The 138,789-nt window shown below is 42.4% G+C and overlaps 5 protein-coding genes across 6 annotated transcripts in view; 2 read left to right on the forward strand and 3 right to left on the reverse strand.

The window, feature by feature from the left end:
* The window catches only part of hsd17b2 (hydroxysteroid (17-beta) dehydrogenase 2), a 14,820-nt gene extending 2,670 nt beyond the window's left edge, over positions 1 to 12,150 (reverse strand). Inside the window, exons 1-4 of the mRNA XM_067436975.1 lie at positions 11,797 to 12,150; positions 11,069 to 11,281; positions 3,259 to 3,444; positions 468 to 605 (exon numbers count right to left, since the gene is read on the reverse strand). Coding sequence (XP_067293076.1) covers positions 468 to 605; positions 3,259 to 3,444; positions 11,069 to 11,281; positions 11,797 to 12,061 — 802 coding nt within the window. The 5' untranslated portion in view covers positions 12,062 to 12,150. The remainder of the gene's footprint in view (positions 1 to 467; positions 606 to 3,258; positions 3,445 to 11,068; positions 11,282 to 11,796) is intronic.
* Positions 12,151 to 21,149: 8,999 nt separating this feature from the next.
* On the reverse strand, positions 21,150 to 42,395 carry gpia (glucose-6-phosphate isomerase a). Its single transcript, XM_067436289.1, has 18 exons — positions 42,158 to 42,395; positions 38,622 to 38,712; positions 36,000 to 36,068; positions 34,567 to 34,686; positions 34,174 to 34,257; positions 31,612 to 31,758; positions 31,409 to 31,480; positions 31,284 to 31,328; positions 31,151 to 31,204; positions 30,966 to 31,026; positions 28,193 to 28,236; positions 25,126 to 25,278; positions 24,911 to 25,040; positions 24,743 to 24,819; positions 24,485 to 24,613; positions 22,094 to 22,169; positions 21,941 to 22,007; positions 21,150 to 21,569 (listed from the first exon to the last, which is right to left on the reverse strand). Exons 1-18 carry the CDS (start codon positions 42,274 to 42,276, stop codon positions 21,446 to 21,448), a joined length of 1,662 nt encoding a protein of 553 aa, XP_067292390.1. The 5' UTR covers positions 42,277 to 42,395; the 3' UTR covers positions 21,150 to 21,445.
* Positions 42,396 to 46,206: 3,811 nt separating this feature from the next.
* Positions 46,207 to 83,355, reverse strand: lsm14aa (LSM14A mRNA processing body assembly factor a). Of its 2 annotated transcripts, XM_067437238.1 has the most exons (10): positions 83,082 to 83,355; positions 81,875 to 82,038; positions 76,088 to 76,229; positions 75,788 to 75,901; positions 67,567 to 67,737; positions 59,785 to 59,964; positions 59,198 to 59,360; positions 59,063 to 59,101; positions 58,734 to 58,962; positions 46,207 to 48,304 (listed from the first exon to the last, which is right to left on the reverse strand). In XM_067437238.1, exons 1-10 carry the CDS (start codon positions 83,200 to 83,202, stop codon positions 48,281 to 48,283), a joined length of 1,347 nt encoding a protein of 448 aa, XP_067293339.1. In that variant the 5' UTR covers positions 83,203 to 83,355; the 3' UTR covers positions 46,207 to 48,280. The 2 variants fall into 2 exon arrangements, with proteins under 2 accessions (XP_067293339.1, XP_067293341.1); XM_067437240.1 differs by lacking the exon at positions 75,788 to 75,901 and having other exon boundaries at positions 83,082 to 83,354.
* A 6,199-nt stretch (positions 83,356 to 89,554) lies between these two features.
* LOC137064404 (uncharacterized) lies at positions 89,555 to 102,292 on the forward strand. Its single transcript, XM_067435729.1, has 7 exons — positions 89,555 to 89,669; positions 98,113 to 98,222; positions 98,312 to 98,422; positions 98,510 to 98,626; positions 101,668 to 101,763; positions 101,874 to 101,945; positions 102,130 to 102,292. Exons 2-7 carry the CDS (start codon positions 98,179 to 98,181, stop codon positions 102,290 to 102,292), a joined length of 603 nt encoding a protein of 200 aa, XP_067291830.1. The 5' UTR covers positions 89,555 to 89,669; positions 98,113 to 98,178.
* A 6,843-nt stretch (positions 102,293 to 109,135) lies between these two features.
* On the forward strand, positions 109,136 to 120,151 carry LOC137064875 (NACHT, LRR and PYD domains-containing protein 12-like). The gene is made up of 8 exons (XM_067436415.1): positions 109,136 to 110,925; positions 111,251 to 111,424; positions 111,851 to 112,024; positions 117,462 to 117,635; positions 117,781 to 117,954; positions 118,032 to 118,205; positions 118,586 to 118,759; positions 119,338 to 120,151. The coding sequence occupies exons 1-8, from the start codon at positions 109,163 to 109,165 to the stop codon at positions 119,456 to 119,458; spliced, it is 2,928 nt and encodes a 975-aa protein (XP_067292516.1). The 5' UTR covers positions 109,136 to 109,162; the 3' UTR covers positions 119,459 to 120,151.
* Positions 120,152 to 138,789: the final 18,638 nt, after the last annotated feature.

Genomic DNA, 138,789 nt, shown 5'->3' on the forward strand with positions numbered 1-138,789 from the left:
ACATCAACTTTGAGGACAAATTGTTCACTTGCTGACTAATATATCCCACCCACTAACAGGTGCCGTGATGAAGAGATAATCAGTGTTATACACTTCATCTCTCGGTGGTAATAATTTTATGCCTGATCGATATACTATTCTGTGAACTGCACCTGTGGCACCATTGGGTTGTCAGGTGTGCTAACAGCTCTAGGCTGGGGGTGGTCATAATTTAATGGCTTATCAGTGTAAAGTTTGATGACAAGGAGAAACAAAATGGTTCATTCACAATTTCGTTCCATCTGACGAATAATAAAAAACACAGACAGCCAATCAGAATACAGTAAACTCCAGCTCAAGCATTCAAAACAACAGATGACACAAATATCACTTATAATAAACAGACTGTGATTGATCAATGGTGTGGAAGCTAATATCATTAGTCTTTGTAGTTATGGTTCCTGATGTAAACGAGCCTTAATTCTTACTTGTTTTGAAAGCTGCAGGTTGAACGATGATGACTTTGACTCCCCATCGTATGAGTTCTTGTCTAATCGCTGCATTGTAGATGCTCACCGCTGCCTTGGATGCCCCATAGCCTGCAAACCCAGCAAGTGGAACTTCTCCTGAAGGAAATCAATGATGTGAATGATTTCAAAGCTTTTAGAGCTTATTGGTATTTTTGAAAACTGTAATTGGTTTAGGCCAGGAATGCTCAATCCTATTCCTGGAGTTCTACCTTGCTGCAATGTCCAGCTCCAATCCCAATCCAGCTAATTAAGATCTCTAGGGCCCGGTTTTTCAAATGTAATCCACTAGGATTTTGGAGAACGGATTAGATTAAATCTTGAAAATGTGTTTTTCAAAAGAAAAAACAGATTACATAATTAGATTAGATCACTTAATCCAATCTTGGTTTTGATCCGGATCAAACCTTTGGTTTGGGTTTTTCAGAATTTGTTTTGTAGGGTTTGGATCACTTTGATCCAAAAAATCTGGATTAAACTGATCCCAGCAGAAGGGTGGATTCAGCGTGGATTTCATGCCCAAAATGTAATGAAAACTCTAAAAATGTATCAAATAATACTATATTTGGATCATGCAGTATCTTACAAGATATCCTATTTATTCATAAGGGTTTTAATTTGATTTGTTCATCCGTCAGGCTACAGTGATTAGGTTTTAACGGCTTTAAGGTTTTAAAAAGGCTTTAACGTATTCAGCCTTTTGGTATAGGCCTACAGCAAAGAAGAAAGTAATCCCCCAAAATAAAATAATAAAATAATAATAATAAAATAATCCCCCAAACAGCTGTCAAAATTGACCAAAAACAACACATTTTATTCTGTCACTAATTGATATATATATTCATCACAATCGAAAATATTTTTGGTTTTAGAATATTTATTAGTGATGCATGCAATGATTACAGTTCATCTATACTTACAGTGTTTGTGTTGTAGGTCTCAGATGAGCGGACTGCTGGAAGAGGATGGGGTGGGGTTTTTCTTGTTTTTAGTTTTTTTTTTAAATGTGTGTGCTTTTATTTAAAATAAAAATAAACTTATAATGACCCCACACTGGCTATTCTACATGTTGGTCTTTACATATCTATAGTTCTACATTGGGATTTCCTATCCTGTTTGAGCAATGGTTATCCAGATTTAGTGATCCTGAAAAGTTCCTATCCAGATCAGATTGATCCAATCCGATGTTGCTTTAAAAAACTGGCTCCAAAAGTAAGTTGGATTACGTGATCACGGATCGCACAAAAATGATTACTTAATTAAGGGTGCTTTCACATCTCTAGTTCGGTTCATTTGGTCCGAACCAAGGGCAAACAATTATACATTGTTGCATTTTTCAGCTTTTTTGGTTCCTTTTCACACCACACTGATTGCTTTGGTCCGAACCAGTTGAAACGAACCAAAACGCACGCACGTGACAACATCCACATCATTAATTGGCCATGGCGTATTTCCTAAACTGCTTTTCGATTGGTCAGAATTTACGTGTGGGAAAATTCCAGCAGAAGAGGCAAAGCCAGCAAACTATAATAACACTATGGAGAGATGACTGCGCGGGCTGGTTTTGTCCCTGGCCATAATCTACTACACTGTGTGTATTTACCACAGTATGCAAACAATACATTTCTATAATGAAGCGCGGATGCGACGTGAAAACGTTCTAATGCACTGCAGACGGCGAGCGCACATCTCTCGTCACTTCAAGAGGAGCCGTGCATTAATTATTAACTCTTGACATGCTCATCTTCCGAAAATATTGCCAACGATCTATCAGGTAATAATATCATGCACACAATGTCAGCGCAGCCGATTACGGCAGCTGGTTCAGTCCAAAAATGATCAGTACTTTTGCAGTTGGTTCTGTTCGAGGTCGGATCACGTTCTCACCACAAACAAATCGCTCCAGAGTTCGTTTGAAATCGTACCGAGACCAGCTCTTCAAGGAGGTCTCGGTACGCTTGTTTGGTCCGCTTTTGGTGCGCACCCGAGTGCGATTGCTGCTTTCAGACCTGACCAAACGAACCGCACCAAAGAGGGAAACGAACTCTAGTACGATGTTAGTACGATTTTAGAACTAAATGAGGCAGGTGTGAAAGCACCCTAAAATAAAATTGATCCAGATTAAACCTTTTGAAAAAATGGGCCCTGGGCTCAGTTTAAAAATAAATAAATAAATCTGGACCAAATTGAATTGGATTTAGAAATCACGTTTTTCTATCTAAGATCACCTGATCCATCGTACTTTTATGCAAGTTTTTTTAAACAAACGATCACTTTGATCCAAATACCAAATTTAAGGATTACCAAATCCTGTTTAAAAAATCACAACTGAATCCACCCTTCTGATGGGATCAGTATAATCTGTATAATCAATATTAATCAAATTTTTTTTTTTGGATCAAATATCCAAAACCGAGTTAAAAGTTTTGACAATCCCAAAGGGCAGGTTTGATCCAGATCAAATGTAAGATCAGATTACATGCTCTGATGTAAGCTCAGAATCCCTCTTTTGTTTTCGAAAAACCCATTTCCAAGATTTGATCCAATCCGTGATCCAAAATCCCACTGGATTACTTTTGAAAATCTGGGTCCAGGAGCACTTGTTAATTACAGACAGGTGTGTTGAATCTGGACTCTGCAGGAGGGTAGATGTCCAGGAACAGGACTGGACACCCTGGTTTAGGCTTTATGTCAGAGTTCAGAATTTGAGTTGAGTATTCCAGAAACCTTGCATGCGTTTGTAAATACTTACCTGCCATACTGGATATGCTGATTATTCTTCCTTTTGATTGTCGTATCAGAGGCAGAAAGGCTTGTGTTATCTCCACACTACCAATGAAATTCACATCTAAGTATTTTTTATACATTGCAATCGGCATAATTTCTCCATCGCACACGTATCCCAGCACTCCTGCATTGTTCACAAGTGCCCAGAGTCCTGCCCACAAGAAATGAGTAATACAAAATAATAATGCACTTGTCTCTGTACATATACTGAACTTTAAACAGTAACATTTCTTTGTGTTAGAGTGTTAAAAAATAATGCTAGGGTGATGTGAGAGGTTGCCAGGGCATTGCTATGTGGTTGCTAACTTGAGTGGTTTGTACTGTATATTTTGGTTTTGGTTGCTTTGCAGCTTTTAGGGTGTTGTGATGTACTATGTGGTTGCTAGGGTTTCTGAGGTGTTTTAGGAAGTTGCTATGCAGTCGCTATGGTGTTTTAAGTCTTAATAGGTCATTGTTAAATGGTTACTATGTGGTTGCTAGGTTGTTGCTAACTGGTTGCTAGGGTGTTCTAGATCGTTTCTAGGAACATCTCGGTTACGTATGTAACCCTCGTTCTCTGAAGGAAGGGAACGGAGACGTTACATCAGTACTGACGAAATGGGGGTTTTGCTAAGAAAGCCAGCTGCCTTCAATCTCAATCAAAATGAAAATGTAATGTCATGGGTCTGCGAAATTTGCCTAATCTAATGCAACCCTCCCCCCTACGTGGGTATAAACAGCGTTGCATATCAGTCACGCATTTATGTTACCTGTTGAGGAGCCGAGGCAGACCACTCCGGCCATACCAGCAGTACAGCAGATGTAACATGGGGACGTAACCTCTCCGTTCACTTCCTTCCTTCACATACATAACCGAGACGTTCCCTTTCAGTCAGTACACAACGAGTTACGTCAGTACTTACAACATGAGGGTCCCAGTCTAATTACGCCACAGTGGCTGTCTTCCAGCATCCTGGGCTGACCTGTGCACCCTGCCTGAGTTTAACATGACAAGGGGCCAGCTCAGCAACCAAGGTACACTGGGAGGCATATCCCATTGGAGAAATGCAATCACAGTGCTTACCCATAGGGAGGACTTCGGAATATACGTATGACCCAAGTATGGGCTGCATACGGAATAACCTAGAATATCCAGCCGCAGGTGGAAAAGTTTTTCAACCCCAGGGGTGGAAAGGGTCTTGCCAAAGGAAGACATGGGCTCAAGGAGACTTACCGTGGAGAATACACGTGACGGTTGGCCTGCGGGGGAACCATGAACATGGGCACCTAGCCTGACACGAGTGCTGGGACCATTCGGGCATGCACTCTGGTGCCGGCATCAACAGTGCGGGAGGAACTCATGGCCTTCGGGGAGGCTCACCTGAGCGAATAGGCGCACGTATACCGTCCGCTGAATGTAATGGCGCAGCAAGCAAAGACACCAGCGTGTGTCCAGTCACTGGCCATCTGGGGCGAGTATAGGAGAGGACACAGGCTCCACTCGCCGAGGCGCCATGCGCTAAAGCCCAAGAGGCAGCTATGCTCCTAGTGGAGTGTGCTTTGACCCCAAGGGGGCATGGCAAGCCCTGAACCTGCTCAGGACAATAGTGTCCACTATCCAGTGAGACAGTCTCTGCTTGGAGAGAGCCTTCCCTTTCTGCTTCCCTCCATAACAGACAAAGAACTGGTCTGAGGTCCTAAAGCACCGCATCCTGTCTACATAGGCGCAAAGGGTGCATACTGGACAGAGCAGTGCCGAGGCTGGGTCTGCCTACTACAAGGGCAGTGCTTGCAGGTTCACTACCTGGTCCCTGAAGGGAGTGGTAAGAACCTTGGGCACATATCCAGGTCGAGGTCTCAGGATGACGTGAGAGTTGACCAGCCCAAATTCCAGGCACGCTTCGTCAACCAAAAATGCCTGCAGGGCCCCCACCCTCTTGATCAAGGTCAGAGCAACGAGGAGCGCTGTCTTCATTAACAGGAACTTAAGCTCCACAGTTTGCAGAGGCTCAAAGGGAGCCATATGCAGGGCAGCTAGGACCACTGCGAGGTCCCAAGAGGGTACCTGCAAGGGGCGAGTTGGATTTAATCTTCTCGCCCCCCTGAGGAACCTGTGGATCAGGTTGTGCCGTCCTACCATTTTTGAGTCCAGCAGGTAATGGTGAGCAGCTATTGCCACCGTGTAGACCTTGAGGGTGGAGGGAGACAGCCTTCTCTCCAACCCTTCCTGGAGGAAGGAGAGCACGGACCCGATTGGGCATTTGGTGGGATCTTCTCCGGGAGAAGCACACCAGGTGACGAAGAGGTTCCACTTCAGAGCATAGGCCTGTCTCGTGGACAAGGCTCACGCTGAAGTGATGGTAGCGACCACCAGTGGTGGTAGGCTACTCAAACCTGCCGCGTCCCATCCATGAGCCACATGTGGAGGTTCCAGAGGTCGGGAACCGGGTGCCATATGGTGCCCCCTCTCTGAGAAAGGAGGTCCTTCCTCAGAGGAATAGACCAGGGAGGTGCTGACGCAAGGAACATGAGTTCAGAGAACCAGGTCCAGCCGGGCCAGTACGGAGCGACCAATAGGACCTTCTCTAACCTAGGCTAAAACCACGACAGCTCATCGGCCACATGGTTCAGTTCCCATGGGATGTAAATGGCACAAAGCAACCTCAGATGCTTCTGACTCCATACCAAGAGGTGGCGGGCGAGTTGTGAACTCCGGCGGGAGCATTGACCACCTTGGCGGTGATGTACGCTACTGTCGCCGTATTGTCTGACCGGACCAGTACGTGCCTGTCCTTGAGCAGGGCTCGGAAACGGTGCAGGGCAAGATGTACGGCCAGCAACTCGAGGCAATTGATATGCCACACATGCTGGGGCTCTTTCCAGGCCCCAGCGGCGGCATGACCATTGCACATGGCACTCCAGCCCATGGCAGAGGCATCCGTGGATACCACAACATGCCTGGAAACTCATTCTAAGGGAATTCCCACCTGTAGAAATTGGAGGTTCCTCCACGGGGTAAAGGTTTGGCGGCAGGCCGAGGTCACTTGAACTCGGAACGTGCAGTGTTTCCATGCCCACCTCGGGACTCAGTCCCGAAGCCAGTGCTGAAGAGTCATATGAGACATATGGAGTAACCCGAGCGGCGTTACTGCGGCTGCGGATGCCATATGCCCCAGGAGTCTCTGAAATAGTTTCAGTGAGCAGAGACAGAGGTCAGCAGAGACTGCGCGCTCGCTCGTAAGCTGTGCGGACATAGCGACCGAGTTGATCTCCATACCGAGAAAAGAGATCCTCTGCACTGGGCAGAGTTTGCCTTTTTCCCAGTTGACCCGAAGGCCCAGACAGGCAAGATGGTGGAGAACCAAGTCCATGTGTACGCAAACCTGCTGTCGCGAGTGGCTGAGAATTAAAATGATTTGGTTCTTTCTTTAACCAACAATAAGGCCCTTTTTGGGGGCCAGCAGCGGGTTGGGTTTTTTGGGAAAACAAAACATTCTCCCCCAGCCCTCCTCCGGGGGATAGGAGTGGTCCTGTCACCGTCTCCTGGAGAGAACCATATTCACCTCCGAGCGGCCTGTCTCCGGGCCGCTGCAGGCTGGGCAGCCCTCCTGCAGGCACCTCCCGCTCTTCGGCTCCGGTGAAGGCTGCTGCTGTGGCTGAGCAGGAGGGGCAGGAGGGTGGCCTCGACGGGCAGTGGACTGAGGCACCTGGGCCGCCGGCAAAGCGGAAGCAGCAGCAGGCTGCCAGGCAGGATGTGTTTAATAGCCTCAGTCTGTCTCAGTGCGGCTGAGAACTGTTGGGCGCAGCCCTCAGCCGCCCCACTGAATAGCCCAGCCTGGGAGATGGGAGCGTTTAGGAAGCGTGTGCTATCAGACTCACACATCTCAACCAGGTTAAGCCATTGATGGCGCTCCTGGACCACACAAGTGGACATCACCTGACCGAGAGTCTACGTGGTCGCTTTTGTCGCCGTAGGATGAGGTCAGCGGCCAGGCGCAGCTCATGCACAAAGGCAGGGTCAGCACTGCGCTCGTGCATGTCTCTGAGCATCCTGGCCTGATAAACCTGAAGGATGGCCAAAGCATGAAGGGCAGACGCGGCCCAGCCCGCGACTCCATAGGTCCCGCCCACTAGTGAGGACGAGAACCTACAGGCCTCGGATGGGAGCTTTGAGTCGCCGCACCACGTGAGGGCGCTCTGAGGACACAGTTGCATCACAACAGAACGCACGGGACCCTGCGGAGGATTCCACTCGAGCCGGCTCTCGCCGCTTGGATTAGCATGGCAGTCAGCTCCGGATCAGACTCGCTAGGAGACAGTAGATCGGGGTGTGGTAGAGGGGACTCTCGCTCCAGTACAGAGATCATTGAGTCTTGATCGCTGCACTGCGATGGTCATGTTCCCGCAGTGAGAACATGACGCATCCATGAACGCACGCTCAGCGTGCACGAGGCCCAAGCACCCAGGAATGGAGCACGGGCGAAACATCTTTAAAAAGACGCGCCGCGTGCAGCTCTTTTAGAGAGGAGTTTTACTCAGGTAGAGTTCTGAGACGCCCAGGGAGAACGCACAGACCTGAACAGATCACTGCACATACCGGACAGGAATGCGGAACTCGCTGGAATGCGCCGTATCACCAACACTCTGGGGAGATACTCGTCTTGAAGAGATATGACGCTTAGGATGGCAAGTAGAACTTGGCTCCGAAGCAAAAACATAAATGCATGACTGCTATGCAACGCCGTTTATACCCACGCAGTGGGGTGGGGTTGGATTAGGCAAATTCCACAGACCTATGACATTTTCATGTCATTGGATCGTTTTGATTGAGATTGAAGGCAGCTGGCTTTCTAAGCGAAACCCCCATTTCATCAGTACTGACGTAACTCGTAGTGTACTGACTGAAAGGGAACTGTTTGTTCTGAGTAGACAGGGTGTTGCTAAAATATTTCTGAGGTGTTTTAGGGGTTTGTTATGCAGTCACTATGGTGTTTTAAGTCTTATTAGGTCATTGTTAAATGGTTACTAGTATATTCTATGTGATTGCTTGGTTGTTGCTAAGTGGTTGTTCTGGATAGTTTCTAGAGTGTAGTAAAGTGGTTGTTCTGGGTAGTTAGGGTGTTGCTAAAATGTTTCTTAGGGTGTTCTTTGTGGTTGCTATATGGTCACTAAGATGTTTTTTTTGGGGGGGGGGGCTGGGTGGCTGCCATGCAGTTACGTTGTTTAAGATGTTTTTAGGATGTTAAGTGGTTGCATAGGGTTTTCTGTGTTGATGCTATGCTGTTGTTCAACTATATTTAATAGAAAGATTCTAAGTGGGTAGTTACTATGTGGTTGCTAACTCTTTATAGTTACTAAGTGGTGGCCCTTGAGGTCCACGTTCCTCCAACCCTGATCAAACACAACTTTCAGACTCCATCTTTTTCCCCAGCTCAGCTGTCTCAGAAATGAACGCATAGGATTGTGGGATATCAAAAGCAGAGAAGGGTACATACAGGTGCTCGTCATATAATAAGAATTTCATCAAAAAGTTCAATTTATTACACTAACTCCTTTCAAAAAGTGAAACTTTTATATTATATTCATTCATTATTACACAGAGACTGATATATTTAAAATGTTTTTTTTTTGTTTTTTTATGTTGATGATTATATCTGACAACTAAGGAAAATCCCAAATTCAGTATCTCAGAAAATTAGAAGATTACTTAAGACCAATACAAAAAAAAAAGAAAAGATTCTTTATTTAATCTTGGCCAACTAAAAGTACGAAAATGAAAAGTATGAGCATGTACAGCACTCAATCCTTTTGCCTGAATTACTGCAGCAATGCAGTGTGGCATGGAGTCGATCAGTCTGTGGCTCTGCTCAGGTGTTACGAGAGACCAGGTTGCTCTAATAGTGGCCTTCAGCTCTTCTGCATTGTTGGGTCTGCCATGTCGCATCTTCCTCTTTACAATACTCCATAGATTTTCTATGGGGTTAAGGTCAGGGGATTTTGCTGGACAATTAAGTACAGGGATACCATGGTCCTTAGACCAGGTACTGGTTGCTTTGGCACTGTGTGCAGGTGCCAAGTCCTGTTGGAAAATGAAATCTGCATCTCCATAAAGTTGGTCAGCAGCTGGAAGCATGAAGTGCTATAAAACTTCCTGGTATACGGCTGTGTTCAGGGCCTTGCACAGACATTTTGAGGGGCAGTGGCCCAAACCAAAAAAGTGGGCACTATTAGAGGGTTGAGTATGAATTACAAACCTTTTCCAATCATATCGTAAATATATTTGTTAGGCTTTAGTGCTATTAAATTTATGTTGTAATCATGCTTCCAAAAAGTGGATTCTGCGCCAATTTGTTCTCATAGTTATTATTAATTTTTATAATTTTTATTGTTTTAAATGATGTAGATTTTAATAGCAAATGAGAATCACTAAAAGTATTGATTATATTTTGAGACAAACGTCTTGTTTATGATTTTCAGTTTTGTTTAAAGTAAAATAAAGCAACAGTTTTTCAATAACAGAAGAATATGGTATTTGGGGTAAACGGCATATTTAACATGATGATAAGCAGCTGACTGACTAACATTTGTTGGCATGACATGGTTAGATTCAGATGGTAAATAGCCACCGGGCCACCCCCCTGTGCACGGCCCTCGCTGCTTTGACCTTGGACCTCAGAAAACACAGTGGACCAACACCAGCAGATGGTGGGGCATCCCAAACCATCACTGACTGTGGAAACTTTACACTGGACCTCAAGTAACATGGATTGTGTTGGATGGACTCTTCCTTCAGACTCTGGGACCCTGAAATTTTCTTTCATCAGAGAACATAACTTTGGACCACTCAGCAACAGTCCAGTCTTTTTTGTCTTTAGCCCAGGCGAGACGCTTCTGATGCTGTCTGTGGTACAAGAGTGGGTTGACACAACGAATGTGACAGCTGAAACCAATGTCTTGCATACATCTGTGCATAGTGGTTTTTAAAGCACTGACTCCACATTTTTGAATGGGTTTTGTTTCAAAATCCTCTCCAGGGTGCAGTTATACCTATTGCTTGTACACTTTTTTCTACCACATCTTTTCCTTCCCTTCGCCTCTCTATTAATGTGCTTGGACACAGGGCTATGTGAACAGCCAGACTCTTTTGCAAGGACCTTTTTTATCTTGCCCTCCTTGTGCAAGGTATCAATGGTTGTCTAGCCCTAAACAATAGCTTCTCAGGGGGTTCTCCGGGGAAAAAATGGCGTTTGGGGGGTAAAATGTGTGTTATTTTGGCAAGGTTGCCAGCTAAAATTCACATTCATGGGTCCATATATCACATAATAGTCGCGCCAATCCTCTGACATAGAAAACGTTTTGTTGCTCTGATTGGTTGTAGGTCTATCCAATTGAGGTCTTTAAACACGCCTCATAATCACAGGCCAATGGAGTAGTTTCAGACTCATATTCTGACTAGAATTGAGTATGACCACGTCAGGCTAATTGCTATCAGGATGTTCAACTAGAAAACAAGGGTTTATGAAATAAATTGCCTACCCTACCTTTCATTTTTCTACAGTGGAAGGAAGTGGAGACTCGCTGTCTATCTTTTATACAGTCTATGGTCATGTGTGTTTGATTAGGGTTGAAGATAAACTCTGCAGGAAAGTGGATGTTGAAGGCCAGAGTTAAGATGTTTGCTTACTGGCCTAAATGAAAGATCTCAAGTGACTATGAGTATAAGTATGATGGTTGCTTTAGAAAACAACACCAATGAAATGATATGTCAACATCACATTTACCAGTTCTGTTCTTACCTGCTTTACCAGTTTGTCTCTTAATGTACTGATGTGCCTGTGTGATCTGGCTGCTGTCGGTGATGTCTAACTGTAGGACGGTGAGGTTTGGAGATGCGTCTTCCTTCAGCTTCAGAGCTCCAGGACTGAGTTCATTCAAAACCCCTGCAAACACCCTCATCCCTGCACTGTCCAAAAACCTGGCCAGGTCATGACCAAAACCTGAATCACAGCCTGTGACACACACACACAATCTCAATTCCTCATGCAACCACTCTGCCATACAATCTAGCATTGCATTATGGGTAATAGTCATCAGCTGCCACATAGTCATGCGGATATTCATGTTTGTTTATCATTCTAATCTCAATGGAAACCAATCTGAGTTTAGTAACATCACAAGAATGCAGCAGTGATTTATGATATTATGGGAACCAGTGAAGTTAACTGTGAGTTAAGATTAAAGTCTAAAGTTTACTATAGGATGACAGAGAAACATCCTTTTAAAGAAAAGAAATAAATATTTGATGTGGAGCATTTTAGGACCATTAAGAGTTATTTTCATGACAATTAAGAAAATTTACCCCAAAATTCTCATTACTGTACTGCAAAAATCAGTCTTAGAACTACATTATAGCCTTTTACTGTACAGTATCATTTAATCATTTACATGTTTGTTTTTATTATGAGCCTAAAGGGATAAAAAATACATAAACAGATTTTTATGAGCAAACAGGATTGTGTCTTACCTGTGATAAGTACTGCCTTGTCCAGGGTAGGCAACATGACCTCTTCTTTTCCTACATAGTGGATCACACTGCACAGCACACTCACAAGCCCCACTTTAAGAACACATGAATGGACCCAACAGCTCAACATCATACCGGAAACCACAAGCAGCCCCAACCACCTCGCTGACCGGCCTTCAGCCACACGCAGAAGCAGTAGCCCAACACATATTACCATGAGTAGATAATATAGAAAGCCCAGACAGCCTTCTACAAGTCCGTCCATTTCTACACAACACAGAAATATACCACCAATGCTATCAGGATATCTAAAAAGGCGCCTGTGAGATTACCGCCTGTCTGTTGTGCTCAGCTGGTTTGATGAGTGTGTGGATCTTGTAAACCTTTACACAGAAATTAATCACACCCCTTTCCGTTGGATAGTATGGTGTAGGCATGTCTGAACGTGCTTATGGCCGTAGTGTAATGCCTCTGGAGGTGAATTAAATCATTAGATTATGTAAGATCCTTGTAAAATTAAAGCACAAACTTTCATCTTCAAAATATTTGATGGACAAAAATAGAAACTTAATATGGGTGACAATTTTTAACAACATAACTGAATTAATTTACTGATGAATTGCAAAATTGCACTTGGCTCAAAGTTCTTTCAGACTGGCATTTAAAGAAACATTTGCGTCGAATTTCAAAACCATCAAGCTTTAGTATCCCGTTTATGTAATTCTAGACGGATTCCACACAAAAACATTTCTACATTTTCCAAGTGAGCAAACTAACTGTAAGGAGAGACTTTGTTTATTTGTCTGGAGCAACATTCCTATGAAACAAATAGACTTAACTCTACTCATATTTAGTTCATTTTAGTGAATTACTTCACATATAAGTTGCTAGATTTATTAAATCACAAATAGACAGGTCATTTTGTAGGCCAAAAACATGGAAGCGAGTTAGCATTTTAGGTTCCCTGTGTCAAGTTTTTTGAATGGGGGTTCGGTTAAACGGGTGAAATAAGGTCTGTGGTGTGCACGAGCTCAAGACACTTTCACGTTTTAGTCAATGACAAAATACATCAGTATTACTCCTCTCTTGATTTTCTGAAGTTGTGAGGTGTTGAAAAAGGCGGTGGCTTACAAGTGGCTAAATGAGACCATGCAGAGGTTGTCGAGGAGATTAAACGGCATCACATCGAACAGGTAAGCTCAGGCCCCTTTAACAACCTCTATGCTCATAATTGTGCTTTTATAAACTAGTCTAAGTCAAACATTCTGATGATATTTGCAGGGACTATGGTGTAGTCCATGTATAGCCTACCTTTAGCTTTTTACTTCTGATGATTACATTAAGGCTTGTCACGTCACAAACAAAGGAAAACTAGTGTGAGGACTCAAGTGCAGGGAAAGGATCATTTATTAACAAAATAAAAAATACAAAACTAACACCCATGAGGGGGCAAAACATAATAGAACAAACCAAAACATACCAACAGAAGTCATGGGGGAAACGTAGACAGAACAAGGAGCCGAACCAGACTAACAAACACAAGGAGCTTATAAAGGGAAGAAATCAAGAGAGAAACAGGTGGGAGTAATGAAACACTAATCAGATAACAAGGGGGAGGGAAATCAGACAATTACGTGAGCTCATGCTCAGAATAACAAAACCCACATGTGCACACAAGACAGGACAGGCATGTGACACTAACCCCCTCCTTAAGGAGCGGCTATCAGATGCTCCAGTAGAGACGGGAGGGATAGACCAGGGCGGGACGGGAGGGTCAGGGGAAACAGACAAGGGAGGGGTCAACAAGGGAAGAATGGGGAAAACAAAAAAAGTCATTCTTTGTGGTGGCCCACAAAGTTCAAGCGGCCAGGGCGGCCCACTGAGTCCAGGCGGTGTGGGCAGAGCAGGATGCCATGGAGGCGTGGTTAGTGCAGGACGCCTCAGCGGCGCGGGCAGAGCAGGGTGCCGGGTCGGCACCTCCAGCACTGGGACCACCGGCACAGGATCTACCGGAACGAGGGAGCCTTCCTTCGCCTCCATTTCGAGAGCACCGTATCAGAGTCCACCGGAACACAGACCACCGACACTCGGACAATTGAAGGACTGGGGCTCAAGGCGGTCAACGAATTACCAGAATCCCCGTCCTCTCCATCACTCTTGGACAGAGGGGCATGTCGAGGCAAAGATTAAAAGTCTCTTTCCACTCTGCCTTGTTGAGCTTAAAATGGTCCACCTCCATGAGGAACAGGTCTGCAAACTGTCGTACAATCGCCCCCTGTTGACGGATGTACTTAGAGTTCAGGTGTCGTGACACCCGCAGTCTTTTCCCAAACGCCATTGTGGAAAATGAAACAAACAACAAGTCCTGCTGAGTCCTCAAGTGGTCAGATCCTTACGTCACGTCACAAACAAAGGAAAACTAGTGTGAGGAAAGGCTAATTCATAAACAACATAAATACAAAACAAACACCCACGAGGGGACAAAACACATAATAGCCCATAATCCAAAACATACCAACAGAAGTCCCAGCAGAAACCAGGAAATGTAGACAGAACAAGGATCCGACACAGACAGACAAACACAAGGAGCTTATAAAGGGAAGAAATCAAGAGGGGACAGGTGGGAGAAATGAAACACTAATCAGATAACAAGGGGGAGGGATCAGATATTTACACGAGCACATGCTCAGAAGGAAAAAAAACCACATGTGCACACAAGACAGGCACGTGACAATGCTTCAAACTGCATGAAAGTTGCAAACAAAACATGTAAGTAACATTCAAAAGTTTACACTTTTGTTTTTAGATTAATTTATTTGCAAGGAGATAATGCAATTTAATAAAAACACATGAACAAACATGAGTAAAAAAAAGCCAGAATTAGCCAAGAGGCTATTTTTCATCTGTAGTCCCCTGGCCAAGATGTTAAAAGAGCATATCAATGACACGAATATACATAGTTAATAACAACACAAAACAACAGAGATTTTATTACACAGAGACACAACAGGTTCAAGTCTTTAGTGTTAACATATATATATATATATATATATATATATATATATATATATATATATATATATATATATATATATATATATATATGTGTGTGTATGTGTATTAATCAGCCATATGTTACTGTTTATTAAGTGCCTTATAAGTAGTTACCAGTCTAATTTAATCTGTTAATCTGTTCCACTCACTAGCGCCCCTCACAGACCAGGCTGACTGGATAAAGGATGACACAGTCGACTCTCACTGAGCCTCTAATGACTCGCAAAGTACTATTTCTTTGGCTGATAACATCTGCCAGAGGATCAAGAGCTGAATTATGCATTGCCTTATAAATCAAGCATAAACTGGCCAATCAGACCACTTTTTTTTTTTTAAATACTTTGTTAAATTGCACAATGGTGCGGTAATGTCTTCATTTGACAGAAAATATATTCGCCGCCTCGGTAGACATTTCACCTCTGATTGTTGACGTGTTTTTGTTTTTTGTTTTAACTTACTTTCTCAACATCTTTAAATGAGAGATTGGAATCAATCAGTAACCCAAGATATTTGTGCTGTGTGACCAGCCCCAACAACACCACCCAAGTCTAGAGAAGATTTTATTTTCTCTACAAAGAGGCATGTGGCCGTCTCAGTCGAATGTTTGGCTCTAAAGCCAAATTGCATGGGATGAAAAGAGACTGAGCTGTTATTTAAATTGTGGATAATCTGCTCGGCTACAATTTTTTCCAAAACTTTGGAGACAGGTGGAAGAATACTGACTGGGTGATAGTTATAGAAGTCGAGTCGCCAGATTTAAAAACGGGTACAACGATAGCCGATTTCCAGGCATCTGGGAAGTATCCAGTTGAAATAGAAAGGTTAAAGATGGAGGCAATGGGCTTGGCTAGAGCTGATCCAAGATCTTTAAGCGAACTCGTATCCATTCCAAAGACATCTTTGGTTTTAGATGGTTTAAGAGACTTTATACATTTTTTATGACTTTGGCCTCAGTAATGAGTGCTATAGTAAAATTCTGCACAGTAGAAAACAACAGATATACTTTATGCATGCGTTCCTGTGAAATATTTAGCAATTTCAGCCACAGAATCAATAAAACAATGATTAAAAGCCTCATTATTGTCCATCGGAAAGTTGTTTTATCCTATTTTTATTTAGCCTGACGTGGTCATACTCAATTCTAGTCAGAATATGAGTCTGATGCTCCATTGGGCTGTGATTATGAGGCGTGTTTCAACTGAACCAGGAAAGACCTCAATTGGACAGACCTACAACCAATCAGAGCAACGGAGCGACGCATTGTCAAATGTCCACAGAGCTCAACTGCACTGTGTTGCCAAGTCCGCTTTTTTTTCTTCCCGCCGGTTGTTTTCTATGTCCGCAGGTTGAAGCGACTATTATGTGATGTATAGACCCATGAGTGCGAATTTTAGCAGGCAACCTTGCCAAAATAACACACATTTTACCCCCCAAACACCATTTTTCCCCCGAAGACCCAGAGAAGCCGTTGTTTAGGGCTAGTAGTTGGCGGGTTTTGTTGTAAAAACTTGGCAACCCTGTCTGCACACACGCTGGTATCAGGCTGGAATAAACGATCTTTGCCGCTGTTGAAAAAAAATTAAATAATTTATTGATACACAGAGCACTTACCCAACATGATCATCATTTCTGAGAGAAATTGTGAAGGTGAATGCAGATACAAACAAGCTCTCCGTTTAGGATTCGAGTAAATATAACCCAAGCCCCTTTGATGACGTGATGATTACGTTACTGTTGATCATCTGTCCGTCATCGTCTAAAGCCCGCCCTGATGATTTCATTGGTCCGAACAGTTTCTGTTCGGGGATAATTACTCCTCTATGGAGCGAGGCCAGACCGAACTGCCCGACTTAAAAATGTTGTGGGCGGGGCTAAGCTCGGCTGGCATCCAGGCTAATTTTTATGGGAACCCCAGTCAGTTTTTTTATTGTGATTCCAAATCATAACAGGGGTGGTCTGATTTTGAATTTCCCTGTGCACTATTCAAAGCAGTAATAAGAAAAATCTTTAGCTTTTCTCATTTCTTTAACTACCTTGCTTCTTAATGAAATAAAATAATGTCTATTATATCCTGTTTTAACTGCCAGTTTTAAAACATGCTCTCTGTCTTTTCATTACTCTCAAAATGGAATCATTTAACCAAGGCAGACAATTCTTCTTAGAATTTAATTAAATTTGTTTATCATTTGTTGTATTTAAGATGTAAATTTTGAACAGTCTGAATCTAAATAAATTCCAGAAAGCAATTCATTACAGTTGACTTGTTGGATTGCATTTTGGAAGTTTTGTTGTTTTGGAATGTTGTGCACCTCAATCGCAGGAGAGGGCTTAACCTGTTTATTTAATGTTCTGGTTACCATTATGAGATTATGATCTAACAAACCAGTTAACATAGAGTCGTATCCAGATCATTAGATTTTTTTTTTTTTAAATGTTTCCTGGTTTGCTTACTTTCCCAATTTATATTTAGGTCACCCATAGCCATCACTTCCTTAGACAAATTTACTTGTTTCAATAAAATCTTCAATTGTTCATAAAATTGTACATTTGATGAAGAAGGTCTATAGATGACTATAAGAGCGAAGGACATTTGCTGTGATAAAGTTACATTTAATCCAAGAAGATCCAATTAATTTCCATGTGTAAAGTGTATTTCATTACAGTTAAAAGTGTCCTTGGCATACATCATAACTCCCCCTTCCTTAGAACCCGGTCTATATTTTCGAAACATTTTATAACCAGTTACTGGTAGAATTGCAGAAGATGAAAATTTATTTAGCCACGTTTCGGAAAGACAAAGAAAGTCAATGTCAGTGTCTATGAAATCAGCATGCGTATTTGGGGTTACATGCCAAGTAGAGCATGCAACCTTGCCATCTTCAAACTTGTTGATCATAGAGCTTGTTTTTTGCTGGTGTGATAATCCAAAAGCCTATTTGGGTTTTTGTCGAGGGAACGGTGCGATGTGAACTGCTGGTCGGCCTACAAAGTGACGTCCTATCTGCACCACTCTAGATCGGGTAAGCCCAGTCCGATCTGCCCGCGATTTGATTTGGCCCTGCAGCTCAAGCTGGAAACCTGTACATATTTCTATCCTGCTTCTTTTACAAATTTGCAGGGACCAATCACAAACTGGCTTATTCACCTGGAGCCCCATTTAAAGGGTTACTTCAGCGATTAGCATATGGCTTTGTATCAGTAGAAACCCTGGAGTATATTCAAATGATTGTGCTTTCCCCCCTCATATCCTCCTGAGACGAGAGATTTATGCATTTTATTTCTGGAAAAATTCCTCCTATGATGAAAATTGACGATATTTGCATCATCGGAGGAATGTTTGGCCAAAGTCTAAAGACTACAGCCAGCAGAGGGAGCCATTTCCGCATGTTTTGAACCCGCGCGTGGGGGATGGAGATCACACTCAGAGCTCAGCTCAGCTACAGGCACTCATTTAAACGGAGCTGTGGTGAGCAATGTAAGTCTTTTAACTTCTCAAATTAATTTCTATGAAAGTTAAGCTTGCAAAGGCATGAACTGAAACGCGCCAGACTGAAGTCGCGTTGTGAATGTATGCCGCGAGTGTAGTCGCGATTACCTCAGCTCTCATCACGAGAGCTCATCAGCTCATTTATCTGACTCCTGCAGTCAGTGCTCAGCGCTGTGATACTCGCGCGGCGACTCACTCATCATATTGAACAGACACGTTCAGTTTTTAATTGTAGAGTCTTCTCCAACTTAGTCACAGTGATCCAGGACGTGGTTTTGGGAGTGGCCTCACAGGGCAGCGAAGCATTCTGGGAATTGTAGTCTTTCATCCCCATCAGACAAAAATACATTTTCTGTCTTTTCTCAGTCTAGAAGGCACCAAATTCAAAAATATTTTCACATTTCTACTACATTGATGACCTAGTTTAAATACAGATTCATATTCCCAGTGCTAAAGTACCCCTTTAAGCGTTTAACATTAAGACAGATAGAGATGCGATGGATCATTGGTCTGATTAGTGGAAGGACTATCCAATTGCGAACAGAGTCAATTGAGCTATGCCCGATGATCACACCTCATGTGGTCTGATTGGTTGAAGGACTATATAAATGCATTCAGAATCCTTTGAGCTATACCCGTTGATCACACCTCTTGTGCAGTAGAAAATACAGAGTACACTCCCCAGACCAATGTTCAATCTTAGACTGAGCTTGATCTGGTGATAGCTTGACAAGCACCACTCTGTTCCAGCCCTATCCCAATTCCAAAGTCTATTTGGTTGATAGGAACGGCTTTCCAGGGTGCACAAGAAGAGATTTGATCTTAAAGTAAATCCATGCCAATGTTCATATTTATAAAAATGGTCTTTGAAGTAGAAAAGCTTATAGTGCCATGTAAGGGTCTACGTAGTTCCTTGTGGTGAATCGGAGAACTGCAGGTATTTGGAAATCTAAGCAGTTTTTGCTCCTTACTGTTCTCAAGTAAAGCCTTGTTTATACTTTACCTGCCCTGTGCACCTTCTCAAACGGACAAGGTTTTTATACTTGATGCGTTCGATATAGTACTATTCTTTGAAGCTGCCTGGGTAATTCTCCTCTAAAGCATCAAGAGGTAGTGGCGGGAAGAATGATAGGAATATCAAATGTAGGACCATTTTTATACAACATTTTGTAAATAAGGCCCCAGGACCAAAACAACTGTCGAATCATCCTACTTAAAAACACTCAAATGTAAAAAATAAAAAGAACTCCTAAAACCTAGTCTCATGTAGCCAGAGCTTAAGACTGATGGCAGAAGGTCTGGACTCTGTCTCAGCTTTCATTGGTCAAGGACCGCCCAAGAGGACGTTTGACTGACATGTAACACAACCAATCACAGTTTGTTTTGTTCAGCGTCATGTTTAGGGGGATGAAAATGTAAAGTAGTTGTCCCAAAAGAAGGTATGCATTGTCGTCACTTCAGCAGCATCATGACTGGGTTTAATATGGAAAACTGCAAAAACACAAAAAAAATTCAAAAAAAAGTCACATTTTTCATATAGGTAGGTCTATCAATGTTTTCACACACTATATATATATATATATATATATATATATATATATATATATATATATATATATATAGTAAGGAAAATAAGTATTTGAACCCTGCTATTTTGTTCAAGTTCTCTCACTTAGAAATCATGGAGGGGTCTGAAATTTTCATCGTAGGAGCATGTCCACTGTGAGAGACAATCTAAACAAAACAAAAATCACAATATATGATTTTGTAACTATTAATTTATTCTGATAAAGCTACAAATAACTATTTGAACACCTGTCTATCAGCTAGAATTCTGACAGTCAAAGAACTGTCTGCCTTTAAAATGTCCACCTCCACTCCATTTATTATCCTAAATTAGATGCACCTGTTTGAGGACATTAGCAGCATAAAGACACCTGTCCACCCCATACAATCAGTAAGAATCCAACTACTAACATGGCTAAGACCAAAGAGCTGTCCAAAGACACTAGAGACAAAATTGTACACCCCCACAAGGCTGGAAAGGGCCACAGGGAAATTGCCAAGCTGCTTGGTGAAAAAAGGTCCACTGTTGGAGCAATCATTAGAAAATGGAAGAAGCTAAAGATGACTGTCAATCTTTCTCGGACTGGGGCTCCATGCAAGATCTCACCTCTCAATGATCCTAAGAAAGGTGAGAAATCAGCCCAGAACTACACGGGAGGAGCTGGTCAAGGACCTCAAAAGAGCTGGGACCACCGTTTCCAAGGTTACTGTTGGGAGTACACTAAGACGTCATGGCCATTTTTAAAACTCAGAACACATCTTCCTTTCTTAAGAATGACTTCAGTGCCGTTCATTGTTCTTTTCTTAGAGAAAAGCATAACTCAGTCTTCCCGAGTCGCGGTCAAAAGCTGATTCAAAAGACCGCCATTCGCCAGCTTCTTTCTTTAAAAGTAGCATGCAACTCTGCCGTCATTATGTTAAGCCCGCCCACCAACTCTACACATGATGTGACTGGCCTGACCAGTTTGGTTTTTACAGCTCAGAAGTCTATTGAGAGTTGCTTGACCACAGCAGATTAGATTTGCTGCCGCTAGGGTGCGCTAGATTTCTAGGCTACTGATTTTCATGAAATGCAAATGAAACATGGCTGAAATTCCTTGCTACTAAAGAGAAAGATGGGCTAGGGATTCACTGAAACTGCTTATGGAAACAATTCAACAGGTGCCGGATCTGGAAGGTGCAGATCCATGCAATGGACACTTAACTAGTCATCATTCATTGAATACATGTTTCGGAAAACAAAAGCCAGTGTCAAATAATACATTTATTGTGGTTGTTGGTCCAAAGGGGAACATGAATCCATCTAGTATGTGCAGTGCATACAGATACAGTCGTCTCATACTGGTCCACAGACACATGAATACAGTCAAATCTTACACCACACAACAATCTCATGGCTTATAGATGACAGACATAAAGTGCTCATCCTCCTAGTCTAGGTTTACCGTCTGAACTATGCCAAGCGGAATTACATAATTCACTAATCTCATTGGATAAGGGGGACAGCAGAGGCGGGGTTAAAGCAGTGGTGTCAGGAAACATTTAACAGCGGTTCTTCTTGAAGAAGCTGATGAGTCCATTAGTGGAGGAGTCGTGGGAATGAACCTCTGCATCGTCCTGCAGCTCAGGTTCGATCTTTTTAGCCAGTTGCTTGCCGAGCTCCACACTGATGGGACAGATGAAAATGTGTCAATGTACAGATGCTGGAAACTCTTAACTTCACAGCATAACGTTAAAAATCGCTCCGCTCCTTAAAAAAAGACCAAGTCCACTTCTTTTTGGCTCCTCTCCTCTAATTGCTCCATTGTGGTAAAGAGCGGCAAATATCAAACCAATGGATTTTATCCTGATGGATAAAGCCCAATCCGACATTTGTCATAGTTAACAAAACCGTTTTACTCAGTAAATTTGGTTGCAAGCGCTCCATGTTGACTACAACATCCACATTTTGTCAAAGATCTGATTGGCTATTTTGTGGCATCGATCCATTTTTTATTAAATAAACTGGAGCTGCAAAATACTTTGAATTGGACTCACCCCCACTGATCATAGCTGTTGATATCCCACATCACACCTTGCACAAAGATCTTGTGCTCATACATGGCTGAAACACATGGACAAATGAGTGTAGGGTCTACAAAACACACATCTACCGAAGGAAGTAATGCCATAAGACGTCTTGATACTCACCAACCAGAGCACCAAGCATGAAGGGTGAGAGTTTCTTAAAGATGATGGAGTTGCTTGGCTTGTTTCCTTGGAAAACCTACAAAAACAAGTGTCATTATACAATCAAATCTAATTTTACCCTCCTTTTCATTCAGAATGAAAATGACGTTATCCGAACATACCTACTTCCCTACTATATAGCAGGCAGAAACGGAAAGAGTAGTACAGTCTTGTTCAAAATAATAGTAGTACAATGTGACTAACCAGAATAATCAAGGTTTTTAGTATATTTTTTATTGCTACGTGGCAAACAAGTTACCAGTAGGTTCAGTAGATTCTCAGAAAACAAACAAGACCCAGCATTCATGATATGCACGCTCTTAAGGCTGTGCAATCGGGCAATTAGTTGAAAGGGGTGTGTTCAAAAAAATAGCAGTGTGGCATTCAATCACTGAGGTCATCAATTTTGTGAAGAAACAGGTGTGAATCAGGTGGCCCCTATTTAAGGATGAAGCCAACACTTGTTGAACATGCATTTGAAAGCTGAGGAAAATGGGTCGTTCAAGACATTGTTCAGAAGAACAGCGTACTTTGATTAAAAAGTTGATTAGAGCGGGGAAAACCTATAAAGAGGTGCAACAAATGATAGGCTGTTCAGCTAAAATGATCTCCAATGCCTTAAAATGGAGAGCAAAACCAGAGAGACGTGGAAGAAAACGGAAGACAACCATCAAAATGGATAGAAGAATAACCAGAATGGCAAAGGCTCAGCCAATGATCACCTCCAGGATGATCAAAGACAGTCTGGAGTTACCTGTAAGTACTGTGACAGTTAGAAGACGTCTGTGTGAAGCTAATCTATTTTCAAGAATCCCCCGCAAAGTCCCTCTGTTAAAAAAAAGGCATGTGCAGAAGAGGTTACAATTTGCCAAAGAACACATCAACTGGCCTAAAGAGAAATGGAGGAACATTTTGTGGACTGATGAGAGTAAAATTGTTCTTTTTGGGTCCAAGGGCCACAGGCAATTTGTGAGACGACCCCCAAACTCTGAATTCAAGCCACAGTACACAGTGAAGACAGTGAAGCATGGAGGTGCAAGCATCATGATATGGGCATGTTTCTCCTACTATGGTGTTGGGCCTATTTATCGCATACCAGGGATCATGGATCAGTTTGCATATGTTAAAATACTTGAAGAGGTCATGTTGCCCTATGCTGAAGAGGACATGCCCTTGAAACGGTTGTTTCAACAAGACAATGACCCAAAACACACTAGTAAACGGGCAAAGTCTTGGTTCCAAACCAACAAAATTAATGTTATGGAGTGGCCAGCCCAATCTCCAGACCTTAATCCAATTGAGAACTTGTGGGGTGATATCAAAAATGCTGTTTCTGAAGCAAAACCAAGAAATGTGAATGAATTGTGGAATGTTGTTAAAGAATCATGGAGTGGAATAACAGCTGAGAGGTGCCACAAGTTGGTTGACTCCATGCCACACAGATGTCAAGCAGTTTTCAAAAACTGTGGTCATACAACTAAATATTAGTTTAGTGATTCACAGGATTGCTAAATCCCAGAAAAAAAAAATGTTTGTACAAAATAGTTTTGAGTTTGTACAGTCAAAGGTAGACACTGCTATTTTTTTGAACACACCCCTTTCAACTAATTGCCCGATTGCACAGCCTTAAGAGCGTGCATATCATGAATGCTGGGTCTTGTTTGTTTTCTGAGAATCTACTGAACCTACTGGTAACTTGTTTGCCACGTAGCAATAAAAAATATACTAAAAACCTTGATTATTCTGGTTAGTCACATTGTACTGCTATTATGTCAGTTTTGCAAAACATTAGGTGAAAAGATTCTGAAGTGTGCATAGAAAGGATACTTTACTGTCCAATAAGGCCATGGGAGAAGATTTGTAAATGATGGGTAAGCGATGCACGTCACATGACAGTATGAATATTTATTGGATAATTTCTCGAATTCACATCTACAAACTTTCTTGAGTTTTGCTACTCTTTTACCTTCATAGTTAACTGTCTGAAAAGTTTTATAACGTGTGTTTGAATTGGAAGAGTTCAAAAATATGTACTAAAGAGTGCCACCAGGAACATGTTTGGGAAACGCAAATTAAAGCGGTCTTGGCAAGCATTGTTGATTCAAATTCAAATTTACTGTATGACCTTTGGACCACAACACACTGGTGGAAGCACATTAACGGCATGTCCACTACGCACCAGACTACACCTCAAACACTCAGCCAGAGGTCTCTAGTAGGATGAAGATAAACTTAGCAGGACAATGGGTCTCCAGGAGCAAGGCTGAAGACCTCTGCTCTAAACAGATACTCTTTAGATACTGTCCAGAGAGTTATGTATCGATTCTATATTGAAAATCATGTATCGCTCACTTTATGGGGCAAGAGTTTCTCCAGTGCATCCCCAGACAGCCCAGCCCCCTGGAGCTCTTTCTTGGCCTCATCTGTGGTCTTTCCCCTCATCAGAGCCTCCGTCTGAGCCAGGAAGTTTGCCATCAGGATCTATCAGATTCATAAAATTAGAGAATGTAATGCAACGCTTAGACAAACACTGACTCAAATAACATGAAATAACATCTGGGGCATCATATGACCAAGATAACCAGAAAACAAAGAAGTAACTCGGCGCACCTTATGATGCAGATTATCTCTGATGGGATGCTGACTCTGAGCAGGAATGAGGAAGTCTGCAGGAATCAAGCGAGTGCCTGCGGAGATAAAGATCCATCATGATAAACGCATCTCAAATGGACATTAGAACAAGGAGCTAGTCCACAGGGGAGGTTTAGGGTCACAGACCCTGGTGAATGAGCTGGTAGAAGGCGTGCTGTCCGTTGGTTCCCGGTTCTCCCCACACAATGGGTCCGGTGTGGTAATGCACACGAGTGCCCGACTTGGTGATGTACTTCCCGTTGGACTCCATATCTCCCTGAAAGATCATCAACAACTTAACAGAGTGTCCTACTATCAGAAACAGTGACATTTCATCATTTCCTGGAACACGTCAGACCGACCTGTTGGAAGTACGCAGCGAAGCGGTGCATGTACTGGTCATAGGGTAGCATGGCGTGTGTTTCGGCCTGGAAGAAGTTGACGTACCAGACGCCGAGCAGGGCGAGCAGGACTGGAGCGTTCTGCTCCAGAGGGGCCGAGCGGAAGTGGTTATCCTAAAAGAAAAATACCACAGAGAGGTTACTCCCAGAAACGCTTAGGGTGCTTTCACACCTGCCTCATTTAGTTCGGTTGAATCGTACTAGAGTTCGTTTCCCTCTTTGGTGCGGTTCGTTTGGTCAGGTCTGAAAGCAGCAATCGCACTCGGGTGCGCACCAAAAGCGTACCGAGACCTCCTTGAAGAGCTGGTCTCGGTACGATTTCAAACGAACTCTGGAGCGATTTGTTTGTGGTGAGAACGTGATCCGACCTCGAACAGAACCAACTGCAAAAGTACTGATCATTTTTGGACTGAACCAGCTGCCGTAGTCGGCTGCGCTGACATTGTGTGCATGATATTATTACCTGATAGATCGTTGGCAATATTTTCGGAAGATGAGCATGTCAAGAGTTAATAATTAATGCACGGCTCCTCTTGAAGTGACGAGCGATGCACGCTCGCCGTCTGCAGTGCATTAGACCGTTGTTTTCACGTCGCATCCGCACTTCATTATAGAAATGTATTGTTTGCATACTGTGGTAAATACACACAGTGTAGTAGATTATGGCCAGGGACAAAACCAGCCCGCGCAGTCATCTCTCCATAGTGTTATTATAGTTTGCTGGCTTTGCCTCTTCTGTTGGAATTTTCCCACATGTAAATTCTGACCAATCGAAAAGTAGTTTAGGAAATACGCCATGGCCAATGAGTGATGTGGATGTTGTCACGTGTGTGCGTTTTGGTTCGTTTCAACTGGTTCGGACCAAAGCAATCAGTGTGGTGTGAAAAGGAACCAAAAAAGCTGAAAAATGCAACAATGTATAATTGTTTGCCCTTGGTTCGGACCAAATGAACCGAACTAGAGATGTGAAAGCACCCTTAAAGGGTTACTTCAGCGATTAGAATGTGGCTTTGTATCAGTAGAAACCCGGGAGTATTTTCGAATGATCGTGCCTCTCATATCCTCTTGAGATGAGATATTTATACCGTTTATTTCTGGAAAAAAATGTATTCCGATGACGCAAATACAGGTCCTTCTCAAATCAAAAAATTAGCATATTGTGATAAAGTTAATTATTTTCCATAATGTAATGATAAATTAAACTTTCATGTATTTTAGATTCATTGCACACCAACTGAAATATTTCAGGTCTTTTATTGTTTTAATACTGATGATTTTGGCATACTATGGCTAGTTTCCTGTGATTACTTCCTGATTAATTTTCGTATAAAACTTCCATTTGTTGGTGAAATTATCGCTTGTGTGACGTTGTTCCAGAGAGGCGTGTTACAGGCGGGTTTTAGTGAAGCGTTGAGGAGCTTCTGGCCCGACAGTGGAAACTATATTCTCCCAAAAGAAGGAAATGATTCTGAACTTCCTGAAATGAGTCGTCAGTAATTCCAGTCTTACTTCCTGCATGAACCTACATAGGTTTGTAACAAATCTGCCTAATTCCAGACTATGGTCTTCTTTGGCTGTCTGTGAACAATGTCTACTTTGACCCTCATACACTGAAGTTGCAGTGTGGCCAATCAGTGAAGAGCAGACCAATCAGAGCAGAGCAGGCTTACTGAAAGGAGAAGTTTAGGAGAGACTGAATCCTTGATCAAACCTTTTTTTTAGACACTAAGGGTGCTTTCACGCCTACCTTGTTTGGTCCGGATTTTCGGACTTTTCAGTTTGGTACGAACCAGAATTACAGGTGTGAAACCTCCCTCAGACCACGGTCCGGACCAAAGAGACGAAATTTGGTCAGACAAAAAGAGGTAGTGTCGGTCCGGACCAAACTGAACAAAGGTTCGGTTCGTTTCTTGCGTGAAAGCATTTTCTGTATAGTTCGGAGTTTCAGACCATTTACAGGAAGTTCTGGTGTAGGATTAGTGAAAACACAGATTAAACTCACAGCACATGCAGTGATGGAGCGCAGCATTTTAAACAGAACCGCTTGTGTAGTCAGCTCGCCTGAACAGCCCGCTTTGCTTGACTATTTATTTTCGAGCCTTATATATATATATATTATTTCTCATGTCTGTGAGATGTAGCCTATGCTGAGTTTCAGTTTATTTATGAGACCGCTCCAGTTCATGTGCAACGCAAATGATCGCTCCGTCACGGTTTGTCTGCTATATTATTTATTAAAGCTTATTTATTAGATTCAGGCAAATGATGAAACATTTATGAAAATTAAGATACAATTGATACAAAGCTTTCTACAAAACAAAACTTAATGAAGTGGTCAAAATCATTTCTGACCCGATGTCTTTGACATATATTGCACATCTGTGCGCGGTTCATAATCAATATAGCCTAGATACAATTTAAAAATAACATTATAATATTTAAACATAACTATAAAACTAAATACATTGTTTGGCTCAAAAAGTGGCCTAGTCTTCTCCTCCTTTCCTGTCTGCGCCGATAAAATGTTTGCACGACGAGGATGTTCATTTGGTGAATTTGCCTTGAGTATAGTTGGTGCTGCAGAGAGTAATCCCATAATATTAACAGTATGGGCAACGATATGCGTCTGTTCATTCATTCTTGTCAAAGTTAGCCGCTGAATTGACAACACACTGACGTCAGACGCACGTCCGCTAACAAACCAATCAATGTTGAGATGCAGCCCACATAGATGATGACGACAGGACGCCAGTGCCTCGTGTAAAGTTCTTTAGTGCGCTCACATGACTGCAATGTGAAAGCAAACCAAAACTAACCAAATGGATAGAATGTATCAAAACACAAACTTTGGTTCGAACCTTAGTGCGGATAATCAGGTGTGAAAACGCCCTTAGAGAAACTAACTGATGCTGTAACGTGTATTATGAGAACAGTAAAGAGATTTTTCAATGGGCCACTTTAACAGTGTGGAGCGTGCGGTGTAGAGTTATTCTCCTCTTGTATACTGGCATAATATTATTGTGCTTACCATCCAGTGAGCGCCAGCTAGAAGTTGCTCAAAGTTGTCGAAACCTACAAGAAAACAACAAAACGATAGTTACTGGAACATCTATTAGTGCAAGATGCTGCACTACTGGGCTGTCAAATTAGATTCAGGCCAGAAACATACTCTATACAAGAACACAAACATGAATGTCCAACCGAAACACAGAAAGGGTGCAGCTCATATATAAATATCCGTGCAGGACTCCAGACCATCATTGGAGAGCCGTTCTACAGATGGTGGAGCTGAGGGCATTTTGGTGGCGCTACCTTTATGGTTTCTGTGAAAGAACCCTCCGGCCACCATTTACTAGGATAACTTTCCTCAATCGCCCAATCGGTTCAATCCGCGAGTCTCAACCAATGATGCACTGAAGCTACACAAGGCCCTCCTCATTTCCATGTTGCACACGGAAAAGTTAAAATAAATGAATCAATAAATCTGGGAATAAAAAAATTAATGCAAAAATAAATATAAAAATACTAAAATTAACAAATAAATAAGTTAAAAACTTTTTTTTTAAATGTATAAAAGCAGAAAATAATAAATTAAGGAAACAATAATACAACATTTTATTAAAAATAAATATTTGATCAAGTCGTTATTTTATTATGAGTTTTCCTATTATCACATTTATTTATCTATTTACCCGTTTATTCATTTACATATTTGTATATTCATTTATTTATTTATTTTTAGGTTTGTTCCTCCATACTCGGCTTCCATCTACTGGTTATAGCTGTAATTGTATGTCTTAAATTAAAAGTTTGTTTGCCATGAAGCGTTAGTTTTCCCACATTAACAACCACATTAAAAATGAACATTAACACTGGACAATATTTAAAGCTTTGAAGCGTTGTAAAAAAGTGTGAAGCAGTTTAGAAAGTCCTTAAAAAGTTCTTGAATTTCACTCAAAAGTGTGCATGAACCCTGAAATTAATGTCAAAACATTGGATTATTTCTGCGACCGTGTTTAAAGTCACTACATTGAATCCATGGTGAATGTGATTTTTGTGGACTGGAGAGCCTTATATAACCTGTTCAATAATGGCACAATATTATATATCAGAGCTGTTTGATATCATACTTAAAGAATACTACAGCAAATTTAAATGAACACTAGAATGGAGTCAGGAGGTTGAAAGGGAGAAATTTTGCAAGAATAATATATTTTTGTAAAGGTTCAGAGTTGGATCTAGTTAACAAACCATGTTTTTGGGAATAGTGTTGACAAATCATTCACAATAGGACCGGTATCATGGATGAAGAAAGTAGATAGGGTCAATTATTATTTAACGTAGGGGTGGGCGATATCTTGATATTTAAAATATATCGAGATATTTTTTCAGCTCGATATGGATTTGGACATATCGTATATATCGATATATTGTTTATATTTAATTCTGATTCCGCCACTTTGCTTGTTTGCCTTCTCTGTGTTGTGCTCGCGGAGCCTCGCGCGCCTCTCGCCTCTTGCTTTGTTCCCCCTCCCCTCGCGTGTTGTCTCATTGAACACGGCTGCTTCCACAACCAGGTGAGGATTAGTTATCATGTTGACAAGCGCGCACGTTGTTCAGGACTCAGTTTAGAGACCATGTTTTCCTTCTAACACAACTGCTTGCTAAAATTCATAAAGAAATATTAATGTTCATCATAGTTCAAATCGCAAGTTTCACCCACAGTCAGGTGATTGACACTACTGGTGCGAGACGCGGTCGCGATCATGCCAGTTTATATCTGTGTCTAACTGATCGCATAGTTTTCGGTTAAAATGTCAAAATGTTCGCATATCATTTGAAAACATTTAAAAAGTATTGCAATATCATTACTATTATTATTTTGTCAGCTTTATCACGGGATTATGATTAATAGGTCTATTCACGTTTTAACCAAGAGGGAAAAACGCGACATCCCGGGTGTCCTGAGACACAGTGCTCTTCTGTAAGTTGTACTGTATCATATAGCCTACCTTCTGACATTCATATTTCGTTCTGTAACTGGAAAAGAAGTTAAATTCAGCTCATGTGTAGCCTACATGATCTGCATGATGAGTTTGAATTTTGTCAAACTCATGACAAACATCACTGTTTGAATTTTGATACAAATTTAACAGGAAATGGTGTTATGACAAAATCAGTTTATTAATATCTCAGTCATGCCCCCATCTTTCAGCAAAATGCTTACTGTTTACTTTAACTGTAAAAGGAGTCTTTGATTCATCTTTTGAAAGCATGAAATAAATGAAAAGAAGGCAATATTATTTATTTTCTTTTACAGTTAAATTATTATTATTTATGTAATCAGGGAGTTTTTTTTAAAAATGTCGCAAAAGCACTTGACTACCTCTTTGCACTTCAATTTAAAAAAAAAAAAAAAGTTTTTGTGGTATTTGGCATATTTGTTTTTGCTGTAGTTTTTAGGGGGTTATTTTTCCTGTAAAGATATCGAGATATATATCGTATATCGAGATATAGCAAAATATATCGAGATATATTTTTTGCTCCATATCGCCCAGCCCTAATTTAACGTTGACTTTAAACCAGTTTAACTTGCTCAAACGACAGCAGTTGATCTGTAAGAACGAACTGACCACAGAAGACTAATGGCCATGATAATACCGGTTATAGCACCTCCTCTGTTGATGCTGAGAATGCGACATACTCTACATTTGAATTGAGTTAATTTTCGCATAGGTATACATGTGTTCATTGCATACAGCATGTTTCAGGCCTTATGGGACTTCACACAGCAGACATACCTATGTGCAGTGCAATGGACAAACCGATAGCCGACCACAGCGAGTAGCGCCCGCCGACCCACTAAAACATGAGCATTAAGCATCAGAAAAACACAATCAATATGCCAATTCAAAAAATTATATGGCATTTAAACATAACTAGCAATCATGCATTCAGTCATTACATTCTCGTCAAGAATACTCACATCCCAAAACTCGAACATGTTGTTGGTGTCGATACCAAAGTCCTTGACTTTTGGCTGGTGAGGAGACAGGCAATGCATGAAAGTTTCGTACAGTTAATCAACTTTACTGTTAACACTGACATAATGTACTTACTCCATTTGTGGAAAGAGCCACAAAATGCTTGGCCACGGCAGACGTCTGAAAATATACAAACACAGATTTAGACCAATGGAAACGTTTAATGTAGGAGAGTTACAGCGGTTTGTAAAGGTACTGACATCTTTAGCGGCCTTGAGGAACCATTCTCTGGCCGTCTCGGCGTTAGTGATGGTCTCCTGGGTGGTGAACGTCTGAAGGGTAGAAAATATGAAGAAATTAACAACTACTTCTGTTACAATCTCTGTTTAACATAAATGTCCAGCGCTGCACAAGACTGCGCTCTTGACCGTCATTTCAGAAAATGGTCATTTCAGGTTGTGACCTTGGAAGCGATGATGAAGAGGGTGGTCTCGGCGTTAAGCTGGGCGAGGGTCTTGGCCATGTGCGTGCCGTCGATATTAGAGACGAACCAGACATTGGGTCCTCCTTTAGAGTATGGCTTCAGGGCTTCAGTCACCATCAGAGGACCCTGAAGAACCAATCAAAACAAACATTACACACACTATATTTGTTATGATTACCAGATTTGAGGCCTAGCCTTTGACACGTTCCACACAGCGGAAGAGGCGACACTTGATATGATAAACACATCCGTGACTATAACGATTAATTACACTGTAAAAAAAACTATTTAAAAAAATAAGTTGCCTGGTTGAATTTTGAGTTCATTGAAATTAAAATTTTTAGTTAATACAATGAACATTTGAGACTCGACAGCCTTTATTCAAATGTTATTAAAAGATTTTGAACGCATATTGGGTAATTTAATTTTTTAAGTTTTAATTGTGAAGACGCAGTGATCTTCATGATTTATCACAACGTTTATGTGGTTCAGATACATTATTTTAAGTTTCTTTTCATTAAAACAATTTCCTTCATTGTATCAACTCAAATTTTTAATTTTAATAAACTCAAAATGTTAAAGGGTTGGTTCACCCAAACATGAAATGTCTGTCATTAACTCCTCCCCCTAATGTCGTTCACACCCCCAAGACCTCCGTTCATCTTCACACACAGTTTAAGATATTTTAGATTTAGTCCGAGGCCTTTCTGTCCTTTGAATGTAAGACTCTTTTGAAGCGTCAACAATACATTTTGGTCCAAAAATAACAAAAACTACGACTTTATTCAGCATTGACTTCTCTTCCGCGTTTGTTTTCAAACCTCAAATAAAGAATCAAACGGTTGTGAATCAGCAGATTGATTCGTATCGCCAATGTCGCGTGATTGCAGCAGTTTGCCGGTTTAACACGCGATCCGAATCTTGATTCATGACCGTTTGATTCTTTATTTGAGGAACACGGAAGAGAAGACAATGCTGAATAAAGTCGTATTCTTTGTTATTTTTGGACCAAAATGTATTGTCGAAGCTTCAAAAGAGTCTAACATTCAAAGGACAGAAAGGCCTCGGACTAAATCTAAAATATCTTAAACTGTGTGTGAAGATGAACGGAGGTCTTACAGGTGTGAACGACATTAGGGGGAGGAGTTAATGACATCAATTTCATTTTTGGGTGAACTAACCCTTTAAAGGCAACCAGGTAACTTACTTTTTTAAAGGGGGGGTGAAATGCTGTTTCCTGCATACTGAGCTTTTTACACTGTTAAAGACTTGGATTCCCATCCTAAACATAGACAAAGTTTCAAAAACTAATGTTGGACGTTTGATGGAGTATTTCTGTGTCAAAAATACTCCTTCCGGTTTCTCACAAGTTTCGGCGAGTTTTTTTCGAGTATGGCTCGGCTTGACGTTAATAGATCGGAAGGTCCTTGTATGGGCCGTACGGGCTCTTCTCCCGGTAGGGCGCGCGCGCGTGACTAGAGCACGCTGTAAACAGTCTCTCAGGTGCAGATCCAGTCGTCCGTGAACACTTATGACGCGCCGCGCTCCACTTTATTCCTATGGGTGACGTCGAGCGACTTCAACGCTTCAGCACAGCATTCTGGGAAGGCAGCGCTGCATTTGAACCGATTTGAACGCAGAAATGACGGGAAGCTTCACAACGTCGCTTCAGTCGCGTCTCAAAGTGGATTTACACGCCACTGCTGTCACAGGACTTCACCAAATCATACCAAAGAAGTGTGTTTTTGACGGAGCGGTCCCAGCGATAAAGGTTCGGTCCTGCTTTGGAAGCAGCCGGTGAGTAAAACTGCTTCAAATGTCTGTGCTGTCGGCTATCGTCACGTGAGTAAACATCAGTAAACGACACGATCGCGTGCTTCGTCATTCAAATGCGCTAACAGTTACTCCATTGCTGTTCTCTGTATAACGTTACACTAGTCTGACGTACAAAACCGTTTTGCCGCATACAATAGTCCATAAACCGAATCACGTCCTCATAAACTGAGAGTAAAGACACACAAATGTTGACAGGCCACTAAATACAGTCCATCCCACAGAGACGGACGTCCTGCTGCTGCTGTTTCTCCTGTTCAATTTATTTCAGCCTCAGATTTGATTCTGGATCATATATCTATTAGCTGAGATCGATAGCGATGGGTTTCTCCACGCTTGAGGACGTCACCGCTTTGTTCGCGCTCGTCATTCTTTAGCTCCGCCCACACGACACGCCTCCAGGCGCTCGTTTTTTTCCGGAAAGACTCGGTACAGCCCATATTTCTTTTATAAATATAATAAAACTAAAGACTTTTCGGAGATATGAAGGATGCAATACTACTCTATAGGTACTCAAGATTGACATGAGATTGACTGAAACTGAGTGTTTCACCCCCTTTAAGTTAAAACAACAAAAACATTTACAGTGTAGTTTTATTAAACTCTTCTTTCTGTTGGAGCTGCCCAATTAAGAGATCTCCATATCATCGGTCTTTGACGACGCGTTCAAACACCCATTGGCTTTCGGGAACCTCAGGATAAACTCACCAAGTCAGAACCTCCAATGCCGATGTTCACCACATCAGTGATGGCTTTCCCACTGAAGCCTCTCCACTCGCCACTGCGCACTTTCTGCAAAATAATACACACATACACAAATGACATCATTCAGGCATTTTCAGTCAGCTGCCTTTAAAAATAATGATCAATTACAATGATCAAATAATTGTTAATTATGTTGCTTTCAAACACATGGTGAACTCTAAATACCAAGATGATTTTAATGGTTTGTTTTTGCCTCCATGGCATGCATCAAAACAGTTTATTGCACTGGAATGCATGGATTATACACTACTTGTTCAACAATAAATCCTCATTGGGGGAAAAATAAAAAGTGTAATATATAACAAGCGTGTTGTTTTTACATGAACGTTCACTCACATGGCAGAAGGCCTTCATCTGCTCCAGGACTCGGTTCACCTCCGGCATCACGTCTTTCCCGTCCACCATGACGGGAGTGTTGGACCGGTTCCTCAGGGCGGTGTGGAGAACAGCACGACCCTACAAACCAACACACAGCCCTCAGGTTTAAACATATTAGCTACTATGCTCCCTCTGTATTTTGACATTTGTTACAATTTCTTGTCAGTTATGTTTTTCTGAGGTGTTCATTTATATACACTGATCAGGCATAACATGATGAATTGTATGTCCTAATATGGTGTTGGTCCCCCTTTTTCAAGGACTCCACTAGAACCCTGAAGGTGTGCGGTGGTATCTGGCACCAGGATGTTAGCAGCAGATCCTTAAAGTCCTGTAAAATTGTTAGGTGGGGCCTCCATGGATCGGACTTGTTTGTTCAGCACATCTCACTGACGCTCGATTGGATTGAGATCTGGGGAATTTGGAGGCCAAGTCAACACCTCAAACTCTTTGTTGTGCTCCTCAAACTATTCCTGAACCGTTTTGTGCTCTGTGTCAGGAGCATTATCTGCTGGAAGAGCCGCAGCCACCAGGGAATACCGTTTCCATGAAAGGCTGAACATGGTCTCAAAAATGCTTAGGTAGGTGGTGCGTGTCAAAGTAACATCCACATGGATGGAGGACCCAAGGTTTCCCAGCAGAACATTGCCCAAAGCATCACACTGCCTCCGCCTTCTTCCCATAGTGCATCCTGGGGCCATGTGTTCCCCAGGTAAGCGACGCACACACACCCGGTCATCCACGTGATGCAAAAGGAAACGTGATTCATCAGACCAGGCCACCTTCTTCCATTGCTCCGTGGTCCAGTTCTGATGTTCACGTGCCACTGTTGGTGCTTTCGGCGGGGTCAGGATGGACGCCCTGACTGACCCCATACGTGACAAGCTGACAGCTTTCTATCAGAACCAGCATTAACTTCTGGAGCAGTTTGAGCTCCAGTAGCTCGTCTGTTTGATCGGACCACACGGGCCAGCCTTCGCTCCCCACGTGCATCAATGAGCCTTGGCCGCCCATGACCCTGTGGCCGGTTCTCCGCTGTTCCTTCCTTGGAGCACTTTTGATAGATACTGACCCCTGCAGAACAACTGTTAGTGGGTGGGACCGGGAATCCCACCCACTAACAGGAGCCGTGATGAAGAGGCCATCAGTGTTATTCACGTCACCTGTCAGTGGTTTTAATGTTATGCCTGATCAGTGTCACAACAATACAGTCTGCAGTTTCAGAACAGCCAGTGACAGAGAAATAAGGGGCTTAACACAACTTTCTGATATGCGTCAATAGAAATTTAGAGATTATATATTTGATAATCATAGAAGTGCATCACAACATTTCAAACCAGACTGCTCAGTTTATGTCAAATCTCAGGTAAATGTTTTTACTGAGATATTACCTCAGTGAAGTTGATCTTTTCTCCCGCAAACATCTTCTCTCTGGCGTCTTCAACGCCCACTGATCGTGCCTAATCATGAGGAAAGAAAACGGTTCATGTGACTCATAACTTGTGCAAACATGCATACAAAGAGCTATACAAACACCAATGTGTATTTTGTCTTGCTGTGAATACTGAGAAAACTGCTGCATCAGAGTGATTCAGTTTCTCAATCGCTACTCTGATTGGCTGAAGACAGACTGGCTCAGAAAGGCCTTCATTGACACCAATGTCATTTCCTCTCTCAAGACCCATAAAGGCACTAAAGACGTCGCTACAAAGCCCATCTCACTACAGCGGCTCTACAATCATTTTATCAATTGACGAGAATAGCTTTTGTGCGCAAAAAAACGAAATAATGACTTGTATAGTGATGGGAGATTTCAAAACCAAGCTTTGAACGGTTATGAATCAGTGCAGGGGCGTTTTTAGGATTTTCATTTTAGGGGGGCTTAGCCCCCATTGAGGGTAGCCTATGGAAAAACAATTCACACTTTAGTTCGGGGTCCAAATTGTGCTATTAACTAGCTTACAAACATGCATACCCATAGGATATTGGCTGTTAATTATTACGTATAAAACTAATATTAATACCTTATTGCATGGCCATTTTGTAGCATACATGCATTAATCATACCCAATAATGTTGGCAGGTTTATATTCACAGAGATCCCAAATGTTAGGGGGGTTCAGTAGCATGGTCCCCCAAGAAAATTTGAATTCTATGATCTACATATGTGCATTTTAAGATGTTCTGAAGGCCAAAAAATTAGATAACAATAGCTTGAAAACCATTTCACTGGGCAGTAGATTATTTGTCTTTCTCTGTTTTTATCTTGCCCTGACTCTTCCCCTCACAACGCTGAGCTTTGACTGATATAGGCTAGACTAGTTTTTCCATTTTCGTCAGCGAAGAAAGTACAAATATGGTTTAGGCCTAAATATTAACATATATTTATATGTTTTATGAATAATTTTCTTAGACATGTTAATTTTCTGTTTATTAACGTTTAAGTTTATTAAATTAATTCACTATATTAACTGATTCATTACTAATATGCCCAATACTGAAAAAACTGAGATTTTTTTAATTTACTGAAGGTTACAAATGGAATTATATTAATTTACAATATAAACACATTCATTATCAATATGCCTAATCTGGTGAAAATGGCTTTGTTAATATTTCTTGTTCGTTAATTAGGCCTAGGCTATGAATCACAGGCATATTTTCAACTCAAAATAACGAAATTAGACAAATGATTATTCATTTGCCTGAATATTTTTGTCTATTGTTTAACATTTCTAACTTAAAGCAGCAGCTGTCAGACATAAATGTTTATTTCAATTGCTTACATTTCTCCCACTTTCATTGTCGAGTTGCGCTCCTAAAATTCGCGCTCATGGCCTCAGCAGTTTCTGTTTGAACATTAAGCCCGCCTACACTGATTTGATTGGTTTTCTCAAATATTTTGACATTGAGGAGCGGTAACAGACCAATGAGGCTCAGATTTACACACACACACACACTTCTGCTTCTGACGTGCGCTCTGCTCGGCGCCGCTGCGGCAGCGAATTGAAGAACTCAACACACAGACAGACTAAAAGACGGGACGAAGCCTAAGCCTGCCACCAGTTTCATATGTTTTAAAGGTTAATCACATATTTTTTAGGGGGGCTGCGTGTCAAACTGCTGAAATCACGTGACTTTGGTGAATCATGAATCGATTCACTGATTCATAACGGTTTGAAGCTTTGTTTTGAAATCGGCCATCACTATACAAGTCGTTATTTCGTTTTTTTCTGCACAAAAGCTATTCTCGTGTCTTCATAAATGATTGTCGAGCCGCTGTAGTGAGATGGGCTTTGTAGCGACGTCTTTAGTGCCTTTATGGGTCTTGAGAGAGGAAATGACATTGGTGTCAATGAAGGCCTTTCTGAGCCATCGGATTTACACACTAATATCTTCATCTGTGTGTGAAGATGAACGGAGGTCTGACGGCTGTCAAACGACATGAGGAATTAATGACAGAATTTACATTTTTGGGTGAACTAACCCTTTAAATATTTTCAAAGGCCTAAAGATTATTTCCATTTTTGCAGGTACAGCATACTAGTTTTAAAGCGAGCACTTACACCGCATCTACACCGGACACGACAAAATCAGAAATACTATAAGAGTGCAAAAAAATTTATGGACAAACACAGATTCTGGACAAGGATGAAACGTTACAGAGCACGTGTTGAACGCCTGAGTTCACTAATAAATAAAGTGCACTTTGAAAGGTTATGTAAAGAACAAACGAAACTGACGTATACTGCGGTCTTAACCTCACACCATGTAAACATTACACCACTCGCGTGTGTCCCAGTGACACGGTTCACCTCATACACACAATCTATTTCCAGCAGCTTTTAGGACACATGCATTAAGCCAATTAACATCTGGAGAGGGACACACACGAGAGGTTAAAGATGCTTAGCTGGACTAAAGAGAGATTACGGAGACCGCTCCGACACCACACAGCTATCACTCTGAAAAAGCAGTCTGAAGAGGAGTGACGTGAGGACTGTAAACCGTACCATGTCGAAGAGCATCTTCAGCACTTCTTCACTGATGAGGTTCTTGGAGTAATCCAGCAGAATGTCTCCATCATCCGTTGTCAGCGCCAAACTGCGCACAAGACGAGATCACACACGCGGTTAGGATATACAAGAGCTGTATTATTGTTTGTTTGATTTTGCACGGATAATCCAGAAACATCCTTCAAGCGTGGTGTATATGCAAGTGTCAGGATCTTAGTGATGTTTAGACTGGGAAAGAGAAATAAACAGATGAGGAAAGATAAATGGGCCATTTGAGAAAACATATTAGGCCCAGCCGGCACACAGCGCTCATATAATAAACACAGACTCTCGGACTGAGGCGCGCCACGGGACTCTGGAAATTAAATCATACATTTGTATTAATCTTTCCCCCCCTCACCACAATACTCCTGATCTAACAAAACTGAATATTGGCAATATAAACTGTAATATATTTTATTTTAAACGACATTGATGATGCATTTTTAATAATAACAACTAGCATTTTTTCTTGGATGCCATTATTTGAAATAATATGGATTAATTAAATTTATTTTATTATTGTCTGTCTGTAGATTTATTTATCCATGGCACATGCATTTTTATTTTTTATACGTGTTGTCGAATTACTTTTTTTCATTTTTTTGTTTCTTTATAAGGTAATGTTTAATGCATAATGTGGCCAAAAGTTGAGGAATCCTATACTGGTTCACTATAGGCTACTGTCCTGTATATGATCGGTTTACCTTGTGTTTGGGATTGAAGTTTTAATGGTGAAAATTTTGGATTTAGAATGTATTGGCAAATATATTGATTATTGGCTTTAAAATATAAAGAATAATAGAGATCAGCCAGAATGGTCATATCGCTTACAGTAACGATAACTGTTAGCACAGACAAAGGCTGCCAAGGTCATTTTTGGGTAGGAAGATTTTCCTCCTAATTATAAAATAAGAACTTATCATTTAGAAAAAAACATTTTATAAACCAATATATTTTGTGTATTGACAAAAATTATCATATAATTTGTGGATGGATGGAATGGACAGAGAGACAGACGGGCGGGCAAACCGATGGGAAGATATATGTGTGGATGGATGGATGGACAGACGGATGGACAAACGAATGGGATGATGGATGTGTGAGTGGACAGGCGGACGGATGGACAAGCAGATGGATGGACGGATTGATGGTTGTCTGGATGGACAGGAGTATGGATGGATGGAGGGGTAGATGGATGGACAGACAGACAGGTGGACAGACAGATGGGTGGATGGATGGATGGTTGTCTGGACGGACAGGAGGATGGATGGATGGACGGATGGATTGATTGATGGGTGGGTGGACAGACGGGCGGACAAACGGACGGATGGGTGGATGGACAGACACTTGGCGGAAAAACGGATGGGATGATGGATGTGTGGGTGGATGGATGGACGGAAAGACAGACAGATGGGATGATGGAGGTGTGGATGGACAGACAAGCGGGTGGATGGTTGTCTGGATGGACAGATGGACAGGAGGATGGATGGGTGGATGGATGGACAGACGGACAAACAGATGGATGGATTGATTGATTGGTGGATGGATGGATGGACAAACGGATGGATGGGTGTCTGGACATTAGCAGATGGGTGGATGGGTGGACAGACAGACAGACAGGAGGATGGATGGATGGATGGACAAACGGATGGATGGGTGTCTGGACAGATTAGCAGATGGGTGGACAGACAGACAGACAGACAGGAGGATGGATGGATGGACAAACAGATGGATTGGTGTCTGGACATTAGCAGATGGGTGGGTGGATGGACAGACAGACAGGAGGATGGATGGATGGACAAACGTATGGATGGGTGTCTGGACATTAGCAGATGGGTGGATGGATGGACAGACAGACAGGAGGATGGATGGACAAACAGATGGATTGGTGTCTGGACATTAGCAGATGGGTGGATGGGTGGACAGACAGACAGACAGGAGGATGGATGGATGGATGGACAAACGGATGGATGGGTGTCTGGACAGATTAGCAGATGGGTGGACAGACAGACAGACAGGAGGATGGATGGATGGACAAACGGATGGATGGGTGTCTGGACATTAGCAGATGGGTGGATGGATGGACAGACAGACAGGAGGATGGATGGACAAACGGATGGATGGGTGTCTGGACATTAGCAGATGGGTGGATGGATGGACAGACAGACAGGAGGATGGATGGACAAACAGATGGATGGGTGTCTGGACATTAGCAGATGGGTGGATGGATGGACAGACAGACAGGAGGATGGATGGACAAACAGATGGATTGGTGTCTGGACATTAGCAGATGGGTGGGTGGATGGACTGACATTAACAAATAGACAGACGGATGGGTGAACAGACAGACAGACAGATGGATAGAAGGGTGGATGGATGCACAGACAGATAGACGGGTGGTTGTATGGATAGATGGATTATTGCATCATAATTTAAATGTATTACATCAAAGTGTGCCACATCAGAAAGAAAGATCTCAATTAATTAAACGGATTAAGTAATAAATATAAAATTGATTAATATTATTCACTCACTACACGCTGAGCACATAACTCACAGAACACTGATACAGTTCTGCAGTGAGTGTGTGTGTGTGTGAGAGAGAGAGAGAGAGAGAGAGTGTGTGTGCGGAGAGGCACGTACTCCATGCTGCTATAGCGCCCTCTGCTGATCAACACCTATAAACCCTCGACTCTGAGAATGAATGAGTACTAACACACACACACACACACACACCTTTATGAACACACTCAATAATACACGAGCATGTAATCCAGAGCAGCTCATACCATCTCTCAGGAAAAGAGTCGTGTGAACACGCGGCACATACAGAAGTCTCGCAGTAGAGGATGTGATACTAACACTTTATGAGATTGCATAAGCAGCGAAAGCACTTGAGAAATAACTGACCATGAGCATTTAATGAAATAAAGTCCTTCCACAAAATAGTACACACGCTTCCACACGAGAGCTGTGTGATAAGAGCACGTACAGCTAAAACACACATGCTCAGTCAGCAATGACCTTGTTGTGTGTGTTGCTGCTAAAATGGATGCGTTTACACTGATTTAAAGCAAAGGCAACAGTTAAACATGCCATCAGTGACTTTATACGAGAGTAAATGAAGGTCTAAAGCAGGTGAAGCAGTCCTGAAGGCGGAAGCTGGAGCTCCTGGATATCGGCCTGATGTGCCAATAATAACCTTGCGACATCTGCGTGGAAATCAAGGGTAACATGTAACGCGCACTCTCGTGATATGTGCTTATACACACTAATATATGCCCGAATATTACATTGCAAGAACATTTAAGATGCCATCTTACTAAAATAGTGCATACATTGAGATATGTGTTTATATAGGCCTTAATAACTTAGATGTAAGTGCTACTTCTGCGATGCGCGACGTATGCGATGCTGGCACGCGCTTGATGAGATGAAACATGCATCAGCGCTCGTGCATGTATCGGAAGCTCGTTTGATGTGCGTTTCACCTGAACTTGTTGAATCTGTCAGAGTCGGCCTCGAACATCTGCCTCATGTTGAGGTTTCCTGCGTTGGATTTGTACCATTGCTCCAGTTTGCGGTAGACCGGGTCGTTGTTGAGCCCCATGATGGAAAGATACCGCTGTTCTTCGGTCCAAAGCTGCTAAAGTGACTTACAAACGCTCACGCACTTTAGTGAAGAGAAGCGTGAGGAGGAAGTGCAATGACAAATCCTGACAGACACGCCCCTCACGGCGGCAGCGAACCCTGCGTAGCCCCGCCCACCGTGACGCCGCGGTGGCAAGACGCTTACGTAATGTAGACAAATAATTAAATACTTCTGACTATTTTTGGGAGAAACACCTTTTTTGATACTGTGTGTTGGCAGTAGCATTTTTTCATGTGGGTGAAAGTAGCAGAAAAGTTGTGCACCGCAGCTCTATAAACAAGAGTTTAATATCAATGCAATATTTATTTTATCCATAATATAAAGAGCTATTTTCCAATGTCATTTATGGAAAATACATGTAATAACAGCAAAATAAAACAATAAATAACCTGATACAATATGATTTGTATGTGATTTTATCTTTGTATAAACCCTTCCTTTCTAAACTGTTTATTTTAGGTAGTTAATTTTTCTAATTTTGTGTCTCTGGAAAATAGTGATCTATGACTGTATTATGTCGAATATAAGTTTTATTTTGTGTCTATTCGTCAATGAGGGATTTGTGAACAATTTTATTTTTATTTTATTTTTGAAGTAAAAAGACAAAATTTGACCCTTGGGGTAAGTTGATGCCAAGTGGCAATTTGTTACTAATATTATTGTTTTTTAAAAATGTAAGACTTATTATAATAAATGGGTTATTAATTAATATTTTCATGGGTTTACAAATCTTTTGCATTCTGCTGTTTGGCTTCAGATACAACTACTGATGCAGTGCAGAGTGACCCGACCTCGAAAGGGAACGTCGCCGCTTACTTAAAGTAACCATGGTTCCCTGAGAGGAGGGCGTGCCTTATTTTTATTTTTTTTATTTCCCCAAACATTTTTTTTTTTTTACATTTCAAATTATTTTTGCATTGATGGGTGTAGCGGACAGACCAGCTGTTAATCTCTCCCAGTGGACAAAGGTTTGCCATATTTTGATCTTGGTGGACTAACGCCATCGGATAAAGACGCTCGGACAACAGCCAGACATCTCTTAAGAGGACAAGACCACCACCTCTGGTACCAAGATCAGGAAGGACAGGACTTCTCATTGGTCCACATGCAGTTTCTGCACTTCACCAACCTACTCTGTAAAAAATATTTTCATGATTCATCACATTTTCGTGGTTCAGAACCAATAATATTTTGAGTTTCTAATTATTAAACCAATTTCCTTCATTTTATCAACTCGAATGTCAATACTCAAAATTAAGGCAACCAGGTTACTTACATTAAGTTAATCCAACTAAATGAACACTTACAGTGTAGTGTAGAACTGTGTCTTCCTTGTGCTGATAATACAGAAGAGGCTCTTCAAGTTAGAAATCTCACCAATGGTTCAGATAAATCAGCTGACCAACTCTCCCCACTTTACAATCATTCCTAATGACTGGACCGCCTCCTGTGTGGAGTGTCCTCATACAGCTAATGCAAAAGACCTTATACATTTATTCATTTAGAAATTACATACATACAGTAAAAAAAATTGTTGGTTTAACTTAAAAAAGGTAACTCACCATTGACAGCTCAATCCGAGGGGCGGATAAACGGTTGTCTTTCAAACTCCCTCTGCACGCGATAGGATAGCGCTACACCAACCAGAGCAACGAAGGTGAAGCAGAGCTCGTTGATAGATTAAACATTCACCGTATCCGGTCGGCTAAACTCAGAACACATCTTCCCTTCTTAAGAATGACTTCAGTGCCGTTCTTTGTTCTTTTCTCAGAGAAAAGCTTAACTCCAAGTCTTCCAGAGTCACGGTCAAAGCTGATTCGAAAGACCGCCGTTCGCCAGCTTCTGTGTTAACTAGAAGCACGCAAACGCAACTCGGCCGTCATTGTTAAGCCCCGCCCACCGGCTCTATACACGATGTGATTGGCCTGACAGGAGTTAGGTGATTACAGCTCAGAAGGGTATTGAGAGTTGTTAGACGACACTCGCGGGCAGATTAAATTTGCTGCCGCTAGGGTGCGTCTAGATTTCTAGGCTATAAGTAACCTGGTTGCCTTAAAATTGAGTTTATTGAAATAAAAAATTTGAGTTGATACAATGAAGGAAATTAGTTTAATAAACATAAACTCAAAATATTATTGTATCTGAGCCACATTAAAAAAAGTGATAGATCATGAAAATAGCACCATTTGGCTGTGTCATCACAAATAAAACACACAATTACCCAATACACTTAATACAAAATCTTTAATAATATTGTCGAGTCGCAAAAAAATGTCATTGTATTAACTCTTTTTAATTTCAATGAACAAAATTAAGGCAACCAGGTAACTTATTTTTTTACAGTATGTGTGTGTGTATGTACATGCGTGTGTGTATATATATATATATATAAATATATAATAAATTATGCATATTATATATGCTCATTTTATTTTATGGAGCTAGAAATATGACAAGATCTGAATTTGAATTGTATAAATCTGAATTATTGACAAGTGTAAATCTAACAAATTTGAATATTATGTTGCATTTTACATAGTTCTGAATAGCAGATATTTTTTTTCTGAATTAATAGACTGTAAATATTCAGTTTTAGAAAATACAGATTCAAGATTTCAGATGAAGAAGAAATTCAGATCATCAAATTCAATATTCTAAAATTCAGATCATCAAATTCAATATTCTAAAATTCAGATCATCAAATTCAATATTCTAAAATTCAGATCATCAAATTCAATATTCTAAAATTCAGATCATCAAATTCAATATTCTAAAATTCAGATCGCAGAAATTCAGATCTAACAAAGTAGGCCAGAGGTCATCAGGGAAGAGTAAAGGATGTCAGACAAATCCAACAGAGCACCATCTGATCATTTCATTTCCTATTTGTAATGGAATAAAGAGATCAAACAGCCCTTTTATACTTTTGAATTGAATTTGATGATCTGAATTTCTTCTTCATCTGAAATCTTGAATCTGTATTTTCTAAAACTGAATATTTACAGTCTATTAATTCAGAACAAAATATCTGCTGTTTGAAAATACATGTCTATACAATTTCGACAAAAACATTTCAGATTTGTTCAATTTCAAAGGTTCTATATTCAACATTTAAAATGTACTATGTAAAATGCAATATAATATTCAATTTTGTTAGATTACACTTGACAATAATTCAGATTTATACAAATCAAATTCAGATCATTTTGTCATATTTCTAGCTCCATATTATTTCAGCTATACTTGGCAAGGCAACATTTTTTTATTGATTAACTTGAACTAAAATAAACAACAATAAAATTATGCAAAAGGAACAAATTATTTTAATGCTTTTGCTTTCTCGTGTTCCCCTAAAAAACGTTGCATTCCCTCCCAAGAGCTTTTGCTTCCAACATTTAAAAGCAACATAAAAAAATAATAATAGCGTCACAGTGATCCTAAAATAACACAATTTTAAAATACATTTAAACACATTTTTAATATTTTGTCAGGCTTTAAAGTAGACTAACACACTAAAGCACACGTACTAGACTATAATTTTAACTATAGTGTGTTATTTGATGTTACATTTAAAGTGACTATATTTTAAACCTACTAAATTCCAACTTCACTACAAATGTAAATAAAAAATACTTGACACGAAGCGTTAGTTTACGTCAGAATACGTTAAACACCTCAAATAAAACTGAATTCCTTCTGTCCAGCTCCTCTTAAGCTCAACTGACTGCCTTTACCCATCAGTTCACATTGAAATGAACGCTCAATAAACCGTCTGAAATCACACTAGTTTGCGCTCGAGTGTACCATTGCAATCCTAATTTTAAAAATACGCAAAAGTATGGAGCATAATGACCGCTCAACCCACAGAAGTACACAAACCACACAACAGATATTAAACAGTTTATTCTTGCATCTAGTAAAAACCTCTTTACATTTAGTTGTGAACAGATGCCATGCTGCGGTTCAGAGGGAAAGTGTGTCGACCTGATGGAAGGATTGTGTTTATCACGAAACATTTCCATTGAAGGGTTCGCCTCAAAAGCATTGCTGGCTTGTGACGAGACCTGCATGCAGCAATGTCCCGTTTACACGCGAGTGTTACTGCCCCGACATTGAACAAACTGTGATTTACACAACTGTAATAGTCTCTAAACTTAAACGAACGGACTAATAACACTAGCTGGATCCTTTTACAATAACGTACGTTCCCAATTATATATAATAACAAAGGTGAAATTTTAGGACAGTTATACCTTCTTCTGTGTTTATATTGACCAATTAAGTACGCGAAGCTGCATTACTGACCACATGCTTTAGAGGATTCACTAGTGTGTATTACTGGAGTAAAGCGTCTGTTCTCTAAATTTAAGAGCTTGAAAAGTGCAAGAGGATATTCGACACGGGATCCAAAACTCAAAGTGTTTGAGGTCTTGCAGACTTGTACTTCAATTTATACATATATATCATCTGAAAACAAAGTTTATTTCATTATCAACTTCCCCAAATATCCCAACAATTTAAACACAAGACAAAACATTTGCGCAGAGATGTCATAGCCATACACAATCAAAACTGGCCAGTTAAAATATCAAACCTTCGAAATTTAGTGACGTAAATCCATACAAATAAAAAAAGCGTTATTCTGGTGCAGTCACCGCGAGGACATCGCACAGATGGCAAAATCAATTCTGATTACAAAAAAAGGAAATCTTGAGCGATCTACAGGTGTGAATATCACGCTGTGCACGTCAGGGTAAGCTGCAGGCGGCTGCGTGTCGCTACAACATCATGCTAGTGCAGTCAGTGACTATAAAACACAGGAGCGGAACGAGGAGAGATGGGCAAAAGCATAATAACGCCACACAACACATTCTGGCTCTTCAGCGGCCCGGCTCTCCATCACATTAAAGACAGAGAGCAGAAGAAACGACCCACTGGATGATAGAGCTAACGAACAAATCTTCCCAGCGAGCTCTAGGCTCAGTGTAGATGTGTCGGTTAAGACGCGTATACGATCTCAATGTTGAACGACGGTCATATAGCGGATAGTGGTGGGAGAAAAAAACACACCATTTAAGTGACAACGCAGCATAGCTTTCCGTAGATTCACAGAGTAGCATTATTTTCCTAGTAAAGATGGGACATTCACTCATCAGTAAACATCTGCTACAAAGTGCTACATACTGCAAAGTGTACCTCAAATATAAACCCATCTCATATATAAACATATCGCTGAGTCACTCTGCATTGTTTCACCATATTGCCTCGCTTTAGTTTCAATTGCGTCACTCGAAAAAGAACGGTTTCCCCTCAAAGTCAGTGTTTTTATATTTTTTAGTTTTATCTAAAATGTCCTTTAGTGAAATACTGACACTTTCCTCCAAACGCAAAACAGCTGGAGGAGTCTTGCTATAAACTTTGGGCGTCTTACAAGGGATGAATACATCTGAATAAGTCAAAAAAAATGTACCACGTTTGTATATATTTAAAAAGAAAAGCGAGAGAGAAAATCTTACTACAGAAATGGTGACGTTGGGGTTTGAAGAATGAAATAACATTAGAAAAATATTATATAACTTAGTTCCAGACGGTCTATTCTAAGTACGCCAACATAGCAAAACGAGTCAAAAATAAAGCTCATTCAGTGATCAGAGTCATCACAATGCGTTATTATAGATCATCCGTTAGCTGTAAGCAGCATATAATCAAATTCAGGTTGAGCATGGACAACAACAAAATGTCCCTCAGAAACCATAATATATTTAAATCCATCTGGAAATATTATTCTCAATTTAACAAATCGAAAAAATTGCATTTGCTCCACTCCTCGGGAAGAAATGGAGATGTTTTCATTAATGTCCAGGTTTCAAGCAGTCGAACCCCAGTGCTGGTGACAGATTTACGTACATTAGCTCCTCGTCTGACCCCAAATCAGGTCTTCAGCATCCATCTCCTGTCATCACTACGCAGCGATTTTGTTGTCCTTCTGGAGAAACAAATAAAGAGGAAAAACAGTGACTCGGTCTGTACTAAAAAAAGTTAGGAAAGAAAAAGAAAAAAAGTCAATTTTTTTCAACAAATTGGGTTCAAAATGCTGCGTTCACACCGCACGCGAATGATGCAAATAAAATCGCGCTATTTGCACGAAGTTGGAGGTTAAGGCTGCTCTCGCCGGGGTTGACGAGCGCTGCTGATCGCCTGGGTCTCACATCTCCCAAAACACCAGATCAAATTTTCAAATAGGAGCTCTCTTAATAAATAAACCACATATTTGAGCTTTAAACAACGACATTGAAAAACTATTAAAACTACATTTTGTGACACAATAACAGTAGTATTTTTAACTCTGGCCTCTGGGTTTCCCATCCGTCACTTCACCACGTGAAAACAGTAAGCAGGCTCCTCATTGGTTAACGCGGCGCGAATATCTGCCAAAGTTCAGATTTTTCAACCTAGAGCGTTTCGCGCGTTCAAAATGCTCAATTCGCGTGACCCTTGCCGCGTCATTCTCGCGGATCGCGCCGCAGAATGCCTATTCGCGTCTCTGCATTGACTAAACATGTAAATCATTTACGTGCGGTGTGAACGCAGCATTAGGAAAAGGTTGTTTTTTATCTATATTTAATACCCAAATCTAACAATACATAGTAAATATTACAAGGAGACAGAACCTGCGTCCGAAATTGAATACTTCTCTACTATATAGTATGCGAAAAACGGCACGCCAAAAGAGTAGTATGTCTGAATTCATACTATCCGAAAAACAGTAGCGAAAAGTACTCGGATGAGCGGCTACATACGATGAACACGTCACGATCCCATGAGGCCACGGGAGAGCATTTATCAATGAAGGTGAAGGGACGTAACTGACGCCGTTAGGTCACATGATAACGACAACATGGCGGATGTAGTACGTCCAGATTACATTCATACTATAGAGAGCAATTTTTTAACGGCCGCAAAGTTCGTTCAATTTCAAATGTTGTACCCACTCACATAGCACGTGATTTTGAACGCATTTGAACACTCAGTTGCACACTCAGAAGGGGCTAGCTAATCATGTACCAAACATTAGCAAATGGTGCTTATAGGGGCGGGTGATATACCGGGAGAATTGTATGTAGTTTTTCTAGTGCTTGAGGTTTTTTTAGGCCCATTTCATTCGTGTCTTTGTTCTATTGTAGTTTGTTTTATATGCTCTTTATTGCCGTTTTACTTGTTTAAATTATATTGAAAATGGGTAGAATTCTGAAATTAAGGCAATAAAAAAAATTATATCAAACTTTATTTAAAGAAAAAAATGACTATTGTGATTGTCATCGTGAAATAAAATTACGCATAACGTGATATATATAATTAACTCGAAAGGTTATGCTAAATTAATGCCAACAGCCCTACAATGACAAAAAATACATAAAATAAAAATTCTATCCTCCACACTGTAAAAGGGTCTAAGGCCTCATTTACACTGCATAGTTCAAGTGAGCCAATGCTGATTTTTTTCCTCTCATGTGGCACAGATCGGATATGACATGTGAACGTGTAAGCAGTAAAAAAAAAAACGCATGAATTCCGATAGGGGTGTAAGAAAAATCGATACACGTGAATATCGCGATATTATGTTTGGCGATACTGTATCGATTCTCAAAAACGCTGTATCGATATTTATATATTTATTTATTTACATCCAAGATTCGTGGCTTTGAGTTCGGTTAAACCACAGACTGTATAACACCCAACCGCTAGATGGCAGTGTTATCTCAGAACGTATAACTGACGCGGAGCCGGAGAAGCGCAAGGTGAAAGTGTGTGCATCACTAGTGTTTACATTAGCAAACCCAGCTCTCAAGACGATAGCATTATTCCGCTCCTGCAGTATACAGAGCTGAAGTGTGGACTCATTTTGGCTTCAGGCTAAAGAAGCCACTAAGGAAATCGACAAGAATCATTTTGTTTGCAAAATAGGCCAAGTTATAATCTAATACTCGGGAAACACATTGAAACAGAGAGCTCGCTTAACATCCTGACGTCACCCGCGCTGCTGAGAAGCGTTTCGATAGAATAGACTGCACGCTTTTCTCTCAGTAACAAAATAAACACACTCCAAAACTGACAGCGGTGGCAGGAGAACGAAAGATAATAGCGATGTGGATATGGATGCACCAGCTCTGCAGCTCAGTAACGTTACTTGAAATAGCACTTTATACAATAGACTGCTTTATAGAAAACAGCTTTAGGGTCCGATCACACACAACGCGTTTTTGAGGTTCGAATGTGCTTTAATGTTTCTAGGCAACCCCCGAATCACCTGTACTGTCAGTCAAATCAATGTAGCGGTCAACACAACGGAAGGCCCGCCGCTTCATTCATTCGTTTGGACAACAGAAAATAAGCGCGATGATGTTGCACGCTTTTCTGCTCAGAGTTGACTTCTTTCCCACTTCATGCGCTCGGAGCGCTCCTTCAAAAACGCGAGGCGCAGCAAGCGGTTAAAACGCGAGGCGCAGCAAGCGGTTAAAACGCGAGGCGCCCAGGGCGCATAAGCAGCGCACATAACGCTCTCTGCCAAACGAAATCCATTCAAAAAAGGCTTCTCGCTGCAAAAACGCGCTCTGTGTGATCGGGGCTGCTGTGTTAAATATAAAACAAACGGTCATTCAGTCATGAAATAGACTGCACTTTCTGTTGTTAAATAGCCACTGCTATACTGTGAACCTTTAAAACATTAACACAAAGAATCCTGCAGTCACTTTACATTCCCCTTAACTTAGATCGCACATTGCATATGATTAGTGATATAGATTATACTGTATTAATTAAATAAAATACTTTGTCTCGTGTTTTAGGCTTATGGTTGTGTTCTTTATTCTTTTAAATTATAAAAAACAAAAACACAAATAAGAAATCTCAATATATTGCCTCTCTTACAATATCGCAATATATTGCAATATATCGTATCGTAACCCCTGTATCGTGATACGTATTGTATCGCCAGAGTCTTGGCAATACACAGCCCTAAATTCCGATATCCTCAGATCGGATTCAGGCCTCACCCATATGTGGTAATAAATCCGATAGGATTCGGACGCGTGCATTAGCGTCTGCCATGTAAGCGGACAGATCGGATATTCCCCAGTAAATGAGTCGTACGTCATTGAAAACAGGACGGCGGCGAATGACGTCAATTCAGGTGGACACAAACTGCGATCCAGTGTTGCAAAGTCTGCAGTTTTCATGTGGAATTGGGCTACTTTAACACAGTTTTGAGTTGCAATTGGACGGGTTTTGTTGTAAAAAACCTTGCAACCCCATCAAGGGCACTCCTCTTTTGCTCTACCTTAAGAGAGAAATGTTTGCCGACCTTTAAAGATGTGTGGAAAAGTGCAGACAGCAAAACATTGTGCAATCATTTTGTCTGCGTCCATCGCATATCGCGCTGATTTACTTCCTTTTCCGGTTAAGAACGTCTTGGCCTTTTTTCCCAGTGTACAGTGTAAATGCAAATATCGGATACGGGTCGCTTTTGAAAAGATGATGTAAGCGGGTCGTCAAAAAAAAATTCGGATATAGTCACCAAATCGGAATTGTGCATCAAGACCTGCAGTGTAAATGCAGCCTAAATTGTCACATTTTAAATTGAACACTAAATAGTTCAAAGGAGGAAAATCATGCGGTAACGGTTGTACATTCTTTTAAATTAAAGCTGCACTATGCAAACAAATTTTGATTAAAGGGATAGTTCACCCAAAAATGACTGATGTGTATCTGCTTATCCCCAGAGCATCCAAGATATAGGTGACTTCAGTAGAACACAAATGAAGGTTTTTAAAGGTCACCTATATCTTGGATGCTCTGGAGGCAAGCAGATAAACATTACATTTTCATTTTTGGGTGAACTATCCCTTTAAGAGGATAACTACAGTCTCCCTACCTTACCCTGATTCACGGTAACCTAATAACAAATAATTGATCATTTAAGCTATCGGGTCCGATTTTGTGGGAAAAGAGCATTTGAGGTCATAAATGTACATAAAACAAATGTTTACATTTGGTCAGAACAAAAACAGCAAATGTTACTTAAGATGACAGATTTAATTTATTTCCGGATATATGCCTAGTAAGTCATAATTATATCAATGTGCACTAACGTGGAAATCACAGATTCATCTGCGCAGAGAAGTGCCAAAACAAAACCCACGGGAAAAAAAGAACCCTGCTAATAACCTGCAATTGTACGTTTCAAACAAAGATGGCGAAAGAGTTTGGTACGGACTAAAAACGATGTAGTTTGCATGCCAGGCCAGTGTGTGGCGCTGTAATTCTGCCACAGAAATACACCCAAAACGGAGAAGAAGAGTTGTGGCTAGCCGGGGTCTAGCAGTGGTCGGAGGTGAGGAAAAATCTCACAATTAAATAACAATAAATTCATTTGCTACTTAACAGATGTGTTTTATTAATGCCTACACCTACCCCAACCCAAAACATACCCTTACAACAATGCAGATACGTCAACTAAATGACGCGATATTGATGTACGCGTGCCCAGTGCCCGTAGTTGTATCCCTAAACTCTTCACCGTGCTGGACGTAGTGTGAGGACATCACCGTTTCAGAAAATATACGGATTCGCTGTACACACGAAAACGGAAGATGATCGTTTCCAGATTTACTCGCTTTGGGACCCAGTTTCGGAAAATATCGGATGCATGCTTCTAAAACGCCGGATCCGTGTGGACGAAACGCTGATACGGTACAAAATGTATACGTATACAGTAGGGCTGGGATAAACGATTATTTTTTAAATGATTAATCTAGCGATTATTTTTTCGATGCATCGATTAATCTAACGATTCATTTTTCCTGTCCGATTCGGTTACGATTCGATTACCGATTATCTCCCCATTAATTGCCTAATAGCAATTTATACATGTTGATTTAATTATCTGAATGAAAAAATGAATTCCTTAACGTTGCAATATATGTTTATTGCTCTTAAAATTCCAAAGTAAGACTATACAAGAGCAATGCATTCAATAAAACCTTGAAAACATAAAGTAGGCTACACACACACACACACACACACACACACACACACACACATAAATAAGTATTAACCTACAACAGAGAAACATATTATACGATTTTTCTATGTATGCAACTCAGCCTACAGGCTATGCCCATCGATTAAATATCAACAAGTTGGTTAATCAAATCCGGGGACACACTGCAAGCGTGAGTGTCTCGGCTGCGTGGCGTGTCCGTTTTTGTTTCGGCTCCCATGTTAACAGGTTTTGCACACTGACTGTGACGCGCGGAAAACGCGTGCATGCTAGAAATAGAAGAGCGCCTATTTTTCACGTGTGTTGGGAGCGTCTCCAGGCAAAATAGAATAGGAAAAGATGTTTATATATCATTTTGACACGAATACATATTATTAAATTACATTTTCATGTTTGAAAGTCTGTAGGTTTACATAAATGCAGATATAGGCCTAATTGTAATAATAAAACAAGTCAATTATCGATTTTGAAATATTGCAACTGTCAATACAGAACGAAATATTCTTTTGCCTATTCCTTTGCTGTATCAGTAGGCTATTTAAGTTTAACATTAGGAATAGGGCTTCCCTCCGCATCAATAGCAGCAGCAGCGCCGCGTCAGACACCCTTCTAGTGTGCAAAGGCAGAGAAAACGCCACGCAACCCCGTGGCTGATCCACAACAGAAACGCCACGTGCATCCGTGGCATGACAGTGAAAAGTTACATGTAGCGTGCATTACGGGCGCCAATATTCCGTTTAAAACCGGAATAGTCCTGGGATGAAACTGCTCACTTAGAGGATGGATACCCTCGGTCACATCAGCGCGATTAGACATTAAACATTTTAAATTTAAAGCTTATTATGTACGTAACGTAGCCAATGTGTCCGATGCTTTCACTTGGTGCAAACGTTTGTTTTTGTGATTAAAATACATCAAATATTACCAAAACATCTGTCTTCCTGTGTGCAGAAATTTGTTTATGTAGCCGTGACAACAAAACGCGTGCGCGCATGCCTGTGATGCTCCGTGCGCACCGCGCGCCAACCCCATAGACTGTGGCCAACCCGCAAGCCTTGCACTTCTGAAAGTCTGAGGAGCCACTCGTGTTGCTACCATAGATATCCATAATAAATAATATTCTTAATTACATAATATACTTTATTATGTACATCTATGGTTGCTACTACTCTCCGGCGCCGCCATCTTTATTTTGAGTCTGACGAATCGACGCGCATATTTTGCGTCGACGTATTTTTTGCGTCGACGTGTTGTCCCAGCCCTAGTATACAGCAAAACGCGTCTCCGTGTGGACGGGGCCTGAATATGTCAAACTAAATATAAGGACATCACTCAGGCAGCAGTAAAGGCTACTGCGCCTTTAAGACCTGAGGCAGGGATATGCTCTTCTTTCTCGACTGTACATACTATACAGTTCACTTAAGGCATATTCAGACTATGTCTGCTTGGATACTCATCAAGATGGACATGATGACACTTCTTGTGTGAGTTTGGCTATATAAAAAAAATAAAAAAAAAGTTGTGTACTGTGCTAATTAATTGAGATTTCTTACAGCTCTTACAGGTTGTTGGCCTTGTTTGTTTCGTTGCTTCTATTGCTCTACCCTTTTTTGTAAGTCGCTTTGGATAAAAGCCTCTGCTAAATGATTAAATGTAAATGTAAATGTAAATGAGTTTGTCCGTTTAAGCGCAAGACTAAAAAAGAGAACTCAATATTTGCGCGCTGTGAGACGAGTGCGCGCTCTCGGATGATGCACAGCGTCAGATCTCTCAGCGCGCACGAGTCTCACAGCGCGTCTTCACTCCAGTGATGACGGAGAAAACGACTGGTCATCTGCGCACATACGGCAGCACTCGCATGCATTAAACAAAGTTTACAAAGAGGTGAAACAGCTCGGTAGGTGAAGCGAATTTACCCGCCACAACTCTAAATCAGCCGCATTTGGCAGGTGGCGGCGCTAATGTCCATCCCTGGCGCGCGCGCTCCGAGCCGATCTCAGACTGAGCGCCCCGTTGTTTTTTAATACTTATGGGGATGAAAATAAATATATTCATAAATACTTTTTGGAGTCAAACTCTTTTGACAAAGCTTGAACAAAATACTTTCAAAATTTAAGACTTTATAAAGCCGTGATAAGACTTTTTAATACTTTATAAGGGTCTTAATTTTCCCAAAATTGATTTATCATCTTTTAATACTTTTCAAGACCCCGCGGATAGCCTGAGCTAATTAAGGTCTTATTGGGCATACTAGAAACTAGGGGTGACCCCTAATAGTCAAAGATTCGATGCATCGATATGCAGGACCGGATTCAACCACTGATCTCACGGTCGAATCTTCGCGGGTGTTATGAAACGAGGATCATAGCATTTTGGCAATATGGGGGTGCTCAATATTAGTGCTATAAAGATGCGTCACGGCGCTGAGCGATCGGCCCTTTAAGGGCACTGAGCTTCACACCGGACGCACCACGCCTTTAAAAAACACATACACCGACAACAGCACAAATACGCCTGTCCGCGGCGATTAAATGTATATTTCCCTCAAATCATGAATGTACATACTGAGTTCACCCTGTGCTACAAGATACACTCATCGTGCAGCTCTTCTGTCAGAAGTCGATTCAAAATTGATCTCGCGCGTGGCGCGTAATGTTCACGTCTGCCTGGTGTGAGATCCCCGAGACACGGCGCTGAGCTTCAGTCCGGTGTGCGACCCCCTTTAACACAATCGTGGAAAACGTGCATCTTAAAAACGTGCATATAAACGCACAAAGTGTTCTTTTCCTTTCTAGGCAGGTATTTTTTTAGGTTTATTTATGTTCTTTTATATATTTGTGTGTTGTTCTGTGTTTCGATCGCGGCTTTTAAATGTTATGAGAGAACGGTTAATTTACGAATGTGTAGTGTAGCCTAGTTTGTGTGTAAAGTAAAATAAAAATAGTCTTAGCCTCCTGCTGACTAGTGTCCTGCCCTTCCCAACCCGTTTATACTGTTTATTTTTTTCCAGTCTATGGTTTACACACACACACAGATGATTCGACTATCGGTCGACCATAGAGAGATTGGAAAATTCTGATGCGAATGTGTAAATCCTTAGTCAGGGACACCCCTAGTAGAAACTTTAGCAGTGTGTTGAGGCAAGCTGGAGCTAAACTCTGCAGGACAGTGGCCCTCCAGGACCGACTTTGGACACCCCTGTTCTAAACATTACTGATGCTCAATGTAGGCGAATCATTGGGACTTGACCATATCAGCCCACAGCCCTTTTTTTGTGGATTGAAGGGACCAGACATCTGATGCATTTAAAACTGGCTCCTGCTATGTTGTTAGATTTTTTTTTTTTAAATGGGAGTGTAGTGTTGCACGATATACCGGTACTAGAAAAGTATTGCAATACCTTGCTATTACAAACGGTACGATATTGACTTGTATTAGTACCGGTACTTTAAGGAGGACAGTCCCTATATGTATTTCTTAATGTGCGTGGATGTGTGACAGCAGGTGTCAGGATGTGTGTGCAGAGCTCTGCTTTAGCCGTTCAATAAACATTGGAAGTAGTAGAAGAGTTAAATATATACGCACAGTGCATGACAGAGAAAGCAACAGAAATATGCACGCATTGAGAAGAAAAAAGCGCGGCGCGGGAAGTGCTCGCGCTACCGGACTCTGACCTGAAGCGCGCGCACACGCCTTTCAGACAACAAACATGAGATCGCCCTTCAGTTCTTTCACGGATTATTTGGGTTTGAATGGTCAAACATATGTAAAGATGCACGGTCTGGTGTGTATTCAGGTAAACACAGTCGATGTCTTTGGTGAACGTGTAGCCTACAGCTGAGGTAATTAGATCAGTGCAGGTCTTAAGACAGACCTAATATTATGTGATTAATGTTAAGCAAACATGCTTGGCTAAATAATTAAAATATATTTATAAAAAAAATAGTAGTATAGTTAAATTATAGAGTGAAGACCAAGTAAGCAGTTTTATATTTGATTATTTAATTTCTTTCTTGACTTGCTAGTTGCTACTGTTTAATAGACCTAAAACTAAAAAATAAAGCGCTGTGTGTGTCATATTGTTTGTAATTTGCATTTTTGCTTATTTTTAAAAACAGATACAATTAAAAATCTATATTATAACTAAGATTACATTTAAAAAATATATGAAATTACTCGTATCATAAAATAAGATTTTGTTCATCCCAACCTGTTGAGAAGTGAAAGGTTAGTGAATGATTGATAATGTGATCTCTGTGAGGATGTTCACACTGGCATGTAGTTATTATAGCAATAAGAGGAGGGAATGGTCAAAAACCACCGCAAGAACTGCTGGCCAAGTGAATTTTTAGTAAAAAAATAAATAAAACAATGAATAATAAGTTCTGTTGTCATATTATTCATATTATCTGTTTTTTGTTTGTTTTTTACCGTGGTATCGATTTAGTATCGGTATCGAGGTATTTTAGTCTGGTATCGTATCGAAGTCAAAGATTTGGTATCGTGACAACACTATGGGAGTGCGCCATATATTTTAAAAATGCATTTATGTTAACTACTAATGTATAATGACAAAAAGGGCAGGTCCAACACAGAAAAAAGGGTGTCAAAATTGTACCTTTAGGGGTACAACAGCTTGTCGCTGGGGCAGTACCCTTAATAGGACAACTTTGTACCTTTTTTACTCCTAAAAAGGTGCATATTAGTATCTTTGAGTACAAATGCGCATCTTAAAGTACTACTATGAACCTTTTTGTGGTAAAAAAATGGTACAAAGATGTCCTTTTAAGGGTACTGCCCCAGCGACAAGCTGTTGTACCCCTAAAGGTACAATTTTGACACCCTATTTTTCTGTGTGAAGGCACTCAGTCAGATGTAAAGGATAAGGAAACAATTAAAAAGCCTTTACTAGGTATGGCTTAAGTCATTTTTAAAATACAAGCACCAACATGTTTCGACCCACATTGGTCTTCATCAGGGCAAAGCAACACAATGAATGAGAATGATAAACCAAACCTATAACCCAATCAATTAACCCAACGAGGCAACCGGGTCTACAGGATTGGGGATACCAACGTAATGAAAAAAAAAAAACTCATTCATTGTGTTGCTTTGCCCTGATGAAGACCATTGTGGGTTGAAACATGTTGGCGCTTGTATTTTAAAATCACTAAGTCATACCTAATAAAGGCTTTTTAATTATTTCCGTATCCTTTACATCTGACAGTGCCTTGGACCTGCCCTTTGTGTCATTGGACTTTTCCCTTTCCAAAGAGCACCTATTACAGGCTATTTAACTCCACCAGAGCGCCGGGTTGAACCTGTTGTACTAATGTATAATTGTCTCATTCATTACCCGGTATTCAAAATCAGAGAACTCTCTTCCTCCTTGACTTCCTCTGAATCCTCCTCTAAAGCCACTTCCACCAGAGTACGACCCAAACGACCCCCGGCTGAATCCACGGCCGCGCCCTCTGAAGCCCATGCCGCCGCGACCCCTGAAGCCTCCGCGACCCCGCCGTAATGGCAGGCCAAACGTCTCTGCGTTCATCCTCCGCTCCTCCGCCCAGGTATTCCTCCTCTCTCTGATTAGCGACAAAAGAAAAACAAGCTCAAAATACATCCAACAACGTTTCTGAGGCTGGCACCCTCTGCCGTACAGCCGTTTTGGCTTGTCGTACTCACCTGGGGAAACCAGATAGTCCAGACCTCTCGGCTGCCTTCCTGTTTAAAATCAGGCACAATGACTTCACAATCAGATCATGGAACAAAAGTGGCATTTTACAGATGGAGGCTCATAATAAAGCGACGTGAGCTGACCTTGTATCATCACAGGAGATGTTGTCAAAAAAAGACTTGGTTTTATCGTAGTAACAGTTTGGTCCGAGAGACTCTTCCTCATCAGCGTTTCCTTCACTGTTCTGAGTCTCGACCCCCGAATCACCCTTATCCTCGCCATTCAGCGCCTTATCGGACTTCTCATCTGAACAAACACACACGTTAATACACCTGCATTTGTTTGCATGAGAATGTTCTTTACTCTCCTTTGTAAAAAGGTGTGCTTAATTGTATTGAATGTGCACTTGCAGTGTACTTCAGACCTTAAAAAAAAAGCACTTTACTTGCAAATAATATAATTTTCATGAAACAAAAGGCCACTTAAGTGCACTTAGTGTTATTCGATATTACTTTTAAAATAAAATGTCTTTATTATAAACACATAATTATTTATGTGCATGACATGTAGCCCTCCATAAATGATTGTCATGTTCACTTTAATGATATTTTAAAGAGAAGTACAAATTACAAAGTCTATAATGCACTTTACTTGCAATTAACTGTCAAACATTAATTTGATTTCTTGAAGAAATGAGGCTGATCCTGCACATTTAGTAGTCGGTTTGTACCTTTCAGTTTGAGTTTGCTCTGGAACTCTTTGTCAATCTCGTCCTTGTTGAACTGAGCATTGGCGCTCTCAAAGTCAAAGTCCTTCTCAAACTTCATCGGTCCTTCTCTCCGCACAGGGAACCGTCCTCTCCCACGATGACCTCCACCGCGACCGCGCCGAGCAGCAGGAGGGCCACCAGCTGAGCAGAACAAAAAGCACAAGAGTATTGCTAGGGCTGCACCATTAATCCCAGTTAAAGCACACGCCGTTTGTTAAAGGCTGCTATTATTTTATGCGCATCTTGTCAGTGAAGCACGGCTCTGTGATCTGTAAATGCTGCTCTATCTGAAAGCCAGAGGGCGATATCGTGCAGAAACTCAAACGATGCCCCGCAGAAGTGAGAGAACACACGTCATTCCAGGAAATCCCTAAGGGCATCATATCACTGTAGCTGAATAAACAGAAGATTGAAACGCTTTGATTAAACATGACTAATAAACACACGACTGCGACAATATATGGTTTTTCAGTTCTTTAAGCCTTCTCAGGTAGTTTCATGAAAATACAGCATATTTAAACTTTAATGCTAATCGACATTGATAAAGCCTATGTAGAGAATACTATGAAATATGTTGTGTGCCTTCTGTGTAAGTAGTGGTGTTACAAGTGAAAAGCTCTCGCGATATCGCCATTACAGAGTGAGAGGGTGAATTTCGCATAGAATATGCCACCGCTACATTTGCATCACATCCTCCACTGTCGTTGTGCTTTTATTTATGAATATAGAAACAAAAAACATTTAATTCAGTTGAATAACGGTCATTTAAATATTGAACTATTGTAAACATATGCTCTGCACTGTGCAACTGCATCTGAGCTGCAAAAATCACAGTTCACTGATCACGACAAGAGTAAACGCCTGTACACACACTTGAACGAATATTGTGTGCGCTTATCGCCAGCGTTTAACTGGCCATGCGACGGTTGAACGTGCAAATTCAGTAGCCGGCGCTCCCGGTACACAAGGTGGTGCTGCAGACTTTATGCTTCTGACACTGGCTTGTCACGCAGAAGAAGAGGAGGAGACAGTATTTACTTGCTTGCCAAAATCAAGCAGCAGTCACAGCGACAGGCATTAGCAGTTTATCATCTTTGTCTACTTTGTTGTATCAATGTGTGCTCGGCAAGATGGCAAGTTGTGCTTAAGCGCCACCAAGTTGTGTTTTACTGTAACTTCAGCAGCTCTGCTGTAACTCAGATCTTCATTTGTGTTCCGAAGGTCTTACGAGTGTCGAACGACATGAGTGAGTAATTAAAGGGGGGGTGAAACACTCAGTTTCAGTCAATCTCATGTCAATCTTGAGTCCCTATAGAGTAGTATTGCATCCTTCATATCTCCGAAAAGTCTTTAGTTTTATTATATTAATAAAAGAAATATGGGCTGTACCGAGTCTTTCCGGAAAAAACAGAGCGCCTGGAGGCGTATCGTTTGGGCGGAGCTAAAGAATGACAAGCGCGTAAAGGCGGGCGTACACGGTGCGATTTTTGCTGTCATACGAACTCGCAGACGATTTTTTTTTCTCGGGAGAAATCGCGTGGAGATCGTGGATGCTCGTATGGTCGCGGCTCGCACCGTGTGAGAGGAAATACGAGACGAGCCGAGCACGTTAAGAGCACCTCCCGACCTTACGATCATTTTTAAACATGTTTAAAAAGTTCGGGGTGTCGGCCCGATTTTTACCAGCATATGGCTGTCCCCTATTGCCAAATCATGCACAAGCACGTCACATACGCTCAATCTATATGACTATTATTAGCTCAGTGGCTGCCACATACTGCGTTCACACACACACACACTTTCTCTCTCTCACGTGCACTCTTCTCTCTCCCTCTGGTTGTTTCGGTTAAAAGGAATGGCTTTTCTCTGCTTTTCAACAAATCATTTTCACACCTTTTTTCTTTATTTTTTGTATCTGAAGCTATAGCAGCAACATTGAAAGCTCCGGTGTCTGTGTTACATGAAAACTCGTGTGATCGCGGCCGGCTCGCGGTGCAAACAGTCGTGCCGTGTACCAGCTGATTTGATGCGATGATCAAATTAAATGACTCGTAGCGTCTGCAATATCTCACGACCTTCCGAGTGTCCGAATTCGCACAGTGTACGCCCGCCTTAAAGCGGTGACGTCCTCAAGCGTGGAGAAACCCATCGCTATCTCAGCTAATAGATATATGATCCATAATCATTCGGAGGCTGAAATAAATTGAACAGGAGAAACAGCAGCAGCAGGACGTCCGTCTCTGTGGTATGGACTATATTTAGTGGCCTGTCAACATTTGTGTGTCTTTACTCTCAGTTTATGAGGACATGATTCGGTTTATGGACTATTGTATGCGACTAACCTTAGCAGTAGCAAGCAAAACGGTTTTGCACGTCAGACTAGTGTAACGTTATACAGAGAACAGCAATGGAGTCCGAAGCACGCGATCGTGTCGTTTACTGATGTTTACTCACGCGACGATAGCCAACAGCACAGACATTTGATGTCGCTTGATGTCACAGACAGGAATAAAGTGGAGCGCATGGGCGTGCATTTCCTCTCTCGCTCTAGTCACGTGCGCACCCTACCGGGAGAAGAGCCCGTACGGCCCATACAAGGACCTTCCGCTCTATTAACGTCAAGCCGACCCATACTCGGAAAAAACTCTGAAACTTGTGACAGACCGGAAGGAGTATTTTTAACACAGAAATACTCTATCAAACGTCCAACATTAGTTTTTGAAACTTTGTCTATGTTTAGGATGAGAATCCGAAACAGCATTTCACCCCCCCTTTAAAGAAAATGTTCATTTTTGGGTGAACTAACCCTTTAATCTTAAATGTATTAAGTGTACAAAATCCCAAAGTAGATTTACATTTATGCATTTTGCAGACGCTTTTACCCAAAGTTAGTTACAACTGAGGAGTACAGGAAGCGATGTCATGAGGCAAAGAAACGCAAAAAGTGCCCTAAATACAAAGATTTGGATATTACTCAGAGTAACAAAAACCAAAAAGAAAAACAGAGGAGGAAGTTTATTTAAAAATTAATTTTAATTTTATATCATAAGATTAAGTGCTCATGAAAGAGATGAGTTTTTACCGGTCTTGAATGAAGCGAGTGATTCTGTCTTCGCCAATGGAGGACGGAAGATCGTTCTGTCAGCCATCAGCTTTCAACAAAAATATCTTCATTTTTGTTCCAAACATGAACAAAGGTCTCACATGTGTCCAACGACATGAGGGTGAATAATTAAATAATTTTCATTTTTGGGTGAACTAACCCTTTGAGATTTCAAAATCAAACATTTTCGGAAAAAACCTCTGGCGCCTAAAGGGTTAAGCCTGGTTTATACTCGATGCGTCCGCATGAGCGCGAGGGTGCGCGCTGCAAAAATGACGTCAAAGCGGATGTGCGCAAGACCCCGTTTCGCCTGGCGGCGTGCAGCGCATTTTTTGTAACAGCGCAGATGAACGAGCTCCACGCGAATCTAGCCGAGGATTACATCTCATCAGTTACCCCAGTTTGGCTATATTTATAAAATGAGCCTACAAAATCAAAAATAAGCCCTTTTAAATAAAGATCCATGTTTAATCAAATAAATAAATCAATCACGACAAATGTTTTAGGAAATATTTAAGAGATCGTTTATTTAGTTGCATACATATATTTTGTTTTCTTGTCAAGTAATAAAGCCAAGATTTACTGAGTACACGATTCTTTTGTATGAAATGTTAAGCCACTTCTCAACGTTTTTCTGATGGTTTATAGAACAATTACTCCGAAAGAGAAGACAATGCTGGATAAAATCGAAGTTATTATTTTTGGACCAAAATGTATTTTCAATGTTTCAAAAGATTCTAGTTTAACTGATGTCTCATATGGACTACTGTGATGATGTTTTTATTCCCTTTCTGGACATGGACAGTATAGTGTGCAGACTTTCATATCCTCAGGGACTAAAATATAAAATATCTTAAACTGTGTGTGAAGATGAACGGAGGTCTTACGGGTGTGAACGACATTAGGGGGAGGAGTTAATGACATAATTAACATTTTTGGGTGAACTAACCCTTTAAGGTGCAGTGCCTGCGTTATTTCTTTGTACCGTTTCGATGCTTCGTCTTAAGGCACTGATGCAGAGTAACGTTATCTCTCCATGTCGTTTCAAAGAAAAGCACAACAGTGAGCACTTCGAGTATAACAACCCTCTCAAACGGACAAAGTGCACGCGGTCAGCGGAGGATCGCGCTGCGCAGCCAGACGAATATATATAGACGAGGCTATTGCCAGTCTTGGTGGGGACTACAGTCTGGCATAATTTGCCGACAACATGGGTCAGACTTACAAAATCCAAAAAACTGCCATACTGGCAAGCTGACTAGTTTTTTCTCTTTCCCACGATACTCGCTCGCTGCGGCACTCATTTTCAGGTTGATCCCCAAACTTGATACCGTTACATGATTGGCTTTGTTCATGCAACCAAACTTGCATTGCAACCTCTGATTTCTTCCAAAGAAAAAAAAAAATTGCAAACACATTGATAACATATCGTTATTGTTTTATCGCCAAGACCTAATTCATTTGAAGACGGTGAGAATTTCTCTTTTCATTAATTGTTATTGAGGATTTCTTAAATACTGTGAAAAAGTCTTGTCTCATTTTCGTGAACCCAAGTGTCTCGTCACAGCCCTAGCAAGAAACCAGAAGGATGCTCTGTTATGAAGCGAGTTGATTAAAAACATGCCATTAAATGTTGTCTCTTGTACCCCTTTTCCACCAGAATGAACCGAGTGCTAGTTCAGAGCCAGTGCTAGTGTCAGTTCTAAGTTGGTTCGACTTGAGAGCCTTTATGAACCGGTTTGGCTTTCCACATGTAAGAGAGCCACCGCAGAGCTAGGTCTTACGTCACTGTATACGTCTCATCTTTCTCGCTAGCGTTTTAGCAATGCTAGCGAGGCAGCGGGAAATACAAACACACCAGGCTTGTTCGAGATGCATCGGCGCTGCGCAGACCGATCCGTGTATGATATCAAAATACCGCGTGAGCGATTGAAAAGCATAAGGAGTCGTTGGCGCTCGCTCTACTTTGATGTCATACGCAATCAGTCTGCACAGCGCACGCCAATGCATCTCGAACAAGCCTTCCCTCAGTGGCTCATGGCTTTATGATCCTACATCAGCATTAAAACGCCGCAAATCCAACGCATTCGTGCAGCTCTCCATGATTTGTATAGACGGAGATTACAATCCAGCAGCTGTTAGCTTGATTAGCTGCTGTTGAAAAAATGGCGGTCACAGGTTTGTGTTCATCTTGTTGATCACGGTAACCCCGCCTCCAGCCGGTGACGCAAGCGGTTCTTACTTCTAGCCCAGCAATGTTTTGGTGTTACTTAAGAACCACTTTTCCTGGCTCGGAGCTGGTGCTTTGGCTGTGGAAACACAAAGAACCGATTTGAAACTAGGCTCTGGCTCCGATTTAGCACCAGCTGGAAAAGGGGTATTGGTGGACAAGAGGCTCAGAAAGGCTTCTGTTTGGGAAGATGTGATGTGTTTTTTCAGATGCACAGAACCGACTAAAACTCGCAGTCCTTTCAGACGGAGCAGCATTTACAACTGATCACAGGGCCGTGCTTCACTGACTTTACTGAGATTTCATATTTGCAATGAGCATTTTCAGGTTAATGGCGATTAATCATGCAGCCCTAGCTATCGCTCCAAAAAACATTACATTGTATATGGTCCACATTAAAAATATGCATGAAGTAGAAAATAAAGATTGCAAAAAAAGAAGCACTCTGTGACATCCAGCTGCTAGTAAAAAGAAAGTATATAACCACCTCAAAGAGGTCTGACTTCTTTGAGTGAATCTCATGAACACAGGTCAGCAAAGTAAATAGACATTTTGTTTAATTTTCTTCATGCATCACCCCAAAAATCTGGGGTGAAAAATCAGACCGTAAAAATCTGATGAGAACACGCTGCACCCCAAAAATCGAAGGGATTTCACCCTTTCACAAGTTCCTATATATAAAAGGAGCTTGCTAAAAGTCACTGTATGGGCACGTGATATCCAGACAGCGAAGCTCTTGTAAGAATCATGCAGTTTGAGCCGCACAGCAGGACCGCAGTGAGGGGCTTTTCAGCAGATGTGTTATAACCTGCTAGCCGTTTGGTAGCGTCTCTGTTCTCTCCTTTGGACTGACTGGACTCTGCTACGCTTGGTTTCGGGACATCGGTACCTGGGAGAGTATAACTCTTTAGGACTATGACATTACGCTTCACCGAATCCTTGTAGCAGAACCTGTTTTGACACTAGTATTGCTCAAACGGTGTTGCATCTATTCTTAATATTGTTCCTTTGCTCAGAAGCGCTACTAAAAGTCCTGTAAATTCCGAAAAACTACAGGCCACCCAAAACCCATCATGTTTGTCAAGTAAATAACAGGCACACCTAAAATAAACTACCTACCGGACAGCATTTTGGGGCATCAGAAGCCTAAACATTATTGCAGTAGTTCTAAAGGCCTTTAACGGATCACTTTAACGAGGTCCACTGTGTTTTATCAAGGGCAGGGTCAATGCAGCTCGCTATCAGGAGATTTTGGAGCTCTTTATGCTTCTATCTGCTGAAAAGCTTTATGAAAATGAAGATTTGGTTTTTCAGCACGACCTGGCACCTGCTCACAGTGCCAAAACCACTGGTAAATGGTTTACTGACCATGGTATCACTGTGCTCAATTGGCCTGCCAACTCTCCTGACCTGAACCCCATAGAGAATCTGTGGGATATTGTGGAGAGAAAGAGTAGAGACGCAAGACCCAACACTCTGGATGAGCTTAAGGCCGCTATCGCAGCATCCTGGGCCTCCAGAACACCTCAGCAGTGCCACAGGCTGATCGCCTCCATGCCACGCCGCACTGAAGCAGTCATTTCTGCTAAAGGATTCACCACCAAGTATTGAGTGCATAACTGAACAATTATTTGAAGGTTGACTTTTTTTGTATTAAAAATACTTTTCTTTTATTGGTCGGATGAAATATGCTAATTTTTTGAGGATTTTTGGGTTTTCATGAGCTGTATGCCAAAATCATCAGAATTAAAACAATAAAAGATCTGAAGTATTTCAGTTGGTGTGCAAAGAATCTAAAATATATGAAAGTTTAATTTTTATCATCACATTATGGAAAATAATGAACTTTATCCCAATATGCTAATTGTTTGAGAAGGACCTGTACTGTCAGGGAGTGAAATCACCAGTGAAAATTACTTGGGTATAAACACAAAATCAAGTCGAAAAACGCTGGCGTTAAGCGCACATTATAATCATCCCGGTGTGCACAAGGATTTAAGGACCTACGTACTCAATGTTAAATCAAAAACAGTTTGGCGAGACTGAAATGACAAATTAAATTACCTTGGATGTTAAAACGTTCTCCAAACTAGAAATAAGACTCTTAAATGCACGTTTCGTTACCGCTATATGGAAAATGAAGTTTGTGGTGGGAACACCCAAGTCAATTTCCCACTTTCGATCTGATTACATTACAGTTAAATCACACCTCGGTCATGTGTACAGACCACAAGAGGGCGCCATGATTCATTTCATGTTCTGTAGGGCAGTTCACAAACCAATGAGCGCACAGTTTTTGGAAAAAGTTGCAACATTTCTTTGGAAAAGTGGTAACGCTGAACTCTAACCGCCCAAAATTTCACTTTTGTGTCTTGAGCAACAAGTTTGAGACATTAGACTCTCTCCTCACCCCTCATGTGTTCCGCGAGGTCCACAGGCATCTGCGTATTGGTTGAAACTGCACGAGTTGAGACAGGGCTCTTGCGGCCCAACGCCATGGGAGCATTGGTGGTGACCGCAGGTACCGATGGCTCCACTGGGGGGCTTTTTCGGAGAGGGTCCAGAGCGGGACTGGTGGGACCTGCAATAGAGAAATGGCAATGACAGTGAAATAATCACAGCAAGAATATTAAGAACCGCAGCCACCCTGATGAGAGGAAATCAGTGCTGGTTAGCAGACAAAGTCTGGTAAGTTGTGTTAATGAAAATTTGATTAAAGAACAGAGACCACCACAATCCAGTCACAAACACTATAAATAGCAAATCAGACTTTAGAGCGACAGCGTGACCTTGTACAAACAGCAGCTAAATAAAGCTTTTGCAGAGATTAATCTGTTACAGATTTCAGAAGCGACAAAAATATCAGGTAGTTTATATTAAGGGTGTTGTGCACAGAATCAAACTGAAAAACTAGTTGTAAACTACAATGCAAGTACATCACTCCTATATGCAGCTAAATCTCCACTCTGGGCCTTTACATTTCTATCATTAGCTAATAAATTCTTAGCCTCACAGGTGAGTAAATGAATTCACAGCGCTTCACTTTCTCCACATCTTATGTTACAGCCTTTTTCTAAAATGCGTTAATTTTCCTAAATTCTACAAAAAATACCCCATGACAACACGAATGAAGTTTGAAAGCTTTATAAAATGTATTTAAAAAATAAATACAATCACATGTACATAATTATTCACAGCCTTTGCTCAATACATTGCTGAAGCACCCTTGGCACCAATTACAGCCTCTTAGAGTATGATGGTACAAGCTTGGCACTCCTAAATTGGGCAGTTTTTCCCATTCTTCCATGCAGGACCTCTCAAGCACCATGAGGTTAGGAAGGGGAGAGTCGGTGTACACCCATTTTCAGATCTCTCCAGAGAGGTTCAGTCAGTTCAAATCTGGGCTCTGGCTGGGCCACTCAACGATATTTACGGAGAGTCACTCCTTTTAGTTCTTAGGGTCGTTGTCCTGTTGGAAGATGAACCGTCGCCCCAGCATGACTTCCAGAGCGCTCTGGAGCAGGTTTAAATGAAGGATGTCTCTGTACATTGCAGCGTTCATCTTCGCCCTCTATACTGACTAGTTTCCCAGTTCCTGCCGCTGAAAAACATCCCCACAGCATGATGCTGCCACCCCCATGCTTCGCTGTTGGGATGGTATTGGCCAGGTGATGAGCGGTGCCTGGTTTCCTTCAGACATGATGCTTGCAATTCAGGCCAAAGTGTTCAGTTCTTCAGTTGCCTTTTGGCAAACTCTATGAGGGCTGTCATGTGCCTTTTACTGAGGAGTGGCTTCTGTCTGGCTCCTCTACCATACATATAAATCAAGTCCAATTAACAGACTCCAGTTAAGTTGTAGAAACATCTCCAGGATCAGTTCCTGAGTAGTTGACCTTATTTTGCTTTATTCTTTTCTCCTTTGTTAGTCCTCAATGGGATCTTCTGCCTAAACATCATCTTTCCAGTCCAAAGATACTTTATCAACACAGTGCATTACGCGTTCACGGACAGGCGCCATCTTGGAAAACAGTCTCGACTCGTCGAGCCACGAGCGCTCTGCTAAGTGATGAACTGTGACTTGGAATCTCATATGGTCCGTTGTTTCCGGAAGAAAACACTGAACGCAACAGAGAAAATAAATAAATAAAAATCTCTATGTTATAACATTTCACAAACTTAATTCCTATCGACCAGCTCACTAGCACAGCGCTCGTAGATCGATTCGCCGAGACTGTTTTCCAAGATGGCGCCTGTCCGTGAACACGTAATGCACTGTGTATATAAAGTATCTTCTTATTAAACTGTTTGTACACTTACAAAGTTCTCAATGCTTCGGTTTGCATGTAGGGACCCTCATTATGCTACCGTGTTAGTGTGAGGCTATTTTGAGCCTTGTTAGTGGTGTTAACTAGTGATTTAATTTTACTACTCTGTGCCCCATAGACAAACATTATAAGCTCTTTACATTCGATTTTCATGAAAACGCATCCCAGAGAACGATCTACTCGGTAACCATCCATTAATTACCCCTAGGTTCATTTCTTACCGGAGTTGTCCTTTAATAAACTCGTTTTTGAGTCTTTGTTGAAAGACGGTAGCCTAGAAATCTAGACGCACCCTAGCGGCAGCAAATCTAATTTGCCACGAGTGTCGTATAGCAACTCTCAATACCCTTCTGAGCTGTAAATGCCAAACTCTGGTCGGGCCAATCACATCGTGTATAGAGTCGGGGGGTGGGGCTTAATATAATGATGGCAGAGTTGCGCTTCTGCTTCTAGTAAACACAGAAGCTGGCGAACGGCGGTCTTTCGAATCAGCTTTGACCGCGACTCTGGAAGACTTGGAGTTAAGCTTTTCTCTGAGAAAAGAACGGCACTGAAGTCATTCTTAAGAAGGGAAGATGTGTTCAGAGTTTTGCCGACCGGATACGGCGAAAGTTTAATCTGTCAACGAGCTCTGCTTCACCTTCGTTGCTCTGGTTGGTTGTAGCACTATCCAGTAGCATGCACACCGTGCAGAGGGAGTTTGAAATACAATCTTGATGTGGGTCTGGCTTGTCAGGCTAGAAAGATGAAGTTGACAATGCAGACTCCTCTCCGCACTAACCGCAGAACGCATACGCAAGTAGAGAGGGAAATACTTGCAGCAGCAGTGACCCCAAGAAGGAATAGCTGTTGCCATGACAGATGGCACAAAAAGTGAACAGGTGTAGTGCTCACAGGCATCTTGGAACAGGAAAGGACAAAAGCACCCAGTCAGGCCATAGCCAGCATATGCAATTTCATTAATTAAGAATAGGACAGACACTGATCCCAATTTCTCACAAAGGCCAAATGTGTTGCAATATTGCCAAGGGAGTGGACACATGTGGAACCTAGAGGAAAAGAAAATAGTTTTGATGAAGCTGGAAGAACCACATAAGCCTTATTTCCACCAGGAACTTTTTTTTTACAGGAACTTTTTTCCCTCCAGACCTGCTACTGTCTGCGTTTCCCCTGCAGTCTGAAGTTTGGGCAAATTAGTCTGGTGATGTAGGACTGTGCATGACTGCTCCTCCCAGTGAGCGACGAACAGTAATTTTTGTGTGACACTGGTCACGGTTACATGCACACTTTGTCATTCCAATTAAAATCATTCGGATTGAAAGATTTAGTGAGTTCTAGAGTTGCTAGACGACACTCGTGGCAAATTCGATTTGCTGCCGCTAGGGTGCTTCTAGATTTCTAGGCTAATAGCAACTCTTAACAGCCACCAGGACTAATACGGTATTATACAAGCTATTTATTTGTTGTAAAGTGTAATAATCATATAACACAGTCAAAACGGATGAATCGTTGATTTACACCTCTGGATTCACACCAGTGGCATTGTTGAAACAATGCATTTTTTTTTTTTAAATGTACATTATTCCGCAGCCAAAGCAGCACGCCGAAGATCCGGCATACTTTAAGCCCCGGTCACGGTAACCCCTCTCCCAGCCCCGTGAGCTTAGTTCTTACAGTGGGGCAAAAATTTATTTAGTCAGAAATTAATTGTGCAAGTCCCACTTGAAAAGATGAAAAACATTTTCATCACAGGTACACTTCCAACTATGAGAGACAGAATGAGAAAAAATCCAGAAAATAACTGATATTTAAAGAATTTATTTCCAAATTATGGTGAAAAAATAAGTATTTTGTCACCAACAAAAAAAGCAAGATTTTTGGCTCTCGCAGACCTTTATCTTAAGAGGCTCCTCTGTCCTCCACTTGTTACCTGTATTAAAGGGGTACTTCAGCACTGGGAAGATGAATCTGTATTTAAACTGGGTCATCAATGCAGTAGAAATGTGAAATTATTTTTGAATTTGGTGTCTTCTAGACTGAGAAAAGACAGAAAATGTATTTTTGTCCCATGGGGATGAAAGACTACAATTCCCAGAATGCTTCGCTGCCCTGTGCCGTTCCCCAACGTTCCCCCTGTGCAGTTAGAGAAGACACTACAATTAAAAACTGAACGTGTCTGTTCAATATAATGAGTGAGTCACCGCGCGAGTATCACAGCACTGAGCACTAACTGCAGGAGTCAGATAAATGAGCTGATGAGCTCTCGTGATGAGAGCTGAGGTAATCGCGACTACACTCGCGGCATACATTCACAACGCGAGTTCAGTCTGGCGCGTTTCAGTTCATGCCTTTACAAGCTTAACTTTCATAGAAATTAATTTGAGAAGTTAAAAGACTTACATTGCACACCATAGCTCCGTTTAAATGAGTGCCTGTAGCTGAGCTGAGCTGTGAGTGTGATCTCCATCCCTCATGTGCGAGTTCAAAACATGAGGAAATGGCTCCCTCTGCTGGCTGTAGTCTTTAGCCTTTGGCCAAACATTCCTCCGATGATGCAAATATCGTCAATTTGCATCATAGGAGGAATTTTTCCAGAAATAAAATGCATAAATCTCTTGTCTTAGGGGGATATGAGGGGGGAAAGCACAATAATTTGAATATACTCCAGGGTTTCTACTGATACAAAGCCATATGCTAATCACTGAAGTAACCCTTTAATGACACTTGTTTGAACTCATTATCAGTATAAAAGACGCCTGTCCACAATCTCAAACAGTCAGACTCCAAACTCCACTATGGCCAAGACCAAAGAGCTGTGAAAGGACACCAGAAACAAACTTGTAGACCTGCACCAGGCTGAGAAGACTGAATCTGCAATTGGTAAGCACCTTGGTGTGAAGAACTGTGTGAGCAATTATTAGAAAATGGAAGACACACAAGACCACTGATAATCTCCCTCGATCTGGGGATCCATGCAAGATCTCAACCAGTGGAGTCAAAATGATCACAAGAACGGTGAACAAAAATCCCAGAACCACACGGGGGACCTAGCGAATGATCTGCAGAGAGCTGGGACTAAAGTAACAAAGGCTACCGTCATCAGTAACACACTACGCCGCCGGGGACTCAAATCCTGCAGTGCCAGACATGTCCCCCTGCTTAAGCCAGTACATGTCCGGGCACATCTGAAGTGTGCTAGAGAGCATTTGGATGATCCAGAAGAGGATTAGGAGAAAGTCAGATGAAACCAAAATATAACCTTTTGGTAAAAATTCAACTTGTCGTGTTTGGAGGAGAATAAATGCACAGTTGCACCATACCTACTGTGACACATTGGGGTGGAAACCTCATGCTTTGGGGCTGTTTTTATGCAAAGGGACCAGGACGACTGACCCGTGTAAAGGAAAGAATGAATGAGGCCATGTATCGTGAGATACATGCAAAAACCCTCCTTCCATCAGCAAGGGCATTGAAGATGAAACGTGGCTGGGTCTTTCAGCATGACAATGATCCCAAACACATTCCGGGCAAAGAAGGAGTGGCTTTGTAAGAATCATTTCAAGGTCCTGGAGTCTCCAGATCTCAACCCAATAGAAAATCTTTGGAGGGAATTGAAAATCCGTGTTGCCCAACAACAGCCGCAAAACATAATAATAATAATAGATTTTATTTATAATGCACATTTCATTCCGAAGAATCTCAAAGTGCAACAAAGGGGGGGGGGGGGGGGAATAACAACAAAAAATGAATAACAAGTAAAAATATAGAATACTACAAACAATCAACCAACACAGAAAACAGAACAGAAACAGAGCTGATGGTGAACAGAAACAGAGCTGATGGTGGACAGAAAACAGCTGATGGTGGAAGTCTCTGTTAGCTCCGCAGCACACTGTGGTCCACTCCATGTTTCAGATTTCTCCCAGCGGCAGTGTCCCGATGACATCGCCAAGGCACGACAGCTGAAGACCAGATGATGGGTCTTCTTCATGATGATTCAAACGATGAGGATCGCTCCAGCACCATGCAGGAGGCAGAACATTCCTCCGGGCACTTCTGTGGACACACCGGGGCCGGCGCAGATGTCGCTCCACGGTCGCAATGCAGGACGGAACAGCGGCGCAGCCGAGAAGCAGAACATCCCAACATCATGCCGGACGCCGACGACGAGAGCCCGGATGACGCTAGCCCGGTGCAAACTTCAGCCACCATGCAGGAGACCAGCAGTGAGCACCCGCGGCGAAAAACATCAAATGTCCTCCAAACCAGAAACCAACCTCAGCAATTCAAACGTAAACATTAGAGAAGCGGTTGAAAACGGCGAAACGACGAACAACGACTTCTCAGTGGCTGCCAGCAATCAGCAACAGTCCCAATTGTAGCTCTGACTGTTATACTAGTCACAAACATAAGGAAATCATCACTGCTTTAGAGGAGATCTGCATGGAGAAATGGGCCAAACTACTAGCAACTAGAGGTCAACCGATAAATGTCATTTTTTAGTATATCGGCCGATATCCGCATTCAGTAGCGGCGATTTAAAGTCAGGCACTTCCACGGGCAGTAGTGTTATATGTACAGTGGAACAGCCGCTGCTGGCGCATGTGAAGGAACCCAAGCCAAAACATTTGGAAAACAGTACTGGGAGAGAAAGGTAAGGCTTAAATTCTGATAGTTCTAAGTCCTATGGCCATATATTTACAATTTATTACAAGCAAGCTATTAAATGTTAGTTCAATTAGTGAAAGAAAAAACGAATACATAGTACAGTCGGGAACTGGCATAACGGTACTTCTGGCTGAAGGTTTGTTTAATTACCTTAAATAACTTCATAGTCGGACATAAGGCAGCACTCGCATGCATTGAACAAAGTTTACAAAAAGGGACCGTTTTGCCCACGTTTTTCTTTTAGCATCGCTGTTGTTTGTGTGTAACTGAGGAGCCAGCACGTGTATCCATCGACAGAAACATACATAAAGCATTATTGTCAAGTTACAACCCATATTAAAGATGCGTCATCAGATGTGAGATGAACCGCAATGCAAGTGCGTCCCGCACTTTTTACACGGCACCCCTGCTCATGGCATCCGGTTTGCACTGGTTTGTTTAGAACTATTGAGAGTGCCGTGACCACGCGCGCTGCCACGAGATGAAAGCCTGTTATTCAACTGCTCTGGTTTGAACTGTTATGCCACACTAAATGCGGCAAAATGCAACAAAACTTGTTCAATACTTACAGTCGAATGCAACGCACCGAGTGTGAGTGAGTGAGGCGCGCGATAGGCGGAGGGAGAGCTAAATGCAGCTGAACGAATATGCGTGCATCTTTTAAATAGCGTAAAAAAAATGTATGACGACGCAATATGTGGTGGCCGGTGTTGATTCTGTGGTGGACCGCCTCAAATTAGTCTATGTGTGGGAAACACTGAGATAAATTACGAACTGTTTCTTTGCATTTATTTTAAATTTATTTTAAAAAACAAAAATTGCATGTGCTTCCATTAACTGTATAATGTGAATAAAACAATAAATAATTAAGTTTAGAAATGTTGTGCATCCACTTATTATTAGTGTGACATTTTATCATACAAATGAAGGGGAAAATGTCAAAATATTGGTAAAAATCGGCAGCACATATCGGTCAATCTCTACCAGCACCCGTGTGAAAACCTTGCGGCGACTTACAGAAAACGTTTGACCTTTGTAATTGCCAACAAAGGGTATATAAAGTATTGAGATTAACTTTTTTATTGACTAAATACTTATTTTCCACCATAATTTGCAAATTTCTTTTTAAAAAAAAATCAGATTTTTTTCCCTTTCTGTCTCTCATAGTTGGTGTACCCACGATAAAAATGACAGGCCTCTCATCTTTTTAAGTGGGAGAACTTGCACAATTGGTGGCTGACTAAATACTTTTTTGCCCCACTGTACTTCTAGACCAGCAATGTTTTGGTACTTCCAAACCTCTTTTCCTGGTTCAGAGCAGGTGCTTTGGGTGTCGAAAGACAAATAACTGATTTGAAACTAGGCTCTGGCACTGAACCAGCACTCAAACTTCCTTGGCGGAAAGGGAACATGAGACTGAGAAATGAAAGTGTTACATATGAAACTTTCAAAAAAGACGAAAGACAAGAGACATAAAAGACCACCAAACCGTTAGGATCTTGCTGAGTTCTGAACACAAGGCTTTATTTTACACTGATCAATTGTTAGTAAAAGTTATTTCATTTGACTGTTAGATGAACCCAATCATTTGGTTTAATAAACCTTAACTCTGTTTTTAGTCCGCAGGGAATGGTTTACCTTCTGCTACGAATGCACACATAGTGTCAGTGGTGAAAGCAGAGGCAAAAGCACTGCTCTGAGACAGTGCTGCAGGCACGGCAGTGTCACTACCAAACAATCCAAATGCACTTCCTGTGAGGAAAGGAAGAGCAGGCACACACATCAGAGGTGCCACATTTGGACTCTGTCACTTCTGCTCAGCACCTTGTAACAAATTAATGGATTTCTGGAAGTATTTTGCAGCTGTCTTATAAAAATGTGTTGCTCAGTTTAGTTTGAACTGAAACGTTTCCAGTACAGAGCTGAGAGGACACTTACCGACTCCAACAGTCCCAAACTGTGGTGAGACCAGTGGGGCAGGGTTGAACTGTGGGTATGCTGTGACTTGTGGACGGCTGAACAGTCCGTAGGAGTTTCCTGACTGGAAAGATGATGGTGGGGCAGAAGATCCCATTGAGGACTAATAGGAGAAAAGAATAAAGCATAATGAGGTCAACTGCTCAAGAACTGCTCACCATTCAATCTGAGAATTATGTACCATGAAACAAGACTTTAAGGTCTGGTTTCACAGACAGGGTTTAGACTAAGCCAGGAAGATTAAGCCTTAGTTTCCATCCCTCGGATGAGACGTTAAATGAAGGTCCTGACTCTCTGTGGTCATTCGAGGAAAAAAAAGAAAGGAGTAGGCATCATGGCCTCTTAATCATCTCCATACACTGATTGGCTTCTTCACTTGATCTCCTCTCCACCAATCAGCTAGTGTGTGGTGGGCGTTCTGGCGCAATATGACTGCCATCACATCATCCAGGTGGTGCTGCACATAGGTGGTGTTGGAGGAGATTCAACCACCCCCGCCCCCCTTAATTTATTAGTTCAATCAAGACATTTAAGTAACTTTTATAAATCGGTCCTAGAAAAAAAAAAAAAACATTACTGGTGTGTATCTTGAGACAAAACAATGGCACTGACATATCTGGTTGCATGCGATTTGACTTTAACTTTAGTTAGTGTGTAATGTCGCTGCTTGAGCATAAACAGTATCTGCAAAGTCACAGCGCTGACAGTTCAATGCAAACGGAGATAGTGTCTTTTAAAGTTATGGCAGTTTATTGCCTACAAAAATGGCCAGTTTGGACTACAACGAGCTTCTTCCTGGGTTGGTGACATCATAAACCCTTGCTAGTCTCTGCAGATGTGACTCCTGCCCGTAAGGGGAAGGGGCGTGGCGTTTCCAGACAACCTGTGCTTGGCACTACAGCCAATAAAAATACATGAAACTACATTTGGCCATCTAACCAATCCAAGACCATTGCGTTTTAGTCTGGGACTAGCTTAAGCCTTGTCTGTGAAACCAGGTGAACGACCCAGGGGAAACCACCACCGCTAGTGGATCTAATAGTAGATCACTATCTTAAGTGGTTTCATGGGATATTTCGCTTCTCAAGGATAGCGATAAGAGATTGCCTCCATTTTAAGGTTTGTTTTCAACAGTTTGACACGCGATCCGAATCATGAATCAATCTGCTGATTCATAACCGTTTGAATCTTTATTTGAGGTTTGAAAATAAATGAGGAAGAGAAGACAATGCTGAATAAAGTTGTCGTTTTTGTTATTTTTGGACCAAAATGTATTTCTGATGCTTCAAGAGACTCTAATTAACCCACTGACAGGGTATATGCAGGAATCCTGAAGTTAATTTCAAGACCTTTTTAAGACTTTTTAAAGACCTTCTCAAAATATTAAGACCTCATCGCACTTCAAGTTCTAATCGGCAACAAACCTTTAATAAACAGCTGTAGTCGAATGCAGACTTAAAATCTCTATCGTAGGCCAATTTTGTATCGTTTATATTGCATATCTGTTACGCGACGTATGGAAGGCGACACATTACCTAACTGCGCATTTCGCAAAATACATGACGTCACCCGTAGACAGCGCGCGCCAGGGATGGAGATTAACTTTTTTCAAATTCTACCACTCAATGTTTTTACCAGACACTTTTTGGTTTTTAACTGATAATGTGTAACTGCATGTGAAAATTAATACTAAAAGCTCTAAAATACTTAAGCCGTTTATTTAATCTCAAGTCTCAATGAAATACTGACATTTTCACGATGATTTGTGGTCATTTATGGCTTCCAGTTTTATGGTTTTTAGTCCCATGAATGAAACTATTCGTTCTGGCATCTTTGAAGCGTGTTGACAACATACTGAGCAGAACATTATCAGAATGGGATGCACCGAAATCACAATTCTTGGCCGAAACCAAAAAAGAAGAAACCAAAACCGAAAACTGAAAAATAAAATTCAAACTAAAATATTTAACTCGACCTCACTCGTGTACATTAAATAATAATGTTCATGCCAACTGGCCTGCAGAGGTACAGAAATTGAATAAAGTAATCAAATGTAAAATAACTGCATATTTAACTGTTTAAATGAAAGATGAATCCTTATTAAACTTACAAAAGCTATTCAATCAAGAGCATTGTTTAATGTCAAACTAAATATAAGGACATCACTCAGGCAGCAGTAAAGGCTACTGCGCCTTTAAGACCTGAGGCAGGGATATGCTCGTCTTTCTCGACTGTACAGTTCACTTGAGGCATATACAGACTGTGTCTGCTAGGATACTCATCAAGATGGACATGTTGACATACTTCTTGTGCGAGTTGGTCCGTGTAAGCGCAAGACTTGAAAAAAATCTCATTGAGCCACACGTTAAAATTCGCAACTTTAAAGCAGAAAAAACATGTTTACAGCCTGGTACAAATTGTGGTTTTGGCTTATAAGGCTAATTTTGATCTTCATGACAACTGTGAGGGGGGTGAATTTTTTTATAACTCATTCGTTTACGTTATATAAAGCCTTAAAGTTCTGCATAATTAGGCGGCGTGGTTACAAGTGGATAGCCATTTATCTGCCGTCTATTGTCATTGCGTCACCTCAGCTCCGCGCACATCCCGCCTTTTTGCCCATTTTCTGTTATGCGGGAGTGACACGCGACGACTCGCTCACAAGATGGCAACGCCCAGCTCGCCCATACTTTAAGCTTCAGAACGGCTTATCAGAATCCTATGGGTGACGTCACGGACACTACGTCCATATTTTTTTACAGTCTATGGTCTATACGGTAATTTCTCAACTGTGCGACAGAGTATCGTTGGTTATGACGCAATCATTAGCCAATTTTTTATAAAAACAGCTTCTATGGGGCGATAGTGTAAGATACAAGGTAATGGAGCCTTTTATACATTGTCGTGTTTCTTTATAAATAAACAATGGACAAACAGAGTCTTTAAATGCCTCAGATGTAAAGTTATTCACTGTCAAAGTGATGCAAAAATGAATGGGAGTCAATGGCATGCTTGGTTAGCAATGCCACCCCTATGGGTGAAACGCTTTCCGAGTGCTAGATTACCCCCTTGATTAATCTTGTCAAATGATTTGTTCCTGAATGAATCAGTCGTTTAAATGAATCGGTTGAATATCAATGACTCACTCATTAACAGTGACTTTCTGCCACCTAGTGGCGGTTTTAGCTTCACATTTAAAAAATCTTTTAACGTTTTAAATAATTTCGAATATCAATATTCAACGTTATGTGTTTAAAACATCAAAACGCTATTTATGCATTACTACAGGTTATTTGTCACCTCTAAGCTCATTAAACAGTCTGTGTAAATGCCACTTCAAATGCAGCTTCGGTTTCCTCTCCATTGTGAAGATGAATTTTGTTGATACTAATTTAATTTGATTGGTAACAGCCCTATTGTGGCCCCATAAATCATTTTTTGTCAATATCGCACACCCCTACTCTGAAGAGTCTTTAGTTTTATCATATTTATAAAAGACAGATACGCTGTCCAGATTTTTTTCCGAAAACAGCCGAACTCATGCACACTGTAAAAAATTATATGTTCAATAAGTTATGACAACATATGTTTTTACATTGTTTTAACTCATCAAAATAAGTTAAGAAATGTTTTTTAACTAGTTATTCCAGGGTATATGCAGGAATCCTGAAGTTAATTTCAAGACCTTTTTAAGACTTTTTAAAGACCTTCTCAAAATATTTTAAGACCTCATCGCACCAAGTTCTAATCGGCAACAAACCTTTAATAAACAGTTGTAGTCGAATGTAGACTTAAAATCTCTATCGTAGGCCAATTTTGTATCGTTTATATTGCATATCTGTTACGCGATGTATGGAGGGCGACACATTACCTAACTGCGCTAAACTGCTCTAAAATACTTAAGCCGTTTATTTAATCTCAAGTCTCAATGAAATACTGACATTTTCACGATGATTTGTGGTCATTTATGGCTTCCAGTTTTATGGTTTTTAGTCCCATGAATGAAACTATTCGTTCTGGCATCTTTGAAGCGTGTTGACAACATACTGAGCAGAACATTGTCAGTAGGGATGCACCGTAATCACAATTCTTGGCCGAAACCAAAAAAGAAGAAACCAAAACCGAAAACTGAAAAATAAAATTCAAACTAAAATGTTTAACTCGACCTCACTCGTGTACATTAAATAATAATGTTCATGCCTACTGGCCTGCAGAGGTACAGAAATTGAATAAAGTAATCAAATGTAAAATAACTGCATATTTAACTGTTTAAATGAAAGATGAATCCTTATTAAACTTACAAAAGCTATTCAATCAAGAGCATTGTTTAATGTCAAACTAAATATAAGGACATCACTCAGGCAGCAGTAAAGGCTACTGCGCCTTTAAGACCTGAGGCAGGGATATGCTCGTCTTTCTCGACTGTACAGTTCACTTGAGGCATATACAGACTGTGTCTGCTAGGATACTCATCAAGATGGACATGTTGACATACTTCTTGTGCGAGTTGGTCCGTGTAAGCGCAAGATTTGAAAGAGAACTCAATATTTGCGCGCTGTGAGACGAGCACGCGCTGTCGGATGATGCACAGAGACAGATCTTCTCTCAGCGCGCGCGAGTCTCACAGCGCGTCTTCACGCGAGTGATGACGGAGAAAACGACTGGTCATCTGCGCACATACGGCAGCACTCGCATGCATTGAACAAAGTTTACAAAGAGGTAAAACAGCTCGGTAGGTGAAGCGAGTTTACCCGCCACAACTCTAAATCAGCCGCATTTGGCTGGTGGCGGCGCTAATGTCCATCCCTGGCGCGCGCGCTCCGAACCGATCTCAGACTGAGCGCCCCGTTGTTTTTTAACACTTATGGGGATGAAAATAAATATATTCATAAATACTTTTTGGAGTCAAACTCTTTTGACAAAGCTTGAACAAAATACTTTCAAAATTTAAGACTTTATAAAGCAGTGATAAGACTTTTTAATACTTTATAAGGGTCTTAATTTTCCCAAAATTTATTTATCACCTTTTAAGACTTTTCAAGACCCCGCGGATACCCTGACTGATGTCTCATATGGACTACTGTGATGATGTTTTTATTCCCTTTCTGGACATGGACAGTGTAGTGTGCATACACTTTAAGCTGTCGGACTAAATATAAAATATCTTAAACTGTGTGTGAAGATGAACGGAGGTCTTACGGGTGTGGAGCGACATTAGGGAGAGGAGTTAATGACATCAATTTCATTTTTGGGTGAACTAACCCTTTAAGCTCATCTTTACAATCACTTTGCATTCTGGCTCCTGCACTTCCACAACTAACTGTCTGCTTCTTCGGCTGATAGGAGACTGTCCATGACAGTTTTGGATACCAGACAAAATTAATTGCTAACTGGCTTTGGGTATCAGACAAAATCAGTAAATTGGTTTAGGATCTGGTATAAAGATTGGAACCACATGCTAGGCTTTCCTGAAGCATTGGAAGGATATAAAGGTGACGATACATGGGGCAGCGATGTTGCTTTTGGCACTTTCCCAATGAGAGCGGGCTACACATTTCCATTCAGATATCATTTGTGGGTCCTGTGCCTCACCTGGTTGCATGACGGTAACATTGATCAGTTGCCCCGTGTATCATCCTCTCAACAGTAAACGACTCTCTAGACTTTGGCTTACTTGCCCATTATTTATATGTCAAGCCCATTATAAATAATTTTTCCATTTGTACACGTGTACATTTTTATCCATACCTGAACGATGGCGGGATCCTGAGGCAGAGAGCATGTCGGTTTGGGAGGTTCACACACCGTCAGGTCTTTGATGTCACTTCCTCTGAAAATAATGTACTCAAATGTCTCATCTCTGGGTGCGATGGGACGGTCCGTGGGTCGGTCCTCGGTGCCAAATGAGCGCACTGTAACAAGAATTAAGAGACAAACATTAGTGTTAAATAAGCTTTCATCCAAGTAATTCGTAATAAATTAGTCGTCTCTGAGATTTGACTCTAATCTTCTTAAAAAAGGACAGCTTTTGCTTGGCATGTAGCCTAATCCTGCCGAGTTTGACGTCAAGCGTCAACAGCTTCCAAAACAACAAAATGGTGCTAATATAATCAGTGCGCTGTAGTGTTACCAAAAATCATGATCCTCACATTCATCTACATACCAAAATCTCAGCTGGCCAGGCAGTGATTCATATTTTCTGAAGGGTTAATATATGAGTATTTAAAAGTTTAGCTTAAATGCGAGCTATATTAATAGTATCAATAAAGGGATTTTGAGATAGTATTATCACTTGAAGCACAAAAGACAAATTATTCTAGAGCCCTTGAATGCAGTCGGTTTTATCTGTGAGCGTCAGGTATAAAGGTTGGCCATTTATCATTTAACATGGGGTCGATAGTTACAGCCAAAATATTATAAGTGACTATAATTTAATCATAAAACTACGGTAACTTTGTATTAGCACTAGCAGCACATTAAAACAAGATTCTGATAATAGACAGGATACACTCTTTGACAACATTAAAGTTTGTTTTTGTTTTTTTTACAGTAGCAACATTATAACAGTAACTGATATTTTGGCAAAAACTCTGGGTAACATGGTAAGCGAATGCATCACTTCGATGTAACAGCTGGATAGATGCGGAAACCATACATTAATTAAACGCACTGCTAACATACTAAAGTCGTAACGAGCAGCCAGAGTGGGTTTTTTGAACAATATCAGACGCGTTCGTGAAGCCGTTATGATGCCAAACCTGGAGCTACACACGCTCGTAACGCGCAAACTGCCGCACGAGGCTCTAGTGCGCGACGCTGCTGTCTGTTTAGGAAGCTTGCTACATTTTGGGACACCGCCACTTTGCTAAATACAACGCGTGCCGCGAAATACCAACGCGTAACGCGAATTAAAGAGCATAACGACTGTTTCAAAGTGTAGCGGGTGTTTTCTGACCTTTGGCGAGCGCGACGGTGGAGTTCTCGGTGTCGATGGTGTAGAGAATGCCCTCATAACGGATCTCCGCCTTGCTGATCAGACTGATCTTACTGCCGATATACGGCGTGCCGCCGCTCATCCTCGCACGAGCACTTGAACCAAACCGAGAGAGTTTTGTTGAATATTTGTCTGCACTTCACCGCGTAAACAAACAACTGCTGCTGCTGCTGCGTGGATGTGTTTTGCTAAAATAATATGGCCGCCTGCATTTTCAGGCCATCGGGCGGAAATGACGTTGAAACGCCTACATTTCGTCACATCAGGGTTTCCCAACTTTTCCACGGTGTTGGGAATGTTTGGGAAGTTCTTTACTGTAATAGCAGCCTGAGCCATCCCGCAATTTATTAAATTGAAATATTAATGAAATGTGTTTATTTATTTATTATTTACTTATCTTTATTTATTTGTATGTATATTTAATTGTATTATTCATTATTTTCTTTATTTCTTTATTATTTATCTTTATTAATTTAGTAATCTTTATTTATCTTGATTTATATATATATATATATATATATATATATATATATATATTTACTTTTTCTTTATCTTTATTTGTATGTATCTTTATTTTTTATTTATATACATATCTTTAGTTTTATTCTTAATTATTCATGTATCTTATTTATTATAACTTTTTTAAATCTCTATCTTCATTTTTATTATTAACTTATCTTTATTTATTTGTTTATTTTATTTTTATTTATCTTTATTTATTTATTTACTTACTTTTTATTTATTTGCATGTTTCTTCATTTCTTTATTTGCTTATTTTTAGTTTTATTATTAATGTATCTTGTTTATTGTTTATTAACTTTTTATCTTTATTTATATGTATGTATTCATCTTTATTTATTTATGTTTATTATTTACTTACTTTTTCTTTTTCTTTCTTTTTATTTATCGTATTTATTAATTATATCTTTATTTAAGATCTACATTGGCTGCCTGTTTAGTTAATTTTAAATGTCTTCATGGACTTGCTCCCCATTATTTATCTGATCTTCTTCTCCTCGTTCTCTCTGCAATATTTTAATCGAAATCGACCAGTAGCCTAGTGAAAAATTTAAGACCAAAGGTCAAGATTGCAATTAATTAAACATTTTTTACTGAAGAATAGTTAGCAGTTTCAAAAACAGAAGCAGCTTCAAGTCTCACAAGGAGTTAGTAGGCCGCGCTCCCTCTCTCACGTCTCGTTGCCTCGCCCTATCGTACATAATTATAAATAATAATAATAGATTTGATTTATAACGCACTTTTCATTCTGAAGAATCTCAAAGTGCTACAATTAAAAAGGAAAAAATAAAAACAATTAATAAAAAGTCTTCAGTTGTGCTTTAAACTGGTCCAGGCTCTCAGCTCACTGTGGTTTCAAAGCCGCGGTGCAGCGAGCAGAAAGTTCGATCTCCCATGGTTCGAAGCCTGGTGGTGGGGACTTGAAGAAGCAGGAACATACAATTGTCACAACAGTTATTCTGTTTTCAAGGTCTATATATGTCATTACTCCAATGTGGATGATTCTGATTGCTCAGAGAATCTGAACAGTCATGGTAAATTTCCACACATTATCTGTTAATCTGATGCATGTCTCTATAGAGTCACTTGTTGATGCTTTCACCCCAGAATTAGGCCCGTAGTGACCTTCCAGATCTGGAGCAGGCGCCAGCTTGCCTAGAACAACAAGTCCACCATCTCTTAGGGTGTCCATTCTCAACACTGACCCGTTACACAGAATATTGCGCACATACAAAGATACACAGTTTCTCCAAGGTTGGAGCTGATTAAGCTCCAGTTTTAACCAAAACATACTGATAACATTTGCCTTCTCTCAGTGAGAGGGACACGCAATAGTACAGGCAATAGTCATTTTGACTCTTTAGTGTTTCAGTAAAAGGAAATATAAAACGAATAAAATAAATTAAGAATAAGATACTATCGGGTTGTTACCATTCAAATTAAATAATTAACACTGAAAAATTACAACTCCATTAAATATTGTTATGAGATGGTTTTAACTAAAAAAAGTTAAAGGGGCGGTGAAACACTCAGTTTCAGTCAATCTCATGTCAATCTTGAGTACCTATAGAGTAGTATTGCATCCTTCATATCTCCGAAAAGTTTTATTATATTTATAAAAGAAATATGGGCTGTACCGAGTCTTTCCGGAAAAAACAGAGCGCCTGGAGGCGTATCGTGTGGGCGGAGCTAAAGAATGACGATCGCAAATAAAGCGGTGACGTCCTCAAGCGTGGAGAAGCCCATCGCTATCTCAGCTAATAGATATATGATCCAGAATCAGATCTGAGGCTGAAATAAATTGAACAGGAGAAACAGCAGCAGCAGGACGTCCGTCTCTGTGGTATGTACTGTATTTAGTGGCCTGTCAACATTTGTGTGTCTTTACTCGCAGTTTATGAGGACATGATTCGGTTTATGGACTATTGTATGCGACTAAACAGAGAACAGCAATCAAGTTTCCGTTAGCGCATTTGAATAACGAAGCACGCGATCGTGTCGTTTACTGATGTTTACTCATGCGATGATAGCCAACAGCACAGACATTTGAAGTTGATTTACTCACCGGCTGCTTCCAAAGCAGGACCGAACCTTTATCGCTGGGACCGCTCCGTCAAAAACACACTTCTTTGGGATGATTTGGTGAAGTCCTGACAGCAGTGACCGTGTAAATCCACTTTGAGACGCGACTGAAGCGATGTTGTGAAGCTTCCCATCATTTCTGCGTTCAAATCGGTTCAAATGCAGCGCTGCCTTCCCGGAATGCTGTGCTGAAGCGTTGAAGTCGCTCGACGTCACCCATAGGAATAAAGTGGAGCGCAGCGCGACAGAAGTGTTCACGGACGACTGGATCTGCACCTGAGCGAGTGTTTATGGGCCTGCATTTCCTCTCTCGCTCTAGTCACGCGCGCGCCCTACCGGGAGAAGAGCCCGTACGGCCCATACAAGGACCTTCCGCTCTATTAGCGTCAAGCCGACCCATACTCGAAAAAAACTCTCCGAAACTTGTGAGAAACCGGAAGGAGTATTTTTGACACAGAAATTCTCCATCAAACATCCAACATTGGGAATGGGAATCCAAGTCTTTAACAGTGTAAAAAGCTCAGTATGCATGAAACAGCATTTCACCCCCCCTTTAACTAAACCACCATTAGATGGCGGCAGGTGAGTCCTAATGACAAAGTCATCAAAGTGAATCTTTGCTTCAACCAATTCATTCAAATGCTGAATCATTCAGCCCACGAGTCAGTGGAATCAGCACAGGAAATATCAGAAGGAAGGAGACGAAATCATGGTTATTGAATAATCTTAACCTTACTCAATGTGTTAAATGTAAATGGATAATTAATGACAGCATGGTCCCATGACATTGAAGCTTTAAAAACTGACTTTTAACTCTTACTTGTAAAACAATAACAAATCATATAAAATGAATCTGTTTGACATTTTTTTTAAAGAGCTAGACTAACGAATACATACAAATTATATAGCGTACATATACATAAAATAATATGGAAAAATACAAAGACATGAATTAACAGTAGCCCACATGTGAAGTTTACCTAAGTTAAATAGTAAAAATAAAACACCCACACCGACCCCGTTTGGGAACCGCTGGGCTACATTAATAACCGGCATCAATAATCGTGATATGGCACTGCCACTGTAAAGAGAATATTTTATGCTGAGCTTGAGTCTGCTTTGCAAACATGAAAGTATTTGCTAGTCTATAAGTAAACCTCATTAATATTAATTCATTAATTTAAAATTAATTTTGTAGGCCTGTCATATTACCCATTCATTGGTGCCTAACGCCAACCACAAAGTGGCCCTTTTATATTAGTTTTATATTATATTAGTTTATTATTTTGTTTAGGAACACTCAACCTAATAATTTAATTTAATTAAGTGTGATTGCATAGAGACAGTATTTTTCTATACAAACGTTTTGCTTTGGTTATCTGCCTAGCAATATTAAGCCTCCCTTTTTTGCTTTCAGATTATTTTTAACTGTAAAAATAAATACAATCAATTAAAAATATTTTATAATTTATATAATGTTTTACTTGACAACCTTTCTTTTTAACTTAAATATATGGGTGTGTCGCAACAGTTTTCTTTGCCAGTCTTGTACGTCCACGGACGTCCAAACAACCTCCAAGCAGGACGTAAATACTGAACTTCATATCTACGTCCTATGGCCAGAGGTGGACCGTAACTAATTACATTTACTTTAGTACTGTACCTAAGTACACTTTTTGAGTATCTGTACTTTTTACTCCACTACATTTCTATCAAGGTCGAAAGTCGTTTCTGTAGCAGCTCTGAGAGTCGGTGGATGATTTTTTCCTTCTTTAAAAGGTTTTTTGTTGTTGTTGTTTCAGGCAGTCTATCAGGAGTCATAAACATTTCCCAACTTTTTTTGAACACTGATCATAGCAAAATGGAAGAAGATGGTTCTTAGGCACAAGTGTGTGCACCCATAGCCATACTTTGAAAGTATGTTTCAGTTTAAAACAAAATCAAGATTAGTTTAGTTGGCATAAACTTGGGAGAAAGAGAAGAGTAAAGTTGGGAGAATATCAGATGTGTATCAGTGTATTGGATCTGTGCATTCGGCCTTAAAGGGACAGCAGCTTTGTAACTTATATATAAGTATTTAAAGTAGGTCATATGCTATGTCAGATGGAGTATCACTGACTCGTTTAAACCATGATGACAGTGTGCATTTAGACAATAATAATAAAATAATGCGTTGGCATAAAAAAGGAAGTTTACTTTTGATACTTAAGTACTTTTGAAAACAAATACTTCTGTACTTTTACTTGAGTAAAAATCTGTTTTTACAACTTTCACTTGTAGCGGAGTAATATTTGACTAGTAGTACTTTTACTTTTACTCAAGTAATAGAGTTTTGTACTTTCTCCACCTCTGGAACCACTGCTGCCAGTTATCAACTGTAATGCCTGATTTACGGTATAAAACTGGCAACACTGTAACAGACTGTAACTGTGTAACAGATTCTTTACAGTAACTTTACTTATAAAAAACCTGGTGAGGTTTAACAGTGTAGATTTGAGATTGCTTGTAATTGACTAATTCTTTAGGATCAAGTTGCGTTTTTTTAATAAGTGGTTTAAAGGTGGGGTAAGTGTTATTTCAAAACCCTTTTAGAAAAAGGACTCGGCCAAATGGAATAACAAACTTGTAGCCAATCAGCAGGTAAGGGGCGTGTCTACGATGGTGAAACGAGAGACTCAGTGAACGTCATTATTCAAAACACACGAGTCACACATGACAGACATTAGCCGTGTTTTTTACGATTCCAGTGCCAAAGCGGTACTTTTAAAACGGTGCCTAAACAGTTCCTGAATCGATACTTTAAAAAAAAAAGAGCCACACAACAAATGTGAACAATTTATTAAATGTTTATACTTAAATATATAAATAGATACAAACACAATTTAAAAACAAAAACACAGCACTAATACTAGTGATATTACAGCACTAATGCCAAAGTGCTGTAATCTGTTTGTAATCTGTTACAAACCAGCTTCAGTTCAGCCTAATTTTCCATTAATATGACCATATTCTCTGGCTAAATATTTTAGAGCGCATCGCCTTATTGTTTCACCTCACTGCACAATGTGACGGCGTAGTGACGTCCTTTCCAAGTCATTTTTGGACCTCCAATTTCATTCCACTGAAGGGCTTGTTTTGTAACGTCAGGCGATGTCCTTTTTTTGACGTCACCAGCACGTCAAATGTTGACGTCCGTATAAGGACTATTTATAGTCAAAATGTGGTCGTTTGTGGACGTCTTTTCAACATCATATTTAGACTATTTATACTTGTTGTTTTTATGCAATTTCTATAACTGTAGTCGCATGTTTTAAGAGGGTGGAGGACATGTTTTTCTGTACCATGTATTACATTTCCTGTAGCTTTGTTTCAGTGGCTAGTTTTAACAGGAAATGCATTGCATCTTTTTATGCGTCTCCAGTTGTTGCTGAGACAATCAAACTGAGTTTTTGGGAAATTATCTGGAACATATGCCACCTTCTGAAATGGGACTAGATAATTCTCTGAAAAACTCCATTTGATAGTCTAAGCAGCAGGTGATAAATGGAGACGCATAATAATTATTCTGTGGGTTTCTCATTCAGCGTATAAACCTATATCTTCATATATCATTAGGGATGTATATGTGATAATAATGTATTGTCATGCCATGTATGAAACATGTATGACATCACTACATCAGTCTTGATCAGTGTGCCAAGGAGGAAGTTCATACAGGTTCAACTGAAACATGAGAGCGAGTTGATGACTTTCCATTACTACTGCTTTAATTGTGGGCTGTGCCTTTAAGAAAACGTCAAATGAAGTAGAGCTGCATTCCCTTTATAAAACAACAAGAGGAAGGTGACAAGAAAATAATACTCACAAACAGTTGGAAAGCAGAGGAAGGGGGACCTACAGGGAGCTCAAATGTTTTCCGGAGTAGGCTAAGCCGAATTCTGTACTGAGGTGAGTAATAAAATATGATTGCAATTTAAATATAAAGCATTTATGCAATTTATTTAGTTACAAGTATTATGGCTCTTTTAAAACTCAGACATACTGACCTGCATATGTTCAAAGAAATATCAGCAATGTTCACCTGGCTTTTGTAATCGGATGCAATGGTAATCTGAGTAAAAGTTACAATCTATAGATGAGTATTGCCAGTGTAATTTACTTGTGTATTTTACATTAAAAAAATAAGTGGTTCTAGTAAGTAAATATTACTTAGAGGTACTTTCTTAGTACTTTTTTTCTACTTAGAACAGCCCGAGTAAAGATTACAAGCACTTTCTCTGTGGAAAAAGTTGCCTAGCTTTTTTTAAGTTAATGTCACTCCAAAAAAAATTAAGTGTGTTATGATTGTAGGCCTACTATTATGCATTTTATTTTTAACTTTTAACATATATTTTTAAGCAATCAAATGATACTTTCACATGTGCAACTATTAAAGTTAAACATTAAAATATGAGTTTTAAGAACGGAAATATACTCATATTATCTTTCATAGTTCACTAATATGCTACTTTAGAAAATGAAGCATCTCTTGTTGAAGAAACATAAATACATTTTCTAAGCAAATTCATCTTACATAAACTAAGCCCAAGGTGCCCTAGAATGAAAAATTGAATTAACCTTGCCATGGTGAAATAATAAGAGTTCAGTACATGGGCATCACATACTGTGAGTCTCAAACACCATATATTATATATTCCTGCAAGCAGTAAGTAGTGTTCCCTTTCAGTCGGTCACGTTCGACGTACGTCAGAACTGAACCGACGAATTGGGATCTGCCCTCAGAGACCTATCCACTTCGAGTGTAAAAAACGAGCCAATCGGAGATTGGCATGTGATCCACACATTCCACGCTCCGCCCCGCAGCGCGGGTATAAATAGGAAGTGGAATGGTAGATCAAATGCTTTCAACTTCGGAGCCGAACAGTTCATTCTGTTTCCACGAAGAGTGTTTAAAAGACTGAGTCTTGGAGAGAGAGGAAGGAGAACTGCCAGTGCGGGTGTTACAGCGCTTCTCAGCGAGAGACCGACCAGTTGCAATTGTTTGCATTCATTTAAAAGAGCTTCCATTGTTGGTTCGCTGGGCGTTTTTCCCTGTTTTGAGAGTCACACGCAGGCTTGCATTCGGACTGCGTGCTGACCGCGGTCATCTCCCTGAGTGCTTCAGCACAACTAAAAGAGCAGTTTTCCATCCTAAAAGAGCAACACGGTTTGACCCTGCGTCTTTTTCAAGATGTCATTCAAACCGTGTGTTTCTGGGTGCGGTCGCTTTCTGTCCCCGCTTGACGGTCATGTTCGTTGTCTCTCGTGTCTGGGCACTCAGCACGCAGAGGCTGCGTTCGTGAATGACTCATGTTCCCATTGCGGGAACATGACCATCGCAGTGTTACGGTCCAGACTCCAATACCTCAAGGCAGGTGGAGCACCCTCGCGCATCCCCCGGTCTAGCGGTCCTTCTGCGCCTAAGCAGAGGGCTGCTACTCTGGCTGATGACTTGGGTGGGGACCTGAGGGTGACGGTCAGGGCAAACCCGCCGGGTCATATGGCTCCTCGGGCCCCTCCCCCCTCCGCTGCGCCGGTGGAGTTTCCGGAGGAGCGTGCTGACCTCTCACGTGGAGTGCCAGCCGTTTCCTTTGGGGCTCCGGCGGAAGACAGGATGTCGGTCGCTGCATCGGGGGACGAGCTAATGGGCTCTGAGGATGAGGATTCGGCTGCGCTGCCCCCTTCGGGTGTGACAGCGTTGCCCGAGTCTGACCCAGAGCTTACGGCTATGCTTTCCCGGGCCGCCGCAAGCGTAGGGCTCGAGTGGAACCCTCCACCGTGTCCCGAACCTTCGCGGCTGGACGATTGGTTTCTCGGGACGGCCCGTGCTGGTTCTCAGCGCCCCGCCCCGGTGCCTTTCTTCCCGGAAGTGCATCAGGAGATCTCGAAGTCGTGGGCAGCGCCGTATAGCGCTCGCTCGCGATCGACGGACTCCTCCGTCCTCACCTCCCTCGATGGCGGTGCGGTGAAGGGTTACGTGGGAATCCCCCCGGTCGAGCGGTCAGTGGCGATGCACCTGTGTCCCAAGACCGCTGCGGACTGGCGTGGTGCCCCGCGTCTCCCCTCCCGGGCGTGTAAGTTCTCGTCCGGGCTGACCGGCAAGGCTTACACAGCCTGTGGAGAAGCCGCATCGGCTTTGCATGCCATGGCGCTCCTGCAGGTCTACCAGGCCAAAGCGCTCATGGAACTGCACGAGGGAAGTTCCGACCAGGGCGTTATGCAGGAACTGCGTGCGGCGACGGACCTCGCTCTACGAGCGACGAAAGTCACTGCACGCTCCCTGGGTCGGGCGATGTCCACTCTGGTGGTCCAGGAACGCCACCTGTGGCTGAACCTGGCAGATATGCGTGAAGCGGACAAGGTCCGCTTCCTGAACGCCCCTATCTGTCAGGCCGGCCTCTTCGGCGACGCCATCGAGGACTTTGCCCAGCAGTTCTCGGTGGCCCAGAAGCAGACGGAGGCTATCAGGAACATCCTGCCCCGGCGACCTGCTGCTGCCTCCACCCAGTCGCCGGCCGCAGCTCCCCCGCCTGCTCGTCGCCGAGGGCGTCCCCCAGCGTCCGCCTCCGCCCCTGCCAAGCCAAAGCAGCAGCCTCCACAGGCCAAGCAGGGTGCCGGGCGCAAGGGTGGCGCCCAACCTGTCCAGACCGCTAAGCCTGCCGGCAAGCGCAAGGGGAAGCGGCCCTGAGACAGGCAGCCCAGGGAGGACAGGAGCTGCTCTTCGGGAGATGATGTCCGCATCCCTCCCACACCCCCCGGAGGAGGACCGGGGGGTCCCGACTGGTCCGAAACATCTGCCGCCAGCTCTCCGGAGCTCGGCGGTACCCACATACTCACAAAAAGAGCAGTTTCCTATCCCCCTGGGCCCCAAGAGGGTCAGGGTGGCAGTTCACGACGCCTCCGGGCTTTGTCTCTCCCTCCCTCCCCTCCCCTCGCCAGGGGGCAGCAGAGTGGGCTCCGAGGACGCCTCCGGGCCTTCTCACCCACTCTCTGCCTCTCCCGGGAAAGCTCAGACAACACTCCGGGCCGCCCACGGGCCTCCCGAGTCGGGTCTGAGCATCCCACCTCTCTGCCTCCGGGCAGCGAGCAGCCGAGCGGGCTCCGAGGACGCCTCCGGGCCTTCTCACCCGCCCCCTGCCCGCACCAGGAGAGCTCGCGCGACACTCCGGGCCGCCTCCGGGCCTCCCGAGTCGAGCCAGAGCTCTCCGATGCGCTGCCCCACCCCGGGCATGTCTGTGGTGCCGTTGGTCCCGCTGGTACGGTCCCTGGGAGCGTGGCTACAGCTCCCTCGACCGTCCCGTTGGCTCATCCGTACCATCAGACTCGGCTACGCGATTCAGTTCGCGCGCCGGCCACCCAAGTACAAGGGCATCCTCTTCACCTCAGTGCGAAGCAGCGATGCTCAAGTCTTGCGGTCAGAGATCGAGGTCCTACTGGCGAAGGACGCGATCGAGCCGGTTCCTCCAGCCGAGATGAAGACAGGGTTCTACAGCCCCTACTTCATCGTGCCCAAGAAAGGGGGTGGGCTCCGGCCAATCCTGGACCTGCGCGTCCTGAATCGGGCCCTGCACAAGCTCCCGTTCCGGATGTTAACGCAGAAACGCATTTTTCAATGCATCCGTCCCCAGGATTGGTTTGCAGCGATCGACCTGAAGGACGCGTACTTTCATGTCTCTATACTCCCCCGACACAGACCGTTCCTACGCTTTGCGTTCGAGGGGAAGGCATACCAGTACAAAGTCCTGCCCTTCGGGCTGTCCCTGTCGCCTCGCGTCTTTACGAAGGTCGCGGAGGCAGCCATTGTTCCACTCCGAGAACGCGGCGTTCGCATCCTCAACTATCTCGACGACTGGCTCATTCTCGCCCAGTCTCGGGAGCAGTTGTGCGAACACAGGGACATGGTGCTCAGTCACCTCAGCCAGTTGGGCCTTCGGGTCAACCGAGAGAAGAGCAAGCTCTGTCCTACGCAGAGAATCTCTTACCTCGGTATGGAGCTGGATTCGGTCAGCCAGACTGCGCGCCTCACGGAGGAGCGAGTCAGGTCGGTGTTGAACTGCTTGAATATGTTCAAGGGCAGAACAGCGGTCCCACTGAAACTTTTTCAGAGGCTCCTGGGGCATATGGCATCCGTAGCCGCGGTCACGCCGCTCGGATTGCTTCATATGAGACCGCTCCAACACTGGCTTCATGGCCGAGTCCCGAGGTGGGCGTGGCAGAGCGGCCAGTACCGGGTCCCAGTGACTCCTTACTGCCGCCAAACCTTCAGCCCGTGGTCCAACGCTTCGTTTCTCCGGGCCGGGGTGCCCCTAGAACAAGTGTGCAGGCATGCTGTGCTATTTACGGATGCCTCATCCACGGGTTGGGGGGCCACGTACAACGGGCATGCAGTTGCGGGTCTGTGGACGGAACCGCAAGTGCATTGGCATATCAATTGCCTCGAGTTGCTAGCAGTACACTTGGCACTGCGCCGCCTCAAGGGGCCGCTACGTGGCAAGCATGTACTGGTCCGTACGGACAGCATGGCGGCCGTTGCGTACATCAACCGTCAGGGTGGTCTACGCTCCCGTCGCATGTTCCAACTCGCCCGCCACCTGCTCCTGTGGAGTCAGAAGCATCTGAGGTCGCTTCGGGCCATGCATGTCCCTGGTGCGCTGAACCAGACAGCCGACGAGCTCTCTCGGCAGCCAGCACCTCCGGGAGAATGGCGACTCCACCCCCAGGCGGTCCAGCTGATATGGGACCAGTTCGGAGCCGCACAGGTAGACCTGTTTGCCTCTCCGGACTCGACCCATTGCCAGTGGTACTATTCCCTGACCCGGGGTACCCTCGGCACAGATGCACTGGCGCACAGCTGGCCCCGGGACCTACGCAAGTATGCGTTTCCCCCAGTGAGCCTTCTTGCACAGACCCTGTGCAAAGTCAGGGAGGATGAGGAGCAGGTCTTGTTAGTTGCGCCGTATTGGCCCAACCGGACCTGGTTCCCAGAACTAACTCTCCTCGCGACAGCCCCTCCTTGGCCCATTCCCCTGAGGAAGGACCTTCTTTCTCAGGGACGGGGCACTCTATGGCACCCGCGTCCAGACCTCTGGAATCTTCATGTCTGGTCCCTGGACGGGACGCGGAGGTTCTAGATGGACTACCACAAGGAGTCGTAGATACCATCTCTTCAGCTAGAGCCCCCTCTACGAGGCGCCTCTATGTACTGAAGTGGAACCTGTTCGTTGAGTGGTGTTCTTCCCGCCAGGAAGACCCCCGAAGGTGTTCGATTGGTGTTGTGCTTTCCTTCCTGCAAGACGGGTTGGAGCGAAGGCTGTCTCCCTCCACCCTCAAAGTGTACGTCGCCGCAATAGCGGCGTATCACGACGCAGTCGAAGGTAAGTCCGTCGGAAGGCACGACCTAATCGTCAGGTTCCTCAGAGGTGCGAGGAGACTAAATCCTCCTCGTCCATCCTCGATACCCTCTTGGGACTTGGCTCTAGTGCTCAGAGCACTTCAGAGCCCTCCCTTCGAGCCGTTGGAGTCCATTGAGATTAAAATCCTGTCTATGAAGACAGTGCTCTTGACTGCATTGGCCTCGATCAAGAGGGTAGGGGACCTGCACGCACTTTCGGTCAGCGAATCGTGCCTAGAGTTCGGGCCTGGTAACTCTCACGTTGTCCTGAGACCCAGGCCCGGATACGTGCCCAAGGTTCCTACCACTCCCTTCCGGGACCAGGTGGTGAACCTGCAAGCGCTGCCTTCGGAGGAGGCAGACCCAGCCCTGGCTTTGTTGTGTCCGGTCCGCGCTCTTCGCGCTTACATTGACCGGACCCAAAGCTTTCGGACCTCAGAGCAACTCTTCGTCTGTTACGGAGGCCAGCAGAAGGGAAAGGCTGTCTCCAAGCAGAGGTTAGCCCACTGGATAGTGGATGCTATAGTCTTGGCTTACCAGTCCCAAGACGTGCCTTGCCCGTTCGGTGTAAGAGCACACTCCACTCGGAGTGTTGCTTCTTCCTGGGCGCTGGCTCAAGGCGCCTCGCTGACAGACATTTGTAGAGCTGCGGGCTGGGCGACACCCAACACGTTTGCTAGGTTTTATAGCTTACGTGTAGAGCCGGTATCTTCCCGCATCCTCGCCCCTGGTGGCCAGGAGCGCTAAGTGCCCGTTCTAAGTGTCGGCTTGCAACGCCACTCCCGCCCTCTGGGCCGGATACGTGCGTTTATTTGTCTCCAGTTGTGTTCCCCGGGAAACCGGCTAACCCTGTCGAGCTCCTCCGTCACCCCATGCGGTGTCAGACGTTGCGGACCGTCTGACGCTAGGCCTGCACCCGTATGCTTGTGGAACGTGGTTGTAGGCTGGGTTCCATATGTAGCGGTTCCCTCACGGCAACCCCATATGTGTATTCGTCCACGGAAGCAGCTACCCGTCGGGCTAGCCCCGTGTCTTTCCCTCGACAGAGCCCGCTCTGTCGTCTCTGGGCGTGTTCTTTCCCCCCTACAATTAGGTTGGAACCACCCCAGAGACTGCCATATGTTGCACTACCCTGCCAGGTTAGTCCTTATGTGTATTCCGCCACCACTCCTTCCCTGAAGGACGTGGCCCCGCAGCGTACCTCTTCCGAGAGGGCACGCTTCCCAGCGGTCTATGGTCACTCTAAGTGGGTCTTGCAGAAACAGCAGTGACTGACCTCCCTGCTTGGAGCCCTGACTTCCGTACCATACTAGACGGTCCAGTGCGCTCAAGCAGGACGCTGGAAGGGCCAGCATCCTGGCGTTTTCCAAAGGGATCCCAATTCGTCGGTTCAGTTCTGACGTACGTCGAACGTGACCGACTGAAAGGGAACGTCTCGGTTACGTATGTAACCCTCGTTCCCTGAAGGAGGGAACAGAGACGTACGTCCCGTCGCCAGGAGCTGTGCTTCAGCTAGGAGCCCAGTCACGTATTCGGCTCCTCAGTTGAAAAAAGCATTTGATCTACCATTCCACTTCCTATTTATACCCGCGCTGCGGGGCGGAGCGTGGAATGTGTGGATCACATGCCAATCTCCGATTGGCTCGTTTTTTACACTCGAAGTGGATAGGTCTCTGAGGGCAGATCCCAATTCGTCGGTTCAGTTCTGACGTACGTCTCCGTTCCCTCCTTCAGGGAACGAGGGTTACATACGTAACCGAGACGATTTCTCCACTGATTGACTGTTTAAACAATTTCTGATTAAATTGAAAGTTTCTTAGAGAGACAGCATTGTCTAGATAATGCAAGATGCTAGTACAGTAACAACAGGAAACTCCAAGTACCATACAAAACTAAATAGTGTGTCTAATGACAAAGGGTAATATTATTTTTTATTACAAAATACAACCGGAGATACGTTGCTTGCAGATCGTTCACTCGATCCTTCTAGCAAACGTCACCTTTTCCACCATATAAGTTAAACGACAGTCATTTGACAAGGCTATTCATTTTGTAAAAATATAAGTTATATATTTATATTTTTGAGAACTGAAGTATGGCGTTTCCTATGATGTTTTTGCCTATTTGTATTTCAGATTAGGCTACATCACAGTCACTGCGTAACGTTCTCCTACATTGTGACTAACGTTATATAAACATGCAATATCTTTGATGAAAAAAGTCGAGTCTAAAATGTAGACTGAATGACACGTTAAGCAGAACATCTCAAATGGAGATTGATAAAATGCAGCTTACTTATTTATTGGTGTTTTCAGATCACCGGCGTGCGAGAGAGAGAGAGCTCGCGTGCATATGGTTGCCAGATTGGACATGTTTAGGTCACAGAAAAGCTCTGTTTGGGGGATTTAATTACTGAAATCTGGCAACCGCACCAATGCAAGCTCTTTCTCACGCAAAAATGTTCTGAAAACACCAAATTATCAAGTAAGGTGCATTTTATCAATCTCCATTTGAGATGTTCTGCTAAAAGTGTCATTCAGTCGGTCTGTGTTCTGTCAGGACTCACGAGCCGCTTTGCTGAACTGCTGTGCTGTGAGCTGTGAGCTGCTGAAATAAGCCAATCAGAGCAGAGCTCAACATTAATATTCATGACCCTTCCAGATAAGGCAAAAACAGAGATTACATCCTAGGGACAATTTATAGGGTTGTAAATGGACCTGTAAAACCGTATCTGGACAATTTTTTCCCTTAAATAAGCCAAATACCCTCTATGTAGATATCAGAGAACAATTTAACATATTGTTTCAAATCATTCTAGGGCACCTTTAATTGTGGGAACGAATACATGTCATAAAAAAGCAACAATCAATTCTCATTTTAAGTCTTGATGTAATTTGTTGTCACGCAAAAGCCTCTTTGTGTAAGAACACCAGTGCAGTCTGCCGAAATCTGTTGTTGCAGGTTGAAGGATGTCTAAGGCCTGTATATTAATCTAGACTAGTCGTGACTAGTCCTTCCAGCATTAAAATGAGTGGAGACAGAGGTCCTGCTGTTGAACTGGACGATTTAAGGTTTGAGCTGTTTCCTGTTTATTCATTTGATTGTATCTGCACTTGACAAAACAACTCCTAAAGTACCAGCTCTGGATTTGTTTTTAAAGCTTGAAAAATCCAAATAAACCTGCTTCACCGGGACCAGGTCATGTGTCTCTGGGAAATGAATCTTTATCTCATCTGTTATCACTGAAGGAGAAACCTGATCAACAACACCGGTGAGCATAAACCCGTCTCTGATAAACATGCGGACACTGCCTCATGTCATGAAATGTTGTTTCCATTAAAACATTTCTTCATTGTAGAAGGATTAATCGTGAGGACTCTGAATGCTCTTTGCCCAGCGGTTTGTCCATGAAGAGTGAGTGGTCGATGAGTTTACCTATCAACTTAAGTGGAGAACCGATCCGAACAGACCTGAAGTATGTTAGCAAAGCGTTAAACTATTCTAATAATAATTGTAAATGTAACAGCATTTGATGCATTATATATTTATATTATTTTCATGTTCCCCACTCACACAAGTTTTGCCTCACAAGAAACCCGAGTGATTCACACACAGCTGACTATAATATAACACATTTCTTGTGAAGCACAGAAATTAATATGTTTCTTTATAATGTTGAACTTATCTAACATTAATAACAAATATGAATGATGTTGCAAAATGAAAGGAATATAGGAGTATAATTTCTGTCATCCCAAACCCCTTTGAATATTTTTCTTCCGTAAAACACAAAGGGAGACATCTTGAGGAATGTTTATGCTGGTCAATACGACAAAAGTAGACAGGAAGATGATTTTGTATGCATTTGTATGATTTGATGGTGTGAATTCATTCACCAATTATAAGAAGTCAAATAGTTAAAGGGTTAGTTCACCCAAAACTGAAATGGATGTCATTAACTCCTCCCCCTAATGTCGTTCCTCACCTGTAAGACCTCCGTTCATCTTCACACACAGTTTAAGATATTTTATATTTAGTCTGAGAGCGTATCTAAGTGTATGCACACTATACTGTCCATGTCCAGAAAGGGAATAAAAACATCATCACAGTAGTCCATACTACGACTTTATTCAGCATTGTGCTAATCAATAATCTATACGCTAATTCATAACCGTTTAAATCTTTATTTGAGGTTTGAAAACAAACCCTGAAGAGAAGACAAAGCTGAATAAAGACGTCGTTTTTGTTATTTTTATGTTTATCGTGTTCCTTTGTTCAGTTTTCCCGCTCATTATTAGTTCATGTGTCCAGTTGTGTTCACTCAATTATCCTCATTTGTGTTTGCTTTATAAGTTGTTCCCCTGTTATAATTTTGCCATTGATATGTTGGAGTTTGTTTCTTAATTTAATCAGCCCGCATCATTTCATTTACATATTTTTTTATTTAAGTTTGAAAATGTAACCACAAAACCCCACCCCTAACCCTACCCAGTTGTGTATTATAAAGCACACGATATAATAGACAGATATGACTGCATGCACAATTTATTCAAAAACGACAAATATTCCAAGGGTTCAGAGGCTAAATGATTAATTTGTGAGAAAAAAAGTCCCCAAAGTGATCAGCGTGTCCATCCACTGTAGATCATATGAATCGCCGCTAGAATAAACATTATGTCAGCTTTGGTAGGCTAGTGAAATTGCATTGGCTGTCATATGGCTCGGGAATAGGGTTGGGTATCGTTTGTGTTTTTTTACGATTCCAGGGACAAACCGATACTTCTAAAACGGTGCCTAAACAGTTCCTGAATCGATACTTAAAATAAAAAAAAAGTCACACAACAAATGTGGGCTATATTTTATTTAACAGAAGTTCCCTTTCAAAGCCTACAGCGAACGGCCGGTTTGGACTACACCGCTGCACTTCCTGCTGTAATGACGTCAATAGAACCGTTTGTTGACTAAAGCTCCGCCCATAAGAACACACAAAATAGGGGGCGTGGTTTTGTTGCTCTCCCATAGCGCTCATTCAGCGCTTGCATCTCCCAGTTTTTAGGACAGAGAAAACGGCGCTGTACAGATAAGTAAATTGTGTGAAAAATACTGTTTTTTTTACACGCGAAACATGAACTGTAAACACTGTACACTGCACACTGTAAACATATATATATATATATATATATATATATATATATATATACATACATATATATATATATATACATACATATATAATGTTTTATTCTAGCTTCATGCATTACTTTTTTATCAACACTTGAATATGGGTAAGTTTCATAAAAAAGCAACATTTTGAACAAAAAGCTGAGAAAATCTGTTTTTTGTGAAAGACTGTATCCAGATCAGATTCAGAGATGATCAAACGCAGATGGAGGAGATCGAGTCCATCAACACTCCTAAAGCTTCACAGTCCTGTAGCTCGTCCTGGGTCCACATTTCAGTAACATTAGAAAGTTTTGATTTATATGATATTTAATGCTGATGGTCACGTTATTTTTCATATGCATATGACGATCGCTTGTTTTACTGCGCCTTAAGCCTAGTTCAGACTGCATGATTTTCAAACTCGTCGGGTCACTGCTCTTCCCACAGCCAGGATTGTGTTCTGCAGTGTATATAATGTGCGCGTCAGGTGGCGGTGTGAGATCCTGAGGCACGGGGCTGAGCTTCGCGTACGTCTTCACCCCCTTTTAGGCACAATCGGTTGCACTGTCTGTTTGAGGTAAATAAACAATTTTGTAATGTGCTGCTGCTGGACGTGCAAATGTTTGGGCTTTGTTTCTGTTTGATAGAATTGTAAATATATCTATTAAAATACGGATATCCTGCTCTATAACTCCTCCCTGAACCTCCCGCTGTCCGGTTTCTCACTCTCTCATTGGCTGTCGGTCATCGCCGATGTCATTTTCAGTCAGAACGCAGTTCACACAGCAGGAGATTCAATCGCCGACAGGTCCAGATATTTAGCATGCCAAATATCCCATGGGCGTCGGAGACTCGTCGGCGATTCTCTCTGATCGCGTCTTTGATTATTCACACAGCGTGATTGTCACTCGCGTGCACGAGCAGCGATTTGCCTGTGATCTCGGGCATTTGTCGGTGATTTCACAAAACCTGTCGGCGACTCAAAACTGGGGCAAAAATCGGGCAGTGTGAACTAGGCTTTACTCGCGTGTGTTTTGATCAGGAGATAAAGTACTCATTCAGAAGATCCCCAATAGCGCCCCCTAGCGTCTAACAGTGAAGACACGGAAACCCGGAAAATTACGTGTTTGGCCCTGAAGCGTTTTCTCACAAATAAAGGAAAATTACAGGTATGGCGGGGAAAGAGAACTGACCTTTTTACTGGACCTGGCCTTGGGTATTTTAAGACAGAAATATACAACACAACATAGTGTTAGCACGATTGATTGATTGATTGATTCATTGATTGATTCATTCATTGATTCATTCATTCATTGATTGATTCATTAATTCGTTTTTGTTTGTTTTTTGGAGTCTGAACAAGCCAAATGAAGCCGCTAAACCAAGTCAAGTGTCTCTCAGGAATCAGGCTTCCCCGTTATGCTTTAAGATGGAAAACCCTGAACACAGGTGAGATCACAGACTCTTATTCAAATAAACACGTGAGTATTGCGTTTAACATGAAATAAGTGATAGTTATTCATATAAGTTGCCTCCAAATAATCATTTCATCACTGCAGGTCGATTGAGCGTGAGCAGTCGATGGATTGCACTAAAGACTTCAGAAGAGAACCAATCCACACAGAACTGAAGTATGTTGTTGATGTGTTCAGCAATTATAAAAATGATTTAGTACATTTGTCTGATTTACATGCAAACCCAAATGCTTCTGATGCTTTTACAGCATTTATTAATATCATGGCTTGTTTTCACCGAGTGCGTTCCACGCCTGTCAAGTGGCGTTGATCATAATTTTATGGCACCATGCCTTTAAAGTAAAGATACTGTAGAGGTGGAAACGCAAGCTGGATCAGGGTTTACTGCCCCGAATCATGTACCGTACCGCTCATTGGAAAGGAGTCTTCAGAAAAGCGTGTCTGCTTTACTCACATGGCATTGTGGCAAAATGGAAGAGTTTCAAAAGAGCCTCAAAGGTTGACATCCTCAGTTGATATCATCAAAATTTAAATCATATAATACCATGTTGTTACATAAGACTTTTGTGCTTTACTATATTGTAAATCTTCAGAAGTCATACAATATTAAGATCTAAGATGTTTTCACTGAAATAAATACTAATGTGCAGGAAGCAATGGTGTTGATTTGCAGGCTATTCTCACAAAAATGCGTATAAATAGTACGAGTGTGCAATGTTGTGGAATGTATACGCCAAAACTCATTTTGGCGTGTCTATGGCACGCTGTTTTTCGCGTGCATATGACACGCATTTTATGGCGTAATATACATACGAACCCCCCCACCCCACCACCCTAAGCCTACCCAAGAGCGTGTCATATATACGCCCCACCAACCAAAACCTACCCAAGAGCGTGTCATATATACGCCCCACCACCCTAAACCTACCCAAGAGCGTGTCATATATACGCCCCACCACCCTAAACCTACCCAAGAGCGTGTCATATATATGCCCCACCACCCAAAACCTACCCAAGAGCGTGTCATATATACGCCCCACCACCCTAAACCTACCCAAGAGCGTGTCATATATATGCCCCACCACCCAAAACCTACCCAAGAGCGTGTCATATATACGCCCCACCACCCTAAACCTACCCAAGAGCGTGTCATATATACGCCCCACCACCCTAAACCTACCCAAGAGCGTGTCATATATACGCCCCACCACCCTAAACCTACCCAAGAGCGTGTCATATATACGCCCCACCACCCTAAACCTACCCAAGAGCGTGTCATATATACGTCCCACCACCCTAAACCTACCCAAGAGCGTGTAATATATACATCCCACCACCCTAAACCTACCCAAGAGCGTGTCATATATACGCCCCACCACCCTAAACCTACCTAAGAGCGTGTCATATTCACGCCCAATCACATTAAACCTAGCCAAGAGTGTGTCATATATACGCCCCACCACCCTAAACCTACCCAAGAGCGTGTCATATTTACGCCCAAACACATTAAACCTACCCAAGAGCGTGTCATATATACGCCCACCACCCTAAACCTACCCAAGAGCGTGTCATATATACGCCCCACCACCCTAAACCTACCCAAGAGTGTGTCATATATACGCCCACCACCCTAAACCTACCCAAGAGCGTGTCATATATACGCCCCACCACCCTAAACCTACCCAAGAGCGTGTCATATATACACCCCACCACCCTAAACCTACCCAAGAGCGTGTCATATATACGCCCCCCCACCCTAAATCTACCCAAGAGCGTGTCATATATACACCCCACCACCCTAAACCTACCCATGAGCGTGTCATATATACGCCCCACCACCCTAAACCTACCCAAGAGCGTGTCATATATACGCCCCACCACCCTAAACCTACCCAAGAGCGTGTCATATATATGCCCCACCACCCTAAACCTACCCAAGAGCGTGTCATGTATACGCCCCACCACCCTAAATCTACCCAAGAGCGTGTCATATATACGCCCCACCACCCTAAACCTACCCAAGAGCGTGTCATATATACGCCCCACCACCCTAAACCTACCCAAGAGCGTGTCATATATACGCCCCACCACCCTAAACCTACCCAAGAGCATGTCATATATACGCCCCACCACCCTAAACCTACCCATGAGCGTGTCATATATACGCCCCACCACCCTAAACCTACCCAAGAGCGTGTCATATATACGCCCCACCACCCTAAACCTACCCAAGAGCGTGTCATATATATGCCCCACCACCCTAAACCTACCCAAGAGCGTGTCATGTATACGCCCCACCACCCTAAATCTACCCAAGAGCGTGTCATATATACGCCCCACCACCCTAAACCTACCCAAGAGCGTGTCATATATACGCCCCACCACCCTAAACCTACCCAAGAGCGTGTCATATATACGCCCCACCATCCTAAACCTACCCAAGAGCGTGTCATATATACGCCCCACCACCCTAAACCTACCCATGAGCGTGTCATATATACGTCCCACCACCCTAAACCTACCCAAGAGCGTGTCATATATACGCCCCCCCACCCTAAACCTACCCAAGAGCATGTCATATATACGCCCCACCACCCTAAACCTACCCAAGAGTGTGTCATATATACGCCCCACCACCTTAAACCTCCCCAAGAGCGTGTCATATATACACCCACCACCCTAAACCTACCCAAGAGCGTGTCATATATACGCCCCACCACCCTAAACCTACCCAAGAGCATGTCATATATACGCCCCACCACCCTAAACCTACCCAAGAGCGTGTCATATATACGCCCCAACACATTAAACCTACCCAAGAGCGTGTCATATATACGCCCCACCACCCTAAACCTACCCAAGAGTGTGTCATATATACGCCCCACCACCCTAAACCTACCCAAGAGCGTGTCAAATATACGCCCCACCACCCTAAACCTACCCAAGAGCGTGTCATATATATGCCCCACCACCCTAAACCTACCCAAGAGCGTGTCATATATACGCCCCAACACATTAAACCTACCCAAGAGTGTGTCAAATATACGCCCCACCACCCTAAACCTACCAAAGAGCGTGTCATATATACGCCCCACCACCCTAAACCTACCCAAGAGCGTGTCATATATACGCCCCACCACCCTAAACCTACCCAAGAGCTTGTCATATATACGCCCCACCACCCTAAACCTACCCAAGAGCGTGTCATATATACGCCCCACCACCCTAAACCTACCCAAGAGCGTGTCATATATACGCCCCACCACCCTAAACCTACCCAAGAGCGTGTCATATATACACCCCACCACCCTAAACCTACCCAAGAGCGTGTCATATATACGCCCCCCACCCTAAATCTACCCAAGAGCGTGTCATATATATGCCCCACCACCCTAAACCTACCCATGAGCGTGTCATATATACGCCCCACCACCCTAAATCTACCCAAGAGTGTGTCATATATACGCCCCACCACCCTAAACCTACCCAAGAGCGTGTCATATATACGCCCCACCACCCTAAACCTACCCAAGAGCGTGTCATATATACGCCCCACCACCCTAAACCTACCCAAGAGCGTGTCATATATACGCCCCAACACATTAAACCTACCCAAGAGCGTGTCATATATACGCCCCACCACCCTAAACCTACCCAAGAGCGTGTCATATATACGCCCCACCACCCTAAACCTACCCAAGAGCGTGTCATATATACGCCCCACCACCCTAAACCTACCCAAGAGCGTGTTATATATACGCCCCACCACCCTAAACCTACCCAAGAGCGTGTCATATATACGCCCCACCACCCTAAACCTACCCAAGAGCGTGTCATATATATGCCCCACCACCCTAAACCTACCCAAGAGCGTGTCATGTATACGCCCCACCACCCTAAACCTACCCAAGAGCGTGTCATATATACGCCCCACCACCCTAAACCTACCCAAGAGCGTGTCATATATACGCCCCACCCCCCTAAACCTACCCAAGAGCGTGTCATTTATACGCCCCACCACCCTAAACCTACCCAAGAGCGTGTCATATATACGCCCCACCACCCTAAACCTACCCAAGAGCGTGTCATATATACGCCCCACCACCCTAAACCTACCCAAGAGCGTGTCATATATACGCCCCACCACCCTAAACCTACCCAAGAGCGTGTCATATATACGCCCCACCACCCTAAACCTACCCAAGAGCGTGTCATATATACGCCCCACCACCCTAAACCTACCCAAGAGCGTGTCATTTATACGCCCCACCACCCTAAACCTACCCAAGAGCGTGTCATATATACGCCCCACCACCCTAAACCTACCCAAGAGCGTGTCATATATACGCCCCACCACCCTAAACCTACCCAAGAGCGTGTCATATATACGCCCCACCGCCCTAAACCTACCCAAGAGCGTGTCATATATACGCCCCACCACCCTAAACCTACCCAAGAGCGTGTCATATATACGCCCCACCACCCTAAACCTACCCAAGAGCGTGTCATATATACGCCATAAAGTGCGTATCATATGCAAGCGAAAAACAGTGTATCATATGCACGCCAAAATGAGTTTTGGCGTATACGACATTGCACACTCGTTCTATTTATACGCATTTATGTGTGATCGGGTTGTGATTTGATTCATTTGAAATAACATTTAGGTATAAAGTAGATGATGCAAAAAAAAAATTGGGGGTCAGAATAATTTCACGTCACCTTTAACATAAAGTTCTTTAACATTAGCCCTACTAAACCTAAAATATGTAAGAGGAAAAATAGTACGCACATCCAGCAAAACTTATGCAGGTGCTAGATTCAATAGAGCATAAATCAACGTAAACAAAAAAATCTGATGTGGTTGAAAACACTGAATCGTTGTGATATGTGACGAGCGCTGAGCGTGCCTGTGTTTATATATACATACATATATAATGTTTTATTCTAGCTTCATGCATTACTTTTTTATCAACACTTGAATATGGGTAAGTTTCATAAAGAAGCAACATTTTGAACAAAAAGCTGAGAAAATCTGTTTTTTGTGAAAGACTGTATCCAGATCAGATTCAGAGATGATCAAACGCAGATGGAGGAGATCGAGTCCATCAACACTCCTAAAGCTTCACAGTCCTGTAGCTCGTCCTGGGTCCACATTTCAGTAACATTAGAAAGTTTTGATTTATATGATATTTAATGCTGATGATCACGTTATTTTTCATATGCATATGACGATCGCTTGTTTTACTGCGCCTTAAGCCTAGTTCAGACTGCATGATTTTCAAACTCGTCGGGTCACTGCTCTTTTCACACAGCCAGGATTGTGTTCTGCAGTGTATATAATGTGCGCGTCAGGTGGCGGTGTGAGATCCTGAGGCGCGGGGCTGAGCTTCGCGTACGTCTTCACCCCCTTTTAGGCACAATCGGTTGCACTGTTTGAGGTAAATAAACAATTTTGTAATGTGCTGCTGCTGGACGTGCAAATGTTTGGGCTTTGTTTCTGTTTGATAGAATTGTAAATATATCTATTAAAATACGGATATGCTGCTCTATAACTCCTCCCTGAACCTCCCGCTGTCCGGTTTCTCACTCTCTTTTCAGTCAGAACGCAGTTCACACAGCAGGAGATTCAAACGCCGACAGGTCCAGATATTTAGCATTTCCAAATATCCCATGGGCGTCGGTGACTCGTCGGCGATTCTCTCTGATCGCGTCTTTGATTATTCACACTGCGTGATTGTCACTCGCGTGCACGAGCAGCGATTTGCCTGTGATCTCGGGCATTTGTCGGCGATTTCACAAAACCTGTCGGCGACTCAAAATTGGGGCAAAAATCGGGCAGTGTGAACTAGGCTTTACTCGCGTGTGTTTTGATCAGGAGATAAAGTACTCATTCAGAAAATATCCAATAGCGCCCCCCTAGCGTCTAACAGTGAAGACACGGAAACCCGGATAATTACGTGTTTGGCCCTGAAGCGCTTTCTCACAAATAACGGAAAATTACAGGTCTGGCGGGGAAAGAGAACTGACCTTTTTACTGGACCTGGCCTTGGGTATTTTAAGACAGAAATATACAACACAACATAGTGTTAGCACGATTGATTGATTGATTGATTGATTGATTGATTGATTGATTGATTGATTGATTGATTGATTGATTGATTGATTGATTGATTCATTCATTCATTGATTCATTCATTGATTCATTCATTCATTGATTGATTCATTAATTCGTTTTTGTTTGTTTTTTGGAGTCTGAACAAGTCAAATGAAGCCGCTAAACCAAGTCAAGTGTCTCTCAGGAATCAGGCTTCCCCGTTATGCTTTAAGATGGAAAACCCTGAACACAGGTGAGATCACAGACTCTTATTTGAATAAACACGTGAATATTGCGTTAAACATGAAATAAGTGATAATTGATTTTGCCTCCAAATAATCATTTCATCACTGCAGGTCGATTGAGCGTGAGCAGTCGATGGATTGCACTAAAGACTTCAGAAGAGAACCAATCCACACAGAACTGAAGTATGTTGTTGATGTGTTTAACAATTATAAAAATGATTTAGTACATTTGTCTGATTTACATGCAAACCCAAATGCTTTTGATGCTTTTACAGCATTTATTAATATCATGGCTTGTTTTCACCGAGTGCGTTCCACGCCTGTCAAGTGACGTTGATCATAATTTTATGGCACCGTGCCTTTAAGGTAAAGATACTGTAGAGGTGGAAACGCAAGCTGGATCAGGGTTTACTGCCCCGAATCATGTACCGTACCGCTCATTGGAAAGGAGTCTTCAGAAAAGCGTGTCTGCTTTAGTCACATGGCATTGTGGCAAAATGGAAGAGTTTCAAAAGAGCCTCAAAGGTTGACATCCTCAGTTGATATCATCAAAATTTAAATCATATAATACCATGTTGTTACATAAGACTTTTGTGCTTTACTATATTGTAAATCTTCAGAAGTCATACATTATTAAGATCTAAGATGTTTTCACTGAAATAAATACTAATGTGCAGGAAGCAATGGTGTTGATTTGATTCATTTGAAATAACATTTAGGTATACAGTAGATGATGCAAAAAACAATTGGGGGTCAGAAGAATTACACGTCACCTTTAACTTAAAGTTCTATAACATTATCAACAAATAAAACATGGCAACATTAAACATCAGGATTATCTTTTTGTCTTTCAGAATTCAGCAGAAGGAATCAAGTTCAAATGTTCTAAATGGTAATCGTTTGACTGGTTTCATATGACTTTTTAAAATGTCGATTTTTAAATCTTTAGATGATGTAGTCACTTTTTATTATAACGACATCTTATGTCAAACTTCACAGAGGATCTGATCTGGACATGTCAGCTTAAGAGGATGTTGAAGGACAGGTGTCAGTGTATTTTCGAGGGGAACGAAGAGCATGGCAGCCCGACTCAGCTTGACAAAATCTATACGGAGCTCTATATCACTGATGTCGGAAGCAGTGAGCACACCGGTGAACATGAAATCAGACAGATCGAGATGATATCTAAACATCCAGCCACAATAGATGCACCAATCAAGGCTAATGATATATTTAAAGCTTTTCCTGGATCTGCTAAACAAATCCAAACTGTGCTAACCAAAGGAATCGCTGGCATTGGGAAAACAGTGTCCGTGCAAAAGTTCACACTGGACTGGGTTGAGGAGAGAGCCAACCAGGATGTCCAGATGATATTTCCACTTCCCTTTCGTGAAATGAATGGATTTAAAGAAAGGAAAATTAGTCTGATACACATTCTTCAGTCCTTTTTCAATCTAAAAATAGATGCAGAAGTGTTAAATTCAGACAAATACAAGATAGTCTTCATCTTTGATGGACTTGATGAATGTCGGTTTCCTTTGGATTTTAAAAACAACAGTCATTGCTCTAGTGTGACCAAATCAGTCTCAATCGGTGTCCTACTGACAAACCTCATCTGCAAGAACTTGCTACCTTCTGCTTTGGTCTGGATTACTTCCCGACCAGCTGCAGCGGGTCAAATACCACCTGACCTTATTGATCGGGTAACCGAGGTACGTGGTTTCAATGACTCCCATAAAGAAGAGTACTTCATCAAAAAAATAGGTGATCCAGACCTGTCCTCCTGGATAATCTCACACTTGAAGTCTTCAAAGATCCTTCACATCATGTGCCACATCCCAGTGTTCTGTTGGATATCAGCTACAGTTCTTGAAAAGATGTTCAGTGACTCCGAGGGTGGTGAAATTCCCAGCACCCTGACACAAATGTACGTACATTTCCTAATTTTCCAGATCAAGCAAGGGAGTCACAAATACGATAAGATTTCCAACGAGGGTTTGAAGTGGGATAACCAGACCACATTGTTGCTTGGAAAGCTGGCATTCAAACAACTTGAAAATGGTAATTTATTGTTCTATGAGGGGGATTTGAAGGAATGTGGCATTGAACTCAATACTGCATCGGTGTATTCAGGAGTTTGCACCCAAATTTTCAGAGAAGAGGCAGGACTGGTTCAGGAGAGGGTCTTCAGCTTCGTACATGCAAGTATACAGGAGTTTTTGGCTGCATTGTATGCTTTCCTTGTGTTCGTCAACAACAAGAAAAATGTCCTTAGTCAGACGACTAATGCTAAAATCATAAGTTCTTTGAAAAAACTATCAATGCATGACTTTCTGAAGTGTGCTGTGGATGAGGCTTTAGCAAGTGACAATGGACATTTGGACCTTTTCCTTCGCTTCTTGTTGGGACTGTCGCTTGAGTCCAACCAGACTCTTCTTCAGGAACAGCTGAATGAGGTGCTGAGCGATGCTGAAAGCAACATGAAGACAATTCAATACATCAAGGAAAAAATCAGGGACCACCCTTCAGCAGAGAAGGCAATAAGTCTTTTCCATTGCCTAAGTGAACTGAAAGATGATTCTCTGGTTGAGGAAGTGCAGGACTTCATAAATTCACAGGGGTTTTGTCATGGAAAGCTGTCGCCTTCATGCTTTTCTGCTTTGGCTTACATACTGCTGACATCTGCTGAAGAACTGGATGTTTTTGACTTGGCAAAGTTCATTCATCCGAGCATGACCTCGAATGAGGGACTTTTGAGGCTGTTGCCTGTAATCAAAGCATCCCGATCAGTTCTGTAGGTATCTCACGCTAGCATGCAGGCACGTTGTACATACTTAACATATTTTCTTGTGTTGATAACAACCACAGTATCAGCTTGTGATAAAATTACTTTTAGGTGTGATTAACACAGTGCATATTTGCATTGTTATGAGTTGCATTTGTAAAAATTTCAGAATGCAGTGGCATTTAAAAAGTGAGCTCATGTAACTTGATGCATCCACATACTTTGCAGAACAAGTTTAGGACTTAGAAGAGATAAAGAGTTAAGTGTTTCTTGTAATGTGATTTCAAATATAGTTGGTGAATCTTTTGATATGTGAATCTTTTTTCCCCTTAAGATTGAGGAGTTGTAACGTGACAGAGAAAGGCTGTGTCGGCCTGGCCTCTGTTCTTCGTTCAAGCCTCTCATGTCTAAGAGAGCTGGATTTGAGTTCTAACAATCTTCAGGATTCTGGAATAAAGCAACTTGCTGCCGGATTGGGGAATCCTCAGTGTAAACTAGAGTGTCTGAGGTAGGAAGTAAACTCGAAGTCATGGTATACAAGCTCATAACTGGTGCAGTGCCCTTTAAAATGACATCTTTGTACCTTTTTTTACACCTAAAAGATTATTAGTATACCTTAAGGTACATATTGCTACTCTTAGTTTTAATATGCACCTTTTAAGGGTGAAAAGGAAACTGCCCCACTGACAAGTTTATAAAATATTTTTTAGAGTGAAGCATGTCAAGGTGCTTGCTAATTGCCATATTACAAACTATAAGTCATTGAGTCTTGAAATCTGTTGATGGTATGAAAATATAAGTATCATTGATGGGTTGTTCCTCAGGAGAAACATCAAAATTAACCATTGGGCCTTCATTATCACATTGCTGTCTAGGAGAAACAACTAACATCATTTATTTGTTTTCTGTTTCTTTTGATTTCTTGCGGTTGCAGACTTTTCAATTGCAACATTGGTGAAGATGGCTGTACCTCTTTGGCCTCGGCTTTGAGATCAAACCCATCTCACTTAATTGAATTTGATTTGACACACAACAATCCGCACGATACAAGTGTGAAAATGCTTTCTGATGTGCTGATGGATGCAAGCTGTAAAATGGAAAGACTAAGGTAGGTCCTAATATGAAATAAGTGTGTATATATATATATATATATATATATATATATATATATATATATATATATATATATATATATATATATATATACACAAAACCCGATTTCAAAAAAGTTGGGACACTGTAACACATTATTCAATCCACATGTCCTGGTTCCCAATTTAGGTAGTAAGTCAGATCAATAAATTATCTGTACAAATTGTGCATAAAAACAGAATGCCATGATGTGGAAGTTTCACATTTCAACATTTTATTCAGAATACAACACAGATGACATATCAAATGTTTAAACTGAGAAATGTACCATTTTAAGGGAAGTTGGTTTTAAATTTCATGTCATCAACACATCTCAAAAAAGTTGGGGCAAGGCCATGTTTCCCACTGTGTGGCGTCCCCTCTTCTTTTTATAAAAATCTGCAAACATCTGGGGACTGAGGAGACAAGTTGCTCAAGTTTTGGTCTGCAAGGTCTTCCCTGAAAGAGACGACATCTGGATGGGAGCATATGTTGTGCTAGAACTTGGATAAACCTGTTAGCATTGATGGGGCCTTTCCAGATGTGTAAGCTGCCCATGCCACACACACTCATACAACCCCAGACCATCAGAGACGCAGCTTCTGAACTGAGCGCTGAGAACAACTTGGGTTGTCCTTGTCCTCTTTAGTCCGGATGACATGGCGTCCCAGTTTTCCAAAAAGAACTTTAAATTTTGATTTGTCTGACCACAGAACAGTTTTCCACTTTGCCACAGTCTATTTTAAATGACCCTTGGCCCAGAGAAAACACCTGCGCTTCTGGATCATGTTTAGATATGGCTTCTTCTTTGACCTATAGAGGTTTAGCCGGTAACAGAGAATGGCCCGGTGGATTGTGTTCACCGACAATGTTTTCAGGAAGTATTCCTGAGCCCATGTTGTGATTTCCATTACAGTAGCATTCCTGTATGTGATGCAGTGCCGTCTAAGGGCCTGAAGATCACGGGCATCCAGTCTGGTTTTCCGGCCTTGACCCTTACGCACAGAGATGGTTCCAGATTCTCTGAATCTTTGGATGATGATATGTAGGCCTACTGTAGATGATGATTACTTAAATCCCAACTTTTTTGGAATGTGTAGCTCTCATGCAATCCAAAATGAGCCAATATTTGGCATGACATTTCAAAATGTCTCACTTTCTACATTTGGTATGTTATCTATATTCTATTATGAATCAAATAGGTTTATGAGATTTGTAACTTTCTTGGAATCAGGTTTGCATATAGGTACTGTCTAAATTACCATACAGTATATATATATGAAAGAAGACTTGCAGGCATGGCCAACTTATGGCAACGCAAGACATCTTGTTTCCCTTCTCAGGGAACTGGGTTACATATATGACCTAAACTTTCCCTTTTAAAGAGTAACTCAACATTACATCATAGGGAACGTTAATTCTCTTCAACGGCATAACTCTAGAGCAAAGTTTGCACATTGCGATATGATATTCATTGGCCTGCCCTCATGGTATAAGATGCAAATATTTTCATTTGGCATTTTTCCTTATGGTCACGCAAAATGATAAACAGACAAGAAATCACATTTCGAGCACATCATTTCCTGTGATTCATCAAGTAGGCTAAATTATTAAATAAATAAATATTAAATTACTAATTATTTAAATGAAAAAGAAGTTAAATAGACAAGTATTACATATAAATTAAACTAGTTTGCATAATTTCTGTAAATACTTTGCTGACTATAGGCCAACAAATCAAGAGTCAAAAGTTGCTAATGGAGAGAGCAAGAGCTATCCAGGAGACATGAGGGACTGAAGCGCAATAGTGTGCCGGCCTTCTCACTATTTTCAGTCCTGCCAATGAACACGGACAGAGCATATTGACCTCCATATTCTCAGTATTAAAGACGTGACAGGAGAAGAGTGGGACATTAAAAGTGAAAAGTGATGACACTCAGTCTCTCTATATGCAGTCTCTTCGTCTGTACCTCTGTAATACATCAATATCAACTCTGCACTGAAAAGTGGATGAGAAAGTGGGCACAATAGCTATATTCCCTTTTATGTCAGAACGCAGCACTTGCTATGTGCATAATACTTAACAGCCCCAATACTAGTAAAAACCCATACAGATGAAAAGAGTGGGAAGCGAGACATAGCTGTGTGATACAAGAGGAACACATTAATATCATCTTCATTCATTCTAGAGATGAAGGATTGGTATATAATTACCACTTCAAACTCTTCTGTAAACTCCCAGTTACAAAGGAGACAGACATACACAGCAATTTATAGTGAACAAAGCAATCCACCATCTGAAAAACACAATCTCTATCAGGAATATGGAGAAAGAAACAGATAAAAGAAGTGGCGCATGAAGTAACACAACTACTTTTGAGTTAAAAACATAGTGTGTAAAGGAAGCACCATACGGATGAAAAATTGGGACATTACAGGACCACTTATATCATGCTAACCAGTCTAAAATTGTCTGTAAAAGGAACCCAATCTAAACGACTCCCCTCTCAGAGGGGGTTGACAGCAGAGCGAGGGTGTAAGGGAATGAGTCTCGCAGATGAAGATATATCTTTAGCGCTTCTCCGCATCAGGGAGAACTGTATTACTCCCTTAGCAGTTCACTGCAATGGCTGAATGTGAAATGAGCTTGGTTCAGAGTGGGGATAGCACACTGTCAAGTTCAACTCTACAGCATTATAAAGGAGCAAATACCTTAACAACACAAAAAAACATTGGAGAGGGGTTAGGGGGGAAGTTTTAGGGTATATGCCTTGCCCACGAGTCATGATTTGAACTGGCAGTGTTTTGAGGACAAAACGGAAGCCTTCCAGAATGGAGCCGCACCAGAAGAAAGGTAACCAGCAAGTGATTCCCACTCATGCTCATCCACTTCCCTCACATTAGAATAACTCGATGTAGAGGGAGGATAAACATGGGAAGAATATGGTTTATTCCATTTCTCAAAACATCCATGTGGAGATCAGGAAGAGACATAAGGCTTGAGGGAGTTAAACGTTTATGACCTGGGAGGAAACAGTCATCTAGCCTGCTGGGAGCAGATCTCTTTCTCTATATTCACTGACCAGTTTAAATTAGGTCTGGCCATGGAGCAAGTCATAATAATAATAATAATAATAATAATAATAATAATAATAATAATAATAATTCATTACATTTATATAGCGCTTTTCTAGACACCCAAAGCGCTTTACATATAGAAGGGGGGAATCTCCTCAAGAAGCCCTCTTTGCAGCCTGTAGCACGATGAGAGCTGGATCAGATCAGATCCAACACGTACTGGATGCGCATGCGCGGTTGTTTCATTCACAATTCGATGACGTCACATACGCATGCGCAGTAGAGTTTTGGGGACATTGAATGCACAAGAGTTTTGCTGGATAGATAAATACTCAAACCACTCGCGCAAAAATAATGATTAATAACATGCTCACTCCATCAGGACACACGTTTAGCATTTTCCCTTGAATGTGTAGGCTACTGTATTTTAAGTTCTTTACAGATCGTGTTGCATTGTACCTTGAGGATTAAAATTACAGAGACAATTACTTGACTCATTTTTCCTTCCACTCAACAGCAAGTATGATCAGAACGGTTTTGCATGCATGTACAGCGAAACTAGGATAATTTAAGCATCACATTTATGAAAAGAAGATTTATTCATCAATAATTACTTAATACTATTCATCAGTAGCCTACTACAACTACACGGTTTAGAACATCATCTACAATAATGATCATACATTAAAACTAGCGCATACACATTATAAGTTAACCCAGAGATCGGTATGAAAGACGTCGCCATAACGATTCACCATCCAGTAGGTATTGGATCTGATCCATCTACGTCATCGTGCTACAGGCTGCAGCGAGGGGTGTCTCAATCTCCTCAACCACCACCAATGTGCAGCACCCACCTGGATGATGCGACGGCAGCCATTTTGCACCAGAACGCCCACCACACACCAGCTGATTGGTGGAGAGAAGACAGAGTGATTAAGTCATCACATCCAACAACTGCTTATAAGCGGGTGTGATGGTGGAGGTGGGCTCACTAACAACATCCCCTTTGACTCCCATCATATCTAACTCCTCAGAACTAGAGCAGGCTTTCTGATCCGGTCTTACAGCATCAGTGCTATCGAGTGAAGCCTGAGAAAGGAACAAGCCCATCTTAAGCTCCTCAGCTAGCTAGAGGAAAAATACACAAAGGCTGGGGGCAGCATAATGGGTGAAAGGGACCAAATCCAAATACCTCTTTGTCTGAGCCTTGAGGAACAGATCCCCCTGGGAGAAGAGGAGGATCTTTACTGCTGCCACATCCATTGTAAAAGGTCTATTTTTCTGTCACAGCTTGTTAAAATAACATAGGTGAAAAAAAGGATACAAATGCAGCAGCTTAACCATATAATAATAATAATAATATAATTTGTTCAATTTATATAACGCTTTTCAAGGCACTGAAAGCTCTTTTACATTGAAGGGGGGAATCTCCTCAAACCACCCCAATCTGCAGCATCCACCCGGATGATGCGACGGCAGCCATATTACACCAGAACGCTCACCGCACACCAGCTGATTGGTGGAGAGGAGACCGAGTGATGAAGCCAATCAGGATATGGGGATGATTAGGAGGCCATGATGGACAGAGGCCAATGGGCAAATTTGGGATCTGGGATTTTTAACGACCACAGAGAGTCGGGACCTCGGTTTAACGTCTCATCCGAAGGACGGTGCTCTTTGTCAGTATAGTGTCCCCATCACTATACTGGGGTTTTAGGACACACACAGACCACAGGATGAGTGCCGCCAGCTGGCCTCACTAACACCTCTACCAGCAGCAACCTAGTTTTCCCAATTGTTCTCCCATCCAGGTACTGACCAGGCTCAATCCTGCTTAGCTTCAGTGGGAAACCAGTCTTGGGCTACAGGGTGATATGGCTGCTGGCATATACACACAAACACTTAAAACACTACATTGGAACAGCATAACATGATGACAATGGACAAAGAACTGAATCTATAGACCAAGCCAAGAGACCAAACCAACTTATTAACTCAATGCATCCCATGTAAAAGACATAAATCAATTAGCATCCAAGGAAACCAACAGAAAGCAATGAAACTAAACACATCACAAGCCCACCCTAAACAGAAATAAACACAGATAACGTAGCCATTTTGCTTTTGCATTTGGAATTTCAGTAACAATCCCTCATGATTTTCAGTGGAATTGTTTCATTTTTGATGAAATGCCAGAAGCAGATGGCACGATTTGGGTAGACCATATGAATGTTTTATCAAACATGCAAATAGTTAGCAGTACTCTTAACCACATCTAGTCTAGTTGTAAAGTCTAGAAATATAAACTGATGGCTTTTTCTTTTTTTTTTTAGGTTGATGGGCTGTGAACTGACGAGGAAAAGCTGTGCTGCACTGACCCAAGTGCTTCAGTCCTCCTCTACAAACCTGAAACATTTAGATTTAAGTTTGAATGACCTCCAGGATTCAGGAGTGGAACTGCTCTGTGTGGGCCTAAAGAATCCTTCCTGCAAGCTTGAGAAATTGAGGTATTACAATTAATCAAGTAGAATACACAGCTCACAGGGCAATAACATGATTAAGTTAGATGACAATCCTATTCTGAGGAAATAATGTCACATGCTGTGTATCAAATTACACCAGTTCATGCTTGGTTGCTTTTACTCTTCGCAGTCTATCAGACTGTAAAATTACGGCCAAAGGATGTTCTACATTGTCATCTGCTTTAAAGTCAAACCCAACACACCTGAGAGAACTTGATCTCAGCATTAATAACCTCACAGACTCAGGAGTGATGCATCTGCTCCCTGTGTTTGAAGACCCACGTGTACGTCTAGAGAGATTATGGTAACAGGCCTCTAGATTCATGTTAACATCTCACAATTAACAAAATAAACTGGAAGGATAATACACTTTTTTTTCAGGCTGAATAATTGCAATCTCACACATGAAAGCTGTCAGGTGGTGGGTTATGTAGACACATCAAAACATTCGGGTCTAAGAGAGCTGAACCTCAGTGCTAATGACCTGCTTGACTCAGGTTTAAAGCAGCTTTCAGTGGGAGTATGTCATCTTCTATCAGGACTGGAGTCACTGAGGTAATAAAGATTTCTTTAACCCAATAATAATTCTCCAATCTCCAATCAGACGATTACCCTTTGTAATGTTCTGGGTGCGTTATTTTATGACCCATGTTTGAGGTTTCTGCATTCACGGGGAAAGTAAAGGAGGTGAATATGTGCTGCACCAATCTGTTTTGGTTCTTTGTCTTAACAGTTACATGTGTCATGTGGATCATTTACATTGCACTTACACCTTTGTATTGTTGTTGTTAGTTAACTGTTACTTTCATTTTCAAATTGAACCAAGTGTTGAAAGGTAGATGGACCTGAACACGACACAGAACATTTGACTGTTTTTACTTTTTCAGAAAATGTGATTTAAAGTAATCATGTTATAATTGCACAACCCTTTGCAGTGTTACATACTGTGGGCTTACGGCACAGGGATGCACTGTTCTAGCATCGGCTCTCAGCTCTAACCAATCACAGCTAAAAGCGCTGGATCTCAGAGGAAATAATCTGTCAGATTCAGGAGTTAAACCGCTCTCTGATCTGCTGAAGGATCCACATTGTAAACTAAAAGAACTAGAGTAAGTGTTTAAAACTCAGTCTACAGACACTATACTCCTTGTGCTACTGCATAAAACATCCAATAATAATTTATTCTTTTTCATTTGTTTGTTATTATTATTTTATTTTTTTGGTTGTTTGCCACAAAATTCAGGTCACATTTTAAAATATGTAAATGTACATGTATATATCTAGTCTACATATACCAGTATCATCAAAATATAACAATTCCACGCAACACATTTTACCATTATGCATAAATACTTTATGGCTCGGTTTCACAGACAGGGTTTAGATTAAACCAGGGTTACGTCTTAGTTCAATTAGGACATTTATAAACATGCCTTAATAAAGGATATCTTGAGACAAAACAATGGCATTGACATATGACATATTTAAGATATGAATAAATGCAAGTTGCTTTCAGCTAAAACAGCCCAAGCATGCATTTTAGTCTGGGATTAGCGGAAGTCTTGTCTGTGAAACCGGGGGTATAATTTAAATAATATTCATGTTTTACATTGGAGTAATGAGAATGGCATATTGCTAACAAATATAAACCATTACAATTGGCACATTCTGTCTATCCACCTCACAGATTCATGGAAGGAACAATAACTCAGATGCCAATGGATGTCTCCAACAATCAGGATGTTCTACCTGTAAATCCAACACAATCACCAAAATTAAAAACAGAAAACAAATGCGTATGCTTTTAAGAAAATGATTCAGGGCTTTAACGGAGTTGGACAAGTTTGCTCCCAGCTGTGTTACATCAAACCAGTCAAAGAGACCTGAAAGAGAGCTATGTATTAGATCCTCGTTGTAAGTGTGACATCTCAGTGACGTTCATTATCTAAATTATTCGAAGCAACCAGGGAAAGACAGCATGGAAACTGCTATTTGAATAACAGTATGGAACATCGGTATGGAAAATACACCATGTGCGTGACAATAGCATCACTGAATGAATCCCACATAGTTCTGTTCTTGGGCTGAAACAAAAAGTAATAAGATAGTTGGAGGTTAGGTTCAAGAGAAACTATGAGGACAAACAGGTTTGATGGGTTAGTCAGCTGCAGGACATGTGTGAGTTTTAAGAGATCCACATCGGCTGCAACTTAACTTTTCTTTCAAACAAATCTTTGTATTGAATTATTATTGTACATTTTGTTGTACATATAGTCAGTTTTATAGTAGAAATGATTGTAGTTGAAATGTAGATGTTTTTTGCTTCTTCTTATTATTATTATTCTAGTGTGATAGCTGCTAAATATGTTAGCGTAGCAAAGTGTGAACATTTATAAAGAAACTAATACCTCTTCTGAGATCCTTAAGGTTCTCTATCATTTATTTATCCATCTGTCCGTCTGGTAACCAACTAGCAAAGTTAAAACAACAGAAGATCCTACATAAAACGTCTCAGGTTACGTATGTAACCATGGTTCCCTGAGAGGGAACGAGACGCTGCGTCGAAACGCTAGGGGACGCCTCTGCGTGCCATGTCATGAAGCACTTGTGTAATCAGTCCAATAGCGGGACGATACGTCACGGGCGGGTGACGTCATCGACCAGGAAGCTATAAAGCATGCCCGGACCAAACAGTCACTAGCTTCTGGAAAAGTCGAACAAATCGATCACAGGCATGCCGGGAGTATGGCATCTCGACGCAGCGTCTCGTTCCCTCTCAGGGAACCATGGTTACATACGTAACCTGAGACGTTCCCTATCTCGAGGGAACTTCGAGCTGCGTCGAAACGCTAGGGGACCTCAATACCCACGCCGCCAGAGTCCCAAATGTCTGTATGTGTGAATCAACCCAGAAACACCCGGGACCCCGGTGTAGAGGCTACATCTAGATTGTAAAACCTCACAAATGTATGCGGAGAGGACCACCAAGCCGCATCACATACCTCTGACAATGAAACTCCTGAAATAAGAGCCATAGAGGCAGCCATACTCCTAGTGGAGTGGGCGCGGACCCTCATTGGTGAAGGATGCCCGGCCGACTCATAAGCGAGCGAAATAGCCTCGACTATCCACTTGCTAAGCATCTGCTTTGAACCCGGTTTTCCCTTGCTCGGGGACCCAAAAACACACAAACAACTGTTCTGAGTTTCGCCACAGGGCAGCCCTGTGGACATATGCATCTAGGGCCCTGACCGGACATAGCAGATTTAGCTTCTCTTGGTCTTGACTAGTGAACGGAGGCGGACAGAAAGCCTGCAGCATTAGTGGTCCCGGCACATTAGTCGGGACCTTGGGAGCATATCCTTCCCTCGGGAAGAGAAATGCTTTTACCATTCCTGGTGCAAACTCCAGACAAGAGGGTGCCACTGCCTAAGTAGGCACCCTCGAGCGTGCCGCAGGTCTGCGCCTCAAAGTACCACGAAGGAAACGCATGACCCAAGGGTGTTTCCCCAATGATGCATTATCTAATGGAATATGATAAGCAGATATCGCCGACACATATACTTTCAGTGTTGACGGAGATAACCCTGCGGAGAATTTTTCTTGTAGGAACTCAAGAACTGAACCGAACGGGCAGTTAACAGGGTCCAAAGCCTGGTGCGTACACCAGGCGACAAAAACTCTCCATTTGAGTGCGTAAAGTCTCCTTGTGGATGGTGCTCTGGAGTGCAACATGGTCTCTATCACCTCAGTAGATAGACCCGTGTTTATGAACTGGGCCCCCTCAGGGGCCAAGCCCACCGTTTCCACAGTTCCGGGCGCGGGTGCAGTACTGACCCCCCCGGCCTGCGAAAGAAGATCTCTCCTGACTGGGATTTTCCAGGGAGGACCTTCTAGGAGAGACATAATGTCGGCGAGCCATACTTGGCCCGGCCAGAGCGGGGCTACCAATAAAAGCTGAACCCCGTCCCGGCGGACGCTCTCCAGCACTCCTGGGAGCAATGCCAGAGGGGGGAAGGCGTACAGACGCAGCCTCGGCCACGTCTGTACCATTGCGTCCAGCCCCAGCAGGGCTGGATGCGTGAGGGAGAAATATGCTGGACAGTGTGTCGTCTCTCGAGACGCAAACAGATCCACCTGGGCTCGCCCAAAGCGGATCCACAGCTCCTCCACCACCTCGGGTGGAGTCTCCATTCTCCCGGCATCACTCCCTGCCTCGACAGGGAGTCTGCCGCTACATACAGGACCCCCGGGATGTACATCGCCCTGAGCGAGAGCATCTTGCCGTGGGCCCATGTTAGCATATGACGCGTCAGCTTCCACACCCGACGCAATCTCAACCCCCCCTGGTGATTTATATACGAGACCACCGAAGTGTTGTCTGACCGAACTAACACATGGCGGCCCCGCAGGTCTGAGAGGAAGTGTTTGATTTTATATGATTGAAACACAGCCATCAGCTCCAGCTGGTTTATGTGCCAGGAGAGCTGACGGCCGCTCAGACCTTGGGCCGAGCGGCCACTCATGACCGCTCCCCAGCCAGTTAGGGAGGCATCCGTCGTTAGCGTTACGCGACGACAAGGAGCCCCCAGAACTGGACCTTGGGACAGGAACCTAGGATCTTTTCACTTCACTAAGGCACGTAGGCAGCGCCGCGTGACCTTGATCAAGCGAAAAAGGGTTTCCCCTCAGGGAGAACCCCTTGGTCCTGAGCCACCACTGTAAGGGTCTCATGTACCGCAGGCCAAAAGGTACCCCGTTGGACGCTGCTGTCATCAGCCCTAACACTCTCTGAAAGTGTTTCACAGTGAGTGACTGACCTAGCTTTATCTGGTTCACGGTATCCAGGATCGTTTTTATCCTGGGAGGGGATAGCCGAGCCAACATTATTTTCGTGTCCCAGACTACCGCCAGAAAAGTAGTACTCTGCAGCTTATAGGTGCCAGCACACATTTCTTTCCGTTCAACCTTAGCCCCAACACTCACATATGGGCGAGAACAGCATCTCAATGCTGAACGCCCACTGTTTCGACTATGCTAACATCAGCCAATCGTCGATATAGTTGAGCACGCGAATGCCCTGGAGTCGCACCTGAGCCAGAGCTGCATTCACACACTTGGTGAAAGTGTGGGGTGATTAAGCTAGGCCGAATGGCAGCACTCAATACTGGTAAGCTTCGCCCCCAAAAGCAAACCTGAAGACCTGTCTGTGCTGCGGAAGGATGGAGATGTGGAAGTATAAATTTTTTAGGTCTATTGTGACACACCAGTCCTCGGACCTGACGTGACACACGATCTGTTTTATCGTGAGCATTTTGTTTAGCTGATGCAGATCTAAAAATAGGCCTTAACCCTCCATCCTTCTTTGGAACTATGAAGTACCGGCTGTAAAAGCCCGACTCTCTGCAGAGGGGAGGGACCCGTGTATAGCCTCTTTTCGCAGAAGAGTCTGTACCTCTCGTTCCATGACCAGAGGCTGCTCGGGGGTTACTACCGTAGGAGTAACCCTGCTGAACACGGGTGGGTGTGACCCGAACCCTTTTTATAATGTGAGCAGGACCCATTCTGAGATATTCGGCAGAAGTTTCCACGCTGCCAGAAAATCTACTAAGGGAACCAGCCTCTCGAGGCTGGTCTCTGGATTTTCCTGGGTGGTCAGCCCGGTGTCCTGTAACGGATAACCGGCAGGTAGCAACCGAACTGACCGCCCCGGGGCCCTCACGAGAGGGCGCGAACATCCCCAAGCCGCTACGTTTCCGGGCGGACAAGGAGATATATGTTCGCCGGGGACCGCCGCGCCCTGAAGCACCAACGGTGGCAGGGTTGGCAGACCGGCCCCCCCCCGATGGCACCGGGAAAGAGCGGGCGCCTCGGCGAGCCGCACTCTCCCGGAGGGGACTGCCATCGGAAGTCCTGCGCCTCTGACGTCAGGACACTTAGCCGAGGCCTTCCTAGCAGTAAGGACGGCCCTCAGATCCGCCCTACCACGGGAAGGTCCCGGCTGAGCGCGTCGCCCGGATCCCCGATCTCTCTGCGGGGGGGGGGCCCCGAGCGGCCACGCTCTCTCTTTGTTTTGCTCGGTGTAGGTTTGAGAAAGGATGTACTCGGCTGAGGCTGCCCCGCCCGACAGCCCCAGAGGGACATTTTGATTTATTTATTTATTTATTATATATATATATTTTTATATTTCACATCTCAATATCAATATCCCCCAGCAGGTCTGCTTGTTTTATATGCTTGCAGGGCAACCGCCGTATACAAACCGGCGGCCGCCTGATCTGCTGCCGAATATGCCCTACCCCCAAAGCCGACTTTTTTTTTTTTTTTTTTACCGGCTTGTTGTGGGCAGCTGTGGGGCTGTGTGACGATGTGGACTCGGGGGAGAGATAGCTCGCAAGCGTCTCTTCCCCGCGAGACATCGTCGCCCTTTCTGAATGATAGATGCAGACCCATAATCTACGCGATGCCTCGGCAAACACGCGATCTGAGCCACTAAACTCAACCCCGTAATCTACACGCTGCCTCGGCAAGCGCGAGATCCGCGATCGAGTCATATAATCTATATTGTAGACCCGTGATCTACACGCTGCCTCGGCAAACGCGAGATCCGAGCCACTAGATTCAGCCCCTCGTAATCTCAAACATACTGTCTGCTCGCCATTATATTGTTCTTTCTCTTTCTCTTTCTTATTTTATTTATATATTTATTTATTTTTTGGCGAACTTCTTGACACTCGGCCGGCCAGTCTAAACTTAACCTGGACACAGCGCGAGTTACACCAATAGCACCTCTTTTTATGTGTGTGTGTGTGTCGTTTTCTTTTGGCAGATCATCATCAGCGCTAACAACATCCAGTTCCTCGGAGCTGGAGTGCTGCTGCGCTTGTGCCTCAGCGCGAGCGGAAGAAAACCGCAGAGCGTGCTTCCAGCTCGCTAACTGAGGCATGAGATCCAGCGGGTAAAGGCAGAGATAGGGGATCACCCGTCTCTAACCCCGCCACTAGATCCAACTGCGATCCCCAGGACGCGAGCCTTCGCTGCGCCTCGGCAACAGCGGGACCCGAGCCCTGAGGACCGCGAGCCAAGCACTCTCCTCGAAGAGTGCCCGGCGTGATCTTAATATGCGCATTGGGAGTCTCTCGCAATGCTCGCAGCCGACCCCCTCGAGAGCTGACTGGGCATGCTCGAGCCCCAAACACATCACACATTAGGACGTGTGTATCCCCACAGGGAGGAACACAACACCTATACTGACTTGCCATATTTCTTTCTTTCTTTCTTTTTTGAACACACACACAATAAATGGACATACAATTCACACAGAGCGCTTGTGAAGACACAGAAGCTAGTGACTGTTTGGTCCGGGCATGCTTTATAGCTTCCTGGTCGATGACGTCACCCGCCCGTGACGTATCGTCCCGCTATTGGACTGATTACACAAGTGCTTCATGACATGGCACGCAGAGGCGTCCCCTAGCGTTTCGACGCAGCTCGAAGTTCCCTCGAGATAGGGAATCATGTCTTAAAATGTCAAATCACTCATCAAACCACTAACGTTTTTAAGTTTTAGCTTTATAAGATATATAACCTTCATACTTCAATCTAATATTAAATCTAACACTAAAATATTGTTATCAGGCAAGGATTCCCTTTTGAAAAAGAAACTTAAGAATACTTTTTTTGTGCAAATAACATACTATAATTACTTCTGTTGCCTTTGCAATATGGTAAAAGTGTACTGTTGAATACACTGATAGGCAGTTATAGTAAACTAAAATATACTTTAGTGCAATTTCTATTGAAACATGTATGTCATGCATTTAAATATATTTGGGTAAAACTTTACAATAAGGTTTCATTAGTTAACATAAGTAAACTAAGAATGAACAATAATTCTGCAAAATCGAATAATCTTCGTTAGGGCCTAATGTTAATTTCATAAAATCAAAGTTCTATTTGTTAACATTAGTTAATATACTGAATATGAACAAACAATAAAGGAATTTAAGTTGCAATTTATAAAAATAAAATAAAAACTTTTAATCCAGTTTTCAAAGTTTACGCATTCAGGCCCCCAAAACGCTGCTGTCATGTAAATAAATGGCCAAAATGAATAAAAGGTTTTCTGTTTTTAGTTTTTTAATGGCCTTAAGTGTAGTCTTTTTCACGTGGGTTTATCAAGTTGTCATCAACGTTTGTCTTTACTTACATTCCTTTTTGTAGTTATATAAATAATTGTCATTAGGCCACATATTGATTTATTGATATGAATATCATTAAATAATAGTCATTGTAGAATAAAGCATTATCAGTATTTAGTTTACAAATGAATGAAATAAGAATAAAGATGTGTGTCTCTGTGTGAACAGCAGAGGGCAGTACATGATCTGTAGAAGGCTCGCTGGAGAGAATAAATACATCATGCTTTCCAGTATAAATGATATTTATATATTTTTTGTTATGGTATGTTAAACCTGCCTTTGTTTCTTCAAGCTGTAATGTGGCGCTCACGTATTTAAAAGTGCAAGACTGTGAAGATGTAATAATGTAACTCATTGGAGTAAGGACAAAGAAAAATGACTCGGTACCATCACGTGTTTCATTTGAATGTTTATTTATGAAATAAGAAAGGGGTATAATTTCATGAATAGTCATTATAGGCATTACAGCATGTCTTATAACAAGAAAACATGTTGAGTTTACCAAATTTTTCTCTGGTCCTAGCAAACCATTTTCTACACAATACTTTCTATCATGGAAGCAATTCGATTTTGGGTTGTTTTATTTTGGATATTGCATTGCCAGCTTTTGACAATAAAATATTTTTTTAAATAATTAAGTTATTTGTGCTACAATTTATTTATTTGTGAGTGCATTTAATGCCAGACTACAATGATTTAACAGCACCTGCATGCGTCTCATTCACGAAACAAACCGCTTTGAACCTCGAGTCACTGCACAAGGAGAGTTAAAAATGGAATAAATTGGAAAAATACAACAATAGAATATAGTATATTTGGCGTAACAAATAAATGGTCTATTAAGGCAAACTTCATTTCTAAAACAAACAATCTACAAAATGAGTATTTCTTTTTAAAACACTGCTCATGCAAACATGATGCAGGCAATACTAAACTGTGAATTCATAATTAACAAAGGTAAACGATATCTGTGTTTATATGCTTCGGGGACTTCTATTATCCCATCTAAATTCATGCTGTCCAGCCAGTGCTGTAAACCAAAGAAATATAAGAATAACTAACACGAGCTCTAACTCTTTGAGGTGCGTAATGAGCAGGTAAACTGGTCCTAACTAAGCAACACTGGCACCTGTCACCACTTTTACAAATAAGAGTTGTCACACCTGAGATTAAACGCACAATATCTGCTACTTGTAAACAATTCATTAGCCATGCAGTCAAAGATAGATTTCTTTTTAAAACCGAGAAATGGACAAGAAGTTGTCACTCATCTCAAGTTATTTAGCTAATTAGCAAAATTCTCATTCATGATTATCAGGCTGAAATTATAATGTCAGTAAGACATGGTCAATGTACAAATAATCTAGAGAAGTGGCTCAACTTGTAATCATTTTAAATTGAGGATAAACAAGGAAGAGAGCGATTTACAATGCCTGGATCCTAACCATATGAAAAAACATTCCCATTCCATACACGGTTAAAATGTTATGCATGTTGGTGCATGATTTATATAGATAATACAGCATAGAGCTGGAATCATACAGCAGAGATGCAGCGTGAGTGGGTGTGAGTTTGAAGTTGACATACTGTCATGTTAAATAAATTAAGTCGGAGCTCTGTGCCTGTGTTTGAGTTATTTTTTTCCGGGGTTGCTGGGGTAAAGGCTGGCTAGTGTATTTCCTTGCTGAAATATGAAGGGTTTGGAGCAGAAGGAGCACATCTGAGCTCTTGATCTCGAGAGTCACGCAAAGTGCTGTCAGTGGCTTTTTATTTTAACTAAAGGCAGTTTGACCAGGTGGCACTGAGAATTGTTTATTTGAGAACTGAGCATTTTTATTTCATATTTTTCTAGATGATCCATAATCCACAATGTTCTGCCATCCACAATTGGGTCAGTCTACAATTGTGGTCTCGTTTCCAGCTCATCATTAAAGGATTATATGTAGAATTCAGGAACCCTTGTTATTAGCGACACCGGTGGTCGTTATGTGAACTGCAGTCAGTAAGTTATTGAGCTCACACTTGTCAACACATAACATACAATAGACAGAATGTGATTCAAGGCCCACATAAACTCACAGCAAAGCACTTTTTCGTTCTTCGATTAGAAGTAAAAAGAAGTTGCAAACACCTTTGCAGTGATACACTGTTAGTGAACATCCTGACACGGTCCACACTGCTAAGAGCGACGTTTAGGATAGATGAATATGTAAATGTGCTGTGCACTTTCTCTCAATTTGAGACTAAAGACTAACCTACAGATCTGACTATGTGAGACTATTATTTATTACAGTACAGAATGGCTCTTTCAGTTTTATCCTGAACATTGCAAGCATTTATTTCATGTCAATCAATGGAAGAAAGGCTCTCGGCCAAACTGCCCCGAGTCCTTCACATAATTAGCAGTCATAGACAACCTAGGAAATCTGGGAAGGTATCATTCCCTTTCGAATAGGAACTCGTCCTCTAGAGGACACTATAGGGAATGCCTCCAGCAACAATGGCTAACGACAGTCCATGACATCGCGACCGAGCGTATAAAACGGCACCTGTATCAGACATCATTAACTTTCTTTGTCTTCAGGATCTGTTTTTTTGCATACGTGTGAATGTGAATAACATGAAGAAACACTGCTAAGAATTTCAGGAAGCGGTTGTGTCTGGTGCGTGAGTGAGGAGTTAAGCGCTTGAGGGAGCTGAAAGCACTCATTGTGAGGATTTCTCAATGGAAATCTCCGTTCATCTATTATCTACAGATGTGGGACCTGCATTTGGGTGCAATGCCTTCAACTCGTCAAAGAGGCTGGATGTGCTGGGTAGGATACATTCACAAAACTATCAACAGAGACAGGCAAGTAGCTTTGTCTTGCCTGTTCTCTCCTGAGGGATAGTAGTTAGTGTTTGGTTGACGGCACTCATTGTGATGCATTCGCAGCTGTTCTCATATGATTCTTTCAGAGTGATTATTTTTTGCTGTGAGTTGTTTTACCCAGGCTTGACTCTCACTTGAGAAATGAGAGTTAAGCATCTACTCTTTGCAGCTTGGGTCTCACGGCCACCATTGAGGTGGGATTGATTTTGAGGTTTTAGGTGGAGTGAACATGAATATTTTTGTTTAATATCCTCTTTCTTGCTTATTCATCTGCTAGAGCTAATTGTAAGGAATTAGACACAGAAATAAGGTTAAGTATTAACTGTCTAAGGTGTGAGGCCTAATGCTGAGGAATTAGTTGTGGAGGGAGTGCAGGCAGGAGCTATTGTTTGATCTGGCCTGCACAACAGCAGTGTATCAGCGAGTCAGACCAGTGGCACTTGGCACACTATGGGTTAGTATTACAAGCATGTAATGACTGTATTACAAGCATGCCAGGTCAATCTGTGGTAGAATTGGGTTCATACTGACATCGAGAAGAAAGAGAAAAAAATTATCCTTGATGCTCCAGTCTTGGCATCTGATCTCTTTGGCACATCCGTTCAAGATGATGGTCGTTAAGTTTAGAGATGTGAAGGTGCGGTCTGTGGCCTTTAAAAGACCACGCCAATAGAGATCTGCACCTCAACCCCTGAGGCTGAGACTAAGGTTGAAGGTGCCTCCCCCTGAGAGCAGGTCCCTAGAGCAGTATTAGCTTACTTAGGTCCTGAAGTTGTAGCTGCCTCCCCTATAGTTGGGATTCTTACTCAGATTGAAGCTGCTTCTCCCTAAGGATGGGTTCTTTAAGTAGGTAGTTCCCTTATGTCTTGTGAAGTTGAGGCTGACTTCCCCAGATTTGGGGTCCTTAAGCAGACGGCCCCTTCACGAGTCACTGAAATATACCCCTTAGTCTCCATTAATTAAGAAGTTCCTTCACCGCTGAGGGGGTTTCTTTTTAAGTATGAAGCTCTTTAATACCAGAAAGGTGGTAGCCTCCTCCTCCTAGTGTTGGGTTCAGAAAGTAGGAAGCTTCAAAAAGCTCTCCTTGAGGATGGTAGAATAAGTTGCACATTCCCCATGGGTTCCAAGCAAGATACATGTCACAGCTTTCGAGCACCCGTGCTCTACCTTATGTTAACCTAGGGGCAGCCGCCTCCCTTAGGCTTCTCTAGATGGCTCCCTATTGTGATAGTTTCAGGGTTGCAGCTGCCTCCCACTGATTGGGGCAGATTATAAGCAGGCAGCACCCTTGTGGAAATGAAGTCGTAGCTACTTATCTAAATGATCTTATCTAGATGAAACTGTCTCCCTATTGAGGCTTCTTCAACAGGCAGTTTATCTAGAATGCAAACTTTAGTGTATTCACAAGGTTGTAGCTTCCTCCCCTATAATGGGTTATTAAGCAGGAAGCTCCCCTATACTGGTTTATAAAGCAGAAGGCTCCCCTATAATGGTTTATAAAGCAGAAGGCTATGGCATGGCTAAAGCTGGGCATACACTGTGCGATTTTCACGATCATTCGAATATACTCCAGGGTTTCTACTGATACAAAGCCATATGCTGACCGCTGAAGTAACTCTTTAAGTAAACTGTTGTGCCTCCAGTTTGTGTTGTAAAATGGATAATTTGTATTCTAAACCACCGTGTAGGCTATAGCATATCCAGCATATCCAATACTATTCATTTAGCTAGTTGATAATTTAGGGCTACATGTTTTACTTTCACAGTTTATTTATTTACTTTTATTTAATATGAATTAATATTTATCCTACTTAATCTTATTATGACGGGAAGTGGGAGTTGTCCATCATTTGTCACAATGTCATGTTGCCCTTTTTTTTTTTTTTTTTTTTTTTTTTAATTAATGAACGCGAGTCAGTGGATATCACACAATGTGAAAACTTAAATGTGCAAAGGCAGTCTCAAACCCAGTCAATTCTTCATTACAGAAAGTGAAGCTTTCGGCGCATATTCTCAGAGACAACAAGAGATTAATCTAATTCAACATATGCTGATAACCTATAGCCTATAAATGTCTTAATTTATTTTCTTAAAATTTCTCTTTTGGTCCATAAGGTGAAAAAATAAAAATAAAAGAGACGTAGGCCCATTTCGTTTTAAACAAGTTGTTGTTAGATAAAGCTCTTCTTACTTTTCATTGAGCTTAATATTGCAGTGTTCTGACATAGACTGATAATCATTTCATTATAGACCTATAATTCCTTGTTTAATCGGGCTAAATGTTTTAAAAAGTGAGCAGTAATCATCATTTTATTATGCAGTGTGTCGATTATGCATTATGAAATTGTTGAGGGGGGTGCAAATTAATGTAATATCAATTTAATAATAAAAGTAGGCCTACTCTAATAATAATAATACAAATAATTTTTGTACATAAATTCTAAATTGTCTTGATATCGATAGCGGATGCATTTGATCGGCTCTCTCTAGCCTACAGTTAACCATGGTCTATCATCCAACAAGGCACGGGGGGTTTTATCGCGCATTTGACGAGACAAGTCACTTTCGACGGTCGAGCCGCACAGTGTGAGCACATAAATCGTGAGCTTTGGCTTTACTTCGCATGCAATCTACTCGTACAGTGTGAGTAGGTAACCTTGCAGAAATCGCATAGATATCACACAGTGTATGCCCAGCTTAACACTTTGCAGCCGTTCTCTAGTTTCCTCTAGTGGGCGTAGTTCATTCTTCCCTTATAGGGTTTATTAGGGTCTATGGTCACTGGATCAAACCTAGTCAAATTTGGGGATCATAGTCTTGGGTGAGCATTGGTCTCTCCTCACTAAGATGGTCATTCTGCTGACTCTTCAGCTCCCCAAAGATCTCTTCGCCCTGGTGAGAAGTGTTTTTGCTGAGCTTTGCACTCCATCTCACTGGTTGAACACCTTTAATTCAGTAGTGCTGGCCTAGCAAGTTGCTGTCTCAAACAGGATTGAGCATTTTTCTACTACAATGCTCCCCTGGGATGTTCAGGGATTGAACCGGATCCTGACCCCAACCGCAGCTTCACAAAATATAAGGGAGCTGCCTACTTATGGAACCCACAAATATATGTCATATACTGTATATAATATATCATATCTATCATCATATGATGGCTGGTTCCATTAGCCGGCCGCTCCATTACATTTTGTGAAGCTGCGGCTGCCTCCCCAGAGGTTGGGTCTCTAAACAGGCGGCCCCTTCATGAGTCAATACTAAGGTTAAAGGTGTCTCTCCCTGATAGTGGTTCCCTTAAATAAGACAGATCCCTTAGGTTGTGAGTGACAGGCGAGGGAACCACTGTTTCCCTTTGCCAGTATTCCTTTATTGATAATGTCTGGCATAGAGGTGGGTATTACCAGACCTTTGAGCTCTGCCCTTCTTAGGGCTTAGGTGGTGGCTGTAGGGAATAGTGTAACTGACAGTTCCATGGAACCGAGGGAGGGAGTCTGACTCCAGCATCTACGTCTTTGAGTCCTCGTTTGTGCCTGTCACAGCCAATTAGGCAGTCATTCCCTCATTACAGAGTGGGCATATTGTCCTCTAGAGGATGCAGTGGGAGTTCCCATTCGAAAAGGAAAGTCTCAGGTTATGCATGTAACCATACACTCTTAGAAGAAAAGGTTCTATATAGAACCTAATAAGGTTCTATCGGCGTTACGTAGTTGGAACCCCTAAAAGGTTCACTGCAAAAAATGCTTTTCTTACTTAGTATTTTTGTCATTTCTGGTCCAAACATCTCAACATTCTTAAAGCAAGATGTATTTACTAGACAAGCAAAAGTAATTGTCTTATTTTGGGAAAAATTACTCAAAATTAAGAGAGTTTTTGCTAAGATAAGAAATGCATTTTTTCTTTGATAAGAAATGCATTTTTTTTTTTTTTTTGCAGTGTTCTATATAGAACCCTTTTTAAGTGCCAAACGGGTTCTTTCTGGTCATTATAGAACCCTTTTAGCATAAAAGGGTCTTTGGAGTATACTCAACTATACTTCTATATATAACCTTTTACGGGTTCCAAATACGTAGCGCCAATAGAAACTTTTCTTCTAAGAGTGTAGTTCCCTGAGAAGGGGAATGAGGCACTGTCTCATTACCTTGCCATGTCTCCTTCAGACAAAGAAATTGATGACGTCTAATACAGGTGCCCTTTTAGTAGGGATGGTAGTGGCATCACAGGCTGCTGATGGCCAATGACATTTAAACACATGCTTCAGACATAGGGCCAGATTTACTAACAGCTTGTGACAGCGCAAACCCTCTTTCGCCGTTAAAAAAAATACTGTCAGGATTTAATAAAGACACGCAGTGAAAAATTTGCGCTGAAAAGGCAAAAATCATGCAATGTGATTTCTTAAGGTTTGCGCTCGTTAATTTACTGGTATTTGTGGCATAGGTTAGCATGTCTTAAACCAGGCGCTAACTGGTAGATTGTGTTGGTCATTATGGAAATGATCCGGCTGCTTCTGTGTGCTTTAATTTGTGCATCATTAGGAGATCAAGTGCATAACTTCCCCCTCCCATCAGAGCTTTTTTTGGAATTGCGCTCTCATGCTAATTTATTCTGTTTAGTAAATCTGGCCCATAGTGTCCGCTGATAAGATGAATCAGGTGTTCTAGATGCAAAACGTGCACTGGAAAGGGGTCCCCAAGACTGCTCTAGAGGATGCAGTGACTCATTCCCCTTCTCAGGGAACCATGGTTACATGGTCATTCAAGTCATCTGCCACCACAATTGTAGAATGACCTAATGAAGAAATCGCATTGCTTTGAACCCAGAATAATATTGTGTGCCTCAAAATGGCATGCAGTTAAGACTAATAAGTGCAAACAAAGCATATGCTACTTCTGTTTGAGACTGTGCTTGCATTTTTGTGCTTGGATACAGATATTGAGAGTAGCTACAGTTCTGTCTTTACAGGAATAGTTCAACCAAAACTGAAAATTCAGACATTTACTCAGTCTCATATAATGCCAAATCTGATTTTCTTTTTTTCAGTGGAAAAAGAGATGTTTAGCACAACATTCATGCTAGTGGGGACTAGAGCTGTTAAGCTAAAAAAAAAAAAAAAAAAAAAAAAAAAAATCCTAAGAGTAAACAACACAGTCCAATACAAATCTTCTGAAGCTTTGTGCGAGAAACAGACCCAGTGTAATCACCATGTTCAGCATAAACAGAACATTCTCCTAAAGTTAGTGCATGGATCCCTTTATTCCTAACGTTCTAAGTAATAACAAAAACAGTCATTCCTACATTTTAGTGTTTTTTGGGCTTAGCAGATTTTTCGATTTCTTTTTCTTTTTTTAAAATTATTATTTAGTCTTGTCAGAGGGAAAAAATACCTGTCTATCATAAAACATACAGGTCAAGGTCTGGCCAGTATCACCTAATAATTCTGATTAATTTCCATTTCAGATTTCACATTCTATTAAAGGTGCACTATGGAACTTTCCGTCCACTGGAGGGCGCCTATTCAAAACAAATGCGGAGTTTGATGACGCAACGTGTGAGCGCAGCATCTTGGGAGATGTGGTCTTCTCATCACAGCCGGAAAATAGGACTCGGGCAGAAATCACGTTCATGCATGTGGTTATTAACATTACTGTAGTCTAAAGCAGAGCAGGACCGAGTGTTGTAGACCTGAGCACAGCTGCTGGAGCGATTGTTAAACAAATACCCGCCTCGCGAATACCGGGACTTTTATTATGAAGGGACGGGAGACAGTCGCCGTTCGCCTGCACTGATCCGCTCTTCCGGTTATGATTTTGAGGTAATGGAGCTCTGTTTATCATATTAGATACATTTAAGTGGGTTTAAAACGATGTTATGACGTTACTCCGTGCGTTCACTTGTTCACACTGCTAAGAGTAAAGCGCTCCTGCCAAATAAAAGCCGAAACCGAGGGTAACGCAGATATGACGCGATTGACAGGCGACTCGCTCAAACGCTATGCTGAAACGTCCCTGTCCTTAGTTAAAATCGCAATTTTCTCGCAATTTACAAATAGTTGGAAACATCTGGGATATTGTAAGAACTCAACTGAACAAAATATATAACACTGGCCTAGTGGTTTTTGGATATTTTACTGCAAAAATACTACATAGTTCATCTTTAAAGTGTTCATCCTGTTAGATGTGTAACAGGGTGGATGTTTTAAACTGATAAAGCCTATTATAACCTAGGACAGAACAACATGCTAGCATAAGATTTACATTATGGAAGAATTTAAAATTTTGATATATCATTTCATAGTCCAGGATAAATTGGCACAACAAGGGTGGACATGTTATGTTTTAGAGGGGTGGTAAAACACATTCTTTCGAAGGCCTGATTGTGTTTGCGGGGTGCACTGTAACTAGCCTGGCTCTGCCCTCCTACGTACATCCGCTCAATTTTCATTTTCCTTCAGTACTACGTCTGGGACTGCTGTGTAGTCTTAGGTTTTCTCCGAACCTACACGCTGAGCGTGTAGATCACGGGTCTACAATATAGATTCTATGACTCGATCGCGGATCTCGCGCTTGCCGAGGCAGCGTGTAGATTACGGGGTTGAGTTTAGTGGCTCAGATCGCGTGTTTGCCGAGGCATCGCGTAGATTATGGGTCTGCATCTATCATTCAGAAAGGGCGACGATGTCTCGCGGGGAAGGGACGCTTGCGAGCTATCTCTCCCCCGAGTCCACATCGTCACACAGCCCCACAGCTGCCCACAACAAGCCGGTAAAAAAAAAAAAAAAAAAGTCGGCTTTGGGGGTAGGGCATATTCGGCAGCAGATCAGGCGGCCGCCGGTTTGTATACGGCGGTTGCCCTGCAAGCATATAAAACAAGCAGACCTGCTGGGGGATATTGATATTGAGATGTGAAATATAAAAATATATATATATAATAAATAAATAAATAAATCAAAATGTCCCTCTGGGGCTGTCGGGCGGGGCAGCCTCAGCCGAGTACATCCTTTCTCAAACCTACACCGAGCAAAACAAAGAGAGAGCGTGGCCGCTCGGGCCCCGGGACCTTCCCGTGGTAGGGCGGATCTGAGGGCCGTCCTTACTGCTAGGAAGGCCTCGGCTAAGAAGTCCTGACGTCAGAGGCGCAGGACTTCCGATGGCAGTCCCCTCCGGGATTGTGCGGCTCGCCGAGGCGCCCGCTCTTTCCCGGTGCCATCGGGGGGGGCCGGTCTGCCAACCCTGCCACCGTTGGTGCTTCAGGGCGCGGCGGTCCCCGGCGAACATATATCTCCTTGTCCGCCCGGAAACGTAGCGGCTTGGGGATGTTCGCGCCCTCTCGTGAGGGCCCCGGGGCGGTCAGTTCGGTTGCTACCTGCCGGTTATCCGTTACAGGACACCGGGCTGACCACCCAGGAAAATCCAGAGACCAGCCTCGAGAGGCTGGTTCCCTTAGTAGATTTTCTGGCAGCGTGGAAACTTCTGCCGAATATCTCAGAATGGGTCCTGCTCACATTATAAAAAGGGTTCGGGTCACACCCACCCGTGTTCAGCAGGGTTACTCCTACGGTAGTAACCCCCGAGCAGCCTCTGGTCATGGAACGAGAGGTACAGACTCTTCTGCGAAAAGAGGCTATACACGGGTCCCTCCCCTCTGCAGAGAGTCGGGCTTTTACAGCCGGTACTTCATAGTTCCAAAGAAGGATGGAGGGTTAAGGCCTATTTTTAGATCTGCATCAGCTAAACAAAATGCTCACGATAAAACAGATCGTGTGTCACGTCAGGTCCGAGGACTGGTGTGTCACAATAGACCTAAAAAATGTATACTTCCACATCTCCATCCTTCCGCAGCACAGACAGGTCTTCAGGTTTGCTTTTGGGGGCGAAGCTTACCAGTATTGAGTGCTGCCATTCGGCCTAGCTTAATCACCCCACACTTTCACCAAGTGCGTGAATGCAGCTCTGGCTCAGGTGCGACTCCAGGGCATTCGCGTGCTCAACTATATCGACGATTGGCTGATGTTAGCATACAGTCGGCGTTCAGCATTGAGATGCTGTTCTCGCCCATATGAGAGTGTTGGGGCTAAGGTTGAACGGAAAGAAATGTGTGCTGGCACCTATAAGCTGCAGAGTACTACTTTTCTGGCGGTAGTCTGGGACACGAAAATAATGTTGGCTCGGCTATCCCCTCCCAGGATAAAAACGATCCTGGATACCGTGAACCAGATAAAGCTAGGTCAGTCACTCACTGTGAAACACTTTCAGAGAGTGTTAGGGCTGATGACAGCAGCGTCCAACGGGGTACCTTTTGGCCTGCGGTACATGAGACCCTTACAGTGGTGGCTCAGGACCAAGGGCTTGATCAAGGTCACGCGGCGCTGCCTACGTGCCTTAGTGAAGTGAAAAGATCCTTGGTTCCTGTCCCAAGGTCCAGTTCTGGGGGCTCCTTGTCGTCGCGTAACGCTAACGACGGATGCCTCCCTAACTGGCTGGAGAGCGGTCATGAGTGGCCGCTCGGCCCAAGGTCTGAGCGGCCGTCAGCTCTCCTGGCACATAAACCAGCTGGAGCTGATGGCTGTGTTTCAATCATATAAAATCAAACACTTCCTCTCAGACCTGCGGGGCCGCCATGTGTTAGTTCGGTCAGACAACACTTCGGTGGTCTCGTATATAAATCACCAGGGGGGGTTGAGATTGCGTCGGGTGTGGAAGCTGACGCGTCATATGCTAACATGGGCCCACGGCAAGATGCTCTCGCTCAGGGCGATGTACATCCCGGGGGTCCTGTATGTAGCGGCAGACTCCCTGTCGAGGCAGGGAGTGATGCCGGGAGAATGGAGACTCCACCCGAGGTGGTGGAGGAGCTGTGGATCCGCTTTGGGCGAGCCCAGGTGGATCTGTTTGCGTCTCGAGAGACGACACACTGTCCAGCATATTTCTCCCTCACGCATCCAGCCCTGCTGGGGCTGGACGCAATGGTACAGACGTGGCCGAGACTGCGTCTGTACGCCTTCCCCCCTCTGGCATTGCTCCCAGGAGTGCTGGAGAGCGTCCGCCGGGACGGGGTTCAGCTTTTATTGGTAGCCCCGCTCTGGCCGGGCCAAGTATGGCTCGCCGACATTATGTCTCTCCTAGAAGGTCCTCCCTGGAAAATCCCAGTCAGGAGAGATCTTCTTTCGCAGGCCGGGGGGGTCAGTACTGCACCCGCGCCCGGAACTTTGGAAACGGTGGGCTTGGCCCCTGAGGGGGCCCAGTTCATAAACACGGGTCTATCTACTGAGGTGATAGAGACCATGTTGCACTCCAGAGCACCATCCACAAGGAGACTTTACGCACTCAAATGGAGAGTTTTTGTCGCCTGGTGTACGCACCAGGCTTTGGACCCTGTTAACTGCCCGTTTGGTTCAGTTCTTGAGTTCCTACAAGAAAAATTCTCCGCAGGGTTATCTCCGTCAACACTGAAAGTATATGTGTCGGCGATATCTGCTTATCATATTCCATTAGATAATGCATCATTGGGGAAACACCCTTGGGTCATGCGTTTCCTTCGTGGTACTTTGAGGCACAGACCTGCGGCACGCTCGAGGGTGCCTACTTAGGCAGTGGCACCCTCTTGTCTGGAGTTTGCACCAGGAATGGTAAAAGCATTTCTCTTCCCGAGGGAAGGATATGCTCCCAAGGTCCCGACTAATGTGCCGGGACCACTAATGCTGCAGGCTTTCTGTCCGCCTCCGTTCACTAGTCAAGACCAAGAGAAGCTAAATCTGCTATGTCCGGTCAGGGCCCTAGATGCATATGTCCACAGGGCTGCCCTGTGGCGAAACTCAGAACAGTTGTTTGTGTGTTTTTGGGTCCCCGAGCAAGGGAAAACCGGCTTCAAAGCAGATGCTTAGCAAGTGGATAGTCGAGGCTATTTCGCTCGCTTATGAGTCGGCCGGACATCCTTCACCAATGAGGGTCCGCGCCCACTCCACTAGGAGTATGGCTGCCTCTATGGCTCTTATTTCGGGAGTTTCATTGTCAGAGGTATGTGATGCGGCTGGGTGGTCCTCTCCGCATACATTTGTGAGGTTTTACAA

The sequence above is a fragment of the Pseudorasbora parva genome, chromosome 25 (genome assembly GCF_024679245.1).
Source record: "Pseudorasbora parva isolate DD20220531a chromosome 25, ASM2467924v1, whole genome shotgun sequence".
Classification (NCBI taxonomy): Eukaryota; Metazoa; Chordata; class Actinopteri; order Cypriniformes; family Gobionidae; genus Pseudorasbora; species Pseudorasbora parva.

Excerpts from the sequence above, each read along its gene's own strand:
- LOC137064875 (XM_067436415.1), top strand. The coding sequence starts at position 109,163 with ATGTTGAAGGACAGGTGTCAGTGTATTTTCGAGGGGAACGAAGAGCAT. Across the intron at positions 111,425-111,850 it reads TGTAAACTAGAGTGTCTGAG|ACTTTTCAATTGCAACATTG; the intron begins GTAGGAAGTAAA and ends TTGCGGTTGCAG. Across the intron at positions 112,025-117,461 it reads TGTAAAATGGAAAGACTAAG|GTTGATGGGCTGTGAACTGA; the intron begins GTAGGTCCTAAT and ends TTTTTTTTTTAG.
- LOC137064404 (XM_067435729.1), top strand. The coding sequence starts at position 98,179 with ATGAGTGGAGACAGAGGTCCTGCTGTTGAACTGGACGATTTAAG. Across the intron at positions 98,223-98,311 it reads GTTGAACTGGACGATTTAAG|CTTGAAAAATCCAAATAAAC; the intron begins GTTTGAGCTGTT and ends TTGTTTTTAAAG. Across the intron at positions 101,946-102,129 it reads CCAATCCACACAGAACTGAA|TAAAGATACTGTAGAGGTGG; the intron begins GTATGTTGTTGA and ends ATGCCTTTAAAG.
- lsm14aa (XM_067437238.1), bottom strand. The coding sequence starts at position 83,202 with ATGAGCGGCGGCACGCCGTATATCGGCAGTAAGATCAGTCTGATCAGC. Across the intron at positions 82,039-83,081 it reads CACCGTCGCGCTCGCCAAAG|TGCGCTCATTTGGCACCGAG; the intron begins GTCAGAAAACAC and ends TTCTTGTTACAG. Across the intron at positions 59,361-59,784 it reads GAGCAAACTCAAACTGAAAG|ATGAGAAGTCCGATAAGGCG; the intron begins GTACAAACCGAC and ends GTGTTTGTTCAG.
- gpia (XM_067436289.1), bottom strand. The coding sequence starts at position 42,276 with ATGGGGCTCAACAACGACCCGGTCTACCGCAAACTGGAGCAATGGTAC. Across the intron at positions 25,279-28,192 it reads TAGCTGGCGCTCACTGGATG|GATAACCACTTCCGCTCGGC; the intron begins GTAAGCACAATA and ends TTTTTCTTTTAG. Across the intron at positions 21,570-21,940 it reads AACAGCTATGATCAGTGGGG|TGTGGAGCTCGGCAAGCAAC; the intron begins GTGAGTCCAATT and ends CTGTCCCATCAG.